This window comes from Juglans microcarpa x Juglans regia, chromosome 4S, assembly GCF_004785595.1.
Source record: "Juglans microcarpa x Juglans regia isolate MS1-56 chromosome 4S, Jm3101_v1.0, whole genome shotgun sequence".
Classification (NCBI taxonomy): Eukaryota; Viridiplantae; Streptophyta; class Magnoliopsida; order Fagales; family Juglandaceae; genus Juglans; species Juglans microcarpa x Juglans regia.
In genome coordinates this window covers 25,120,202-25,264,380 of record NC_054601.1, presented here as the reverse complement: position 1 = coordinate 25,264,380, position 144,179 = coordinate 25,120,202, and the positions used below count along the sequence as shown (strand labels likewise).

At 33.8% G+C, this 144,179-nt stretch overlaps 7 protein-coding genes and 1 pseudogene across 10 annotated transcripts; 3 read left to right on the top strand and 5 right to left on the bottom strand.

Annotated features, from left to right (window-relative positions):
- The first annotated feature begins 42,001 nt into the window (after positions 1 to 42,001).
- Positions 42,002 to 45,044, top strand: LOC121261952. Its single transcript, XM_041164395.1, has 3 exons — positions 42,002 to 42,142; positions 42,280 to 42,364; positions 44,090 to 45,044. The coding sequence occupies exons 2-3, from the start codon at positions 42,295 to 42,297 to the stop codon at positions 44,806 to 44,808; spliced, it is 789 nt and encodes a 262-aa protein (XP_041020329.1). The 5' UTR covers positions 42,002 to 42,142; positions 42,280 to 42,294; the 3' UTR covers positions 44,809 to 45,044.
- Positions 45,045 to 51,711: 6,667 nt separating this feature from the next.
- On the top strand, positions 51,712 to 52,938 carry LOC121261948 (nicotianamine synthase-like). The gene has a single exon (XM_041164384.1). The coding sequence runs from the start codon at positions 51,792 to 51,794 to the stop codon at positions 52,752 to 52,754; it is 963 nt and encodes a 320-aa protein (XP_041020318.1). The 5' UTR covers positions 51,712 to 51,791; the 3' UTR covers positions 52,755 to 52,938.
- Positions 52,939 to 54,264: 1,326 nt separating this feature from the next.
- LOC121261936 (protein SEMI-ROLLED LEAF 2-like) lies at positions 54,265 to 65,496 on the bottom strand. The gene is given in 21 exon segments (XM_041164359.1): positions 54,265 to 54,584; positions 55,265 to 55,471; positions 55,859 to 55,996; positions 56,319 to 56,459; positions 56,550 to 56,741; positions 56,865 to 56,989; positions 57,072 to 57,150; positions 57,337 to 57,486; positions 57,592 to 57,996; positions 59,550 to 59,696; positions 59,774 to 60,057; positions 60,337 to 60,533; positions 60,655 to 60,793; positions 60,796 to 60,856; positions 61,743 to 61,790; positions 61,985 to 62,113; positions 62,960 to 63,074; positions 63,465 to 63,580; positions 63,687 to 63,761; positions 64,526 to 64,720; positions 65,349 to 65,496. Coding segments are annotated over 20 exon segments (3,012 nt in total). The 5' UTR covers positions 64,661 to 64,720; positions 65,349 to 65,496; the 3' UTR covers positions 54,265 to 54,455.
- Positions 65,497 to 71,260: 5,764 nt separating this feature from the next.
- On the bottom strand, positions 71,261 to 77,832 carry LOC121261942 (RNA polymerase II-associated protein 3). 4 transcript variants are annotated; one of them, XM_041164375.1, is made up of 12 exons: positions 77,661 to 77,830; positions 77,237 to 77,335; positions 75,859 to 76,014; positions 75,634 to 75,758; positions 75,193 to 75,314; positions 74,998 to 75,080; positions 74,640 to 74,795; positions 73,304 to 73,450; positions 72,576 to 72,758; positions 72,093 to 72,187; positions 71,897 to 71,994; positions 71,261 to 71,526 (listed from the first exon to the last, which is right to left on the bottom strand). In XM_041164375.1, the coding sequence occupies exons 1-12, from the start codon at positions 77,700 to 77,702 to the stop codon at positions 71,423 to 71,425; spliced, it is 1,410 nt and encodes a 469-aa protein (XP_041020309.1). In that variant the 5' UTR covers positions 77,703 to 77,830; the 3' UTR covers positions 71,261 to 71,422. The 4 variants fall into 4 exon arrangements, 3 of the variants coding, with proteins under 3 accessions (XP_041020309.1, XP_041020310.1, XP_041020311.1); XM_041164376.1 differs by having other exon boundaries at positions 77,237 to 77,305; XM_041164377.1 differs by having other exon boundaries at positions 77,237 to 77,353; positions 77,661 to 77,805.
- Positions 77,833 to 83,325: 5,493 nt separating this feature from the next.
- Positions 83,326 to 86,761, bottom strand: LOC121261943 (polyubiquitin-like). The gene is made up of 2 exons (XM_041164378.1): positions 86,488 to 86,761; positions 83,326 to 84,878 (listed from the first exon to the last, which is right to left on the bottom strand). The coding sequence occupies exon 2, from the start codon at positions 84,876 to 84,878 to the stop codon at positions 83,502 to 83,504; it is 1,377 nt and encodes a 458-aa protein (XP_041020312.1). The 5' UTR covers positions 86,488 to 86,761; the 3' UTR covers positions 83,326 to 83,501.
- A 1,531-nt stretch (positions 86,762 to 88,292) lies between these two features.
- LOC121261934 lies at positions 88,293 to 95,841 on the bottom strand. The gene is given in 8 exon segments (XM_041164358.1): positions 88,293 to 88,498; positions 88,501 to 88,574; positions 89,034 to 89,161; positions 89,357 to 89,446; positions 89,549 to 89,649; positions 89,796 to 90,486; positions 94,134 to 94,765; positions 95,480 to 95,841. Coding segments are annotated over 7 exon segments (1,749 nt in total). The 5' UTR covers positions 94,731 to 94,765; positions 95,480 to 95,841; the 3' UTR covers positions 88,293 to 88,430.
- A 5,411-nt stretch (positions 95,842 to 101,252) lies between these two features.
- LOC121262205 lies at positions 101,253 to 105,298 on the bottom strand (annotated as a pseudogene).
- Positions 105,299 to 106,901: 1,603 nt separating this feature from the next.
- Positions 106,902 to 107,723, top strand: LOC121262204. Its single transcript, XM_041164604.1, has 2 exons — positions 106,902 to 107,151; positions 107,371 to 107,723. The coding sequence occupies exons 1-2, from the start codon at positions 106,902 to 106,904 to the stop codon at positions 107,721 to 107,723; spliced, it is 603 nt and encodes a 200-aa protein (XP_041020538.1).
- The last annotated feature ends 36,456 nt before the right edge of the window (positions 107,724 to 144,179 follow it).

The window sequence follows — 144,179 nt, the reverse complement described above, 5'->3', positions numbered from 1 at the left end:
AGAAATGATATTTATAGTTTTAGGATGTGTAAGTTCCATACACCCACTTTAAAAAAAGTGATTAAATATAAGATCCACATGATAAAATTATATTTTTTCTTTTTTGATAAGAAGAAACATAATATTAATGATAAACATTACAAACAACTATCAAGCCAAATTGCTTGAGAGATGAAGTTTGGAAAACCATCACACCACATCTCAATAGACTCAACAGGCCAAGCATGTCGAGCTAGACCAGAAGCAGCCTCATTGCCCAACCTACTCACATGTTGAATCTGATATTCCATAAAAATAGCCAATCACTTCTTTGCTTCTTGCAATAAAATCCCTTGTATTGAAGAAGACTATGTTGTATCTTTTTTTTTTTTTTTTAGACTATGTTGTATCTTGAATCTCTCTTACCATCAATAGACAATCACTCTCTATGATCTGCTTTTTAATACCCATAAGAGCACATAACTGCAAGTCTCGAAACACAGCAAGCAACTCTATATCCTCAGGAGCAGCAACCTCAACTTCAGCTTCTCTAGCAGCCATAACAGTTTTACCATTAGCATCTCTGAGTATAGCTCCAATCCCAATTTTGTGTTGATCTCTAAACATAGTCTCATCCACATTTAACTTCAAAAAACCAGCAGGAGGTGGTTTCCACCCACATAACTTCTTAATCTCTGTATTAGACTTCCGTCTTGCATCTGTGTACATCCCATGAAGAGAAAGAGCATGCTCCACAGCCTGTGTCGACTCAAGTGTCACTTGTTTATGCATCTTCTTGTTCCTCCTAGACCATAGCCCCTAAGCTATTAAGAAAAAACTAGTCAAAGCCTCTGTTTTACCGAGGGCTTTCACTTGCATAGCAATCTCAAAAAATGAGTTATTTTTTTCACATTTTGTAGAAAAATACCCAACTGATCTTTAAATTAATATAGTTTCATATGATACGTTATATCTACTTTATAATAAAAATAAATTTACAGTCTAACATATTACATCAAAATCTAACATATTACATCAAGTCACGTCAGTTCGTGAATTTCTCTTTGTAGCTAAAACATTTCTCTTTATTTTTTCATTAATACTAAAGTTGAATGAGAGTGCTATATGCTGCTTTTCTTCATAAGACATGACAAACTATAAAATTGATGGTTTCAAAATGTCATGACCATGTAATCAATTAATTAATGAGATTTGCAGTTTTTTTCTCTCTCTTTGTGCTTAATTGATGTATTGAGAAGGGACAAAATATTGAAAATGATGTTGGATGCAGCCGGGGTCAAGGCCTCAAGTATCTCCAAGAATCTGATTTTGGATATTTTGAAAAAAACCTATCTTTAAAGGTTCACAGGTCATCCATCTGGCCATCGTAATATATTCTTATGGAACAAATTAAAGGGAGTGATTGCTGATTGGTATACTGTCTTACACCTAATTTGCATCTAATAATTTTACCATTAATTTCTACTTTTGGATACAATCGACAAATGTTTTAGTCATAAAAAAAATTTATAAAAATAAATTCATAAACTAATGTGAGTTAATATAATATGTTAAGTTGTAAAGTTACTTTTATTATAAACTAAATCTAACATATCACATGAATCTACGTCAATTTTTAAATTTACTTTCGTAAAATCTCTTTATTCGATTCTCTTGCTCTAAACTACTAATTAGAGTGATTCTGATATGATAAAAATCCATTTTATAGTTTTGCAAGTCAGTTTTGTTAAGATAAGTCAAAACCAGAAACTCTTGTTCTTGTTCTACTGTTGACGGAAGGCACAGCAGAAAGATGGTAATATTTTCAAAGTTTTTTCATAGTTGGTATTCATAGTAAATTTATTTGCATTCTATAGATACTTTGGATTGGAAATCTAGCTTTAAATCTTCATTTTCTGATTGTTAATACTTAGACTAGATTGACAATTAAGTTATAGAGATAGACCTCTTAATCAGAGTTTGGAAAATGATGAAGCATTCTTGTAGCCCAAGTGTTTGACATTTGTGTCACTAGTTTTGATATTTCTGTGATCTCTGCATTTCCTGCACCCATTTTACTAATACTCATATTCCTCATTTCTTTTAAATTTGACAAGCAATCAGAAAATCAATTCCACTTCATTCTTAAACTTTGTTTCATAAAAAAAAATCATTTAATAAAAAGATCATAACCATCATTTCCTCAATACCCTCCACACCAATACATAATCATATATTCTTGTTTCTCTCCTTAGTGAAAATTTTACATAATCATAAATATCGAAATACGTGATTAATTGAAAATTTACGAGAATTACATGATTATTTTATAGGTGACGATTAATTATTGTTTGAAATTTTAAGGAAAATTCTAAAAAAGCTAAGAAGTCCAGGTAAACGGAGTTCCTATGCTAGACTTTGTATTAAAATAAAATGAGCTGAGGTTGACTTTTTGGAAAATATACATATTTGGTTATGAAAAGAAATTTGAACTACCTCAGTTATTTGTTCTGCATTACTCATGAGATTTTGTTTAAGAAGAAAGTATTTTCTGTCATGACTGGTGTAGACATGAGCTTATTTTTGACATTCTGTTTCTAACTGTGCAAAACAGAGCGAATAAGTAATTTTGTGCATAAATTATGTTTTTGAGATATGATTATGTTCTTTTCTGAAGATGTTTTACTCTGACGTTATATGATGTGATTTTTGAAAATCTCTGGCATAACATTCTATTTCTATTTCTGTTCCGTTCTGACCTTACCACGGGCGTAAAACTGTGGCCTCTGTTCAGGTTGGTACCAACTTTTCTGTTTCTGGTGCACCTATTTTGGAAACAAAGTAGTTTTCTGCGTGGTCTTTCCTATGTGCACACTCGGGGCTCCGAGAATGAATAAGAGAAAGATTCACATTCTGTTTCTGCTCGGTTAGCTACCGGGATTTGCACAATCCTACCACGGGGGTTAAACATGGTATTTGTTCTAATATGATAAGATGAGATGTGATATTTCAGTTTATGCTATGCCAAAGGGATTTTGATTATGAATATTTTCAAGTTTTCGCTCTGATATTTTTTATAACACGTTCTGATGCTACATTTTGAAAATATTATTCTGATTCTGCATTCTAAAAGAAAATATTTTTGTTCTGCATTCTGAACTCTGTAAATGCTCATGTTTATACACTGTAGATGGCATCTGTTTACTGAGTTGTTGATAACTCACCACTTATCTCCATATATTTTTTAAATAATTTTGATGGTTCAGCTGAAGAACAAGAGTAAGAAGTTTTAGCAAGGTGTTATGATCGTAGTGGAATAAGTGTCTGAGGGTACAAGTTCTTATTTGAGAGTCGTAGTTAGTAAACTTATTTATTTTTCGGGTATTTTGATTTGATGAGTTAAGGATATTTTCGAGTTTTTGGAGAATTTCTAATTTATGTTATTGAGAATTTCTTTGTTGTCCTATGGAAGAACTTAGATATTTGGATTGATTGAATAGATTAATATTTTATGGAGTTTTCTAAATTTTATAGTTGTGTTATTTAAGTTAATATTAGGTATTAAGAGCTAACTCTCCGAACCTCCGGAAATGAGGCGTTACAATATATGCTTTTATATTTACTTGCAACTTAGGTATTTTACAAAAAAATTTATCTCATAACTTTAATTAGATCATAGATGTAAATGTTAGTAATTAGTTAATGGTGAATTAGTGATATGTTAGTTAGTTGATATCATACATTAGTTAATTATAATTTACAATAATATTTGTAATTGCTTTATGTTTACTTACAACTTAGGTATTTTACAAAAAATTATCTAATAAATGTAATTAGATCATAGATGTAGATGTTAGTAATATGTTAATGGTTAGTGATAGGTTAATTGATAATATACATTAGTTAATTAATAGAATATTAATTTATAATTACATATTTAAAATTTTATATTGTTAATGGTGATAGGTTAGATGAAAACTACATAATTAATTATACAATTATCATATAAAATAATATATATAAAATATATTTAAAAATAAATAAAAAAATATATTTTCCTATTCAGTCGGTCTGGTCCCAGAAAACTCCACCCCGAGACTGGACCGAAAACTGAAAAAATGGAATTTCTTGAACAGAGATAGATTGGTCCCAACTTCAGGCCACCGACCGGCTTACAGCCCTATGTATGACATGGCGTTAATTTATCAAAAGTTAGATTTTGATTGGTGTAATTGTAAAAATTTTAAAATCTGAAAAGTTAATTACTAAGATTAAAAAATTCATAGAGCATTTTACAATCGCATGCCAACGGGTTAAGATAAACATTTGCTCTACAAAAAAAATAAAAATAAAAATCTTATAAAAATATACTTATTAATTAATGTGACTAGATGTGCAATGTTAAATTGTAAATCTCCTATTATTGTAAAATAGATTTAAAATTTCATATCAAATCAAATCAATTTGCAAATTTTTTTTCATATGATCATTTTGTATTTACAATACTCTTCATGGATCAATGAGTTAATCATAAAAGGAGTTGTGCCAATTCTTTCAACTGCAGAGTTCTTATATAGATGCATGCATGCATGTATAATACATGTACAATGAGTTAATCAGAATGGGATTATGTTCAAGTTACATATGGTATAACCTTTTTTTTTTTTTTTTTTTTTTTTTGCGTTTCTTCCCTCAAAATTAATTTCTTAATTTCTATATAAAATGATATATTTGTCGAACCCACCCTTAGATTGAGTATTAATTGCTAAAACAAAGTAAGGAAATACACACCAAGTGTTTGTGAAAAAGTTCTATAGAACTATATTTTTTATTGCAGTATATTTCCTTGCATAAAGTGCTCTGTACAGTGATGGCTATTTATAGAATATGTACATAACATAATTGAATTGAATAACCTCTAATATTGTGACACCTAGCTAGTCTATTTATTCTCTCTATTACAATGAGATTCGGCAGATGTATTCTCAAAGGCTTTAGAGGATTCTTGCTGATTTTCTGAAGGTAATGCATGTACCTTATTATCCGCCCGCGATTCAAGCGACACATGTGCAAGTGTAAGGCTTGATTGAAGAAGTGTGAAACGAGTTGTGGATAGCAGTTTGGTGAGAATATCAGCTATTTGGTCTTTGCTAGAAACAAATGCAACGTGAAGAGATTTGGCAGCAACGCTAGGGCTGTACAGAAAATTGTAAAACCGGCCGAGACCGACTCAGACCGACCGCCAGAGCTCGGAACCGGCCGAAACCGGTAGGGAACCGGTCGGCCGTCGGTGATAAATCATCAAAACCGGCGTCGGCCGGTTCGGTTGCGGTTTGAACCAACCAAAAACCGAAAAACCGGCCGACGCCGTACATATATATATTTTTAAATATATTAATTTATTAAACGACGCCATTTTACTTAAATAAGTGAAACGACGTCGTTTAATTCTTAAAGTTAGAAAAAAAAAATAACCGAAACGGCGCCGTTCAGCCCTAGGGCATATTTTGTCCCTTCGCGGCTTCGCCCCCAAGGCCCCAACCCCCAGTCCCAGACTCACTCTCACAGACTCACTCTCACTCTCTTTCCGCCTCCCTCTCTCTCTCTCTCTCTCTCTCTCTCTCTCTCTCTCTCTCTCTCAGCTAACGATTTCGCAACGACGCCGTTTCGGACCTTCGGTTTCAACGACGCCAGCCACTCACGGCGAGTTCGAGTTCGAGCCGTGACGCCGCATCGCCACGACGCCATCCACGACTCCAGCCACTCACGGCGAGACTTCCTCCGGCAAACCGACTCTCCATTGTTGTTTTAGCATTTTAGGTATGATTTTCATACTTATTTATTTATAAGTATTTTTTATTTTTTTATTTAGAATCCGAGGATCAATTTTTGGATTAGGGTTTTTGTTTTCTGATTTGGTATTTCAATCTAGGGTTAGGGATTGTGTTTGCTTTGTTTGAGATGATTGAAATAGTGAATATCATTTTGATGAAGAATTTTGATTGATTTTCGCAGTGTGCATTGCCATTCACGGATTGGAATTTGGATGTAATTTTGTTGAAAAAAAATAATTTGTGATGTTTATTGAAAGTAAAATTTATGAATGTTTATGTTATAAATAATTTGTGATGTTTATTGAAAGTAAAATTTATGAATTTTATGTTATAAATAATTTGTGATGTTTATTGAAAGTAAAATAATTTGTGAGATTTATGAGCGATCTAAAATGTAGATTAGAATCTTAGATTTGTGATGTTTGCCACGTTGCAAACTAGCTGCTGTGTAATTAACAATTGGGGTGATTTTTTGTTCTTTCTTGTTTTTACATGTTAGATGGATTCTTCGTCAAGTCCAATTGATCTTGATTCGAACTCCCAAATACAAAAAACTCTCGACTTCAAGTGCCCCTAATAGTAGTAATTGTCCACTTCCTAAGAAACGGAAGGGGAAGGATCCGTCAATTGTTTGGGATCATTTTACAAAAGTTGAGGGTTGTTCCGTAGATGATCCTAAGGCCAAGTGCAATTATTGTGGCAAGAGATACGCTTGCCACTCGAAGAGGAACGGAACTTCAACTATGCAAAACCATCTACCTTCATGTCTCAAAAATCCTCATAAGCGTGGGCCTTTAGATAAATACCAAACAACATTGGCAGGTGAGGTATCCTCGGAGGGGTTTGGAGAGAGTGATAATTCTTTAAGAAATCTTGTAACTCATAAATATAGTGAGGAGGCTGTGAGGATGGCGCTTGCGGAGATGGTAATTCTTGATGAATTACCATTTAGAATTGTTGAAGGGCAAGGATTTAAGAAGATGGTTTGGTTGCTTGAACCTAGATTTAAAGTGCCATGTCGAGTGACGGTTGCAAGAGATTGTATGAAACTATTTGCATCTGAAAAAGCCAAACTTAAAAAGTTATTCAAAGATGGGGGAATGAGGATTTCATTAACTACCGATACGTGGACATCGGTACAAAATCTTAATTATATGTGTTTAACTGCCCATTTCATTGATAGTGATTGGAAATTACAGAAGAAAATTATAAATTTTTGTTTAATCCCTAATCATCGAGGGGATACCATTGGAAAATATGTTGAATCGTGCCTCCTTCATTGGGGCATTGATAAGATATTTACTATTACTGTTGATAATGCTAGCTCAAATGATACTGCAATTGCATATTTGAGACATTTTTTGACGGAGAATATGTTGGAAGGGAAGTATATGCACATGAGATGTTGTGCTCTTATTCTAAATCTTGTCGTGAATGAGGGTCTTAAGGAGTGTGATGATGCCATTACAATGGTTAGAAATGCTGTTAGATATGTGCGCTCCTCCCCTGCAAGATTAGACAAGTTTAAGAGATGTGCAGAAAAGGAAAAAATTGATTGTAAAAAAATGTTGTGCCTTGATGTACAAACCCGATGGAATTCAACTTACATGATGTTGGAGGCTGCTGAGAAATTTGAAAAGGCTTTTAGGCGAATGGAGAGTGAGGACTACAATTTTCTTTCTTACTTTAAGGATGGAAACATTGGGCCTCCTAGAGCTGACGAGTGGGAGACAGTGCGGGTTTTTGTAAAATTTTTGAAAATGTTTTATGATGCCACTTGTCGATTTTCTGGTTCTTTACATGTCACGGCAAACACAAGTTTTTTGGAGATTTGTAGGCTCCAAAAAGAGTTGGTTAGACTGTGTGAGAGTCAGAATACTTGTTTGATGAGCATGGCCATAAGCATGAGAATGAAATTTGATAAGTATTGGGGTTCATTGGATAGACTGAATTTGTTGTTGTTGATTGCAGTTCTCCTTGATCCACGTAGTAAGTTGGGGCTTCTTACTTTTCACTTAAAAAAAATTTATGATCATAATTGGGCTGAAGATTTATTGTCGAGGGTGAGACAATTATTATCAGACATGTATGAGGAGTATAATGCTACGTTCGGTTCTTCCTCGAGTAGCAGAGAACATGTTTCCCCTCCGTCATCTGCACCTCCAGATGATGTTGAAGACAATCTTGAGTCACAACTTTTTTATGAGTGGTTGCAAGCATCGACTGCCTCTGGATCTACATCTACCAAAACAGAGATTGATCGGTATTTATCAAATGGTTGTGAGGCATTCAGTCAATCTTTTAATTTGTTGAATTGGTGGAAAGTGAATGAGCCTAACTATCCTATACTTGCGAGAATTGCACGAGACGTGTTAGCCATGCCTGTTTCCACGGTTGCATCAGAGTCCGCATTTAGTACGGGAGGTCGGGTACTTGATCCTTTTCGGAGTTCCTTGGCTCCAAGAACTGTTGAGGCACTTATTTGTACTCAGAATTGGTTGCGACATCCGTCAACGCCAATTGATATTCGAGACTCCATGGATAATGTTGAGAGCTTTGTAGTAGAATCTGGTAATGTGTTTTTAACTTTTTCTCATTCAATTCCATATTCATTTATTTTTATTATTTAATTTAATTTGTTTTCATTATCCTAATTTATTAATATTGATAATTTGATTATTTGGTGTTTTCTTATAGAGTTAGGAGCATCATACATCACAACTATTGATGATTGAAGAGTCGAAGACTGCAGACTGAAGAATGAAGATTTTTTGAGTTTTATTCAAAAACAATTGTTATTTGTTGCTTAAGACAATTTAATTTTGTTTGTAATGTGTATTAAACATCTAGTGGAGTTTTTTTTATTTATCTAGTAATTAATAATTTAGTATATAAGATAATAAGACTATAAAATATAAGTAGTATATATGTAGTAGTTACTAGTTAATAGTTATTAGTTACTAATAATATATGCATGGCATGATTAAAATTAAAAAGAAATTGATTTAATTAATTAATTTTAAAAATTTTGGAAAAAAAAAAATCTTTGTAGTAGATGATTTTGAATAACAAAATGAGCTGAAAAAGAGGTTGAATTGGGTCTTAAAATGGCCCAAACAGTGCCAAAACCGGCCCAAACACATTGGCCCAAACCGGCCCAAACCCGACAAACCGACCGTGAACCGGCCGGTAATCGAACCGGTCGGTTTTCACACCCTCATTCGGTCGGTTTCGACCGGTTTTGAGGCTCTAACAAACCGACCGGTCGGTCTCGGTTTGGGCCCAAAACCGAACCGACCGGTCGGTTTTTCAGCCCTAAGCAACGCTTTCATAGACAAAGTGATAATCCACATCAACATGCTTTGTCCTAGAATGCAGTACCGGGTTCACTGACAGATATGTGGCACCGATGTTTTCGCACCAAAGTGTGGAAGGTTCCGAGAGACCAACACCAAGTTCTTTTAAAAGAGACTACAACCAAAGAATCTCACAAACAGTATTAGCAACTAATTTGTACTCGGCTTCAGTAGAAGACCGAGCAATAATGGGTTGCTTTTTAGAACCCCATGAAATTAAATGATTTCCAAAATAAATACAGAAACCTCTCGTGGATCGTCTATCATCATGACACCCAGCCCAATCAGCATCATAAAAGGCAATTAATTTAGTAGAGGAGGAGGAAGAAAAGCATAAGCCAAGCTGATGTGTACTATTAAGATAACGAAGAATACGTTTAACAGCTGACCAATGTAGAATACTAGGATTATGCATAAATTGATAGACACGATTTACAGCAAAACAAATATCAGGACTAGTGAAGGCAAGGTATTGAAGACTCCCAACTACACTACGATACCATTGAGGATCCTCATATGTACAACTATCCAAAGCAATGAGCTTTTCCGAACAAGACATGGGCGTAGACACTGCCATAGAGTTGTGCATATTTGTTCTTTTGAGTAAATCAGTAATGCATTTGGTCTGAGACAAAAATTGACCCGAGGATGTCCTATGTACTTCAATACCTAGAAAATAACGTAATAAACTGAGATCTTTGACAAGAAAATATTTACTCAGGCTAGCAATAAATTGAGAAATCAGTAGAGGACTCGATCCAGTGACAACTATATCATCAACATATATCAAGAGATAAATGCAATCTGAGCCAGTGCGGAAAATAAATAAAGATAGGTCAGCACTAGAACACCGAAAACCAAGAGTAAGCAATCTACCACTAAGTTTAGCAAACCAGGCTCTAGGAGCCTATTTCAAACCATAGATAAACTTGTTTAACTTACAGACGTGAAGAGGAAAGTCTGGATTCACAAACCTAAGGGGCTATTTCACGTACATTGCTTCCCCAAGATCTCCATGCAAGAATGCATTTTGTATGTCTAGTTGGTGAAGAGCCCAGTGAGAGGAAACAACAATTGAGAGAAGGAGACGAATGGTAGTGGGTTTAACCACTGGACTGAACATCTTAGAGTAATCAATACCCTGTTGCTGATGAAACCCTTGAGCAACAAGCCTGGCTTTACGCCTCTCAATGATTCCATCAGCGTAACGTTTTGTTTTCAAAATCCATTTTGAGCCAAGCAGATTATAGGTGGTAGACGGAGGGACAAGGTTCCACGTTTGGTTTTGAAGCAAGGCATCTATTTCAATGGCCATGGCTGATCGCCACTCATGATGTTTAGAGGCTTCAATATATGACGTGGGTTCCTCTGGAACCGAAGGAAGAGATGAAGTCAAAGAGGGTGACTCAGTGAGAGAAACAGTCGGCTTGGTAGAGGCCACGGAATGTTGCCATCTGTGGGTCGACGAGGATGGAGAGAGTGGGTCTGAGTTCGGGTAACCATGGAGTGATTGAGAGATGGAGACGAAGACTCTGATTCTGGAATGTGAGAAGTGGTTGCGGCGGATTGAGTATTTGATGTAGAGGAGATGACTGAGGGAGATGTTGAAGCCCTAGGAGATGATCGAGAGGTCATTCGGTCAGAAATGTTGTTTGTGGAAGGTGTGTGGGAGGAGTAGTGTGTGGGCTCAGAGAATAGTTATGTGAAAGAGATGTGGATGAAATTGTTAGTGGGCCAAGAGAAATATTGGGTTGAGGTTCAGGAAAATGAGATGGAGAGAGGGACGCTGATGAAGGTTTCAGAGTAGCCATAGAGTCTGGGTTGGGCTTATGAGAGAAGGGAAAAATAGACTCATTAAAAGTGACATTTAAGGTGTGGCCCGAATCTATGTGGAGATAGAGATGGCCTTTGTGATCTGGGCTGTAGCCCATGAACACACATTCTTTAGACCTGTAGTCCATTTTATGGGTGTTAAAAGGCCAAAAATTGGGTCAACAAGTACATCCAAATACTTTTAAGAAAGTAATCTGGAACTTGACCCATTAAGATTTGAAAAGGAGATTGATTTTGAAGAAGTAGAGTAGGCATGCAGTTTATTAAGTAAGTAGCAGTGTGAAAAGCCTAGGCCCAATAAGTGTGAGGAACCGAGGCATGAGAGAGTAAGGCAAGGAATGTGACAATAACGACGTTCCACCCTCCCATTTTGTTGATAGGAGTATGGACATGTGATTCGATGAGAAATTCCAAAATTGCGAAAAATGGATTGAAGGGGGCGAAACTCACCCCCCATCTGTTTGGATCGAGATAATGTTGAAGGGAAATTGATTGCACACAAATTGAATAAAGGCAGTAACAAGAGTTGAGACATTTGATTTTAATTGCATTGGAAAATACAAATAAACTTTGAGTAATCATCTACGATAGATAGAAAATAACAAGATCCTTTTATGGACAAGGTAGATGCAGGACCCCATACATCAAAAAACAATAACTGAAAAGGATAGGTAGATCAGCTGGGTGAGGGATGGTGAGACACTGCATGTGCTTTGGCTGAGGTGCATGCATAGCAGTGTTGAATAGATGTTGAGGTGCTGAGAGGTGGACAATATTGACGAAGGATGAGAGATGTGGCGCGTGGACAGGGATGGCCCAAGCTAGAGTGCCAGAGTTGAGCTGTTGTACGAAGGCCAACATAAGCTTGAGGAGAAATGGAAGAAGAAGGTGGTGTAGGCTTTGCATCTGTCCGAAGCACATACAAACCGTTCTCAACATGTTTAGAAGCACTGCCTGGGTTCATGAATCCTCCACATTGAAAAAAGAAGAGTGAAATTCAAAATAGACATTATTATCTTGACAGAATTGACGAACTAAAAGAAAATTACGAGAAATTGAAGGAACATGTAAAAGATTATGTAAGAGAGATTTGCCAGTGTTTGAAGAAAATTGAGCCGAGCTTGTGTTGTGAATGGGAAGACTGGAACCATCACCGATGCTCACTGTTTCAGGACCTAATAAATAGACGAATCCAAGTTAAGGTTATGTAATTCGGATGTAAAATGATGGGATGCTGCCGAATCTAGAAACCATGTATTAGTGTGAGAGGGAGCTGGAGTAATGGCCTTGTAATTAGTAGTGACTGATTAAGGTGGAGGAGATTGATAACACTGATCAAACCGATAGTAACAGGTAAAAGCAGTATGACCCCCTTTTTGACAAACTTGACAGACTGATTTGTTGTAGGAATGGGAGAAGGGGGGTCGGGGTCTAGGCAGAATACCACGGCCATTATGGCGTCCACGACCACAACCATGAGAAAAGTTGTGACGGCCACGAGAGGAAGAGTAACCAGATAGTGGTGTTTTTACAGTGTTATTGGCTATTATGGAGGTGCGAGATAAGAGGGAGCTGGTTTGGTGAGAAAGTCGAGATTCATAGTTTAAGAGGAAGCTGTAGATTTGATTTGGAGTAAGACATCAGGGTGAGTTGTGAGCGAGGTAACTAAGGACTCATAGTCTCTGCCTAGACCAGTTAAGATAGTGATAGAAATTTTAGAATCGTCTAAGGGATGACCAGCATCATTCAAAGTAGCAGCAAGAGCTTTCACTTTGTTTATGGTAGCGATTTGAAAATTCGTATGAGTGAGGTGGGTTGACGATTTTGCTGCAAAAAGATCGGTGAGTGTTTCCAGACCTCAGAGGCAGTAGAGCAGTCAATAACCCGGACCAAGACCAAATCAGATAAAGAAGAATTAATGGCCGAAATGACCAACTGATCTTGATGAATCCATTGAGGATAGGCAGGATTAGGAAGATTATTAATGGTGGTAGGCGGCATTGGAAGAGAACCATCAACATGTTCGAAGACTTGATGCCCCTTCAAATACAGCATTATTTGCGCCTTCCAAAGAAGAAAATCTTCGATGGTAAGTTTAATATTACAAAGTGATTGGTAGAATTAAGAAGGGAGGGAGAGGTAGAAGAGTTGGTTGATTTTGATGAAGGAGCCATAAGTGTATATCAGTAAGGAAGAAGAGAGAGAAAAAAAAAATTGCATGAAGGACACGGGTCCGTTAAGCTCGTGATACCATGCTAAAACAGAGTAAGGAAATACACACCAAGTGTTTATGAAAAAGTTCTATAGAACTCTATTTTGTATTGCAGTATATTTCCTTGCATAAAGTGCCCTGTACAGTGATGGCTATTTATAGAATATGTACATAACATAATTGAATTGAATGACCACTAATATTGTGACACCTAGCTAGTCTATTTATTCTCTGTTACAATGAGATTCGGCATACGTATTCTCAAAGGCTCTAGAGGATTCTTGCTGATTTTCTAAAGGTAATGCATGTGCCTTATTATTAATTAATCCTCTTTAAGCTAATCAAGCACGCCAAATTTCAGAAAGATTTTGTTTACAACCATCCATTAATTAATTGACTAATTTTTTCCGTATATTTCAAGAGTTTGTTTTAAAAAATTTTAATTTTGATTTTTAAAATATAGTTTGAATTCAAAGTTTTAAATTTCGTATCGATACGATCGAAATATTTCATTTATGTAGCATAGTCGATACATAGAAGGATATAGATTCATACCGGTCAGAATTTCAACCCGTACTGGCCGTACTGATCTATATTTCAACCTGTACTGGTTGATATTTTGCTATTTACTTTTTTCTTTCTTTTTTCTCATTTCTTCAAACTGCAAGCTCATTTTTTAACCTCCATCATTTCAGATTAGACTATTTATAATTTATATATATTTATATATAATTTATTCATACATAGACTATTATTTTGGAATATAATTTTTATATATTTATATGTATAATTTATTCATGTATAAACTATTTCGAAACGGTATCCGAAACGGTACATGTATCAAAATATCTCGTTTCAATGCCTCGACTAAAATGGTCACTAATACGGTATTCAAAACATTGGACATTGAATATTTATAAATAATATAATTTGATGAAAACATGCACACGCAGAAGAGACAGAGATCGATGGCCAAAGTTTAATTGGAGGAATAGACTATCAAGGTGGTAGCCCAGTTGCTACGAGCTGGTATTTCATGGCTTTCAGGTCAGGAGTTCGAGTCAAGAAATAAGTTGCAATCACTTGTGTTAGTAAAACCTAACTTTTGGGCCATGGGATGGACTTTGAACTAGTTGAATATTTTGGGAGTGTTGTGGTGACGGGCTCGCTCTTGGAGGAATAACTATGTTTCAAACCGAGCGTCTCGCAGTGGAGAATGGCTCATATGGTCACATTTAGGGAGGATTGCTACGCTATTCGTCCTATCTCCCTTTAAAAAAATTTAAATAAATAAAAAAGTAGAGGAATAGGGAGGAATACACCGTACAAGCTAGCTAGCTATCACGGGTTCCATTAGAATCCCCAGCAGTCATCAGCAACTCATGAAAAATTGATATTTGTAAATAAATTGCAACTCAATCTAAATACAAAATGCGTCCCCAACAATCCATGCAAAGCATGCAATCCGATCGAAGCTATACATACTTAAGTTGAAGATGTAAAACCTGATCGATCATGCCAACACGACAGCCAAACCAAGATTGCTGGAAGACAATGTTGGGGATTAATGTCCTTCTGCAGCTTGTAGTGAGACTTCGGCGGCAGCTTGCATGCAGGCGGCCTTGTTGGGGATTAATGTTTCATGCATCCTTTCTCCAGAAAAAAGACTTCTCTACTATGTACCTGTTCTGATCATGATCATCATTGCATTGAAGAAGTTCGACGTCACTCGGATTCAGTTGGTTTAAAACTCCATTCAGATCGTATCTTTGAGATTCTGAACAAAACCTCCCCACTTGCTCAGCATAATTAGGAGCCGATCCACTGTAGTTTTGATTATAGTTTTGAAAAGGTATGGTTGCATTCATTTGGATTTCTAAAGGAATATTTCTGTACGGATCTTGAATGATCTGGTCTCTCAAATGATCATCTGATGATGTAGCTAACATTGAAAATGGTTCTTGAATCTGATCTCTTCCAATATTCTCATCTAAATGCGGAGGGAAATTCATAACCATCCCATCACAAAACATTTGTAAAAGAAAGTTAAAAGAGCAGTACTATTTTTGGTTGTCAAAACCTTGACATGCATAGTTCTGAAAAGGAAGAAAACTACTGCAATTCAATACCTGTTGGATCATTGATACTAAAGCATGGTTGGTAATTGGTTTGTTGATAAGCTTGAACATGTTGCATGTCAACCAGTAATGGAGTAGGGACAATATACGAGAAAGGCGACTGCAAATCTCTATTGAAATCCAAAGAAAATTCTCTTGTCGCATTGTAGAAATGATCTTGATCTGAGTGGAAGAAAGGAGAACTCAGACTTGGGAATGGTCTCATGCTCAACATTAACATCCGGCTGTCGCATTGAAGGAGCTTCTCAAAGTGTTTGTCAACTGCACCGGGAGGAAGTTCAAGATAGTGCCTCCTATATATATATATATATATATATATATATATATATATATATAGATAGATAGATAGATAGATAGCGTGTCAGTGAGAAATTAACATTCAATATAAGAGTTGGATGTAAATAACAAATGAATCAAGGAAATTATGTGTATATATAAGCATATTCTTTATTGAAAACGAATAAACCTGTGAATTAGAGCTTCACCATCAGTGAAATCTGAACTATTTTTCCAAAGAGTATGTTTCCTCGGCCTTGGATTAGCTTCTATATAGAATGCAGGTGGACTACTGAGCTGCAAAAAGTTACAACAGTACTATGAATTGAGACTTGAACAAGGAAAAAAAAAAAAACTATATCAATTTAAGGATATATATAAAGAGAATGACCTCAATTTCCAGAATTCCTGTCTGACCTTCCACCATTGAAGCTCTAATTGCTAGAACTTGAGACCACTGTATTTCAATCTTGCTCTTCAAACCATCCTTCAAAATTTCCCACACCATTTTTTTCTTTGCATAGTAACACTTTGCCACCAAAGCACCTTCACGTTTAGCAACAACCTGCTCATTTTTCAGTCAGATATTCTTATTTTTTATTTTATTTTATTGTGTCTTTAAGTCTTTGATTATTTATTAATTACAGATTTCAAGCTCCGGGTATCACCTTCCACGAGCCGATTCTAATAAATGATGCGAGGAAGTTTGAAGCCTTCAACTTGATCTTATTATCAGTACAGGCCTTTTCTTGAACCCCAGAATGGCCTGAGCTATGACTACTTCTCCCAGCAACAGCATCAGTACATTTAGTAGTGTTCTCTGCATTGGAAACGCCCAGTTCATCCAAGCCCAAGAAAGGGGCCATGTTCGAGAGTGTCAAACCAATAGGATGCAAGCACAGAAGAGCTTCAATCAACTTAGCCTACAAATAATGTTTAAAGTGGCAACAAAAAACAAAAAACAAAAAAACAGAAGAAGTTTAGAACTTAAGCGTGTAATTCATGAATGATTTCAGAACAACAGAAACCAACCTTATTAATTTATATCAATGCATGCGCAAAGAACAGAAATCTACATTGCTCACTTCCAAAAATGGCGAAATGAATAAAAAGATCAGATCTTTTGAACAGAAACCAAACTTGAGAGGGATAGAGTTTAATATAATATATATAAATATCCATATATACGTACACTATATATAAGCCCCAGCAATGAGTAGTATAGATGCTGCATGCAGATACCAAAACTCTCCATGCAGCTACACAAAACCTTTCCAAAACCTCAAACCAGAAACAACACCCCTGAGGAAACCACAGACATGACTGTTTGAACCCCATGCATAAACCGGCGGATAAACAGCTAGCCATAAACTCATCAAGAAAAATATCAAGGATACCAGAGTCAATTAAAAAAAAAAAAATGAATCTTGGTCGACATACAATGGGAGAAAGAAAAGAGTGCTTTAAGACACCTTTTCCTCGGTGTCTGCTGGTGTTTGCATCAGCCTCTGATTTGCTGCTTCTTGGATTTGAAGCGCACAAGCAGAGCTTCTATTGTTATTGCTAGACTCAAACGGCGGGTTCTTTGACTGTTCATGAGACTCAAAGAACTCACAATGCTTCTGATTCAACGAGAGAAACTTCCCACCAAGAACCATGTCTTCGCTTTTACTCTTCTTCTAAGCAAACTATTTGAGATCAGAATAACCCACACCCACTTTCAAATGAATTCAGAAAGAAATCCTTCAGTTGGAGTCTAGCAACTACATATATCTATATATGTAGAGAGAGAGAGAGAGATGGCGCCAATAAGAACAGATGGCGCGCGTAATTAGGGAGAAATCAAAGAAACAGGGGAAAGCAGAGTGTTAATGATGAGTTGGATGGGAAAGAAATTTTGTGATATGTGAAAATAAAACTGATTTTTTAGTTTAGAACAGAAAACGGATAATTCATAGACTCTGGTCATCAAAATTTAAAATATAAAAAAATTCGCTCCAAAGATATTTCTTGGAATTTTTGCCATTTGGATTCGTTGTGTGTGTGTGTGTATATATATTTAAAATTTATAAAACGAAAATCAAGAAATTAATATGACTTAATATGATGATTTTTATTATTAATAAACGTTATTAAATAGTACACCATTGGCTGAATGTGATAGTTATTTTACGGTAATTTTATTTGTAATATTTTCTTATAAAAATATTTTCTAATTTATTTTTATGTCATTTGGATGGTCATAGAATGTCTATTTACAAAGCTAACAATGTACATGTCCCTCTGCAATTGGAAGCAGACTTCTCCTGTGTATTATATAACAACTAAAAGGATTCCACTCATCAAATTCATCCCAAATTCTCTTTAAAAAGAGGAAAATAGAGAGAGAGGGGGAGGGAGAATACATCTTATAACTTTAACTATTAATTAAGAGTTCTATATTTTTATTTTTAGTTTAAAAATATTAATATACTTTTTCTTTTCTTTTTGTCCAAAAGGAGGACGGCACCTCCGGTACTTTATTAAAGAAAATTCACTTATGGCAGAAGGAAACCGTAGTTACAATAACAACCAACTTATGAAAAATTACAATACAATAAAACCATCACAAACTCAAAACAACACCTAAACATAGACCAAACTATTTATATCAAAAATATTAATATACCTAATCATACTTAAATTATCAAAAAAATATTTTGCACTCTTCATTTTGATAAGATTGTCAAAATTATTTATTATTATTTTTTATCTGTCTTAATAGTTGAAATTAAAAGTATAAAATTATGATGGTGTACAGAGTCCAAAGTATAATTTTTTTTAACCAATCCTTCACATTCGTGACTTCTTTTTTATACGTATAATACTCTTTTAGTCTAACTGTTAGAATTAAGAGAAATGATATTTACGGTTTTAAGGCATGTAAGTTCCGTACACTCACTTTGAAAAAAGTGATTAAATATGGGGCCCACATGACAAAATTACTTTTTTTCTTTTTTGATAAGAAGAAACATAATATTAATGATAAACATTACAGATAACTATCAAGTCAAATTGCTTGAGAAATGAAGTCTGGAAAACCATCACACCACATCTTAATAGACTCAACAGACCAAACATGTCGAGCTAAACCAGAAGTAGCCTCATTTCCCAACCTACTCACATGTTGAATCTGATATTCTCCAAAAATAGCCAATCACTTTTTTGTTTCTTGTAATAAAATCTCCAGTATTGAAGAAGACTATGTTGTAGCTTGAATCTCTCTTACTATCGATAGACAATCACTCTCTATGATCTGCTTTTTAATACCCATAAGAGCACATAATTGCAAGCCTCGAAACACAGCAAGCAACTCTATATCCTCAAGAGCAGCAACCTCAACTTCAGCTTTACCAACTTCAGAAAATCAGCAGGAGGTGGTTTCCACCCATATAACTTCTTAATCTCTGTATTAGACTTCTGTCTTGCATCTGTGTACATCCTGTGAAGAGAAAAAACATGCTCCACAACCTGTCTCGGTTCAAGTGTCACTTGTTCATGCATCTTCTTGTTCCTCCTATATCATAGCCCCCAAGCTATTGAGAAAAAACTAGTCAAAGCCTACATTTTACCGAGAGCTTTCACTTGCATATATAGCAATCTCCAAAAATTGAGTTTTTTTTTTCACATTTTGCAGAAAAATATCCAACTGATCTTTAAACTGACATGGTTTTATATGATACGTTATATCTATTTTATAATAAAAATAATTTTACAATCTGACGTATCACATCAAGTCTCGTCAGTTCATAGATTTCTCTTTGTAGCTAAAATATTTCTCTTTATTTTTTCATTAATACTAAAGTTGAATGAGAGTGATATATGCTACTTTTCTTCATAAGACATGACAAACTATAAAATTGATGGTTTCAAAATGTCATGACCATGTAATCAATTAATTAATGAGATTTGCATTTTTTGTTTCTCTCTCTCTCTCTTTGTGCTTGTAGATATTGAGATTTGTACAAATATTGAAGATGATGTTGGATGCAGTCAGGGTCAAGGCCTCAAGTATCTCCAAGAATCTGATTTTGGATATTTTGAAAACAATGTATCTTCAAAGGTTGGCCGCCACAAGTCATCCATCCATCATAATATATTATTATGGAACAAATTAAAGGAAGTGATTGCCGATGGGTATACTGTCTTACGCCTAATTTGCATCTAATAATTTCACCATTAATTTTTACTTTTGGATACCATAAATGTTTGTGATAAAAAAAAAATCATAAAAAAATTATAAATTGATGTGAGTTGATATGATATGTCAAGTTGTAAAGTTACTTTTGTTATAAACTAAATCTAACATATCACATGAATCTACGTTAATTTGTAAATTTATTTTTGTAAAATCTCTTTATTATAGCACTTGTGTTTGGATATATATATATATATATATATATATATATATATATATATATAGCAGTTTATCTATTTGCCCATGATCCAATGATCCAAATTATTAGCATAATGCAATAATATCTTAATAATACATAGGAAATGGTGAATTTGTGTATGGGTATTTTTTTCATTTAATGGTAATAAAATGTTTGTGATTATATTAATTGTTAGAAATGCCCACTTGGTTAATTTAAAAATAACAAAATCATGATAAGATTGGCTTAATGCTCCAATACACTTAATTAGCACTAATTAATATTAGACTATTAATTAGTTGGTGATAAGCATGGAGTTGGGACTGTTATTATAAGCTAGGGAAGTTCATGGGGATCCTTTTAATTCATGTTTGTTTGCTTCTTATATTATGTTAGTGTTGTTTGATAAAAATATATAGCAGTTTTGTTTAATAAAGTTGTGAAATAAAGAGAAATGGTTGAGAAATTGTGAGCTCTAATTCCCCTCTTTTATATATATATATATATATATATATATATATATATATATTCTGGAGGCCAGGGTGAAGATTGGGAAATTTAGATATCATTATAATAAGTACTTATTTTATGATATCATGACACTGATCAACTTGAGTGATCTTTTAGGTCATAATCAAAGTTTTTTCCTCATTATTTAATGCTTTTAAGACATGAGAATAAAATGGAAACATTTGGAGGCTACTAGCTAGCTAGCTTTTAACTCTTGCCTTTACATGATGGGCAACATAAATAATTAAAAAATGACTATTATAATATAATTATTTTATAATCTATTTTACATCCACGAATGCGATATATATCAATTCATTAAAAATATGATTGTAGCTCTATGAAAATAATGACATATCTTCACCTAAGCCTCCATTCCTACAAGCGTGTTTAGTCAAATTTTCCATCCTTCAAGGATATAGCCCTCACACTCTATATATAAAGAACCAAACTATATATAAAAGAACAGAAATGCTAAAGGTCTCGAAGGTGTGTCTCGAAACTTTTTTTTTTCACTTAGTGATTAAAGAAGTATTTTTTAATGATATTGTGAATTTTTTATTTTTTTATAAATGTTTATGATGATTAAAAAAATACATGAAAAAAAAAAGAAAAATAAAAAGATGAAATGTAGAGTTCGGGACACCAATTCGGGACAAATCATCGATAGGTGTAGTATTACTCATAAAAGAATGAGATTGAAGAGAAGGAAGACATCATTTACTTGTATATAATATATAGACTCAATTAGGGATTGAAGTTAGTATAAAAAGATTCTAACTTTTTTAAAAAAAATTTATTGTGATTTGGAGATAAATCCGTCAAATGTCCCACGTGAGATTTGAGAATGCATGTGTGTTGGCTGCAAAAAGCTGTTGAAGTGGATAATGGACGTAGTTAGGCGCCTACTATTTCAGAAAGCTATGCATAGTGCTATTCTAAATTCAACCACACTTTCCGTTCATCTAATAGGAGGGAAAATAAATTTAAAAAATAAAATAAAATTATCCAACTTTTGATTATATATTAATTTTCACGTCATAGAAGATGATCATCCTCCTTTTAGAGGAGCAATCACTAGCTTTCAAAGTGATGGTTTCAACTATGTAAAATGGCCTGAGAATCCATGGCCTGCAAGAACAAACAATCTCTCTCAATTTCTTGGTGGAAGTATGACCCAACATCATTACCTCCAATCTCTCTCTCTCTCTCTCTCTCTCTCTCTCAATCTTGAAGGTTCATGCATGAGATCTTTGAGGGTCCATTATAATTGGTTCTTTCTAATACACCATAAAGTCTTTGAAGATCTTATTAATTAGTACCAAGGCTTTCCTTTCCTAACCAGTTTAGGAGCTATTTGGATAGTAAGATGAGATGAGATGATTTTAGATGAAAGTTGAAAATTAAATAAAATATTGTTAGAATATTATTTTTTAATATTATCATTGTTTTGAGATTTGAAAAAATTGAATTGTTTATTATATTTTATATGAAAATTTAAAAAAATTATAATGATAAGATAAGATAGATTGAGAGTGTTTCTCAATCCAAACGACTCATTCATGGTAGGGGTATACAAAAAGACACTCCAAAGATATTAACTTCATTTATACTTGTCATAGTCTTGACTAATTAGTGACAATGCATGATTCCATAATAATGAGTCTTATCTATTAATCATGCTTCTTTCCGTCTAATCGATCTTGCCGCGTGACACAAAAACATGTAAATAATCTCATAATTAGAAGGTAAAAATTCTTACTAATTGTTGCAAGATCTTATAGAGGTGCATTTTCACAAAGAAAGATATCAAAGAGAAACGTGATTCTAGTGTATATCAGTTCAGATACAACCAAATATTTGTGAGACCAATTTTCTTACTTTCCCACCCTAAAACTCCAATCAATTTTGAAAAATTAAAGAGAAAAGAGAGACTATAATCATAAGTGAAGTGCATGCTTTGAAGTGAGATTTGAGGGCATTTGATTTGTGTGGGTCCAGATCCTCTTAGGTCTAGTCTCAATCAGTGGGACACACATGATGATCCAACCGCCCACAAAGATTTTCTTTCCACAAGAGTCAAACACTCTGAAAAAGAAAAGAAAGTGACCAACCCACTCTCATGTGAAGCACCCAGCCAGGAATAGAATGATCAGTGACATTAAGATCTGCAAGTGGCAGCGTGGGTTCAATGCTGAGTAAGCTACTTTCTTCTACTGTCTACTACCATATTTCTAGAGCAAATATACTTCTGACCTTTAAATCGATTTGTCTTGTTGTATTAGGCTGTTGGAATTAAGATATTGCACTCCATCTATCACTCTTCTTCAATAGCACTACTCTTTGTCAAATTTTAATGATCAAGACGTGTGACAGTTTTAAATGCTAGCTATTAACATCTAGCTAGGTCTTTTCTGTCCGATATTTACAGGATACAGTGTTACTACGGTCATATTCAAGTAGAAAAATCACCTTTAGGCTTTGTTTGGACAGAGAGATACTTTTTTTTTTATATAATTGTGAGTGTCTAGGCCAGTTTGTGCGCATTTCAACTAATTTCATGGGGCCTTGAAGTTAACGATCAGGTAAATCTCCAGTGGCCATAAGGGATTCGAACTGGTAACCATTGGCGAACAAACCCAGTTGAGCTACCCCTCAGGGTGTTGGACAAAGAGATGCTTCTATCTTATTTCATCTCATTTCAATATCCAAATATAGCATAACTCATAAGTCATTTATTCTTGTTTTTCCAAAAAAAAGGGTCACATCAACCCGGCCAATGAGAAAAAAGCTGGAATAAAAACATAGTACATAGCATAACTCCAACCAAAGTCATGACATTCCTCACCTTAAACAATAACACCTTCATCGCATTTGCCACATTAATTAATTATAGATCATGTCAGACTGCATAATTGCATAATTCAAGAGGGAATTACAGGGAATATGATGGTCTTTACTTTGCTACTCCTTGCTGCTATAGTTTTTTCCTTAACCTGATTTTGACCACAAGAATGAAAGTTCTGTGACCTCAGATGAACCAAGATCTTTGCAAACAGGAAAATGATTTATACAAGTCTAGGATGTACAAATTTCGTGTAGGCCCTTTAAAAAAAGTCGGACACATATGAAAATAAAGAATTATGTTCTATTATTGATCCGCAGAAATATTAAATTCTAAATAAATTACCTTCTAACATTAAAATTACGTTAAAATTACATGATGAGAATCATCAGCTCATGAAAATATGCTGTAGTATAAATGGGCCATTTGCCTGTGTTTATACATTGGGTGTATCCAAGTCCTAATTAGTGCTTTATGGCTTTGATAGTCGAGTAAGCAATTCGTTGCTCCAAAAGCTTTGGGAAGGGGGGCCCTTGCCCCCACTCCCAATTTTCTTCATGGGCAATGGCCCCCGCTCTTCACAGATTTGAGAGCAATGAATTTGGTTACTAACTTATCCAAAAATGAAAATGAGATAACAATCATTGATGCTCGGGCAATATGTAAAAGATAGACGCATAGAGAACTTAAATTTATTACACAATCATAAATGAGAATTGTGCCAACCTTGTGAGGTCCCTCTGAGTTTTCCAACATCTACGAATTCCAAAATCCTTTCCTTTCCATCGGCTAATTCACAATGATCTTCATCAAGAATTTTATTGTGAAATCACCACTTGTTCGTCCTCCTCACGTGTAGATCAAACTCTCTTTCAATGAGTGAGCCCATTACGTAGAATATTTAATCAAATGGGATAGAGTGTAAAATCAAGTTTCAAAGTCTGGACTTCTGCTTTAATACCATGTGAAATCATCATTTATCTCAAAAGTTTAAATTGATGGAAAGAGATAGATTTTATTATTTATTTTCTATCTTAACAATGTGCCCAAAGAACATCAAAGTTCTCATCACTGCATTTGGCAATGGCAATATAAAATGCTATTTCAATAATCTGCATAATTCAAAAGTTCAGGATAAAAAACAATATTTCAATGTGGTAAGCAGTTTGTACACAGTTATCCATTCCATAACACAATCGAAATTAAATCAAAGCAAGGTACTGAATTTTTCACATCAGCATTGGCAGATATAGGAGCATGAAAACTTTGGCATCTGAAAAACATTTTATTCACTTAATTATAACTTTTGTTGCAGGAGTAAACAAACCTATAATTTCCCCAAGGAAGAGCAGTCAACCAATCCAGATAGTTTCACTTGAACTGGCTTCTAAGAGCTGCAGCTTTGTAAGCTCTTCTTCTATAACTTGCAAAACATGAGGTGGGCATTTCTTCTATGAGCTTTCATCATGAACTTAGTGAACGTAGGGATGAGCTACATCTTGCTGTAGATGCCCTTGATCCATATTACATTATACCACCACACAATTCATTCATTGGTCATTACAGGTCTTTTTTTTTTTTTTTTTTTTTTTTGTACATTTGGGGAGAGGGGTTTCGAACCCAAGACCTCCATTTTTTAGGTTGAGGGTTTATGTCAATCAGGCCACAAGCCTTTGGCCATTAATCATTTATAGTTAGAATCATCCAATTAGGTCAAAAAGTATATATGTCTTCAATTCTCTACAAATTTTTGCTTGGAAACCAGCCATGCTAAACCTTGATAATACATATTTCAGATACAAATGGACCTTCTGCCCATATTATTTAGTGTACCTTTTCGACAGGGAAGCAACTTAATAATACTTGAGAGCAGAGAGAAGAAAAGAACTAACCAGAAAGTGTGGTTTTTTCATGATCTATCTCCAATCCCAATTCCTGTATCAAAACAATTACAAGATGGACCAAGGTTTAAAAAATAGCACTCTATAAAGATGGTGGAATGACAAATCGGATTCATACATATGTGCTTGTGTGTGTCACGTGTGTACATAAATGGCAATCGAGCTAAATACCTTCTGTATGTCCTTAAGCTGTTCATTCAACAAGCTAGTCACGTCGCTGCTCACCGCTTATCTTTTCTTCAATGGCTTTGGCAATTGATTCAAAAGCAGCTTGGACGTATCAATCTGAAGTATAAATGCGCATGTTTTAGACATTAGATAGCAGAATATTTTGAAGGTTCACATCTCTTGCGATATAAAAATGCTTTTGTGAGCATTTCTAAATATATTCCACATAAAGACCAAGCTCTTGAAGAACAACCATGAAACTAAAACATGTCAATTGTTACATACATGATCTAACTCTTCAAGCGCGCACTTGCTAGCACTGCAATTTGTTTGCACCAGATATTGCAGCTCCAAAATCTGCTAGCCTCGGAAAACTGAAATCACCTATATGCTAAAGATTTCAAGAGAAAAAGGGAAAAGTTAATACAAAGAAATTACAAAGTGTAGACATAAAAGTTTGGCTAGGACTAGGTGACTAAGTCGATAAGTTTGGATAGGATTAGGTGATTAAAATGATAGAGTTTATCCTATCATTAAGTTGATAATTTTGGATGAATGTAAATTATTTATTGACTTTATCTGTAACAATATTTATGTAAATGTAAAAGTGGTTGGCTAAGATTAGATGACTAGGATGATAGAGATTTATTTAAGTTGGGAGATTGTTGAGATTGGATGAATGTAAATATTTTATCTTTATCTAAGAGCATTTAATTTGAATTAAACGGTTATTAGATAATATCTTAGATAAGTCATGAGAGTGTGTATCCAAAATTCAAGGAGTATGAAATTATCCTGTTGAATGAAATCTATATCTGATAAGAAGACTCAGTGCCAAGTGTCAGCAGAATTGTTTCCCAGCAGAGTTCTCTTGTCAACAGATTCCTACTACACCTAAAAGTCTTAACAGACTGAGCCCGTCAGCAGAATCCTACTACAGATCAAACTCCTATCAGATTTGTTCCATCAGCAGAATCCTACTGTAATTGGAATTAATTTTCAGATTGTTTATTTAATAGATCCTATTAGTTAGGATCAGTAGAGATTTAGATCTGTATATTTTCTAAAGTATTTTCCAATGCATATTTTGGTGACAAAATTCTTTAGAGAATTTTCATTATGTTTCTCTCAGAGAGTTGTACTTGAGTGTGAGAAAATTCTCAAGAGTGTTTTATCTCTCTTTTTTAGTGCGTGCATACTCCGTGTCAAAGTTGAGGTGATCGATTTTAGCTAGTGGAGTTCCAGGAGGGAAGTCAATAGTTTGAAAATCACCAGAGGTTCTAGCTGCTACTGCGGTAGAAGACAAACAAGTCGTTTGTCTGGTCAAGTAAGAGAGTCAAGTTATAAAGGTTTTGTAATTGTGATTTACTTGTAATTGATTTTCAAATAATAAAATTGTCTTTTCTGGGTTTGGCTACCCCATAGGATTTTACCTTAAAAGAGTTCTTTAAAGGGTTTCTCTTCAATATCAATCTTGGTGTTACACACTTCGTTTATTTTATGTACTTGATTGTTTATCAAATTAATTGCATGCTTGACGACTAACCAATTTGTTGAGTGAATTGATAGATATTTCTGCTACATTACTGGGGTATTTGGGTAATTTTAATTGGCATCAGAGAGTGGTTCACTCATTCGAGTGTAACCCGTTCCCCTGTTCACCATGTCGTTATATGTCTCGCTACACTTTGATGAGAAAAACTATGCATATTGAAAAGCTTGCATGAGGGCTTTCCTCAAGTCTTTGGATGAACGAATGTGGTGTACAGTTGAGCGAAGGTAAACTAAATCCTAGATAACTATTGATGCTTGGACGAGAGATGAGATCACCAACTCTAATTGGAATAGCAAAAGACTTAATGCTATCTTCATGGCTGTATCTCCCTATGAATTTAAAAGAATCTCAATGTGTGAGATTGCTAAAGAAGCATGGAATATTTTGGAGGTTACACATGAAAGCACAAGAATTGTAAAAAATACAAAATTACAGTTGCTAACCTCTAAATTTGAGGAGATTAAAATGCTAGAAGATGATAGCTTTAATGATTTTTATGCTAGACTTAATGATATTGTTAATTCTAGGTTTAATCTTGGCAAGAAGATGGAGGATTCAAGGGTCGTGAAAAAGATTTTAAGGTCCTTGCCTAAAAAGTTTCGCCAAAACATTACAGCCATAAAAGAAAGCAAGGATTTGGATACAATCAAGGTTGAAGAACTAGTAGGTTCTCTATAAACCTATGAATCTTCTCTTTCTCAAACAAGAAAATGTAATACCATTATTTTAAAAACTATGGAAGAAGATCGTGATGATTTTTCTGATAAAGAAAACCTGAACGATGAGGATATAGATCTCATTGCAAGAAAATTTAGAAAATTCTGGTTTAACAAGAGAACAAATGGAAAGAAAAAGATAGTAAGAAATTTCCTGCTAAAAATAGTGATTCTGAAAAATGGAACAAAAATAAATCTAAGCAAAAAGATAAAATTAAGTGCTATGAATGCTCAAGTTATTGGCATATAAGAATAGAGTGTCCAAACTTTAAAAGAAACAAAGGAAAAGCTCTTAATGTCACACTTAGTGACTGTTCTGATTCTGAAAATTTAAGTTCATCGTCTAAGAAAAAAACTTCATTTATAGCTTTTTCTGTTGTTGTTAATGAATTATCTGATGTTGATCTAATCAAATCTGAAAGTGACAATGATGATAGTGATCTGGAGGTTGCTTTAGTTGTGGTTAATCATGAACTAAGTTTACAAGAAGCCTACAATGATCTATGTGAAGAGGTGGTGAATTTGAAAAAAATTAAACAAGAAGCTGTATAACAAGCTCACAGCCGTGGAGATTGAAAAAAATAATATATCTGAGGCATTAAAAATTTCTAAAGTTGAATTATCAAGATTGAACACTAAAAAATGAGTACTTGAGAAGGAATTGGAAAAAGTTCAAGAATACAAGAAAAAAACTGCAACTCAGAAATTAGATGAGATGTGGAGCGCTTAAAAATCCAGTTGTAATCGCACGGGTCTGGGGTGCATGACTTCCCAAAGCTAAGAACTCCAAGCCTCATCATCCGCTGCCACTTCATCAAAATGTATTATCTTTGTTAAAGAAAGTCAAGATGAAGAAGCTCCAAAACAGGTCATGCCTAAAACTCATATTCCAAGAACCTCACACGATAGATCAATGACAAAGAAACTCAACCAAGGTAAGTCCAAAGGTAAGTTTACTCATACTTGTCATTTTTGTGGTATGCTTGGTCATATAAGCCCATACTGTTTTAATTTAAGAAAAGTGCAAGAAAAAGAAGGAAAAGGAAAAATTACAAGGAAGGAAAAGAATTTAGAAAATAAGGTTGAAGAGTTGAGTAGTCAAATAACCTCTATAAGCCTTAACCTAACCTTGGTAAACTAGCATAATTTTGTCTTCTCAATAAAGGAAAAAGTGTGCAAAGTGATATGGATAAGTCAAAAATTAAAACAAAATGGGTAGTCAAAGAAGATAGTGAGTGGACATTGCCAAGAAAGAAAGCCATAGGTGTGTGTGATATCAAGTGAGAGGAACTTTATATTGTTGCATCAGTCTAGGACATGCATTTTTGTTTTATTTTGTTTTATGTTTCTGTTTCTCAGTTTAAAATACATTAATTTTTTCTGGTTTGCTTTTTAGTCTATTTTTTGAAGGAAAGTACATACTTAGTGTGACAAGGTTTGAGCACTTGAGCTCTCACATAGTAAATTCTTGAACTTATGCATCTCTCTATTTTGTACAGTCAACTTTAAGCTTACTAACCCAACGGGTCATCTTGACAAAATTCATTTTCAAGCATTGTGAGGAACTTATAATTATGCTTATTATAATCATGCTTATTATAATCATGTTCCCTTTTTATTATTGAGATGCTCACTATAGAGGGAATCCATACCTTAAATTGACTAATACTAGTTGAACCTAGTACTAAAAGTAAGAGATATTCCCTTGCCGAACATAAATGGGTGATCCATATAGAAAAAGTCGATGTTTAATCATTATGGAAAAAGACAAACACCTTACACGAATTTGTCCCTTAAGTTCTTATAGAAAAGATCATTACTCTAATCATTGCTCTTATCAAAGGGTTGTGCAAATTTGTGTTTAGAGGAGATACTCTTTCAAGTATCTAGGCCCTAGCATAAAGTTTGACTTTTAAGATGAGAGACAATCTCTTGAGTCAAAAAAAAAGAGAGATGGAAAAAAAAAAAAAAATATATATATATATATATATATATAGATGATTCCTTGAAATAAGTATTCTCACTCACACACTCACATGAACTTTGATATTGATGATCTTATGAGGTGTGAACAACCATTGTAATTGTTACAAATATGAGAGTATATTTTATTTTTCTGCGTGAGTGGCAATATGCTTGAACTGATATGCATTTAAGTATGTTCATTGCCTATTTAAAAAATAAGGTAAAATATAAAATATATTGTATAATCTTTTTATGGTTTTATTTTTTGGTCTTACTCAGTTTTGAGTAGCTTAATGTCTGTGCATAAGTCTGGAACTGATGGTTGTTCATTTGGGAGTGAGTGTCTGTTTTAATGGCTTAAAATGGAGGGTCTCGTGAGTAGCACATTCCATGTCTTAAGTAAATTAAGTCACTCACCCAAGCCGATAAGTCCAAATTCCTTCACTCCCGATATCCAATCTCCACGCCTTTCTCAATTTCTTTCGTGCCATATCCCATTCGAAAGGTCCACCAATTGAGTACAAAATCAAAGAGGACTCTTAATCTGCACTACTCCTATTTGAGGTACGTGTCCCATATGACTCTCCATTGTTTTTCCAGTTTTAGGGCATGGGATTCCCTGTTGAGAATGTACTTTGTGAAATGGTTTGCTGGGTGTTTGTGACATTGATTTAAAAAAAATGGGGCATGAATCACTGGTTTATCTGATTTGGGATTGTGTTTTATTTGTATTCAGGAAGGATTTTGTGTGGGTTACAACATTGTTGATCTCGGTTTTCAAATATTGCCTCTAAGATATTAAAATACGGAAAGATATTATAACTGGAAAAGTACGTTTTGGCAGGATACCAAAACATTGTTATATTGAATTGTATATATAGTAGTTTACAAGTCAGGCCACATCAATAGCAGTAGCCTAGAGTTTACGAAACTATTCAAAATACTAACAAACATGCTATCCTCTAGATTTACATAATAGATTACAATCAATATTCTACAACAGACTAGGATCAGATTCTTGTAGATTAGGATGATCTTCTGCAATTATAAAGGGATTTTCGGCAATATCCTTAACACCCTCCCCCAAATTGGAGGGTAGGGAACATACCAACAATTTGCCACGTAAATAACAGAATCAATCGGTTGTGTGTCCTTTAGTGAAGATGTCGGCAATTTGATTGCTAGTATTGACGTAACGAACAATGACATCCTTGTTGACTACCTTTTCTCGAACAAAATGGTAATCAATCTCAATGTGTTTTATTTTATCATGAAAAATAGGATTAGATGCTAGCAACATAGCACTAAGATTATCACACCACACTGCCACACTGTAGGAGAAGAGGGTAAAAATATGCGCAATTCACGAAGAAGCATTCAAATCCAATACATTTTTGCAGTTGTTAAAGCCAACGTCCTATATTCCGCTTCAATGTTAGATCGAGAAACCACAGGCTGCTTCTTGGAAGACTAGGAAATTAAGCATTTCCCAAGAAAAATCCCATAGCCACTAGAGGACCTCCGATCATCCGGATTACCGGCCCAGTAAGTATCACAGAAAGCATGTAGAGCAATAATATTTGGCTGATAATATAGACCAAAGTCAACAGTGAGATTCAAATAACGAGAACTCTCTTGGCGGACATCCAATGTGTACTGGTTGGAGCCTGCATATGTTGACACAATTGATTTACAGTATAGGTAATATCAGGTCATGTAATAGTAACATACTGTAATGCAGCGACTATAAGCCGATATTCAGAGGGGTCATCCAACAAGTCACTATCAAACTTGGACATTTTGCTACCAAAAACGCAAGAAGCCTTGTAAGGTCGAGCACCAACCATATTGGCACGATCAAGTAAATCAGCAATATATTTAAATTGACACAAATTCAAGCCAGTAGCATCACGTGTAGCCTTTATCCCTAAAACATAGCTCAAGTCACCTAAATCCTTCATCACAAACTCAGTCTTCAATTGTGAAATAATAGAGAAAATTGTAGAATCATCATTGCCAGTGACAATGATATCATCAACATAAATTAGAATAAAAATATACAATTTATCTCTATGAATGGTGAAAAGAGAGTAATCAACAGGCGAACTAGAAAAACAAAGATCAAAAAGTGCCTGTGAGAGATGAGGGAACCAAACTCGTGGTGCTTGCTTAAGACCATAAAGAGAGTGATGTAATTGATAGACAAAGTCAAGATGCTCAACACTTATAAATCTTTTCGATTGCTCCATATAAACTTCTTCATCAAGGTACCCTTGAAGAAAAGCATTGGAGACATCTAGATGTCGTGTAGTCCAACGAAACTGTACAGCCAAAGCAAGAATAATGCGAACAGTTGCCGGTTTAACAACCGGGCTAAAAGTCTCAAAATAGTCAATACCAGGCCTTTAATCAACCCTTTGGCAATCAATCTCGCCTTGTAACGATCAACAGAACCATCAGGTTTCTGTTTGATCTTGTAAACCAATTTGTTGCGGACAATGTGATGAGCAAATGGCCGTGGACAGAGTGACCAAGTGCTGTTATCCAATAATGCTTTAAACTCAGATTCCATTGATGCACGCCACTCAGGTTTAGAGACTGTCTGTGTGAATGTTTTAGGCTTAGGAGGAATGACATTAGACTGAAACAATTTAAAAGGATGTTGAGATGAATAATGAGTGACATAGTCAGAAAATTGTTGAAGGTGTGAGTGACTAGTTTGTGATCATGTAATAATATGAGAGGTAGATGTGGTAATAGGAGTTGTGACAGGTAAGAAATCAAGGATATTTGAATTCAAATTCAAATTATTTGAATTCAAATTCAAATTATTTGAATTCAAATCCGAATTTGAATTCGAATCCGAATTTAATTCTAATCTGAATTTGAATTGGAATCCGAATTTGAATTTCAATTTGAATTTGAATTTGAATCCGAATTTGAATTTGAATTCAAATTCGAATTCAAGTTTGGATTTGAAATGGAATTTGAAGTGAGTTAGAAGACTTACCAACAGGAGACACGACACCAACAGGAGAGTGAATCGGAACTTCAATCTTGGCTGGAAATAACGTCTCATCAAACACAACATTACGAGAGATGTAAACATGCTCACTTATGGGATCAAAGCACCTATAGCCCTTTTGACTTGAGTAGTAACCAATAAAAATGCATGGGACACTTCGGTAAGACAATTTATTAGTTGCATATAGAGGTAACAAAGGATAGGCCCGACAACTAAAACTACGAAGAAATGAGTAATCTGGAATTGTGTTGTATAGTTTTGTAAATGGTGTATCATTATTCAAAACTGGTGTTGGTAATCGATTTATTAAATACACAGCAGTGAGAAATGATTCGACCCAAAATTTCTTAGCAAGACCAGATTGAGCAAGTAACATTAAGCCCATTTCAACTATGTGGTGATGTTTTCGTTCGGCTGTCCCATTTTGTTTAGATGTATGTGGACAAGTGCGCCTATGAAAAATACCATTGTCACTAAGATATTTAGTAAAGTTTGAAAAAATGTATTCACCGCCATTATCAGTTTGTAACTATTTAATGGAGTATGAAAATTGTTTTTCTACAAGAAGGCGAAATTGAATGAAAGAACTAAAGACATCAGATTTATTTGCAATTGGATACAACCATGTATAAGGATTGAAATCGTCTATAAATGTAACATAAAATTTAAAACCAGAATTGGAAGAAAGAGGTGCAACTCAAACATCAAAGTGTACTAACTCTAAAAGACTCAATGTCTCACAATGGGAAAAAGAAAAGGGTAATTGTTTTGATTTGCCAAGTTGGCAAGATTCACAGACAACACCCTTCCTCATCGAACCATCAAGAGGTAAATCATAATTTCTCAAAACATGACCTAGGACAGACTCAGACGGATTACCTAAATGACTATGACAAAGAGTGCTAGATGCCTTGATTCCCATGAAAGCAGTTAACCCTCTGCGCTTATTATGCGATAAGTTGGTCAGATTGATAGGATAAAGTCCATTTTCACTCAAGCCCTGAAGGAGCATGATTCCCGTCTAATTGTCCCGAACAAAATAAGCATTATGAGTTAGGTGAAAAGTAACATTATTATTGAGACAAAATTTGTTGATAAAGAGTAAGCTGGTGGCTGCTTGAGGACTGTGAATAATATGATCAACAAGAAATTGATTGTTATTGGAATGAACAATAAATGAACCAGTATGTTTGATGGACAAACTTGCACCATTACCTACACCAACAGTCTCATTACCATCAAACTTGCGCTTAGAATCAATGTTTTCAGCATTATTTGTCACGTGCGCATTGGCACCACTATCTGCAAGCCACTGGTTGTTAAGAAATTCAGAGTTTATATCAGCCACCATTGCAGCAAGGTTGGCAAGGGGATGGCGTCCTTGAAAGGAGAAATCCATACATTGAAAACAATCCAATGCCTGATGATTAATCCCCTTGCAAATCTGACACAAAGAACGTGTATTAAAAGTTGATGAACCAGCCTTCGAAGACATAGGAGTTACAGGCTTTAAGGGTTGGTTTGGTCGAGTAGAACCAGCAGAACTTGTAGTGGAATATGTTGTGAAGGGTAACTTGCGCTTCGTAGACTAAAACTTCCAATTGGTGTAGAGGGCAAATGAGGAAGTCTCTGAATCAGCATTTACTTGAGTGTGTCGATTCAACATAATCTCATGATTCAGCAACCCTGACCTAAAATCAAAGAAAGACATAAAGGCCTCTCTAGTGTGAAAAGAGTAGGAAGTTATAAATTGAGTGTAGCTAGGATTAAGTCCACCTATGATGAATGAAATGAGGTCATCATCATCCACAGGTTTTCCAGCAGTAGATAGTTGATCAGCCAAAAATTTGGCTTTAGATAAATATAAGGTACACGTCATAGAGCCTTGTTGAAGGTTTTGTAGTTAATGTTTTGGGTGGGAGATCCTAGACTTTGATTGAGAGGCATAGCGAGCGGTAAGAGACTGCCAGGCTAAAAAAGACGTGTCCAGCCCATATAGAGATGCAACTAGAGAAGGAGAAATAGAAGATATAATCCAACTAAGGAGAAGTTGGTCACGGTTCTACCAACGAAAATAGGCTGGATTAATATTCCTATTTTCCTTAACGGTGTCATCAAGAAATATAGGAGGACAAACGGAGGAGCCATCAATAAAACCAAGGAGATAGTGGCTTTTGAGAATAGGTTTGAATTGTGCAATCCACGCTAGGTAGTTTGTCTCATCAAGTTTGATGGAGACAAGTTGCATGGGGTTGGAAAGAACAAAATTGGATGGGGAGGAGGAACCAAACTCAGCCATGATGAGTAATGCGGAAGCAAGATCTGAAAAAAAATAGCGTAAGTTGTTGGCTCACAATACCATGTAAGATATTAAAATATGGAAAGATATTATAATTGGAAAAGAATGTTTTAGCATGATACCAAAACAGTGTTATATTGAATTGTATATATAGTAGTTTACAAGTCAAGCCACATCAGTAGCAGTAGCCTAGAGTTTAGGAAACTATTCAAAATACTAACAAGCATGCTATCCTCTAGATTTACATAACAGATTACAATCAATATTTTACAACAGACTAGGATCAAATTCTAGTAGATTAGGATGATCTTCTGCAGTTATAGAAGGATTTTCAGCAATATCCTTAACAGTGCCTACCAAGTGTTTGGTTTTATGTATCAACCAGGTTACCTCCATTATTTGCTCACTATTTGACATCCATTCACATTCATACATTAGGTTTATCAAAACGTATGGTTGAGTTGATCAGAGAGAGTTTTAGCAGTGTCAAATCAAGATTGTTCTTAGTGTTCTCATCTCGGCACACATATGCATAATTTTGATTCTGATTAGGATGAGTTTTAAGTCTTGACAGATTTGTGACAAAAAGGGGAAGAGTGTGTTGTTGAGGGGGAGTTAGGAGATTTAAGTGTGTTGTTGAGTGAGTTAAATTGTTGAGGGGGAAGTTAAAAAGTCTTTGAGTTAAAAAGCTTTTTACGGTAATTTTATTTGTGATATTTTCTTATAAAAATATTTTCTAATTTATTTTGATGTCCTTTGGATAGTCATAGAAAGTCTGTTTCCAAAGCTCACAATCTACGTGTCTCCTCCAATTGGAAGCAGACTTCTAACAACTAAAGTATCCTAAGGCGCCACCACAGCATCATGCACGCTTATGGGTCCGGGTATAATCTCTCACTTCAGTTCTGATATGGATTCCACTTAAAAAGGAGGGAGAGAGAGAGAGAGAGAGAGAGGGAGAATACATCTTATAACTTTAACTATTAATTAAGATTTTTATATTTTTATTTTTAGTTTATAAATATTAATATACCTAATTATACTTAAATTATCAAAAAAATATTTCGCACTCTTCGTTAAGATATGATTGTCAAAATTATTTATATTTTATTTATATGTCTTAAAAGTTGCAATTAAAAGTATAAAATTATGATGGTATAAAAAGTGCAAAGTATAATCTTTTAACCAATCTTTCACATAACTGTAAGCCTCAAAACACAGCAAGCAACTCTATATTCTCAGGAGCAGCAACCTCAACTTCAGCTTTGCTAGCAGCCATAACAATTTTACCATTAGCATCTCTGAGTATTGCTCCAATCGCAGCTTTGTGTTGATCTCTAAACATAGCCTTATCTACATTTAACTTCAGAAAACCAGCAGAAGGTGGTTTCCACCCACATAACTTCTCAATCTCTATATTAGACTTCTGTCTTGCATCTGTGTACATCCTGTGAAGAGAAAGAGCATGCTCCACAACCTGCCTCGGCTCAAGTGTCACTTGTTCATGCATCTTCTTGTTCCTCCTATACCATAGCCCCTAAGCTATTAAGAAAAAACTAATCAAAGCCTCTGTTCTACTGAAGGCTTTCACTTGCATAGCAATCTCCAAAAAAGAGTTATTTTTTCACATTTTGCAGAAAAATACCCCACTAATCTTTAAACTGACATTGAATGAGAGTGCTATATGCTGCTTTTCTTCATAAGACATGACAAACTATAAAATTGATGGTTTCAAAATGTCATGACCATGTAATCAATTATTTAATGAGATTTGCAGTTTTTTTTTTCTCTCTTTGTGCTTAATTGATATACTGAGAAGGGACAAATATTGAAGATGATGGTGGATGCAGCCGGGGTCAAGGCTCCAAGTATCTCCAAGAATCTGATTTTGGATATTTTGAAAACAACGTATCTTCAAAGGTTGGCCGCCACAGGTCATCCATCTGGCCAACGTAATATATTATTATGGAACAAATTAAAGGGAGTGATTGCTAATTGGTACATTGTCTTACGCCTAATTTGCATCTAATAATTTCACCATTAATTTCTACTTTTGGATACAATAAAGTTTTAGTCATAAAAAAAAATTTATAAAAGTAAATTCATAAACTGATGTGAGTTGATATGATATGTCAAGTTGTAAAGTTACTTTTATTATAAACTAAATTTAACATATCATATGAACAAATGGAAAGAAAAATTCGGTGTTTAATCATTATGGAAAAAGACAAACACCCTACACGGATCTGTCCCTTAAGTTCTTATAGAAAAAATTATTGCTTTAATCATTGTGGAAAACGATGAGCAATAAAAATGGACATATCAAAAGGTTGTGCAAATTTGTGTTTAGAGGAGATACTTTTTCAAGTATCTAGGCCTTAGCATAGAATTTGACTTTTAAAGTGAGAGACAATCTCTTGGAAATATCTATAGAAATAAAGAAATTAATTAATTAATTAAAAAAAGAGATGGAAAATATATATATAGATGATTCCTTGAAATAAGTATTCTCACTCACACACTTACATGAACTTTCTTATGAGGTGTGAACAACCATTGTGATTGTTACAAATATGAAATATATTTTAATTTCTGTATGAGTGGCACTATGCTTGAACTGATATGCATTTAAATATGTTCATTACCTATTTAAAAAATAAGGAAAATATAAAATATATTTTATAGTCTTTTTATGGTATTATTTTTTTTGTCTTACTCAAGTTTGAGTAGCTTAGTGTCTGTGCATAAGTCTGAAACTGATGGTTGTTCATTTGGGAGTGGGTGTCTATTTTAATGACTTAAAGTCCCAGTAAAGACTTTGCTCCAAAAAGGAGGGTCTCATGAGTAGCACATTTCATGTCTTAAGTGACTTAAGTCACTCACCCAGGCGGATAAGCCCAAATTCCTTCATTCCCAATATCCACTCTCCACGCCTCTCTCAGTTTCTTTCATGCCATATCCCATTCTGAGTGTGCATTTATCCACGAGTGAGTACAAAATCAAAGAGGACCTACTCCTATTCGAGGTATGTGTCCCATACGACTCTCTACTGTTTATCCAATTTTAGGGCACGGGATTCCCGGTTGAGAATGTACTTCATGAATTGGTTTTTTGGGTGTTTGTGACGTTGATTTATAAAAATTATTAAAAAAAAAAAGGCATGAATCATTGGTTTATCTGAGTTGGGATTGTGTTTTATTTGTATTGAGGAAGGATTTTGTGTGTGTTACGACATTGTTGATCTGGGTTTTCAAGTAGTGCCCACCAAGTATTTGGTTTTATGTCTCAACTAGGTTACCTCCATTATTTGCTCACTATTTGACATGCATTCACATTCATACATTAGGTTTATCAAAATGCATGGTTGTGTTAAGATCAGAGAGAATTTTAGCAGTATCAAATCAAAATTGCTCTTAATGTTCTCATCTCGGCACACATATGTGTGATATGTATTCTTTTGATTCTGATGAGAATGAGCTTTAAGTCTTGACAAATTTGTGACAAAAATGGGGAAAGTGTGTTGTTGAGGAGGAGTTAAATTGTTGAGGGGGGGGGGGGGGGGAGATAAAAAAAAGTCTTTGAGTTAAAAAGTCTTTTGTGAAAGGGGAGTAAAAAGTGAGGGGGAGTAGCAGTAGAAGACTGAGGGGGGGGGGGGGGGGAGATAAAAAAAAGTCTTTGAGTTAAAAAGTCTTTTGTGAAAGGGGAGTAAAAAGTGAGGGGGAGTAGCAGTAGAAGACTGAGGGGGAGCAGTAACAGTAAAGCAATGCAATTGAAATTCTTTTGTTGCTAATGATTAATTTTCATATTTTGTGAAATGTGGTTTAATTCAATTCCGAGTCTAATTTCATTGTTTACAAGTGAATGGTTAATGATGCTTCACGAGATCTTGGTCTATTGATTGTTTTTGTTTCAAGTACACCTCATAAGATCAATTATTTTAGGGTTCCAGATCAATTATTTTAGGGTTTTGGATTGGAACCCTAAATTAATTTAGGGTTCTAATCCGAATTAATTAGCCACAAATCAACTCATCAATTATCAAAATTCACACACATTACATAATACAAAAAAAAAAATCAAAAACACATGGACAGATTTACATACAGTCACACATCATTCATCAATCATCAACGATTCAAACCACATGCACAATCAAGTCTCCACAGTACACAGATCACAAAATCCCATCATCCATCTCCGATTAAACCTCATCCTTCCTCTAGTCTCCATTCTATAAAATATAAATCACAAAAAATAAAACCTTAATTTAGAGTTTCTTACCTTCGGCGACGAAGTCATAGAAGGCTACGATGACGGTGACGGCGATGCAGATTGCAGAGAGGGAGCGACCGAGCGAGACTCAGAGAGAGAGAGAGAGAGCGATTCAACTTGGTAGGGTACTGAGCTCGTGGAGGGGATCTAAACAAATAACGAAACGACGCTATTTTTCCATTGACAAAACAGCGTCATTTTGTTATTTGTTATTAAGTTAAAAAAACCCAGGCATGGGTTATTTTATATATATATATATATAATTATGCGGGGCGGGGTGGGGGTCACCCCTATCCCGCCCCCGCCTTGGGTGCCAGATGCTGGTGGGGCCACCCACCCAGCATCTGGAGGACGGGGTAATCCGCCCCTTCACACTAGGGCGGGTTGGAAGCGGGGTGGGGCAGCTGGGGCAGGGCCTCACTGCCCACCCCTAGATCTCAAAGAGAATCGAACCTGTGATATGGGGCTCATGCGCACAAGTTCGCCCTTACCACTTGGGCTACCCATGGGTGGGTTTTTTTTTCTTTTTTGATAAGAAAGAATAAAGTTTTATTGTACACATAACCCAAGTACACAAGAAGTATACACGAATTGCATCTAGCATTAACTAGGAACTAGAAAAAGACACAAGCAGATTGTGAAAACTATCCCCATTACCAACATATGTAAATTATTACTCATAAAAGTCATCTTAAATGAATTTGATAGGTGATATGTCCCAAATAATCTTTTTACATCCTTAACCGAAGGAGGAAAAGAAACATTTTGACCAAGCATTTGTCATGTTAAGTCAGCCTATGGATCCAAGTGAGAACTTAAATTAGCAGGTCTTAGGGGATATTCGAATGTAAGAGATTTCCCATGAGAAAACATTTAAAGACGGGTTTTATGGGGTTTTGTGAGAAGTAGTGGGACCGATTAAAGATGTTTGGATTAAGATCGAGTCAGAAAATCTCGGAAAACTCAATTGTTACCAGCCATCGACTAATGAGGGGAGAAATTCAGGGAAGTGATTACATGAACAAAGATAACTAGAACTGCAATCAGTTAATGTATTCATATTAAAGTTGGTTTCAAACCAGTAACTTTTTGGATTGACAATGAATAAACAGGCTTTTTAATGATGGAGACATGCTTCTTTGGTTTGTGTTATCAGCAAAATCTTTACGCAGGCTAAACAAAGTAGAAAATTTCTGTGCCTTTCAAGATTACTGCATTTGGGGGAGAGAGAGAGAGAGCATGATCCATAACAGAGCAAGTTAGAAGACAGTTGAAAAACTTTAAAAGCACATTCTCTAGATGATAGGACAGCAACTTTTGAAATAGCTTCAGCATTGAAAATAAAAACATTTGCAATCATACATTTAATTTATCAAAAAGAGATGATTTTGACCGTTTTAATAAAACCCATGACCGCTGAACGTAGGAACATTTGCATGGAAAAGATGAGAAGATGTAAACCTAGTAAATGTAAAAATGCTACTATAAAGGCTCCAACACAACTGTATGGAACTATTATAACCAGCAAAAACTAAAAATGGTACAATTAACCTCTCCTAGTTTAATTTTGTTTGAACATATAAGACAACTAAAACATGGACTGCAATTGCCTTAAGATGGTCAATGTTAGAGAACACGGCAAAATACCTTAAACACAGCTTATTGAATTGCTCTACAAGTTTATCCAACCTGAACAAATAACCCAATAAACCTTAAGCGTCTCTTTTTGGTGGTGAAGTATACTACGTAAAATAAACTAGAGTAATACTCAACAAATCTACAACCTAGATACTTTCACAAGAGAGAATAAAAAAAGAGATTCTATACTTTTTGAAATTATTTGAGAACCATTTGAAGGGACTATATATAGCCCTCCCTGTAAATCTCATGCAGTTCATGGCCTTAAAAGCCATACATTAATAAAGTGGCAAATTCTTAAGCCAATCAAACAACCCTTTTCATGAAGACGATCAAACAGCCTGGGCAAGTGTACCAATTTCATGAAGACGATCAAACAACTCTTTTCCCTTTAAACCATACACGAACGTCTTTCGCTGGTTCATACAGGCATATCCACTAGGCATTCGAAAACGACAATGCAAGTGAATTGGAAAGGGATGACAACCTCTGAATACTTTTAACAGTGAGGAACGATATTCCTTCCTTCTAAGGAACACGAATGATGTGTACTTGGTCTTGAACTGCAACGATCTAAACATGGGAGATCCAGTTAGACTTGTGTAACTTGTGAAATGAAAGCAGCCACACTTAACAACAACATTGATTAAAACAAACGTCACAAACATGAGTACTACTACAGTCACAAATATTATATAAAATTAATCTCACAAATTGACATGACTTCATATAATTCATTAAATCTATTTTACAATAAAAATAATTTTATAATTTGACGAATCACATCATACCACATCAGTTCGTTAGATTACTTTTGTGGTTAGAGTATTTCTCTACAAACATATTATTTATTAAAAAATAGTAACATCATGCATGTTCTTTACTTCTTTACGATACAAAATTTTGCACGTTTAGTTTTTATTGAGTTTTGTAATTTTTATACATTTTTAGACTTAATATATTTATTTGAGACGTAGAAAAATATTAAGTTTATAAAGAGAATTGCTTAAAAGAAATTACAAATTCATGTGATTTGAGCAACGGTATCAATGCACAATTTTCTGTGTCGTTTTGTTTTTAGCTTCACGTATCAAAACGACAATGTTCATGAAGGCCAATCTCAATACGCAGCGTTTAACGTGGTCCCGCAAGCCGCGAGCATTCATTTCACGCGGCTTGAAAATTAAGATTCTCTTCGTCAAAGGTAATAGTAGCTGATTAACACCTCTGATCTCTCAATCTCTCTGAGATCTCAAAAATTAAAATGCTTATATATGTCTGTATCTGTACTATTCATGTATGTGTAGAGAAAATTAGATTTTGAATTCGTGTTAGGGTTTTTTTTTTTTTGGAGTGCATGGATTTTCAGAAGAAGCGGATTCAGCTTCTGCTCTTAATCGCCGGTATCATCGCTCTCAGCATCGCAGGTACTCAAATTTAATATAATGGTGGAATTCGAATTGATTTTATGGTATCTGGCTGTCGTGTGATCATATGGTGTTTGCTTCTTTGTTTTATTGAAGTCTCGAGTTATGCATTGTTCGGTTGCTGAAAAAATGCAGGAAATGAAAGAAAATAATTGTCATATTGAATTTTCAAGGAAATTGGAATCTAGTGTTACATAAATATTTTACAAAAATTTTGAGATCACAAGTATTATTAATTAATTTAAGTTCTAAGATTTAACATCATAAGCTATTCCGGGTTATAACTTCAAGATTTTCCCAAGATTCACAATTATAAGTTGTTTTCGTTCATAGTTTTTTTTTTTTTTTTTTATCTGAAGCTTTTTCCCCACCAAAGCTTCAGCTATTAATGTTGCTTATGATCCATTGTCGTAAGTTGTGGCAAATGGAGTAAAAGGTTTGGTTTTGAGTGAAGGACGTTAAGCTCAATAATGTTGGCCGTTTTGTATAATATACAATACCAGAAAGAAATGGTCAAACTTCAAAGGTTGATTACAGAGTATGCTGATAATTCAAGCTTTGCTCAATGATTATGACCTAATCAAAATTGTAAAGTAATATTTTTTCTGTTGGTAAGTATGGGAGAGGTGACATACGGCCATATAGGTCAATGAAGATACGTGAAAGGAAGTTAAAAAAGGTTTGTATCTTGATTTTTTATGTTAGTTTGGTTCTGGCCTCTATTGCTGTGCATTGACTGGATATGCTTGGAATGGTTTTATGTTCATGAATATGGAACAGTTGTAGGGAGCTAAGTTTTTGAGACAGGAATTACAATTTGCCCGTAAGGTCTTAAACATTACCTGTATCTGATATCTTTGCAGCATTTTATCAATCATTCATCCTCATAACTGCACACTGGATTTTCTCATTTCATCACTCTTCTGATGCTTTCCCAACATTTCTGCATAAAATGGATATGTTGTGGCACTATACATTAAACTAATATATGTTTTTATGCTTTATTTGTTGGAACGATCTGGTGTGTAGTTATATTGATTGTCCTATCATCTACTTTGTTGCTTCTGTTCCATACCTTCTCATCTTCCTTCCTACTATAACTTTTCTGAACTTGAATTTTGATTAGCTATTTCAATTTTATCAACTTTTGGGTCTGATTAGTTTCGGTTTGCATTTGTTTCTGAATTAAGTAGCACATTTCTTGCCAAAATCAGATACATTTTATTTATTCTGCTCATACCATCAACCCATTAGAAAGAATTAGTGATAATAATGTTTAGTTTCTAGACAGAGAGAGATGAAATTTTAAAATAATCTCTTACATTTTGTTTTTGGTGACACTTTTGAGAAAGATTTGAAGTTTTTGATTTTTTTCTTGAAAAGAGAGCTGAGCTTTCAACCCTAGGGTGTTTAAACAATATTTACGAATACCCAAATATAGAAATGTATGCTTCCTTCTTTCCTAGTAGGCTGTAATTATGTATATCTCTCTTGTACACTACCTGTGTACTTGAGTCTTGCCTAATTATGAGGATCAATAAAATTTTCTTACTTATCAAAATATATATATATATATATATATAGAAATGGTGTTTGATTTTAATTTTAAATTGCTTCTGTAATTTTTAATTGTGTATGTTTACATATCTTCACTTAGTTGTCCTGTTCTATGCATCTTGTTCCAATAGAGGTATAGAAAGTTTACCTTGCTTTTACTTTTTATAGCTGAAAAATGTCGGCAGCTGGTTGGGGAAGAAGCGTCATCTCAGAGTGGAAAGTTTACATTCTTGAACTGTTTTGACATGGGCTCTGGATCTGTAGCTTGCGCTGTGAAGGAGGGTGTGAAGCTGTACTTCTACAACATCAGAGCTGCTCATGTTGAAAAGGCGAGGCATTCTGCAATTGAGGCTGCTTTAGTTGATGCATTGTCACAGGGAATGTCTGCTAAAGATGCTGCCAAACAAGCACAGAAAGAAGGTGCAAAGGCGGCAAAGTTGGTGACCCGGCAATCCAAACGCATAATAGGCCCCATTATCTCTTCTGGATGGGACTTTTTTGAAGCAATATATTATGGTGGTACCTTGACAGAAGGGTTCCTCAGAGGCACTGGAACATTGTTTGGCACCTATGCCGGTGGTTTCCTAGGAGAGCAAAGACTGGGGAAGGTTGGCTATCTTGTGGGAAGTGAATTGGGCAGTTGGGTTGGAGGTAGGATAGGAATTATGGTATATGATGTGGTTAATGGAGTGCATTACTTGCTTCAATTTGTTCAAACTGAAGAAAATGTAGATCGTGAAATGCCAGCTTACGAAAATTCTGAAGCTGTTGAAACTCCTGCTTATGAGGCTCCATCGTACATGAGTACTGAAGAGTCTGAAAATTCCAATGCTTATGAAACTCCTGCTTATGAGAGCTCTGAAGCATATGAAGATTCGGAACTGTAGGATCATTTACCATTCTTTTCTTCAAAGTCTATTGCCTATAGTTTCATTATAATCTGTACTTTTTGTGACTTGTTTAAAATCTGTGCATAAACCCCATGTGTAGTCTTGCCCTACAACTGTCCTGTAATTCTACGGGAAGTCATTTCGTTGAACATGCTTAGTTTGCATCTTGTAATTAACACTTGGGAGTTGTCTGTCCAAAAGATGTTTGTTTATGCACTAAGCCTCTTGAAAAATTGATGGTGCTTTGGTATATTGTCACTTTTTATATAGTGAAATGCGGATTCATTGATCCTTTATGATGTTGTGCTGGTTTTAGGAAGGGTGTCTTCCCTCCCATATCTCTCCCCTATTTTTTGGGTCGAATTGAAGGAAGGGGAGAAGTAACATTGATTTACCGTTTGAATACAGAAACAGTGTGATCTCATTTCATCTCATCTCATTATTACAATTTTTTTCAATTTTTACACAAAATATAATAAACAATTCAACTTTTACAAATTACAAAACAGTAATGATATTAAAAAATAATATTTTATTTAACTTTTAACTTTTATGTAAAATCATCATCGTATCTCACTATCCAAATAGACTTTAGTTACATGGATTGATGGTGCAGGAGAGAGTGCAGAATGTAGGTGATGAGTGAAGCTTCACAGCCAAGAATCGGGGCATGATTTGAAACTTTGAGTAGTGATTACCCAATTTTAGGCCATTCTACATTATTTTTGTTGGTTAGAAGAGATAAGAGGAGGAGGATCATCTTGGATCAAACTAATCAGATGTATGCCGAATCCACTCACTTTTGGGTAGCCAATGGTTCAGTTTTATGATGTTCCAGTCACTCGCGCAGGCCCAATGAGTTTTGATCAAGACGGCATAACAAGGACCATTGACACTGGGCCTAGTTGTTTTAACAACCGGGCATAGAAGTCCAATTTCTTGAGTTATAGGGCGGAATAATTTTATTTGAAAGATTTTACACTACATATCATCTACGTGATAATTTAATTTAAAAGATAAATTTTAAAATTTAAACTTACAATCAAATTATGCAACAGTGTGGTGTAAAAGCTTTTAAATAGTACCATTCGTTGGGTTGAATGGTTGTGTTAAAGTGTGCATAATCATCTCCTCCTCCTTAGTATTTAGATTTCATTTAGATACAGAAACACTCTTAATCCATCTCATCTCATCTTATCATTACAATTTTTTTAAATTTTCATACAAAATATAATAAACAATTCAACTTTTTTAAATCTCAAAATAATAATAATATTTTAACAATATTTTATTCAACTCATTTCATCTCATCTCACTATCCAAATGAACCCTAGATTCTCATTAGGAAAAAGATCTTCCAAAGTATGAAAGATAGACATTAAGTGAATTATTATCCTTGTATATTCAGTTACATCATCTATGATCTATCTATCTCTTTTTATTTCAAATTTTAAATTTAGACAAGAACGCAAAAGAATCTTAAACGTTCACATTGTGTGTGTGATTTCTTTGGAGATTATAAAACCATAAGAAAGAGAAAATAATAGTAAGAAAGAGAAAATAATAGTAAGGTCCTTATCCCACAAAAAGAGAAGATAAAAGGGGAAGATTCGGGCCCCAAGGTAGAAGATGAATGGTGGCGTGGTAGACTAGTGTACAGCGAAAGATGGCCCCATCACTTTCGGTGGCAGGTGTGAGGCGCATGGTGTCGTGTGGTTGCCACACTTCCCATTTTCAAAATGGCTACTGTTAATTTGACTTTATATCATAGCCAACAATTGTGCCATACTTCTATGGTCCCACCACTGGGTTTTATTAGGATGCCCCTACTAAGTACAAACCCCTGTCTATTTGTCCTTTTCATTTTTCTTTTCTTAAATTAGAAGAATTTAGAACTACACAAAGATTAAAAAAAAAAAAAAAAAAAAAACAATAAAGCCTTTTATTCTTTTAAGAGAAATACTTTAGTTATAAATAAATTATATAAAAGTATATTTATAAATTTATGTGATTTGATACAATACATCAAATTATAAAATTACGTTTATTATAAAGTAGATTTAATGAATTACATAAACTCACATTAATTTATAAATTCATTTCTATATATTCTCTTTATATATGTAATGCTTCTCTTCTTTTAATACCATCATTGGTGCCATTCATGTTGAACATGATAGGGAATTGGCCAATTGAAAAAGGAAAAATGAACCGTTCTTTATTGTTGGCATTATATTTTTTTTAAGATAGGGACTTGTATGTGCTAATCTTATATCCAACATTACTTTTATTTAATAGGAGAAATGATATTTGGAGTCTAAAAGTATACAAGTCTCACACATTTTCTTTTAAAAAAAAGTAAATAAATATAAAAAAATTATTTTTTCAATGATGGGATCCACTTTTTTAAAAAAATAGTACGTAGAAATTACATACTCTAAAAGTGTATCTAGCATTACCCTTTTAATAAACATTCTTATTAAGGTACGTACGTAACATACCGCTTATATGGAAATCTTCAACATCAACTAATATAAAATATGTAATGAAATTATAAGAAAACTATTTATTATGTTTTATTTATTTATCAGTCTTTTAATTTTATATCAAAAGATGATAAAAAAAAAATAATGATTAAAATGAGCTTATAATTCTTATTTTTCTTCCTAAATAGATCATTTCGACAAGAAAAGAATCAAGGGTTGCCTTCCAAATGACAATGCCCAAATAAATTTTTTGCTATCCATATAAAATACTTACATAAAACTCACTTTGAAATCATGTGAACCAAAATGATTCATTTTCCTCCATTTCACATCATGTCATTTTCCTTTATATATAGCCCCACCTCTTGAATCTTGACAATGCATGGATCGAAGATAACCCAACTTCAATGTCGAGTTGTCGCGTTAGTCTTCTTGTTGGCAGTGGGAGTTGGCCAAATTTGCCAAAAAGTTGTAATATATATTAATTATCATATTATAGATCATGTATCATCCCTTTTTTCCGACCACAAGAGAGATGGAACGAAAATATATAATATGATGACCTAATAAAATGTATTGTAATGTGATTAATGTCAACATCTATCTATCATGTTTATATCCCTCAGTGGGTGTTATTTGAAAAAGAGAAAATCTATACATCAGTCACTATTCACTCTCACACCTCACATCTAACAAATTTTTATTTTTTTTCTTTTTCTTTTTATAGTGTGAGATGTGGGGGTGAATAAAGGTTGATGCATAGATTTTCTTTTTAAAAAAACAATATTCATATGCTATTATGGAATCTTGGAAAAGCATCAATATATCTAATATAACTTGTATTTGACATTTAAAAAATGTTATTCATCATCATTTTAATCATTATTTTAAAGATAATATGTGTTAAATGATCAAAAGATAAATGAAACGAAAGAGTTTTAAAATGAAAAATAAAAAATAGTTTTAAAATCATATGATATAATATTAATAGATATAACATTTTGGAGTCCTAGCTCTTGAAAAGAAAATAGAACAATTTGAACCCTAGTCTACCCCCTCAATTCCCAAATCAATGGTTCCATTTAGAGCATTGATATTGGTTTCATCAAAAGCCTAACCAAATATAAAATATGATAAATTTCATCAAAATAGAGCTACATTAGATTAGCCAAAAAAATAAGTGTGAAGCTTTGAGCTATAGTAAATGGATGGATTTCTTTAAATTTAAAGGGATACTATTTACTCATCAAATTCTATTTTTTATTCACTTTTAATTTTCAAATATCTTTTTTATTCACGTTTAATCTCCAACCGTCTTGTAATAATAATGTAAGAATCAAATTAAATTATTAATTAACATATTATTAGTGTAATTGTAAAATATGAAAATATATATATTTTTATTAAAAAAATAATATTATATTATATTATTATTTTGATGAATTCAATGACTATCAATGTGGGGTTATGGGTAGGAAGGTTTTGGATTTATAGAAATCATGTATTTTTTATCCAATTTTAGAAATAATTTTTATGAAACTATTGTCAATACTCTAAAACTTGCATGCAGGAACTTTTGTTACAGAGCAAAAATCTCCGAAGATAGCATAGATTACTTCATTACTATTTACAAACAGTTTACTATTATTTATTAATTTTTTATTATTATTCACTAATCATCTAGAATCATTTCAACATCTAAAAATAATCTAAAAGTATCCAATTGTAATTCGCACTATCCACTGGGAATTATGTATTTCAGTTATACTGTTGAAGTTAAGGGAAAAGTCTCAAAAAAATAAATAAAAAGAAATAAAACCATAATTGCACTATCAAATTAAAGGGTATACCGTCCAGATCACTTATCTTGAGTTCAGAAAAATGAAAATAAAAAGTTTCAAGACGTGCAAGTGTCAACATTATGGAGGCCATCGACCTTTTAGCTTTTGAAAAGTGTCCTCCCTCTATGATTCAAAGAAGCCCTAAAAAATAAAATTAAAAAAAAAAAAAAACAAAAAAACAAAAAGATGGTATACATATAATGTTTGCATTCTATCACGCCGCACTTGTTTAGGGTTTTTATTTAGATATAGATTAGGATCCTTAAAGTTTTTGTCCTAAGTTTTATAACCTCGATTATGAGAAAAATGGATACATGCATGAAATTTATCATATAATTAATATTTATTGTCATTTACGTGGATTTTACAAATCATAATATTAAATGTTGTAAGATTAATTTACGTGTTTCGGTAGAAAACTCTCAATGTCTTCTTTCTTATTTTTAAAAATATTAAGAATGTAGGCGTTGAGAATTTAGTTACTCTAAGAGCATTGGTATTGGACTAGTCAAATGCCAGTCAAGTCTAGATTTTGACTATATTTTTTCAAAATTAGCTGCATTGGACTAGCCTAATTACTTCAAGTCAAGTTATGAGCTATAGTAAATGAATTAGTGAGTTACTGTTTACCAACTTAAAAAATATTTTATTAAAAAGTATTCCTAATTTTCTCACTGACTCCACATCTCCTCTCTCCCGTCCTTCCCTTTCTCTTCCTTTCTTCTTACTTTTTTTTTTTTTTTTCATTTCTTCTTATGTTAAATAATTTGTTTGGATAGTAAAAATTAAATTATTAATTAATATATAGAGTGTATTTATAAATTATTAAAAAAATAAAAAAAAAATATTAAAATATATAATATTATATTATTATTTTAACTTTAAAATGACTAGTCTAATATAAGTTAACCTCAAAAATTTAGCCAAAATCTTAAATTTTAATCAAAATTTAAACTTGACAATGGCGATTGCCATGCTCTAAACACTACTAAACCAATTAGATAATGTATATATAAACAAAGTGAAAGGGTAATATGAAAGGAATCGAGAGATGTGACTTGTGAGCCAATGACGGCCAAATAGAGTGTACGTAAACTACATAAATTTATTTATTAAGTTTGAACAAGTTTTCATGACGATCATTGGCTAAATTACATGGACCTGCGTGGGGGTACTCTTGGTATTAATTAAATTGGCTATTGGCCACCTAGTGTGAACGGAGTGATGCTGATAATTATGAACGATATTCTTTCAAATTTTTATTTAAAATTAAGGATCTCAGGTGAAAAAAATATGACTTATTTTATTCTTAAGTTTACGTGGAGAACATATCGTCCAAATCATTTAAATAGTAAGATTTAAATTTTAAAATTTATTTTACAAATCAAATTATGCCATGTAATCACTTTAGTAGATGTGTTCTATACATTAGTAATTTTTTTTTTCATAAGGTGTACGGTGTGAAGTAACGAATAGTAATTGATGAGAAGAATTTTTGTTAAAAAAAATATAGACATAAAGTTGGTCTTACAATATTTATTGTTACCCTATGAAATTTTTTAATAACATTAACAAAAAAGTATATTTAGCAAGAATATTTTCATCTTGTTTCTTATTTTTGTGTGCTTAAAGCAAACATGTTCTAAATATTATAGTGATTATGCCCCTTATAACTAAACTAAAAGCATGTGTGAGATGTGAAGGGAACAGACAGGAACAGTTGCCTATGTAGTTGTAATCGCAGAGCTTGAAGATGGGGCATTGTAATGAAGGATGGACAAGAAAAAATGTTGCTTAGAAGGGTTGAAGTTGTATCCTTATTCAAAATTTATATTTACAGTCATTTTTGCGTATTCTTCATCAATAGAATGCACAAAAAATACGTAAAAATAACTGTGTATAATAGAACTTAAGAGCAAAACGAGAATGTAGTATCTAACATAATTATAGTAAACGTTATCGCATTAGAAATGTATATAACAAGGCCACCAGACTTTTAAATTCCACCAATCCAGTGTTCAAGGAGGCCATGGCTGCCAAGCTAGCCATAGAGGAGGCTCTTCATAGAAGATTCCATAATATAGTAACAGAATGAGATTGCCAAGTGGTAGCCGAAGCTCTCAACAACCCCTCATCTTCCCCTAAATGGTTCATCTTCAACATAATTTCAGATTGCTCATCCCTTCTAAAGGCTTTTCAGAAATGGACATCACAAAAAATTTATCGACATCAAAATCGATGAGCGCATAATTTAGCGCAATAGGCTACATCAAACAATGTGTTTGGTAGCATATCCCTTATTAAATTACCTCTTTGTCTTCTGGATTTTCACAGTAGAAAAGATCCACCTTGGATCTGATCTGCTTAGTGTAATTAGTGTAGTTTGCTGGTTTTGTATGCTCATAACTATACTCTTGTGTAATATGGTTTTCTTGATGATCAAGCTTGCTTAGAACAGAAAAACGAAACAAAAAAACAAAAAAAAACAAAAAAAAAATAGGGCAACCCTCTGTGCCATGTGGGCCCAACCACCGCCCATAAATAATGACTCCATCAGAGGACAGGACGTTGTAACTTGCTCTCAAGTTTTTATCATAACTCGATTATCCTTTTCCTTGGATTGGAGCCTCTCCTATTACCTCATAGTGTCGACATGGGTTGCCAGGAAGAGCCTTTGGTTCAACAAGTCTGCAATTTGTTTGAGCAAATCTCAAACCTCGACAGTCTCAAACCCTCCAAAGATGTCAACATGCTCTTCACCCAACTTGTGTTCACATGCATGCCACCAACTCCAATTGATGTAACCAAGCTGTGCAAAAGGGTGCAAGAAATCAGGTCAAAGCTGATTAGGCTTTGTGGGGAGGCTGAGGGACTTTTGGAGAGCCATTACTCTACCATTTTGGGCTCATATCAGAAACCACTTGACCATCTTGATATCTTTCCTTACTATTCTAATTACCTCAAGCTTAGCCTCCTTGAGTTCAACATCCTTTCCCAACACTGCACCCAAAATGGCCCTAGCAAAATTGCCTTTGTGGGCTCTGGTCCCCTTCCCCTTACATCTATTGTCTTGGCATCTAATCACCTCAACTCCTCGACCTTTCACAATTATGATATTGACCCCTTAGCCAATTCAAAGGCTGTTAGTTTAGTTTCATCTGATCCTGACTTGTCAAAAAGAATGTTCTTCCATACCACTGATATAATGAATGTAACAACTGCTTTGAAAGATTTTGAAGTTGTTTTCTTGGCAGCTCTAGTGGGCATGGACAAGGACGACAAGGTCCGAGTCATAGATCATATCGCCAAGTACATGGCGCCAGGAGCTCTTTTGATGCTAAGGAGTGCACATGGAGCTAGGGCTTTTCTCTATCCGGTGGTTGATCCGTCCGATCTTGTTGGATTCGAGGTTCTTTCAGTGTTTCATCCAACTGATGATGTTATTAATTCGGTTGTGATTGCACGTAAATATCCCATGACTACACACTCACTTGAGCAGCAGCAGGGTCTTGGCCCCATGGTACTGCCTAGCAAGTGTTCTGAAATCCAAGCATTCAATCCTTTCAACCATGGGAACATGATTGAGGATCTAGCTCTTGAGGAGCAACTTTCCTAGACCAGTTATCTTTCTTTATCCAAGATGTCTGTCTACAATACCCTCCATCTATATACATGAGTATTGAGTCATGTAATGGCTTTTCTCACATGTTTTCGTGCATGTCTAACAAGTTTAGCCTCTTGAAGCATGCTTTTATTTCGTGTTGTTGCATCTTCAAATTAAGAAAAAAATAAGTTCCATATGTGTTTCTGAATTTTCCTCCAATGAACTAGAAAAGGTTCACATGCCATGGAGGCTAGCAATATATATATACATATATATATGCAAGAACTAGTGTTCTTAAATTCTTTTATCTTCTTGCTTAGTTAAGTTTTACATTTTCATAGTTCCTTGACCTAAAGGAAAGGCTTCTGTGACAGCTTTGAACAGGTTCACAGAGGCCTGACGACAAAATTGGCAAATACTTAGGAGTGCCGCCCTTGCACGCTACTTATTTTGACTTTTAACTCTTTAACTCAAATCGGTTCAATAAGAAATGGTCTGCAATCTATATCTGCTGAAAATTGGCCATAAAGATTTCATTTAGCTGATGATATCCTTCCTTTAATCTTCATCTTCACCCAAAAAAAAAAAAAAAAACTTTGAAATAGAATTTCACTCTTGAATAAAATCCGGCCGGAAACGGGTCAGTTTCGGGTCGGGTCTGATGCCTTGAATTTGGGCCGGGTAAACAGTACTACTCGAAAAGGGGCCAATCTGTCCAAGTGTTGCTCAAACAAAATTTACATTTATTTGGATTTCAAATATGACCGTTACCATTGCCTCCACCGCTATCATAGTTTGGGCTTAAAATATAGCCCTATATTATATGGTTCTCCAGTTGTATCACCCAATGTATGCAAAGTCGAGCAAAAAAGCCTAGGCTATCAATTGCTGCTTGCCCCCACCAAGATGTTGGTATTAGTAATTTAGTATACAAAAATTCTACCTTTCATTCCTACACCACACGTCACACATGAAACGACGCACAATTATGGAAAGAGATGCCTCGAGATCTCCTATAATTTTACACTTTCTACAATTCACAGAGATAGACAATATGTAAACTCTCCTATATTAAATGTTGGAGAGACAGTGCTAGTGTGTCGCCCAACTTTAACCACTAGACGTGCCCACTAGTGCAAATTTCTCCTCTTTTTTTTTTTTCTTCTTTTTTTCTTTACATTTTTATATATTTAAATATTTTTTTAAAATAAAAAATATATACCAATAAACTAATAGTCACTCCCTTAATCAGTAACTAAAACAAAAAATTAAATATGGTCAAAATGAAAAAACAAAATGAGACGACATAGTAGCATTATTCATGTTGGAGTCCACATTGCTGACGTTTAATACAGTAATCCACTTGCTATGTCTCCCTCTCTCCAAGTTTTTAAGGTGTTTGGATCAGAAAATTGTAGGAGAACTCAATCCAATAAGAAACTAAATACCACAACCTATGCTCTGCGCAAACAAAACAAGTCCAAGGAGAAATGACAGGTACAAGGATTAATAAACTGACATGGAAGCTCACAAGCTATGCTGCACCAACACATTTTAAGAACAAAGAGTACATTGTGCATACAAGAATTAATGAACTGACATGGAAGCCCACAAATGATCTGAGTTTAAATCAAAGGTTAAGCTACTAATCCTAATTGCTGCCTAAGACTTTTACAAGATAACTAGCACCAGAAAGAATGTGTGGCTTCTCTTCTAACACCTAGCTGATCCAGCAGCCTTGAGGAAGTTGTCAAACGGGCTGGCAGGAGGCAGCCTCATCGCCAACCATGGGTCCTGTGGCAACACATTTCCCTGAGCAGGGGGGCCAACGCTACTTGTTACCTACATGATAAAATTGATTAAGAATGGTATCGACAGAAAATAACTGATAAAACATAGAAACTGTTGTCACAAAGTTCAAATGATTAATACCAAGTTATTTGCAACTATTTTTTAATATGTGTCAAGCAAGTTATTTGCAACTATTTAACCTTCCAAATTACTAAATTCAAGATTCTCGTAACCCTGTCTTCATCAAGCATTCTGTCAACTATATCGACTAAAAATAAAAAATGAAAGAGTAAGGAAAGAAAGCATTAATGAGTAGAACTTGAAATATATAAGAAACCACTAAGGTGTGAAAGTAGTAAAACCAAAATATAAAAAAATAAAAATAAAAAGGGTGAGCCAATAGGTATTTTTCGAGTCTTAACTTGTAAAAAATAACAAAGTTAAAAAGAAAGGGAAAAAAAAAAAAAGAAAAAAAAACACCACGAACCTGTGAAATTTGGTAAAACCAAAAGATTAAAAATAAAAAAATGTAAGAAAATTAACAAAAGAAAAGTTTAAGAAAAAACTGATCATAAATTGAGTCTGGAGAGCATCAAGTGAAAACATGGGCCTTAATATCAAATTGAAGATAAAAACAAGATGTTTCTATATGAATTTCCCTTTATAATAATACATTCTGGGATTTATGTGGAAAGTCCAAAGGGAGTTAACATGTTGTGTCGAAGGCTAACCTTTTTGAGTGCCAAGTGTCCATCTGCAAGAAATGCAGGAAACGATTTGTCAACCACTCTACTTTGGTGATTTTCATGGGCCAACCAATTGGAGAGTTTCTTCCTTGTGCCTGTGCCAAGGGCTTCACACTGGCTAGCCATGGTGTTGTACGAGAGGGGCGATGTAGTCACAGATGTTCCTGCCACTTGCCCAGCCACTTCGAGTGCCTGAAAGTACCATAATTTAGTAGGCGAATAACTTTCATGGACAGATCTAGGCGTCTTGCACATCGATTAGTAAAATGAAGATACACTATTTCTAACCAACAAAAAAAATTACTCCAACTCCCTTACACATAGGATGATGATATATAGGAATCATCACACAAATTGCCTAATAAAGAAACGCATATTGAACAATTTGCAATACATAGTATTTTAGCAGATAGGGCAGTCAGTCTTGATATTTTCAATATTTTTTATTAGATAGATCCTTTTTCAGACTAGTCTTTCCATAAATAATATTACGGAAATTCAGGAAGTGAATACAACCTTGTTTTAACATCTTCTTGCATATACGCTTTTCACAGACACAAAAAGAGAAGGGGAGGTTACCGATTCCAGAAGCTGTCCAATGCTGATGACATGGGACATAGACGGTGAAGATGGCATTTTGGGTATGAACCGAGATAGGTCAGCAACGGATGCTTCACTTCTTGCATCATCCTCAACTAATGAATTTGTTGGAAAATCCTACACCATAAGCAAACAAAGACTATAGATAGTGACTACAGTGATTTCTTGGAATTGGAAACCATTTGACTGCGATGAGCAGTGGATGGTAGGGTTGGTGTACTGACTTTGTTTACTCCTCTCCAAGGATGAGCTAATTTCTGAATATAACTTCATCACTTCCACATATTTACATAGCATCTAAACAATACCACACACCCTCACCTATCATTCTTTTTCTTTTCTTTTTTTCCAACTAAAGCTGAGGAGAGTTGTCAGAAAGCAATGAGCTCCTTGCAAGGTCATGCTTAAAATAGCATTAAAATGATCATAAAGAGCTTACCCCATCAAACGACAACGATTTCTTGGAATGGGGAACCATTTGATTGTGGTCAAATTCAAGTAATGATTGTGGGCCAAACATGAATGCATCATCAGGTGTGAATAATTCTGACAGTTGCTCAGTCAGGGCATCTGCCTCCAGCTTTACAAGCAGAAACAAACAGATCAGAGAGAGAGAGGGAGAGAGAGAGAGAGAGAGAAAGGGGAGGGGGTTCTGGATAAAATGTCATACCTCAGTAATGCTAGACAGACTCTGAACTAAAATGTCCATTATGACATTGTCAGATTTGTATACCTTGCTCCGTAATTCAGAGAGCAATGATGCAGCAAGTTGATTATCAGCAACAGATCCATACTCTCTGATATCTGCCTGAGGCTTTACATATACTTGCAGGTCATCGTTAATACCCAGATAAGGATCAACCTGAACTTGTCGAAGACAAACTTTTTATTAGTAACAAACAATATCAGCAGTTTTAAGCACAGAGACCACCCCAAGCCCTATCGCAGCCACCCACCCAGAAAGCATGCCGCAAACATAACTCACATCATATGGAACTGATGACTTGAGGAAATCATTCAGATCGGGAATGTGATATATTTTAGCTGCAAACATCAACATGCCTGTCGATAATACAAAGATAGATCTTTGGCATGCTGGAGACAACATACCTACCAAAACAGAAACATATATCAATAAATCATTTTAATATACCAAAATGAAAAGCCTACTCGTGAAACTCTACTGTCATACCATTGTTAGGATCCATGGATGTATTCCTGAGAGACAGGGGAAGCTGAAAGAATCGGACCACAAGGTTGTCATATGAGTTCTGCACATCATTTATTTAAGATATAGTCACTAAACTAAATTATCCAGGCTATGCCCTCATTCAATTAACAATTAGCATGGTCTCTCTAACAAGCCAGAAGTGAATGGGAAAATAAGAAGCAAGAGATATGTTAGGAGAAAAGAATTGATGAAAAAATACCCAAGTGTATTTAAGTATGAACTTCACCTTTAAGCCTGAAGAAATAAGTGTTAATACGAAAGAATGAGCAATAGCTTCAATATTTGAAGGTAAATTATCCGGAAGACTGGCCTGCATCCAGAAGGCAGACAGCAATTGCACTATTTGCTCCTCACTAAACTTCATAATATGCGGTTCCTGCGCCAATCATACACCAAATTTGTTAAGAATCTTGTATAAATGGAAAAGATCTATAATGCCACCCAAAAACAACCCATTTATGGAAGTGAAAATTATGCTTACAGCATCCGACAAGCTGGTTGACCCAGCAGTTCTGTCAATAATACAGCTAATTTTGTAAACATTGGGGGAATTCTTGTGGACGCGCCCCTGTTTCCAGTCATCTTCAACAATGTCCCTTTCTTTAAGATCATCATGAAAATTACTTCCAATTTTTTCCACTTTGATGCCATCTTTTTCTCTCCGTAGCTTTTCAAGTAAAGCTTTAATCGATGCAGATGCAGGATTTGAGTGCCATCTCCTCGGTTGGTGTAGAAAACCACTTGTAAGAGAAGCAACTTCATGTCGTTGATGGTTAGAGATTGGAATTAAAAGAGCAGAAAATATCTGGTGCGCTCCAACTCGTGCCTCTATGTCTGGGTGTAGCATCACCTTCAACAGTTGAACAAGAAGGCCTTCTGGAAAAACCTACATGAAAAAATTAAATAATTTAATAGGGTGAGCCCCAAAGAAAAAAGAAAAATTGTACCTCAATACGTATAACAGTCAACCTCACAACCCCTGGATAATATAGCTTTCTAACACCTCAGACCATATAACATTCCACTTCAGAATCTTCAGACAAGTTTTTTTTTTATAAGTAAACGATTGTATTAATGAGAATAGGCATAGCCCAAGTACACGGGGTATAAAAGAGGTAACACCTAGTTAGGAGGAAGAAATAGAAACAATAAAGTCATGAAAGTCTAGGCCATTGAAATCTACAACTTTAGCCCTAGGAATAAAGTTTTAACAGAGTACTCTAATCTCCTCCAATGAGTGTTCCTTGTCTTCAAAAGTCTGATCATTCCGTTCCTTCCATAGGCACCATAGAATACAAATAGGAACCATCTTCCACACAACTGTGATTTGTGGAAAACCGCCCAGGTTCGTCCAACTAGCCAGAAGCTCGACCACAATAGCAGGCATAACCCAAGCTAGCTCTAACCTTCTAAAGACATCATCCCATAACGCTTTGCAACCTCACGATGCAATAAAAGATGATCTACAGTCTCACAACTTTTTCTGCACATACAGCACCAGTCCACTATAACCACCCTGCGTTTCCGTAAATTATCCATCGTCAAAATCTTACCCAAAGAAGCTATCCAAACAAAAAATACCACCTTGGGAGGCACCTTATTTCACCAAATCCTTCTCTATGGAAAGCGATTGTTCTGCGGATGTGTGAGGGACCTATAGAAGGAACAAACGGAAAATGCACCTTTTCTAGTGGGTACCCACCACAAACTATCAGTCCCTTGAGCACTCGATCTCATGGAGTACAGGAGTTTGAAAAAATCCGAAAAGCTGCCAACTTCCCAATCACAGGCCGCCCTAATAAAGCTCACATTCCATTGGACTAAGCCACCAAACATCCCCATGAGGTTAGCCACTGATGCTTCTTTTTCATGTGCAATCCTGAAAACTGTAAGGAATGTGTCCTTAAAGGCTCTATCTCACCAAAAGTCATACCAGAATTTTATTCTAGATCCATCTCCCGTTACAATTCTAGTGTGTCGTGCAAAAACCCCCCAACCTTGTCTTATATGCTTCAAGACTCCCACTCCATAAACCCCTTGTACCTCCCTAGTTCTCCACCCCCCCTCCCCCTCCCGCTCCCCTCCCCCCAACAAAACTCCATACTTGAAGTCAATCACCAACTTTCATAAAGCTTCCCTTTCCATATTATACCGCCACAACTATTTCCCAAGAAGAGCCCGATTGAAACAATAACAGAACATAATTTATTCATAAGTAACCATAACAAAATTTAGTACATGCAAGTTACATCCAATCACTATCCCTCCCTCCATCAGTTTTTTTTTTTTTTTTTTTTGGTAAGTACTATCCCCTCCATCAGTTTTTCTACCTTAAGTATGAAGTATGATAGTCAAAATATGTAATCAGAGGTCATTAAATTGAACATCAGCAAATAGAAAACCTCTGGAGAGGATATTAAATGATTTCCCTCCTCTCACCTGTTGAGAACGTGAAGCGGCCGATGCTACTGAGATGACATGAGCAAGAATCATCAATGATCCAATGGTTGCTCTGGAACCAACTCCAGATGGCAACTTCTCCAGCGTTATTGCCATCAGATCAAATAGTGGTCGTGCATCACCAATCTGCGAAACACAACAACACATTTTGTTAAACTGGAAGCACAAAGCAGCAACTATATACAGCAAAGTATCAAACTTACCCCTTTAGCAATTTCGAGTAAACAGTCTTCAATGGAATTCTGCAGTAAGATATTTTTGTTGGACTCTTGCTCACCAACTGATTCAACTGTGGCTTGAAGACTTTTCCTTGAATGCCTGCACAGGTCACAGACAAATCCAATTTCTGCCAGTGAAGTTCCTGATCTAATTTGCCTAGCTAAAGCAGTAGCGACTTGAATGACATAAGATTTGAGTTGGGGGTCATGTGCAACATTTTTGTGATCCAGATGACGTATCAAAGAAGCTAAAATCAGCTGCTGGTTCCCTGAAATAAAAAGAAACATTAGCAATATACTCGCACAATAGACGGATAAAACTAAATGCCTATATCTATATATATATATATATATATATATATATATATTCCACCAATAAACATTTTTGCAGCCTACTCTTTTGAAGAGAGGGGAAGAGAGAGGGAAAAAAAAAGAAATCCACAAAATGTTAAGATAGTTTGAATTTCAAACCTAAATACAATACATAAAAGACTAATATAATATAAATAACACGTATTGAGTAAGAAGCCAAAGGAGTATCAAGATACCTGAACTCTCCATGAAGTACGACATGTCAGACAAAACCATCACAGCCAACCCTTGCCGAGGCACCCAGTGCTGTCCAGAATCAAAATAAATAAATATTGGATCCAGTACCCTGCGCATTGTTGTGCTCTCCTTGGCTAATTCAACCATTCTTTGGATACAAATTTGTGCCCATACTTTTGGGGTCTCAATCTCTTCTCTATAATAAAGGCAAGATATTGGTCAAAGTGAAATAAATGAAAAAAAAAATCAAAGTTAGACTAATTGAAGAGCAAATTCCCATAAATGGTTAAAATCACAGGCTCTCAGATATTTACTACCTTGTCAAAAGAGAAGGATCCTTTTTTTCTGGTCGTGGCCTCATGATCAGCCAGCTAGGGCTAGTATCACAGCTTGCAACAGCACCGCCTCTGCCCTCACATCTAATTACTTCATCCACCCAATTATGACGTGCCTCCCTCTCTCAACATCACCTTCTGTATGAGTATCAGGCTCATAGTTATCCAAAGTGCCATATACAATCTGCAGCATGGATATATCAAGAAATTAAAATTCAACAACAGAACTACAACAAACTGGAACAATTAAGTGAAACACAAAAGCAAGGAATGAGCAAAAAAAAGACTGCAGAATTTAGTACGGCAAAACAAGTGAAACACAAAAAGAAGCATATGCAGCACTAAAGATTGCAGAATGCAGTGCTAGGCAAAACTTATAATGATGTACAGTATACACTTCAATACAATAACTAGAAGAGTGCTACAACTGTCAAAACGACAAGAAAGTTTCCTCTCACAAGGCATCACATCATCTTGATCCAAATAATAACCGTGGAGAATGTTGGAAAAAAATGTGAAGTACCAACTGAGCTCATCACTGTCTCAGATTATTATCAATCGACCAATTGGCCTTTAGTCTAAGTAGGTGAGAATTGACATCAAAACCAGCCTCTAAAATTAACTGAAAATTCAAATGAAAGGAAAGAATAATGAGAAAGCAATCTCTCTTTCTCCACTACTTTGAAAAATTCAGTGCAATTTAAGTGGACTTAATTCAAAGGCATCTGGATAACCAGTTGAATGTTCATCATCTCATAAGAAAGTTAAAATTCTAGGATTTTAAATGCCACCTGTGTCCATTTTGAGTAATACTTGTTTGAAATATAACGATATAAATGAAATATAACTATATGAATGAAACATAATGATATGAATTTCAGTATAAAATCAAACTACGATTTTTATTTGGTCATCATGTTGCAATCCTTGAGTTTAGACAACATTTGGAAAAATATTGCAATACTTCAATGTTAATAAAACCCCTCAATTCTGCAAGAGTTTGTTGAATCTAACAAAAATCTAATAGAATCATTAAATAGCTTTGAAAAAACTAACTCAAAAGAACTAACCTCATCAAAATCAACAAACATGTGCGAGAACTGTGCCATAAACCACACCTGCCAAGGGAGAAAATTATCAAACAACCAATCTTCCAGCTCCAAAACAACTGGCGATTAATGGCTCATATATTTTAAAGCTATTAAACAAGTCATGATGGGAAATAGATACCAAAAATTAATTTTATAGAAAACTGTCTTCCTGATCCTGGTAATAAGAAACATCGAAGGAGAAAATCAAACTATAAAACTACCATGGCCGAGAGGCATTGCAAGCTTGATGCCCTTAAGCAGAGCCTTTGATGTTCGTCCCCTTTCTCACGAGCCAGTGCACATACTTTACCAACCAAATTTTCAATGTTATGTGTGTAGGTTCCATCTGCCTGTTCAGACATTAGGTCAACAGCCAAAACTACGTATTGAGTGATAAAAATACTGCTAATTAATATTTGAGGATGACAGGAAAGAAAGTATCTGATATACGCACAAACCTTAAATACTGCTAACTATTTTCTTCGTTTAGTTTTTATTGGTTGCATGGGCCATTGATCTACAACCTAAAGAGAGCTCTGGAGGTAGGACCAACAGCCTTCAAATAGTTATGTGAATGCCATATAAAATCCACTCTGCTAACATCCACAATAGGCATTTCTACCTTCTTGACATGATCTTCTAGAACACGAGCACGAGCTTGTTGTATGCTCTCACCCATCTTTAAATTTTTAATCTATTCATCAAATTAATGGAGCATAACCTATATGTACATCTTTTTTATAAGTAATAGAAGATTTTATTAATAGCATAACCTACGCTTATCTTATGGAATGGAACTTTTACCATACCATGGTAAGAAACTTTTTCTAGCTTAAGGAGTTTTGTTCTTTTCTAATTTTTGCCCTTGGTCATAGTTTACGTAATGTTGAAATGTCCCAGGAAGCCAGAAGAATCCATTTTCCTTTTTTTTATAAGTATGGGAACCAAAGCCAAAAGAATCAATTTTTCTCACATTCAATCGTAATTGAATACGTTCTTTTTTTTATCAGTAGTTGAATATGTTTCTTCCCTTCTGAAGAGAAGAAAATTAAAAAAAAAGAAAAAAGAACTTAATCTCCCAAGATACATAAAAAAGTTATATCGAAGTACATAATTATAATTAAGGAGTTCTTCATCCTCTTTGGCATATTTTGATAGCAGTTACAAAAGAAATATAAAGCAAGGTCTGAACTTACCTGACCGTAGATGAACCTTGTTAAGGTTTGGCATCCAATTATCTTCATGGCATCTTGCTTAGAGTTGTCCAAAAGTCCAGTAACCACATTCAGCAGACTAACAGCAAAACATGCCCTGTACAGTGAAATTTACAAAACTACATCACATACACTGACAAAAAATAAACCCATCTGAAACAAATTTCTCAACTTCTCTGTTTAAAAATACAAATGAAAGACCATATACAAAAACTTGAAGGACTACAAGAAAAAACTACCTTTCAGTAAAATATCATGTATTCAATAGCTACTAGAAGCATTAAGTGATGGGCCTTAGAGACTTCTTAGAAAACAATTCCTGGGGAACACAATACCTAACGAGTTTTCTTGCTAAACATACAAACATTGGCCAGAAATGAGTTGTTCATTTAGAATTCATTGTAGAACCAACTTAGAAGCTGACAAATCTACACACACTTCAGCAATAATACAAGTAAGAAAAGGAAAAGGAAAAACTTGCACTTACATCTGCTCCTTACATATGCCAAGCAGCTTATTGTACGTCTCTACAACAATATTGATGAACTTGATGTGCTCATATTTCAGTTCTTTATAGAACCTTTCTTCAAGATACTTTGCTATCTGATAAATAGAAAGTACCATTGATATTCAACATCAGGGTCTCTCATTTCAATACTATATTACACTTTTACCAGCAGATACGTAAGTAGCATGTCAGAGTCAATACCTTTGGAATCCGGAAAGGGTTTTTTGCAGCATATTCACATAACTTAGCTATTTTTCTTTCACTTGGATGGCCATCCTGAAATATATTTCAAGACTTTGAGCATCATATTTAGTTATTTATTGATAGGAATTGTAAACTACAAAATGATCTTCCATGTTCAAGCAAATGACTTATTAAGAAATACTTCTAGTAAAATGCTTATAACCAAAACTCATAATCCATGCTAGATTTGGCTGATTGGGTTTTTGGGTTTAAAACCCATTTCATCCCTATTTAGGTGATACAGAGTGGGGCTCCACTCTCAAGTTTTCTTCAATCAAGTACAGAGGAAATCTAGTGAAAGGATAATGTAGGATAACACTTAAGCCCCATCTATAGGCCCAGAGAGGACGGGGCAAAGCACAAAATGTATTCAAAGATAATCTTCATCTGGCAAGCATATTAGCACGTTTCAGATCCTCTTCCATGATCCAATTGGAGGGCCAGCATTCCAAAATAAGCAAACAGTAGCAAGGGCACGTCCAGTTGTTAAAAGCAGCCATACCAGAAAAGTGATAAAGACATTTATATTCTTTGCTTCAAAGGAGGGTGCGTTTTTTCTCTTAGTCATGGGAAACATAATGGCAAAGTACATTATTTGGCAGTGATCACCACATTACATAATCAAATGGTCAAATTGCTAAATGCTAACCACTTTTAACATTTAAACTAGTTATGGTTGCTAGCTAGGGCACCTCTAAACTCAAAGAGGACATAAACATGGCATCTTATATTACACTATCAGATACTAAACGTTCAAAATTACTGAAAACGTAATATCAAAGGAGTAAGATGCTAACAGGGGATTTAGGAAATATCTCTGCCAGCAGTTTTTTGTAACGCTTAACGGGTTGTCGAGAACTTGACCGCAAAGCAGGACAGCAGACGCACATGCTCCCACACACTGGGAAAATCTTTCTGGAGATGACACCCATTTCCTTCAAGTTTTTAGATAATAGAACAAAGTAATGAAAACCACGACCAAACAGGTGAACCTGTACCCAAAAACAAAGAAACCAAAACAAAGCGCAGCAAAGATTAATCCACCAGTCCAGCAGAAGAGTTTAGTAGAACACAAAATAAAGACAAACAGCACGTTCCGGGGGGAAATGTTGGGATACAGGATAAAAGGAAACTCCCAGAAGGAGAGCAAAAGAAAACAGAAGGTTGGCCCCCATTGAAGGCTGCGAAGAACAAACACGAGTTACGACTCCCCCCCCCCCCCCCCAACAGCCCAAAAACAACAAACGGAAAAAATAAAAGAAATGAAAGAGGAATGAACTAGAGGGAGGGAAAATGGCCAACCCAAAAGAAAAGGCCAACAAAACATTTGAAGCTACATAAGAAATAGACATGAGAAATGCAAATCAGACACAAGCATACAGAATATTTTCAAATGTACCTAGAGCCAAGTGCAAAGCAAAAAGAATTATAAAACCAGCCAACATTAGAAACCCAACTATATAGGCCTCAAAAGCGAGAAAAAAATTAAAGAAAGAAAAAGCTCGATGGAACAAAACCAAAATACCCATAAGAAGAAAAAAAAAAAAAAACAGAGAGAAAGCAAAGAACTACTCCTATTTCGTTTCCCGGAAGTGCAGATCAAGAGGGCGAAGCTCACACCTCGTGCAGGGTTTTCAGAACAGAAAGAGCGAAACAAAGACCGAGAATGAGAGCATAGAGAAGAAGAAGATACAGGAACAGCAAAGAGACTCCGAGAAAGAGAGAGAAAGGGCGCGTGGAATGACACAAATTAAAGGAAGACGGGGAGAGAAGTGAGAACATATGGTAGATCACGTGATGAGTGTCAGTTTCACATTTTTATATAAAATAAAATAAATCAAATTTTAAAATATCATATAAAAAAATTTAAAATATTATTTTTTAATATTATTATTATTTTAAAATTTAAATTATTTATTATATAAAAATATTATAATAATAAAATTAAATAAACATTTTCACTGTCCAACGAACGATGGATTGCTGGATTAATGGGTTTGTGTCAGAACTCAGAACTTTTGGAAGACCAGACTCTGTGTTTAAACTTTATTTACGTTGAAAAAAGGCAGACATGGTTTTTGAAGTTCCAAATTTGAACTCTTTTGAAATACCTTTCTTCCTCCAAAAATCGTTTGCAATAAATTCCCCCCCAGCATTCTTCCACATGCCTTCTTAACTCAAAAAAAACATTGGATTTTCTAAGTTTCGTTAATAACATTTAGCAAAAATTTAATTGAAAGTGATTTTACATATTAATATATGTATTTATTTAATATAATTAATCAAAAAGTAAATTTTATTAAAAACAGTATTAATTTAAATTTAAAATATAAAGGTAACAATATTAATACGCAGATTGGTACGTAAACTTGTTTGTACAGAATAAAACTCATATATTTATGAGTTAAGCGAAACTGCAGAAGATTATCCTAATCAATTCATCTCATCTCATTTCAAATCAATGAAATTTAATTTTTTTTTTTTTTTTACATCATGTTAAAAAAAATTAAATTTATTTCAATATACTTCATATATTTTAATTTAAAAAATTAAATTTATCTCAATCTAAAAAAATTAAAATCATCACAATATGACATATAAAATACTTTATAACTCGACTCATCTGATCTCAACATTCAAACGCAATCTAAAAATAAATCCAAAGTCCTTGACGCATCCCAAACAGAGGAATACGAGGCAGGTGGCGTAATTTCTAATTTTAACAGAGATTTTATGCTTTGCTCGGTGTCAAAGAATAAACAATTGAGCTATGCTCCCCTCCTTATAAACTGATATTAAATTTTAGGAAATATTCTACAAATATTTGAAAAGTATTGAAAATATTTATGAATAATAGTAAAAAAGTAATAATAAAATAATAAATAGTAGATAAAAAGTAATAAATAATAAAAAGTAGATAAAAAATAATAATAAAATAAAAAATAGTAGCGAGAGTATTTTAAATATTCTTGGTACCCAAACGTAGCCTTAATCTGGTATTATAATTCCTATCTTACAATGATGAAACGGCATAACCAATCAACCTTTTGGATTTAAAAAAAAAAAATCATGAAAATAAACGTGTCATATTTTACATAGATGGATAAAGGATGGATATGAGTATAATTTATAGCATTACTCCCTGTTTATCGACAGCCAAAATTGATTGCTTGGTTTATTCTCTATTTTTTATGGATTAGGCTTCGTTTGAATAGTAAAAATATTTTATCTTATTTTATTATTATAATTTTTATAAAATTTTCACACAAAATATAATAAATAATTTAATTTTTTTAATTTTATTTAACTTTTAACTTTTAACTTTTATTCCAACTCATTATCCAAACGGCACCTAAATGCATCCTCAATAATGTTGTAAAGTATAATTTTCTCTAAAATATAAACGAAATTGCTCAAAAGTTGCTTCCAATAGATGTTGTTTATGATTTTTATCTGACAAGTTGCTACAGTGATCCGGTTAGATGTAGAGTCTACTGTTTACAACTCCAAAAAAATTTTTTAATTCATATCTCTCTCTCTCCTCATGTGTACTTTTCCCCACTGCCGGCCTTTTCCCATATTTCATTTCCATCGCATTTCAGCTCCTCTCCCACATCGCATTGTTTTCTTCTGTGTTTGGTATCTTTGCACATTCTTCCAATTAATTTTATTACTTTTCAAGGAAAAGAAAAGCAATTTGTTCCAAACTCAATAAGGATTTCAAGCATTGAAGTCAGATTTTTTCTCTTATAATGTGAACCAGAGAAATATTTTATTATATCTTGCTTTTCTTGACACTGTCAAAGATTGTTTTTTAATCCCAGCATCGACTTAATTCTCGACATGTAAAACAAACATTAAAGTTGAACTTTAGAACGGGATCGTATATGGGATGTTAACGTCGTGTTTTGCATATTTTTTGACCAAATTTTGACAACTTAAGTCTTCGAAAACGGACCATGTACAAGGTAAAAAAGATTACAGCTTTGAGATGGCGGCCAAGTAACCTCCGATACTAAATTTAGTAAATATATTTAGAGGATAGTGAATAAGAAAAAGAGTCTAGAGATCAGAGAGACATTCTCATACTTAAAATCTGATATTTATACTACAAGCTTGAGGAGTAGATAATGCCTACGAACTTTAACTCCCATGAAGTTCGTATCCCCCGTACTATTCCTCGTGTCATAATCTTTAAATGTGGTGTAGCTCTGCGACGGCATCATTAATGTGGTATGTTGTCCGGGAGATAGAGCTATTAATGTGGCATGGTAATTCGACTTCCTTCTCTCAGTATGTCACCCCCTCTAGTCCGTTCATGCCTTCTCTATCAATAGATCAAAGGCTCCCTGTATATTATGTATGTTGTGCGGATGGACATTTGAGGACTAGACACTATTCGAGGGGGTCTCCGATTGACAAATCTCATCCCTTGCAGCACCATCCCTCCTGCAGGTTGTATACAGAGGATCTTTCTTGTGAGCTGGATTAGGGGCTCGTTACTCCGAGCCGGACTTTTGATCTTGCTTCCTTTCATTTACGGGGGTCTCTTGGGCTTAGTAAGGAAAAATACCCTTACATAGGAGATATTACAAATATTAAAATATGAGAATATCATTAGTAATTAGAGAAAATATTTGAAATAAACAAAAGTATTAAAAAATATAATATTTAAACAATATAGAGAAAAAATAGATATATAGACTAATGTATAGTATATTGTAAAAATCTGTATGTAAAATAAAAAATTATATTTTAATGATGTATTTTAAAAGATATGATAAAGAAGCCATTGAGACTTGAGAGTGCTAAGCTTTCAATGCAATGGTTTTCCATCCTGATCAAGTTGTAATATTCTATGAATTTGCCACTCATTGTATTTTTGATTCCCACAAAGCATAGAGTTCATCTTATTTTTGTTCCAACTCCTGGTCATGAAATGCCCTATAAAGTGAAGATTGATCTCATCATAAATACTTCTTCTACAAGCTTATCAACACAAGTGCAACCTTCCATCTCACACACACATCACATGATTATCGTATCATGTCGAATATTATAGTTAATAATAAGAATTATTGCATATCCTATGGAATATTATGTAATGATACACATACAATTTTTTTATAATATTTTATATAATAACAATTTAAATTTATTTAGATAAAATGATGTTATCTTTACGTTATTTTATAAAAATATCCTTCATTTAAATTAAGATTGTGTAAAGGAGATTAGTTGTATGCGAAATATTTTCTAGAGATTATTGGTAAGATGATAAGGATATATAGTATATTATATTTTCATGGTCTTGACATTTATATTATTCCCGTGTGAAAGATATGACCGAGTCTCTTGGTTTGTTTTCAAAATTAAAATTTAAAATTTTGAAAACCTCTTATCTCATCATTATAATTTTTTTAAATTTTTATACAAAATAAAATAAATAATTCAATTTTCTTAAATCCCAAAATAAAAATAATATTAAAAAATATATTCTAACAATTTTTTAATTTTAATATCAATTCATCTCATCTTTAAAAATAAACGAAGCGGTACTCAAACTCCTTTATTCAGTGTTGTTGAATAATGCAAGGACTAGGACCACCTTAATGGGGAAACTACGCAACAATAACGAACGCCATCATTATTCATTAGTAGGGCACTTGACCGTGCAGCACATGACAATTTATGTTACCAATCAACAATATTCACAATTCTCATCATCATTATTATATTTGGTAAGCTTAGGTGGATTGCAATGGCAGTATCATGATTGATCTCTTCCTAATAAAGGTCATATATCCATCTTATACTTATCTTTGTAAAAACAGCTCTTAAGGTCATGTTTGAATATAAAAACAGTTTCAACTTTTATCTTTTATTTAAAATTATCTCATTTCATCTGACTATCTAAACATGCCTTAAATCTTGTCGTAAATTCCTTGTCCTACTAACCTCAACTTGGTCTTTGTATGTTAAGGAAGTCATATGCAACTCTATATTTAATTTATTTTCTTTTGTTTTGTATAGAATTTGTTGGCCAATTAAAAGTTTGTAAACAGCTATGGCTCAAGGAATTCTGAGTTGTTGGAAAGCAACATGCCTAAAGAAATGTGAGCCATGATGCAGTAAGCTTCTCTGATGTTGACCTGATGACAACTAAAAAGGTTTACAATACATTAAAAAAAAATAGAGTAAACGTTTAGTAGAGTAGAGGACACCAGCTGCCAAACATTACTCTCGACAATTTTGGTGGTGGTGGTGATGTTTAAAATCTCTTGGATAACCCCCAGCCTCTTGTGGCATGATTGGACGATATAAATAAAGAATTTTATTATATACAAATAAGTTTGCATACTAATTTACGTATTAATATTGTTAATTTTATATTCTAAATTTAAATTAATATTACTTTTAATAAAATTTACATTCTGATCAATCATATTAAATAAGTGCGCATATTAATGTGTAAAATTACTTACAATTAAATTTTTTCATAAATAAATAGAAGAAAAGTATCGCAAAATGATGCATAATTAGTTAAACGAAATGATAGTTATTGTTTTAGAGCAAATCTCGTACGCTTGCTTTGAAAAAAGTGGATAAATATAGAATCTATATTTTAATAGTGAACTTCACTCTTTTTCAAAGAGAATAAAAAGTGTGTGAATTTTACATACTCTAAAATTATATCTAACATTATACATTCAAATAACTCCAGTTATTGTGTAGTCTATAATGTTCATTAAAATGGTTAAAATATCAATATATATATATAAATATATATATTATGTAAATTGATGTAGAGAACTTTTACGACAAGAGTATGTTTAGCTGTCACTTAACTAGCATGTTCCCAAAATAAGCCTAATTGGACCTGTCGATGGGGGCATGCCAGAATATACTGTTACTGAAAATGGGTACCTCTCCCACTGTCTGAATTTGTCCACCTGTAATCCAACTGAACTGAGATTGGACAATAAGTTCCACACCGACCACAAGAAGCAATTTAAGTTCTACGCCCTTCAAGAACCTTCAAATTATAATCAATTGATTCATTGAATGTGTCAAAGATCACAATAGTCAGCAAACTTTGGATCCCACTACACGTTTCCTGGGATAATGATTGTATCACTCCATAACATATGATTGTATTACTCCATAACATAATGGAGGTTGATCAGGCATTGGGAAGACAGGGAATCTAGGGGTTGGGGGTTGAGTATTCGGATAGAGTTTTAGTTCTATGGAAAAATAAAGGTTGGGGTCGGGTTCTGATTTTTTCACGAGCTTTTTGGGTTATTAGGGATTTTTTGAGTCATTTTGGTCAATGTATTTTCTTATATACATTCAGTGTACTTGATTTCTCTTTTTGATATATATAATTTTTTACTTAAAAAAAAAAACATAATGGAGGCTGAAGGAAAGAAAATGTCAAAATTTATCTAGGCTTGATACACACACACATACACAAACTCATAAACCTGGATCATAGATTTGACCTGAAGGGATACTATAGAAGAACAAGATGCCAAAGAACATATTTAACTCATTAGTAGGTTGTTTTTATACAGGTCTAGCCAGTAGATTAAGACCAGAAAGTCGTGTGCAATGATTGCTTAGGATTAAAAAAAAAAAAATACTCAGATAGCTCGAACACCATCTCTAAGAACCCTTTCGGGACATGTCTGTCACCGCTTAAGGTGGTATTTTGAACGAAGGTTGTCAAGCATCTCTGCATACTCAATTGGTGTTGCCTTGCTACAAAATACTTCATCCCAAATCTTATGGAGATCTGTTCACCAGATGATCATGGCATTAGAAGCATAATGTACTTAATCCGATTAGCTTTATAAAATGGTTTAAATACTGAAATGTAAAAATATTTAAACTTTCTTTCCTCCTTTTGTAACTTCTAAGAGACCTTCGTTGGAAACAACCAACATCAATAGGTATCACGCTAATTTAAGGCTGTGCATGAAGCTTGTGGAATGCTAGGTAGAAAGACTAATTTACATGGATGTAGCAATATTGTGGATCAACGAAATGAGAAGCCAAATATCCACAAGCCACCGGAAGTTCTTATCACCGAAAGCTAGGTAAGCATTGTGTAAATGATGGGCACATGTTAGTAAAAACTGAAGCAATTTAGTCAGTGTACTTACCATCCCTGTCTGAAGATGAAAGGCACATGACGAGCAAGTTAAATCTTGAAACTTTGGTTAAATTTTCGACATATTTGACAGCCAGATCCATTTCTTCACTGCCAAGAGTATCAAGTGCAAGGGAATTAAGCACCATGTGGAGCACTGGCAGAAAATTATATGCACTCGAGAAAGACAACCAGAGATATGTACATACGTGAAAAAGGTGGCAACACACTTAATAATGTCCATTAGTAGGTAAGCTGACAATGCATTTTTGAATATCTGAGGTAATGTAGTTGGCGATACAGCCTAATACAAAAAAGAGGAACAATGATTAGTGGCAACATCATTGAATCAACTGAAAATAACGCAGTAGCATTAAAGAACATTAGCATGAGTACTATGACTCAAATTAAACAGGCACAGTGAATTGGCTGATCAATTAAGACTACATATGAATAAAAAATTCATGGAACAGCCCTAGCATGAAAAGATCAGGCCAGCAGAGCCTAGCAATCCATCAACTGGTTTCCTTTTGGGGACTCAAAAAGAAAGCCACTATAAAGTTTAGGTACTTTCCATAAGGAGGGGCGGTGCAGCCAGATGAACATGAATTTTCATATAGACAGGCATATTAAATGGGGTATCAAAAACATAAATCTCTCTAATATTAAATCTCAAAAATAATATCACTCACCTTTAACAAACGGGCCTGTAATGCACGGTCACCAGAGAGTCCCCGCCAAGAAACCTCGAATTGATAAGCTGAATTTGGTGTTGTGATATTTTTAGCAGCTTCAGCCATAGCTCGAGAAGCAGCTTGAGAAGCCAGCTCTTGCACTGACGTCTTAAGCTCTTGGGTTCCAGTTCGTTGATTTTTCTGAGAAAATGATAAAGCGAGCCGTGTCAAACCTAAAGAGAAGAAAGGAAGAGAACAGCAATCACTGATAACACCGAAAAGAACTTCCAAAATAGAGCATGAATAAAGGAGCTCGTGTCTGTTCAGAAGAAAATGGGACTTGGGCTGAGAAGCAAATAGAGAAGAAAGAATCAAACCAGCCATGAAATCCTAGTCAAAGAATCATTTCTTTTTCTCATATACGAGTGACTCTTTGACTAGAAATTTCCAAAGGGTTTCTGAAATTAAGAGTCGGTACATCATCCAATAATGGAAAGACAGTGGACCTATGAAGCAAATTAGTAGGGAACAACAAGCTCAAGACGTATCTCCTTTTCACGCCCTTAGCCCTTTGCTACCTAACAAAGACTACCTTAACACCTTAACAAGAAAATTGTCTAACTATTCTATGGAACACTTACACAGGGGTGCCAACAATAAGCAGAACTGATACACATGATTGAGCACCTAAATTAAAAGTAAGCATATAAAGAAGCATTCAGTTGAGCAAGGATTTCATCATAAACCTTAACACTGTCCACTCTAGAACTCTGAATAGCATCTACCCGAGAACCATCAACTTCTTGTTGTCCTACTCTACTTCCGGCTTTCACATTGCTTTCTATTTCCTCCACAGCTGCAGATGCCCTCGCAGGGACTAGTCCATCATTTTCCTGTTAACAGAGGTCAAAAGCACGAGGAAATAAGACTATGCTACCAATATCACAGTTTGATAATAATGTCACATGTTCTTTATGTGCTTCGTGTCGAATTCATTTGAAAAACAAAGCAGAATTACGAATCAAATTTAAGGGAGAAAAGACAACAGGTAAGTTAAACATGTATCATGAGGGAGGGGGGATTCTAGAATCATCAACCTATTACTTGGCGGCGTATAAAGTATTTTATCAATAAAATAAACATAATATTAGCCAGATTGAAAATCGCCAATTGATGGATAGATGACTAGATTGAATTATTGGCTAATAAGTCAACTCTTCATCTCTTTTTCTTACGATAATTCACCTCTATTCATCTATTTTTCTTACATCTATCGCCCTGTGTGGAACCGATCTGTAAAATGGTGTGGCAAGAAGAAGAGATTAATCCATTAAATGTGTTATGTTTCTTTTATAAACTAGCAACAACAACAACAACCCTTCTGTTTGTTTGTTTTTTTTTTTAGTGGGGCAGGGACAACAACACGGCAAGAAAAACCAGAACAGAAATTCGTTTGACAAAAAGCTATATGACTAGGTCAAATATATTGCAACAAAACCTGATAAACACCATGCAATACTTTCTTCATGTAATCAATGCTGTTGCTCAGAAACAAAAACATGCTATAAGACAGGAGAATCGAAAAGGCTGAGCTGGTGGTGTTTGGCCTTACCAAATAGGCACTTTTATTCACATGCCATGGGAAAAGGAAATTAAGGCCCCGTTTGGATTCACAGTTGATCTCAACTCATCTCATCTAATCATTACAACTTTTCCAAATTCACACACAAAATATAATAAACAATTCAACATTTTCAAATCTTAAAACAATAATAATATTAAAAAATAATATTCTAACAATATTTTATTCAACTTTCATCCCATTTCAACTCACTATCCAAACCTAACCTAAGGCCTCGTTTGTTTTCGCAACCATTCTAATCTCATCTCATCTAATTATTAAAACTTTTTCAAATTTCCACTCAAAATAAAATAAATAATTCAACTTTTTCAAATCCCAAAACAAAATAATATTAAAAAAATATATTTTAACAATATTTTATTCAATTTTCAACTTTCATCTCAACTCATTTCATCTCATTTGCGAAAAAAACCGAGGCCTAAATCTCTAATTGCCAATACCTTGGCATGATCTTGAACAGTAGCCACTTCTGACCCTTGAATATTATTTAAGACAGGATGAATGCTGTGGCCATTAACCTTGCTCTCTGAGCTTCCTACTTTCTGCATTCCTTGCACGGAGCCTCTCAATGGTCCAGATACCTTCTGAAGAATTGCCTGGAATAAATGAAATACATAAAAGTTACAAAGATTATGGCCTTTACAGGTATACCAAATTTTTTGTAGCATATAATTTATGTCAATAGACAACAATAGAAAAAAGAGTTTCGTGACAAGAACTAGGAAAAAATTTCTTTTTGGGAAAAGGGGGGTCAGGTTTAAATGCACTAGAAAGAACTCGATAGGATGAAATGCTTACTTTGTCATACAAAGACCTGGCCTCAGTATATTGTTTCTTAACTTCTTGGTTCTGAGGCTCCAACCTCAGGGCAAACTCAGCATCTGCAAGTAGCTATGTTCACTATATCAGACAGATCACATACCCAAAAAATCAGAACAAAAAATATATTTAATAATCTCAATGAATCAAGATATAGTTTTGGATATAGCGTACCCTCGAAGCATTCTTTATATTTCCCAAGTTCCTTTCTAGCTGTTGCACGACGTGAGTATGCTTTTATATATCGATCATCTAAGTTCAAGGCCTCCGTGCAGTCATTTTCAGCCTCTTGGAATCTAATGAATAAGAAAATGAAAATAAAAAAATGGAAACAAGGTTGTAGTATTCGTGACTTACGACCACTACAAAGGCAGTTAAACATAAATAAAAGTGCAAGTTAATAGATATGCGGAAACTTTCTGGTACTCAAAAGTGTATATAATATAAGCACAAGCCAAAAAAAGGGACTGTTTTCTGCATCTCTAAAACATGTTTACCTGATGTACTTTTTGATAAGTAAAGCAAGTTTTTAAGATTACCTGGTGTACTTAAAAAAATAACACGTTTACCTGATGTCTAAATGGAAAAAAATAGAGTGTTCTGTACAAAACTTGCCTTCTGATTTTGAGATAGGCCATTGCTCGATTTGCATAAGCCACTGCTGTTGGTGAAAAGGCAATGCTTCTTGAATAACATTCAATTGCTTCCTTAAATTTCTTCTGCTTAAAATGCTCATTACCCTTGAAAGTGCAACAGATTTCATGATTAGCGCCATTGGCAATTGCGTAGTCGCACAAACAGCCTGAATCATCAAAACCTACTGAAGAGAGCATCTCCTACCAGTTCTTTCTCTGAAGTAGTATCAGGAAAACTCTCTTCAGTTATGAGACCGCTTGATATTTTATTTACTCCATAATTCTTGTAATCAAATTCTCCTGCATTACTCCTTGAATAATCAAATTTGGGAATTTTTCCAGTACTCCGAGATGAAGAAACCTATGAAAATGACCAAGAATATCATGCATCATATATTTGTTATAAAATAAACACATGTTGATCCACAAGCATGATGTCATTATATCATCGGAGAATTAGGCCTCATTTGGATAGTGAGATGAGATGAGATGAGATGGTCTGTGAATAGTAGTGAAATGGTTTGTGAATAGTAGTTAAATTGTTTGAGTTGAGATGTTTTATGGGATTTTGGAAAAGGGGAGAGAAAAAGTTGAATAAAAATATTATAAAGTTAAAATATTATTTTTGTTTTGAGATTTGGAAAAGTTGAATTATTTTTTGTGTTTTGTTTGGAAGTACGGGAACGTTGTAATGATTAGATGAAAATTTTTAAAATTTGAAATTAAAAAGTGTTTATGTTTGTGGTGTTTGGATATTGAGATAAGATGGAATGAGATGAGATGAGATGAGATTGGAGGCTCTTGCTATCCAAACCAGGCCTTAAAGTCCAAACAAGACATCTCAACTACACTTTGCCTTATTCTTCAAACTCAACACATCCACCACAGAATCTAGAAGCACCAGAGAGTTGTTGGAAATCGCCGGTTGGATTGGCCCAACCAATTTCAGTCTCCACATTTCTTCTTCATACAGGAAAATTCATGATAAAAAACTACCATTCTACTCCAAAGTTTTCATTTATGATAACATACTATCATTTTTTTGAAGATACAGAGGACATGATGTTTAAGCAAATAAATTGTTTCTCACCAAATACGAATAACTTTTCCAAGTGCATGATGCTAGTAAAAATGAAAGCATAACAATTATTCAGCTACTTAAGACATCATGATCACAATAACATTTCTCTGTACGCAAATTTTTATAATAATTGCCCTATTTTCTTATAAATTTTGGCAAAGTGTATGCATCAGAGAATTCAGAACGTGCACATATGGTTCCTAAGGATGCAATTTTATCCTAATCAAATGAATTTATCAAGAAAGATAGCAATTTTTAGGATGAGTTTGATGGCAAGTTCTCAAATCAACTTACTGGTCTTATGGTAGATCTTACTATAGAGGATAATAACAAAAATATGTATGTACTCTTTGGGAAATGAAACATTGTATGTCGACTCATATCCATTAATTGGTACTCTTTTTTTTTTTATAAGTAAATATCGATTAATTGGTACTCATACAAACTTTATTGTAATGTCAAGGAAACATTCTAAATTTTCACGGATTAGTAAAATCCTTACCGATTTATCCTTTTGAGGAGCTTGAGGTTTCATTTTCTTGTCTTTATCCTTGAAAGAAAGCTCCCAATCCTGCAAGTCATTCAAAAATCCCTGGAAATCCTATATACAACCATCACTCTATAAGAACACACATTAGAAATAACCATTCAAAACCCATATACATAAAACATATAATTAAAAAGAAAAAAAAAATTAGCATGCAATATTTTAAGCACAAATTAGATTGTTCCAGTGTCTAAAAAAAAAAAAAAAAAAAACCATCTTCATAACCTAAAGCATTCAAATTAGTTTACATAAACCGAACAAACATTTTCACAAATGGGAAATTAGAAACAGAAAATAGACCAACGTCATCCCTTCGAAAAGGAGGGAAAAGCAAGAATTGGAAAGTTATTGCCTGAAATTTGTATAGGTATGAGCGTACCAGAGCTTCATCGCGACCGTGCTTGCTGGGAACCCTAGCCATGGGGAGTCTAGACGAAGCAGCTGTGTTGGTTAACAATACTCCTAGTGAGCGCGTGGGTTTTCTTTCTGAAAATTCTGGAAGAGGAGGGAGTTTGCATTCGTTCCGTGGGGGGCCTTTTGGGAATGGGAATACTATAAACGGAGGAGAGCCTTTTGGAAATTTGGGTCTAAATTTTCTGGTCTCCAATGCGCTCTTTCAGTGGGCCAAGCCCAAATCACCGCTGCACACTTTTTCAAATTCACCCATACAGTACGGAATATGAGAGAGAGAAGGCTGCATTAGGGCACTGCTAGAGCACCGATATTTGCCCCGATACTGCCCACTAGTGACTACGTTTGGATAGTCAACGTACCTCAATATTTTTTAAATATTTTCGTATTATTAAAAATACTTCACATATCAAATGCAATGAATCATCTTTATACTAAAATCTTTTTAAAAATCACTATAATATATAAATTAAAATTAAAATCTATAATATTTATCACTATTAAATATAAATAAAAAATAAAATTACTATAATATTTATCACTATTGTATATAAATAAAAAATAAAATCACTATAATATTTATCACTATTATATATAAATAAAATCATCATTAAAAAAAAATCAATCATTAATGGGACCCACACCTTTTTGAATTATTTATTCAAAACTCAAAAACTCAACATACTTCATACATCCAAACAACTCAAAATACTCTCAATGAGACCCACAAACCCACTTCAATCTCTACTCATAACTATTCACAAACATTTTCAACACTTCTCAAGTATTCTTACTATTGACTTAATCAAATGTCAGTCAGTAAAATTTAAAAAAATATAGATAAAATGATCTATATTAGAATAGTCAAATTATGAGAACTCCGTTTAGTTTTTAAATTCATTTCAACTTATCATTATAATTTTTTTAAATTTCAATACAAAATATAATAAATAATTCAACTTTTTCAAATCTTAAAATAATAATAATATTAAAAAATAATATTCTAACAATATTTTATTATCTCAATTCAACTCAATTCAATATCTAAACATAACCTAAATTTGAGCTGCAATATTTCTAAATCTATCTTCATATTTAGAGATGACTATTCATCTTCAAAAGTGATATTTTAGAATAAAATATCAGATCAATTGCAGTGATATATTTTTTTCCAGAAATGATATTAATATATTCTTCTTCCTTTTTTTTTCTTCTTCTGATCCTGCCCACATGAATTCAAAGGCTGCAAATGATTTTGGCCTCCTCTTGATTTTGGCCACATGAGTTACAAATTGTAATTAGGTCGAAGAAAAAAATTAGTTGAGAAATAATAATTTAAGTAAAAATTAAATGATTAATTAACATATAGTTAGTATAATTGTAAAATATATAAAAAAATTATTATTATTTAAAAAATAAAATTTATTATTATTTTGACTAATTCAATATAGAGTTATGGCTTGAATGATTTTGGTTTATGTAAAATATGTACTTTTAACTAAATTTTGGAAATGGTTTTGATGAAACTAATATCAGTGCTCTGAGAAGACTAAATGTCTCCATTTTTTTTTCTCTTTTCTTCATGCATTTTTTTATATCTTCAAACATTTAAAAAAAATATTCACAAAATTATTAAAAAAATACTTACTTGTGCCATGAGAAGGCTAAATATCTCCTTTTTTTTCTCTCTGTTCTTCATGCAATTTTTTTTAATATCTTTAAACATTTAAAAAAAATTCATAAAATTATTAAAAAAAAAATACTTACTTAATCATTAAATAAATAAAAAAAATCTATCGAGACCCATTGTCGGTAGAGATCCTCACGATACAAAACATTTCCCTTTTATTTTTTACGAGTGTACCATTATCGGCATGAGATATCTTTTCTGATCAAGATGTCTCATGGTCGAGATGCCCAAATGAAGAGCTATTACTTTTTAAACACTCACATTTCAGGCTTGATGGTCATTTTCTTTCTCGTTTTTGGTTTTGAGTAATGTTATATAACATACTTTCATTTTACTTTTATCCTATTATATAAGATGTGACACATTTATTACCATTATATGATAAAAAATCACCAAATAAAGAATCACCAAATAAAGGATCATTCAATGGCGATAAATGTGTCACATCTTAATAGTAGAATGAAAATGAAATAGTAGTACAATGTATAAAATTTTCTTTTAGTTTTATAAAATGTGGCTCTAGATTATAGGCTGTAATTAAGTTTTGGATGACAGAGTGAAAACAACAATTGTTGTACTACAAGTTTAAAGTGTTCACTAATTTAGGTAACATTCGGATAGTGAGTTGAGACGAGATGAGTTGAGATGAAAATTGAATAAAATATTATTAGAATATTATTTTTTAATATTATTATTGTCTTAAGATTTAAAAAAATTGAATTGATTATTATATTTTATATAAAAATTTGAGAAAATTATAATAATAAAATAATATGAGATAAAATATTTTTACTGTTCAAACAAAGCCTTGGAGTTAAGGCACATTGTGAACAATCTTATTTTAAATTAAAACTACTACGTTAATTTTATGGGTCTTACTACTCGGCTGCCTATGATGTACCGCTCCATTTTTCTGCTTGATGGCCATGCCACGTGGCTAATTTAAAAAGAATGAAACGAAGCCATGCGGTCCTTCAAATCCCCTGTTTGCTTCCTCAAAAAATTGAAAGGAAAAGTAAAAACCCTCGCACCTTAAAAAAACAACTACCTCCGTTAGAACCAAAGTCACATCAATCTCATTTAAGCAATTATCCGCCAAAAAAGAATCCAATAAATTACAACTCGAAATGGTTATCTTCTTTCATTCTCCTTCTGCATTATGTAAGCAACCAAACACAACGCTTGTTATGGGTGTAAAAAAAAATTGGTGAACTAATAAACTAGATCGGATCCGACCGAATCGGTGGGTTGGGTCCGGTATAGAGATTGGTTCGATCCGATATCAATTTTATTTTTTTTTAAAACTAGTCAAAATCAGTCCATTCTCATTTCTTTAAAAAAAGAACAAAAGAAAAAAAAAAAAGAGATCGGACCGAACCGAACCGGTTCATATATATTATAATTTTTTATATTGTATATAATTTTTATATATAATATATAATTATATATAAAATAGTTTTGTATTATATGATAAATTACTAATTAATATAATTTTAAAATTTAAAATCTTATATCACTATAGTCTATTGTATTAAATCATATCATTATTGTCAATCCATTTGAAGTACTTACAGTATGATAATCCTTTTTAATATTACACATAAACCAGATCTTGTCAGATGTTCATTTCAACATGTACATGTGATTATGTCACAAAGTCAATTAACCTCTGTATTGTATTTTGGGCACCTAAAGAAGTATCGTCCAGGATTTTTTAGTATACTGAATTTCAGATTCATGGAATGCTAAACTTAGTGAGTTGGGGTATTTTGATGCCTATTGGTAATATAATAGCAAGGTACATGAGGGTATTCAAATCTGCAGACCCAGCATGATTTTACCTACATGTCACTTGCCAAACTTCAGCTTATATTATTGGAGTTTCTGGGTGGGCAACTGATCTAAAGCCTCTCAAACCCCATGCCTTAAGACCCACACTTTTGACTACAAATTGTCTTAGAACAAGCTATCCTTTGTGATGGATGTTGATCTTTTATTTTTATGTTGCAATTACTTAGAATTTATAATTCCTTTTTTCTCAGCTATTTATAAATTATAATCTAGAAGTGTTTGGTGGTTGATAAGAGTCATAACACTTCGGTGGGGGTAAACTTGATTGAAACCTAATGGTGTTGGAGCCTTGGGATCAGAAATAGGCGATTGACGCAAAAGGAAGAATTTTGGATGCAACTGCTGTAACACAACAATAGCTGTAAACTAGTGATTGAAAGCTAATGGTGTTGGAGCCTTGGGATCAGAAATGCTATTCCATGGAATCTGTAATAACTAGTTTTTCATTTGAAAGAAGGATTCACATAGTTTTTCAAGTTCACTTGAAACAAAACCAAACAAAACAAAACAATACACAAAATGCAGAAAGAAGGATTCACATAAATTTTCATTTGAAACCATTCATATGTCTGTGTCTACATGGATGCATATAGCACTTTCACAATCACAGACCACCTCAACCAAATAAAACTTGGGAAGTTTGTCCATCAAAGATCATATCAGCTAAATAAAAATTGTCTAAAAACTAATCAATACTTCCAGTTCCAACAAATTAGGAATTCCAAGAAGCTAATCACAATAGCAAATTGTCATCATTAGTCTACAAAGATATAAAAGATTCTTGGGACTTTAGAATCTCAAACTATAAATTGATGTATTTCACTTTATTGCATTAGAAAGACACAGATGGAACAGCCTCAACTCCCAGCCAATAGAGCCACCAGGGGAACCTAACCACCACTCTCCATGTATTCAAAATATTCAATAAGAGGTCCATTCGACAACACCCTTTTCAAAGGAAAAAAAATAATTTCAACAACAGCTTTATACATTTCCTAGGCAAATCCACAATAGAACCCAATCCATCTTACACTACTTTTCCCTCCCCAAAAACCAGGAAAATGAAATAGAACAAATAAATAGGTAGTCTGTATATCAAATAGCAAGTGGGACATTCTTGAAAAATAAAATTGGAACGGGTATACAAGTAATGAAATTGGGAGTTACCTCAGTGTTTCTGTCATCAAGACTCGATGTCTCAATGTGTCTTAGACTAGGAAATCGAAATCGAAGACGATAATGAGTAATTGAAATGGAAATGGAAATCAAAATCGAAACTAAGGTTTTGTTTTGGTGTGTGAAATTAAGATGGGTCTTAGGGTTAGCATTAACAAAGGTTGCTGGGTTAGGGAAGGAGGGACGTCGATGGTTATGGTTAGGGACAAGGGGAAGCACGACATAAAATTTTTCGGGAAGGAAAAAGCTGAAGGAGAAGGGAGAAGGAGAAGAGTTAAAACAATGTGTTTTGAATTTAAATGAATCGGTGTGATTTTCATCTCGCAGCCGGCTGAAAACGTTAAATGAAACGTGTTTGATGTTGCGTCTACCTAGAGGTTGCACGGGCCAGTTGTATAAAGAGTTTTTTGTTTTTTACTACACTTACGGCAAACCAAACATCCGCTTAGGCAAAGTCTTGTCCACGTGAGATACACAGAGATCGACCAATGGCATGCATCGAATAAAAAATTTTAACGGATAGATCAATTTCATTATTTTTTTACTATCAACAAAAACAAAATAAAAAGTTCCATCTCCTCCCGCTGTCATCAAGTTTTTCAAATCTTAAAAAATAATATTAAAAAAATATATATTTTAATTTCAATGGTCTTATCTATTTTGTTTGGTTCATAGTTCCAATAATCCTACAAGATGAATCAACTTACTGATTTTATTGCACAGAAACAGAGAAGCGAACCTAAAGCAAAAAGAAAAGAGAATGATAGGGAGTCAGGGACACCGTAATCCCTAACATTGATGAAGCAAAAATGAAGAGAAAAGAAGTCAGATTCAAGTTTATCCTTAGTAGTGCTTGCCGCGACTAGCACGATTGCCACACGTTCAAAAATAATCATGAAGAAACAACCAACAGTCAAAGCGAAAATGTTCCATAGTATAAAATGCGACAAACATAACCATATCAAACATATTACTACACACCATACTTCGAGTACCATCATAACAAAACCAAAGATACTTATAGTACTGTTCAACAAACCTTAACATAAACGATAAAAGACCCAACTTGAACCTACCATTACCAATGAAGCACTAAACACGACCACCACGAAGGCGAAGAACAAGATGCAGGGTGCTTTCCTTCTGTATATTGTAATCTGCCAGTGTGCGACCATCCTCAAGCTGCTTTCCTGCAAAGATGAGCCTCTGCTGATCAGGTGGGATCCCCTCCTTGTCTTGAATCTTAGCTTTCACATTGTCAATGGTATCAGAACTTTCCACCTCAAGTGTGATTGTCTTGCCCGTCAGTGTCTTCACAAATATTTGCATACCACCTCGTAGGCGAAGGACAAGATGTAGAGTGCTCTCTTTCTGAATGTTGTAATCCGCCAGGGTGCGGCCGTCTTCAAGCTGCTTCCCAGCAAAAATAAGCCTCTGCTGGTCTGGTGGGATCCCCTCCTTATCCTGTATTTTGGCTTTGACATTATCAATCGTATCAGAGCTCTCCACCTCAAGGGTTATGGTCTTTCCAGTGAGGGTCTTTACAAAAATCTGCATCCCACCGCGAAGCCTGAGAACCAAATGAAGAGTAGACTCTTTCTGGATGTTGTAATCTGCCAATGTCCTGCCATCCTCAAGTTGCTTTCCAGCAAATATCAACCTCTGCTGGTCAGGAGGAATACCTTCCTTATCCTGAATTTTCGCCTTCACATTGTCAATCGTATCAGAGCTCTCAACCTCCAGAGTAATAGTCTTTCCAGTAAGGGTCTTGACAAAGATTTGCATTCCACCACGGAGGCGGAGGACCAAGTGCAAAGTGGATTCTTTCTGGATATTGTAGTCAGCCAATGTTCGTCCATCCTCAAGCTGCTTTCCTGCAAATATCAATCTCTGCTGATCTGGAGGAATACCTTCCTTGTCTTGTATCTTTGCTTTCACATTATCGATTGTGTCTGAACTTTCAACTTCCAAGGTGATTGTCTTTCCTGTAAGAGTTTTAACAAAGATCTGCATACCACCCCTGAGGCGGAGAACCAGGTGGAGTGTAGATTCCTTCTGAATATTGTAATCAGCCAAAGTTCGGCCATCCTCGAGCTGCTTTCCAGCAAAAATCAGCCTCTGCTGATCTGGGGGAATTCCTTCTTTGTCCTGAATTTTTGCCTTCACATTATCAATGGTGTCCGAACTCTCAACTTCAAGGGTAATAGTCTTTCCGGTGAGCGTTTTGACAAAAATCTGCATCCCACCTCTCAAACGAAGAACCAAGTGGAGGGTGGATTCTTTCTGGATGTTATAATCAGCCAAAGTTCGGCCATCCTCAAGTTGCTTTCCAGCAAAGATAAGCCTCTGCTGGTCTGGGGGAATTCCCTCCTTGTCCTGTATTTTTGCTTTGACGTTATCAATAGTATCAGAGCTCTCCACCTCGAGAGTTATGGTCTTTCCAGTAAGAGTCTTGACAAAGATCTGCATCTGTAGACAGATAAATATGCAAACATAATCAGAATCAGCAAGCAAAAAGAAAACATAACCTAAAGAAAACAAAAATGATAGAAATATAGAGGAAATGCACAAAAATAAAGGCAAAAAATTGCCATTCGTGAAACTTTCGTAGACTTGCATCCGTAACTGTAGCATGACTCAAAAGAATATAATGCCAGGTACCCGTAAAATTCTTAACACAAGATACTGACACATCCTAAAGCTAATGCCAAACTTAATATTATTGAAAGGAATAACGAATTTAACATAATCCAATCAATCAAGAGTTTGTTGTATGCTGATTGTGGGTTCAGCATCCAAAGCGCTCCTCTATTTCTTTCGATTTCAATGTCTAAGAAGAGAGGCTTCCCAGAAGTTTTTGTTGGAAAGCCGCCCTCTCTCACAATCACACCCCCTAGCTTCCCTTCTAAACAAAATTCTGAAAGAATTTATGCCCACTAGCAATTGGTTATAGACAAGATCAATCGAAACAAAATGATCCATCAATTCACAAACTGTATGAATAACATAAAAAACTAAACTATACAAAATCAACTAATTTTTTTATATAGGTTAAACAAAATCAACTAAAATATACCCACAAAACCAAGGAATCCACTTATCAAAAAAAAAAAAAAAAAAAAACCAAGAAATCCACATTTCTCCAAAAAAATTTTTATAATTAAAACTTGGCCCAAAACCAAGAAGTCCATAATTAACAGTGACATATTAAACAAAAGCTAATTACTTGCGTTGTTTAATCAAAACTTGGCCCTTACTTGGGCATAAGAAATTTATTTAACCAATGCTAAAAGCATCATCGGCAGAGGAAAAAACCCATTTTCCTTGCAAGTTTACTTTTCTTGGTTTAATTGTTCTTTATGGGAAAAAACTTTCTTTGGTTAGCTTGTCGGACCATATTGGAATTATGACAAAAAGAGACAAACTTGCACAAGATCTAGATTCAGCAAAATGAGCAGATGCACACATACAAAAAACCTAACAACATTTACAAGAAAAATTAAAAGCCACAACAATTTGAAAGAATAAGTATATTCCCAAAAATACAAATTATATAATCCCAAAACTAAATCAGTGCGATGAAAAATCCATGATAATCACATAAAGTTACACAAATCCTGTTTCGAAAAGAAAATCAGACAATCAAAACAGATACCGAATTCCAGAAAGCAAAAGATTATTATTCTTTTGATAGGTAAAAGATAAAACCAAAATGAAAGATTCTCCAACCCTAAAAGTGTGATCCACACCTTCAAACAAAACGTTATTTCGAACTCCGATGAAAATGAGAGAAATTAAACGGAAAAAACATGAAATCCATATGTATGACACAGATACAAACAAAAAGATGATCGAAACGTAAAAGCGTTAGATCTAAATCCGGAAAGCGATTCCAAATCGAAAATCAGATCAATCAATCAAGCAGTAGATGAGCAAATTCGTACAAAATAAACCATACAAACCAAACGAAAACATCATCGACCCGTAAAAGGGTAAAAGTAAACCCTAACAACTCCAATCGATAATCAGATCAATCAAACGTTAGATTAGTAAAAATATCTGTGGAAGAAAGGCTTACCCTGAAGATCCGAAAACAACGAGACACCGAGAAGTCTGAAAACAAAAGAGGAGAACCTAGAAGAAGTTTCGAGAAGAAAGGAAGGTCAGGGTGAGCTTTGGGGAAAATGCGAATGAGGAAAGCGAGTGTCTGTGGGTGGTATTTATAGGTGAGATAAATTTGAAGGAATAATAGAGAGCCCAACTTGGCGTGCACGCTGAATTCTGACTTGATCAAAAGGGCAAGAAATGTGTGGAATTTGGGAATTTGCCCCGAAAACGGGAAATCCTTGCAGGAGGCAAAGAATGTTTCCTATTTGGGAAATGATTTATAAAAAGATAAAAAAATAAGGACATATTTGATACAAAAATCATTTCATCTCATTATTATAAATTTATCAAAATTTTAAATAAAATATAATAAATAATTTAACTTTTTTAAAATTTAAAATAATAAATAATATTCTAATAATATTTTAAAAGTGAATGTATAGTATAAGAATGATGAGTAAATTTTCTTTTTTTTTTTTATATAATTTTGGTGAGAAAATGATAGGGAGACCGACAATGGTGCTCTCATTTTGATTGATACTGTCTTTTTTTTTAATGATTTTTTTTTATTTTTAAAAATATTTAAAAAATATATAAAATATATTTGAAAAAAAAAACAAAATAAAAAAGTACATTTTCACTATCGGAGTCCGGATTATTTGCGGACGTTTATTGTCAATTTTAGAGTGCATAAATCTTATATATTCTTGTTAAAAATAGTAAAAGAATATTAAAATTCATATAAAAAAATTCATTTTTATTATAATAAATTATACTATTTTTTTAAACGAAGTGTACAAAAATTTTATACTCTAAAACTGTATCCGACATTACTTTTTATATTTTTATTATTCGTTTAATCTAAGAGATCGCTCACCAACCCTTCAAAAGCGACCAAGAAAGAATCTTTCAAATAAATAAATATCAAATACACTTCCCATCCTTTAGAACATGAAAAAAGCTACATTTTCCCCACTCAACTTGCCTCTTTTTTTTGACACTTTATATATTTTTTTTTTATTTTTTTATTTTTTTTTTTACTTAATAGTTAAGAAAGTCACTATTAGTGTATTGATATATATTTTTATATTTTTTAAAAATGTTTTAAAATGATAAAAAAGATATATAAATAAAAAAATTAAACAAAAATGAAAATACCGACTTGACCTAGCGGTCAATTGGAGCGGTGCTACTCGGAGGAAACTTTCTTTAATTGGAGTGGTGCTACTTAGCACATTATAAATATACAAAATATTATATATTGTTCAATCGAAAATAGAATAGCATAAATACATAAATATTTGCTACGCTAAATCGAAAATAGAATAGCATAAATACATAAATATACAAAATATTATATATTGTTCAATATTACAGGAAAGAAATTTGTGAAAACGAAATTGATCACTCACAGAATGCTTAAAAAGGAAATCAACTCACCACACTTGGGACATGTTTATGCCAAGTAAACAAAGTTTCCCCTTCAAGTTAAAGCTCCTGTTGGCTGTTGCATTCCACATCATATAAAGAAAACAATAGAAAGTAAGAAAGAAACTTAAATGTTATTGCTACTCAACTTTCTGTCCAAATATTTCACCATTAGTTTTTGGGAATTCACACAAATCAATGATTCTTCAAAGCACTGCTCTTTTCACCACCCAACATAATCCTCTTGATTATCAAGAATGGCAGAATTTCCATCAAGAACAAAGGCCAATATCTAAAGTCCTATAGCAAAAAAAGGAAGAAGAAGAGGGAAGATAATTTCTTTCATAAACAGAAATTTGATCTGCTATTAGGGAAATCACAAACAACTAGCGGTGACAGGATTGAATCTAATTGCAAAATACAGACAGCAGTGCAAGAATACCCCCACACTGATACACATTAGGCCATATGGCCAAATCCGCCTGATTAGCAGGCTGTTAAAGGCTGCATCTTTTCATTTATTGCCTTGTAGCACTGGAGACTGCACAAGGGAGCTTCGACTTGGAATCCCGGTACTTGTATGGGTTTGTGCAAGATGGCCTGGCACATTTCTCACGGGGAGGGGGATAACTAACATCCACACAAAAAAACAGTTTAAAAAATACACCAAATCATCAGATGTCATAGAGGTAAGAGCAAAGACTAACAAAGCATGGTACTAAGACCTGTATAACCTATAGGACCATCAGAGTAACAATGTGCAAGAAAACAACTAGAAGGAAATCTAATTTCCAGCAATCCATAATGATCCATCTAATATACAAGTCTTTAGAGAAGAAACCTTTTACTTATTAATAGATTAAGGATGAAAGACATTTTTGAAGGGATCTTCTGATGGCAGGTATGCAACTTCAACAAATAACCTGCTCCTACTAAACAATCACTCAAGAAGACAACCTACTTATTGAGAATTGATACAAGAATTCTAATACAGATCGTGATGACCAAATATAAAAGAAGTCTAATAGATTAAGGTTGCAAGACATTATTGAGAATTGATACAAGAATTCTTAAAAATTCTCTGTTTACCTGCAAGGCTTGGAATCAAATATAGTTGGCAAGCCCATTTCATCAGGAAATGTAACAACAGTTCCTGAGGGACCCATCACCCATCTAACAGAGTCTGATGCAAGTACCATAGAATTTGCAGCCTTCTCCTGCATTAGATTGCAGAAGTATGAAGATTGAGAATAATGCTTCATCACATGATCTTTTAATTTTTTTTGGCCCATAAATAATTTCTTTAATGAAAAACAGATGAAGACAGCCCAAATATACGAGTAGCATATAAAAGAAAAGAACAAATCAACGACCAGGAATAAGAGCAAGAGTACTAATGCATGACTAGCTACCTGTGCCAATTCTTCCTGCCTTTTCTTTGCCTTATCTTCCCTCTTCTTCCTACTTGAATCTTGGCCCAAGATTTTTCTAATCGCCTCAGCCTAAAATTCCAGTCAAAAGGAAAGGAAAACACATGAATTACACCCATTATTTGTGCAATTCAAAATGCAAAAGTAAAAAAAAAATCAGAAAAGGGGCTAAACCTCAGATTCCCTAGCTGCCTTCTCCACTTGCATCCTACGTCTCTGAAGGGCCTCGGCTCTCTTCAACTGCTGCTCCACTTCAGAAAGTTTCTCTTTTTGCTCTGTCAACAAAACAAACAAAAAGAAAGAAAGCGAAAAATAAAAAAAGGCACAGTTAAGATGTAAAGAAATTTCAACAATAAGCAGCAGAAGGTATAATAGCTATAACAATAACAATGACAGGAGCATAATAGTGGAAATTACGCACTCCTAGGTGGAGCAGGTGGCAAGCCATTTGGGAACTCAATTAGACTTGCACCAAAGCTGGAAGAGACATCTTTGCCAGTTTGAAGGGCCCGTTGACGCGTAGTGACTGTCATTTCCTTCTTATTATCACCCAATAAATCAACAAACTCCATTTTTGTTTTCTTTTTATTAGAGTTGGCCTCACCATCTGAGATTGGATCTTCCTCTTCTACATAATCAGTATCTTCAAATATCCTCCGAAACCGAGTTTTCTTACCCTCCTTGCCTGATCTCGATGGATGATGACCATCCACATCAACATCCAATTCTCCATCAACGTTACTTTTCACTGCCCTTGATATCTTCCGTTGCTTCCCATTCCCTCCTTCCTTGTAATCTTCATACTCCACACTGTAATCCATGGTAGCCTTGGATGTTTTGAGTTTTTCAAGGTATCTAATTTCATCATCATCATCATCTCCATCACCAAGTGCTTCATCCACCACGAGTCTCTTAGAGATCCGTTTGCTCTTGCGAATAGGCTCATATTTATCATCTTGGTTTGTGGATATATTTCCTTCAGGTATCCTATTCCTTGAAGAATCACCTTCTCCAACATTGAAAACATACCTGGGGAAATCCTTCCTTGGAACCCCTCGTAAGTGATTCCTCTTATCTGGAGTAAAAGATTGATTGTCATCATCTGAATTGTCCTGCGATCATATACACATGAGATAGACAGCCCCACTTAAATGCCTACCCAATCTCATAATTGGACTATTAACAGTGTTGCACAAATAGGACGCAGCAAGATGAAAGCAAGTTGTCAGAGAATATTGACTTCTCGGCTAACGGAAGGGATCAAGAAAAAATGCAGTGGAACCAAGGGCGAAGCAGAACCCCCCCCCCCAAAAAAAAAAAAAAGGTAAAAAGCTATATGAACCGTGTATAACAGAGGCTGATGTAACAATAGGTTGATATAACAGATTAAGAGGAAAAACAAAAACTTAAGGAAAATATGAAAAACAATAGGATGAATAAAATCTTGTATGCATATGAAAATCGTCTATATATACAATCTCCCATTAGTAAATAGGCCTTTTTTTTTTTTGCCACTAAATTGATTTTAGTTGTCTCATTTACCAATTTTGTCCAGTACCTCTCTTATTCTCTAAACTCTTTTATTTTATTTTACTTTTTATAAATTTTTAAATACAATTTTTTATGTTAAAACATATCTAACTTTTTGACAAATAAAACTTTTAATTTTGTCCTTAGTGAAAGATAACGTGTTCATTTGCTGAACTGTCACCAATTTTCAACACATTTAAAGCATGTAACAGATGTAATGAATCTTTTCTCTTCTTAACATCATTCAATTAATGTGTACTTTTTTTTCGATCGGTAAAAAAATTTTTATTGATGAAAAGAGTAGACAAGAGCCCAAGTATACGGGACATATACAAGAGCAACACATATGCGTACCAGTTTAGTGATACACGGAATTCATGAAAGGTCATGCCATGAAAATCAATTACAATTGACTGATGGAGTAAAGTATTGAAAAATAAGTTTCTAAGCTCATCCATCGACCGCTCTTGATCTTCCAAACCGCTCCTCCAAATGCACCACTATGGGCATATTGGGATCATCTTCCATATTGATGCAATTTGAGAGTTGCCCCGAATGCCTCTCCAAGAAGCGAGGAGGTCGCTTACCTCGGCATCACCCAAGCTAGTCCCAACCAAGCAAAGACTTCATTCCACAAATTCATGGCAATCTCACAATGAATCAGTAGATGGTTAGCAGACTCTCCACTCTTCTTGCAAATACAGCACCAATCCATGACAATGATTCGATGTTTCCTCAAGTTGTCTAGAGTCAGGATCTTCCCCAAAGAAGTTGTCCATACAAAAACTACTGCCCTTAGAGGTGCCTTTGTCTTCAAAATGTTCTTCCATGGAAATGGGTTTGTGTTGTGCGTGGTCATGGCTTGGTAGAAAGAGCGGACTACGAATTTCATCTCCATTTTTTCTAGAACATCATCCCAAATAGATTTCAACTTTAACGTAGCACCCAACTGGAGGCCAAGATATTTCATAGGCAGCTTATCTTATATCCCAAAATGGAAGCCATACTCTTCACATTAGGAACATTCCCCACTGACACTACACCAAGTTCACCTTCGACCCTAATACAACTTCAACCCTGATATAACTTCAAAGCATAATAGGAGAGCCCTCAAAGCTTGAATTTGATCGTAGCTGGCTCCACAAAAGATTAAGGTATCATCAGCAAATAATAGATGAGCTATGTAAAGCAAGGCAGTTGCCTCCCCCACTGAGAATCCAGATATGAGCCCACCCTCCACGACACCTAAAATCATCTTACTAAAAGCTTCCATCACAAAAACAAAAGTAGGGAAGATAGAGGATCATCTTGTCTCAATCCTCGTGAGCTTTTAAATAAGCCTTTTGGTGAGCCATTAAAAATTATAGAGAAACAAGCCGTAGACATACAGTGATGGATCCAAGTACACCATTTCATACCAAAGCCACATCTCTCGAGCATGTATAGTAAGAATCTCCAGTTAACATGATCATAGGTTTTTTCCATATCCAGCTTGCAAAAAAGCCCCAGCCCTCCCAACTTGAGTCTACTATCCAAACTTTCGTTGGCAATAAGCACCGAGTCAAGGATTTGCCTACCTTTGACAAAGGCATTTTGAGGCTTCGATATGAACTTCTCCAACACCTTGCTCAATCTATTTACCAATACTTTGGAGAGAATTTTGTACAACCTGCTCACCAAGCTAATGGCACGATAATCATTTACCTCTACAATGCTAGGCTTTTTTGGTATGAGTGCTATAAAAGTTGCATTTACGCTTTTTTCAAACCTACCATTTTCATGAAATTCATTGAAGACCCCCATGATGTCTTCTTTAAGCACTTCCCAACATGTTTGAAAAACAATCATAGAGAAGCCATATGGGCCTGGAGCTTTGTCACCAGCCTTGCATTTTAATACTTGTCTAACCTCTAACTCGTCAAACGACCTTTCGAGCTGTTCCAAGAACGTCAAAAGCAAGCCCATCTAATCTCAATCTCCAAATTCTCATAGTGATTGACAATGTGATATGTGACCTCAGTTTGGTTGGAGGAAGCCACCCCATCAATTACCAATATCTCTATAGCATTGTTTCTCCTATGAAAGTTAGCTGCTTGGTGGAAGAACTTGGTGCATCTATACCTTCCTTCAACCATAATGCTCGCGACTTTTGTCTCCAAGATATTTCTTCCAATAAAGAAACCCTTTCAATATGCCCAGTCACTTGGGTTTTTTTTATAGGTCATAGCAGATTTCATTTCGTATGACCCCGCTCTTTGCTTCGCAGTCACTTGGGTTTTACGAGCCCTCTCTGCTTCCGATAGTTCCCCCTCCCTCTTCCAATCCCTTGAGTTCCTCCAAGAGAGTATTTTTTTGGCCTTCCACATCACCAAACACTTGCTCATTCCACACCTTCAAATCTTTCTTCAGAGACTTCAATTTGCAAGCGAGCGCTTGGGTTTCCATGAAATTGGTAAGAAAACCACCATTGTTGGCAATAAATCCTTTTGAATTCAACCACATATTCTCAAACTTAAAGTACCTTGGGACTCCTAAAGACCTCCACAATCAAGGAGGATAGGAAGGTGATCAGAACACAACCTACGGAATCTCTTTAGATTAAGGCCTGGATAGTGTGTTTCCCATTCTTAATGTGTGTACTTAAATCATGTAGGCTTGTTAATTAAAAAGTTATATGAATTCTTAGTTCCCATAATGTTCTTGTATCCATTTCTAGATCCTAACTAGTAACTAGATGTTCTCCATTTATACTTCCTGCGTACTTGGGCTTTGCCTTGATGAAATAAATCTTATTTTACTTATAAAAAAAACGTACATAAATTATATGCTTATTTTATTATCATCAGCTTTCCTTTGTTTTTTTTTTTTCTCACACATTGTTAAAGGTAACCCTCAAATAATTACAATCTAATGGCCTATTCCAACTCCTAGAAATTCAGCCCCACAAGATTACAATCCTGGTTTCTTCCTTGAGCGTGAGATATTTATGTTCTGCATGCATTTACATCTAGAAAAGGTTAACATGAAATTTAGGTTTCAATTTTTTGCATGCATTCTGATTCCTTATGTAGAAGTAAAGAAAATGCAATTGACATGTACCTACCCCGATCATTTTATAAGCCAACTAATATCCATAATTTTGCAATACGATGAGTACGAATCAACCATGCTGCATACAACAATGCAGATTTTATTTTTTTTTGAAAAATAGGTTAATTCTCCTTGATACCTGAGTAATCAGCTTCTGCTTTGGCCGTGGGGCACCTGAAACACGAGAAGCTTTCGTAGAAAGAAAGCCAACACCAGATGCACCATCTGTTACTGACTTTGCATGAATTGTACGTATGACACCTCCAACTTTAAGCTTAACCTTTTTCACTTTGTTATCATTTTCTAAGCCAGCTGAAACAACTCCAAAATGCACCACCTTGCTCGTACCTTTCCAATCGGCTGGTGCAAGAACACCTTCACTGTGTCTTTTGGAATCAACTGCACTATGTTTTTGTTTATTACTTCCTCGGAAAGAACCATTCATGGAAGCTTCATCAGATTCTCCGAATCCTCCTCCATTTTCATTATTGATCAGACTTGAGCTGCATAGGTTCAAATTGACATCTTTCGTATGAGGAACCGAACCATAATCATTATTCTCATCGCTTGATACTTTGCTCGCATTATCTGAAGGTGGTGTGGATGATAAGGAAGAAATATCACGGTAATCTGGAGGTAGCTGTGATTCATTTCGAGGACGACGGAACGTATTACTCCTCTTCTTCCTCACGGTGCTGTTTTTATCACTGAGCCCAAAACTTCCAAAAGCTTCCATGACGGTAAAAAAGGCAACCACAGCCAAATGCTGCTGTAATTTCTCAAATAGAGGAATGCATGGATAAGTCAAAAAGGATACACAAATGGTAAGAAGCAATACACCAAGAGAGGGAAGAAAATTCAATTAAGCTTGTCAATATTTGCGAAACAGAATGTTTCTTCTAGTTCACATTGGATGGATTATGCAATTACGTGAAACAAAGAAAATAATTCTAGACCTTCTGTGAGCTTCGATTTTCCAAAAGCAGAAAAACCCACCTCAACAAAGCCAATAAACTGATTAGATTTTTTTTTTTTGCTATTTACTTCAACGAATTAAGACAACTAAAACAAATATGTGTATAATAATAATAATAATAAAGATCCCATACGCATAAATAATAATAAAAAAATTAAATGAATCATGTAAAAAAAGGAAATCACAAACGCCCAAATGATCCATCAAGTAAAAATATCTATTAATCATAAAAAAAAGTCATATTTTGAAGGACACTCATTTACAAACACCCATAAACAACTCCAAGTCAAAATCTGCATAGCTATCCATATAAGAAAACATCACAGATTCGACATATAAATGGCGCAGAAAGAGAATCCATCCATAAAAAACACAAAATGACCATAAAAACTAACTTCAAGGCAAACCCACATGCCGAAACCTTACAAATAACCCAAAATCAATACCCACATGTGCAAACCTCACAAATTCACCAAAAAACCATCAAATAGATCACAAAGAAGCTTACCTTTGCGGGTCACAACAAAATCGTCAAAACCCTAGATCACCATCCAGGATAATAGCTGAACCTGATAGGCTAGGGAGAGGGACAAAAGGGGAATAAAATTGCACATTGAAACCAAAGGCTAGAAATTTTAGCCAGGTAGTGGGGTGTGATTGGAAATATAGACGTGGGTTCCCAGGTTAGAGGTAGGGAGAGGAACCGGAGGACTAATAATCTTCACCATTGTTCCAAAATCAATGGTCCTGTGCATTTGTTGGGTCACCACCTTGTAGCCTATCTTACTGTTGTCTTTGTTGTTGTTTTCAGGGTCCCCCATCTCTCTCTCTCTCTCTCTCTCTCTCTCTAACCTTCAATAATTCATAGATCCAGACCCTTGGTGATGCGCCTTAGGGCGATGCAGGTGAGTGCGTAGGCTAGTTGATATACGCACCCCCAGTGCATCTTAGCTTTTGCTGTTTGGCATATGTCGGTGCTAACTAAAATTTCGCTAAGTACATAATAATCTAAAGAGAAATGATCCTTATAATTGTAAGCCCCGCTCAATATTTTTTAAAAGATAAATAAATATAAGATTAATAAGATAAAAAATTAATTTTTTATTAATAAATCTCATTTTTTTAAATAATTATACGATCTTTATGCATTCCACGTCTATATTTAGTATTTATTTTATTCATTTTTACATTACTTTCTTTGTATAATTTGAGGAGGATGTTAATTTTATTTATCTTTATGTATTTTGATGCTTTTATATTTTGCAGATGTATTTTAATATAGAGGTTATTGTTTTTTAAATGAAAATGAAACTAATTTGATGGATATAATATATACATTAAAAAATTAGATTAATAAATAAATAATAAATTATTATTATTAATATGTAGAGAATGATGATTAATCCAGTAACTTAGAGCATTAGTAGTAGTTTATGCATCTTCATATACAAAATCACATCTTTTGAAAATTGATTTTGCATATAAAGAAAAATCTCACATTAGATTATGCATTTTTGAACCGAATAATAATAAAATATTTATTATTTTATAATTTTTTTTCCTATAAATCAATATGGTCTATTTTATGCATCTAGTTGGTCTATTGTTAATCTAGATGGTCTAATAAATTCAAGTCAAATTCCACTACCAAGTCCAATAAATTAAATAGACCATCCAACTCAAATAAATTCAACTCTAAGTCCAATAAACTTCTTACAAATTCACAACTTAATACAATGTAATTCTATACAAATTCAACTGCCCCGAAATAAATTCCATTAAGATTTAAATAAATATTATGTATCAAAATCAACTTAATATAGAATCCACAAAGTTGATTTTAATACAACTTGAGTTACATAAAGTTGGACTTGATAGCTCCACAACAGCAACCACCAGCTCCACAGCAGCTCCCAACAGTTTCCATATCAGTGATAGCAATCAGCAGTACAAAAAAATGATGGAATTTGGTGCAACTAGCAGTACAAAAATTATCCAAAATATGTCACCACAGTCAAAACAATTACAAAATCACCATCGTACAAACATACAACTATGTATAAGATATGACCTTATTCCTTTGTTCCTCAATGATTTCCATTTGAAGATTATGAAAATATTCTTGTTGCAAACCATTCATGAAATCAATATCTAAGTTCGTAATTTTCATATTAGTTTTTCTCTTTTTAAGAGCTACCAAGTCAGATCTCTCTCTTTCAGCCTTAATTTTCAACTTAAGTTTGCTCTTCTTAAGAAGTAGTAACTCAGATCTTTCATTCTCATACTTCAATTGTGATTTTCTTCTCTCCATCATACAAGTCCTCATATCATCTTTCATTTGGTTTAGGGCCTCATTAATTACTATATTTTGTCTTTTGTTATATTTTCTTTCTCTCTCTTGCTTTTTAAAGTATGTATGCAGTGCACATGAGAAAAACATAAATATGCCTTCCTTTTATTTGTGTGAATCTGTCTAAAGGCATACATAAACATGTTGTGCATCTAGTCTAAAGGCATACAAAAACATGGTTGCATACCTGTTGACTTAAAAGTGACACTAGCGTAACAACCAGGAAAAATAAAAGGGCACATGATAGACACATTATAAGAACATGCAACCAAGCATTTTTCAAAACATATTGCTCAGTTAAATATAGAGTAGATTTCTTTATTTTGACAATAAAAGGACAGAGAATATAAGCAAATCATACCAATCAGTGTAGGTAATTAGTATAGATTCTCATTTGCAAACCACAGGACGCAAATCCCAAATTTTTAGAGACAACATATATAGCCCATGAGTTTTTTTTACAAGAAATAAGATAATTAGATAATTACAAAGGCCATTGAAAATCAAAATTGAGAAAAAAGAAACAAAAGAAATATATGATGAATCTTCAAGAAGAAGATGCCAGAAATTTATGTGTATCCTTTCTTTTTAAAGTCTTTTATCCTTATCTTTTACTTTCCAAAATCAAAAAGTACAGATACATGTACAAGATCAAGAAGAAAATTAACAATCGAAAAAACCTAAGAATCAAACTCCATTGCTCTATGTATCCCTATTCTAGGTTCAATATAAGGAGAAATCATACAAAAAATCCTAAAAAAATCATAATTAGGGGAAATCACACATTCTATATGAGGGAAAATCACACAAAACAATTTGTGAAATCAAAACAAGTGGCTTGCACTAAATCACCTTCTCTAGGGTTTCCAAACAACCATACGAAATTAAGTGCTGGGCGAGAGAAAAGGCCATCGTTGATGAAGGAACAACTAAGTTGTGCAGTTGAGCTTTGCTTTGGGCAATGGTGTAGCATAGCAGAGAGAATGCTAATATTTTTTAGGGAAATGTTGGTGTAGAAGAGAGCAGAGAGAGCAAGAAAGAGGAAGGAGGAAAACTTTCGAGGAAATACGCGCGAGAGAGAGGAGAGTCGTTCGGATAGAGAGAAAAAACAGTAAAATAATGTTTGAAGAGTAAAATGTGCTTCTTCAAAATTTAAAGAAGCACTGTTTGTAGCTATGTAAAAAGATGAAGATACATAAGCCAATGTGGATGAATTTAAAGACGTATTCTTCAAATTTAAAGATGAAGAAGAAGATAGAGAAGCCACTACTAATGCTCTAGATTATTTTGAATACATTAGTTAACATGCAAAAAGTTGTATTTTTAGTTCTGTTTATATAGCGAAAATGTTTCATCTCATCTCATTTAATCATTACAGTTTTTTAAATTTTCACATAAAATATAAGAAACAATTCAACTTTTTCAAATCTCAAAACAATAATAATATTAAAAAATAAAGGTGAGGTTTGGATAGTGAATTGAGATGAGATAAGTTGAGATGAAAGTTACAAATTGAATAAAATATTGTTAGAATATTATTTTTTAATATTATTATTGTTTTGAAATTTTTAAAAGTTGAATTGTATATTATATTTTGTGTGAAAATTTGAGAAAATTGTAATGATTAGATGAGATAAGTTCAAATGAGTTGAAAAAAAATCTTTGTATCTAACCCCAGCTATTCAACTATTAACTTTTATTTAAAATCATCTCATCTTCTCTCACTATACAAATTGCACCTTAGTAAAAAATTACCTAAATTAATGCCTAACCCAATATTAATGATCTCACTTACCTTCCTGTTTTCAACTTTTTGATACACTTTGATACAATTTAAAGACTTGTTTAGATAGAGAAATGATTCATCTCATCTCATCATATCATTATAATTTTTTTAAATTTTCACACAAAATATAATAAATAATTAAACTTTTTCAAATCTCAAAGTAATAATAATATTAAAAATAATATTTTATTCAATTCATCTAAAATCATCTCATCTCATCTCACTATCCAAACGAGGCCTAAAACTTACATGTCATTCAACTGAGGACACATATCTGACGCAGTTTATGCAATTACAACAAATTACCAAAAAATAATGAGTAAAATATTGTGAACTTTACTTTATTCTTAAATTTTTAAAATTGATACTTCATATCATTTAATTACAAAAAAAAAAAGAGAGGAAAATGATAAATAAAAATAATAATGTGGTGCAATTTTAAAAATTTGACCTTTATAGAATGTATAAAGTTTTGGATTTTGATAACTTGAGAGTAAAATGTATTAATTTTAGTACTTTAGAGTGAAAAATATTTTGTCCCTATATTTACATCTTAAGTGAAAACTTTATTAAAGGAAGAAAATATAATTTCCTAAAAATAAAGTCTACTATTATTGTTTGTCCATTAGTAGCCACAACAATATAACTTAACTCATGACCTTAAGGGTGAACTAAGAAAAGTTTGACAAAGTTTTTAACAAAAAATAAAAAATAAAAAATTGTATGATAATTTGGGCATTGATCGAAAAGCATTTATAGGTAATTAACCAAATAATAGAATGTCTTTATATATTGTTATTTACTATATTTGTCCCTCAAAATGCCATTAGTGTATTTTTATTTTTTTAAATGTTTAAAAAAAGTTATCACTATTGAATAAATGTATTTTTTTAACATTTAAAAATATAACTAAAATACACTAAAAGACAATTTGAAAGCACTTCGGGGATAAGTTAGCATCACCCGATGAATAAATCGACAACTCACAAATGTTGCTTAAGAGTATGTTTGGATGTTGAGGGGATCAACTAACTTACCTAACTCCGAAAACCAGAAAGTAAAACCAATAATAACTAATCAAACCAAAAAATAAAAAAAATAAAATAAAAAACAGAAAGAGAACATGCGAGTTACAAATTCTATTCAATTACAAGGATCAAATATCCATCCTAATGCGGAATTCATGTGTGTTTATGATCTGCCATGGCCACTTCCAGGCCCTCCAAGTGTCAGAACCACACCTTGGAGATCACTTCTTAGCTTCGGCTCTTTGGTTGAAGACGGAGCAGCTCTAATGTGGATTAGGGCTATAAATGAATCAGTTTGTTCGATAGTCTGCTCAGTTAAATTCGAATCAAACTCGACTCGTGAAAAAAAAAGCTCGTTCGTGAAAGCAGATACCCGCTCAAATTGTAAATGACATATATCCGACAAAACTCGACTCGGCTCGGCTAAGGCTCGTTAAGACTCGCTCGTTTATGCTCGAGTCGACTCGATTAAAACTCAGTCATATATTGATAAATATATACATACACCTCTATATATACACACATATATATATGTAGTAACTAATAATATACGCATACCACTTTTATAATTAAATATATAATATGTAATTTAATTACTTATGTCTATATAGTGAATATACTTCATAAGTATATTTTATAATTTGTATAATAATTAGTCGATAAAATTTAATAATTTAATATACTAGTATGTGGAAACCATATATGTAGATATATGCTATCATATTAAGTGTATGTATTAATAATATATGTAGGCATATAATATATTGTTATTTTGGATAAATATCAACTAGTTAGATATTAATTATTTATAAATTTTATAAAATTTTATAATTCAATAGAAGTTCTACTTGTTAGTTGTATAAATTCAAAATTACATTTTTTATTTTATTTATTTATTAATTATTAAATCTTATTCAAAAAATAAAAAAATCCAAAATTTGAGCTCGGCTCGACTCGAACTTGTTTGTGGGACAAGCTTGAGCTCGAGTTAAGTGTTTAGTTTATCGAGTTGAGCTCGAACAAAGAATAAAAAAAAATTTCGAGCTTGAGCTCGAGTATTTTGAATCGAGCCGAACTCGGCAAGCCAAAAACCGGCTTGGCTCAGTTAGATTACAGCCCTAGACTGGATATTGTCGAACCACTTCAGCTTGCTTGAAACTGCGACCGAAATCTGGGGTGGAATGTTTCATTGCCTGCTGCAACGACTTGAAGGATCCTGAATGATTCAAGTTTTGCAGGTAGGGTTGATCAACTGCAATCTGGCTTGACATAGGTGAAGGATCTTGTGCAAGAATTGTCCCTCTTGAGACAGCTATAGGTGCCTGGTTAATGAGTTCAGTTGCATAAAGGGCTCAGATACTCTCCATAAGATTACCATTTGGAACTTGAAGTTGAAGTTTTCGACACTTACCGGTGCAAACAATACCCATCTAAAAATTTTCCCACCAATAGTTGCCGTCATCAGGAGACCAGAATTGAAGGCTCCATCAACTTTACCTCGGACCTCAGCAACAATCTAAGGCGTAAAAAGCAAAATTCAATGGCATGATCAAACGGAAATGGTAGAAGCATAAAACAAGTCGGTGAAAATTGACAATGCGTTAAAAGAGATCATGGTAAAACCATTTCTTATCAGGGTTTGAGCAGGCCTTCGTCCCAATGATTTCTGCTCTACTTCTGAATATTGGTCTCCTTGTCTGTCTGTAGGAACAACATGAAGACATTGTTCCAATTTTAGCTGGTTTTGATGTTCTCCTAGAAATTGAATATCATGCTGAGTTCTTTGGGCTATGTTTCTAGCTTAGATTGATAATTGGTTGGAATTTGCTTAAACAAATGAAATCCTTGAGAGATTGAGATGGAATCATTCAATTTCTTAAGTGAGGCCTGTTCTTGATCAGATTGCGAGGAAGACGAATGCTGAGAAAGTGAAAGAGAATGCTTTTCTTGTTCCAATTCAGCCTCCGACGACTTTGACGTGGCAGTTCTTCTTCTCTTTGGATGCAACATACCTAAATGATAATGAAGAAACTCTATCATCAATCTCCACGCCTACCTGAGGCAAAGATATATTGATTTTCAAAACCAACCTGAACTAAAGCCAAAACATTCTTTTGTCTCTGATTCTGATTCAAGAGCTTTCTTTATTAATGTTTTATTGTTCCTGATGAGCGCATTTTTCTGCTCCAAAGTATAATTTTCCATTTTAATAAAAGTATTATAGAGAAGATATAAAATCTTGAAAATCCATGGAAAGTTTTGTACCTGATTATTTTCTGCTTCTCTTCGGAAATTTCTCCTCTTGATTCCAATGGTTTCCAAAAATGTTGCACATCGAAATGTTGTATCAGCCATTGGGGTGCTCTGCCCCAAGTTGCAAGACTAAAAACTCGTTGAGAGGACGCTCATCCTGCCCACACCTGCAAATGAGACTCTGGACTTTGAGGATACTATGCATAAACAATAAGCTAAAAAGTATGATGTGAGAACTTACCCTCCATATATGGCAATGTCTGAGTCTGTAAGAATAGCTGCATGAGAAAAGCGTCCTTGTGGTTGCTGGCCACATATGTCAAGCTGAGTCCATGAACAAGTACTCACATCTAGGACCCAAACATCATTGCAAGAATGTTTGCCTCCCACCCCTCCAACGACATAGACCTGCAAATCATGAAGAGCACATGGACTTCTGTCTTTTTAGAAACTGACGAGGTTTCAAATCTCTCTGTTAATGCTGCCAATCTATCCAATACAATGCAAAATCAAAAACCATCCTCCAACAAAATAGGTGAGTAATCATCATCCATAAATGAAAATCTTGGAATTAACTGCAGATAATGTAGAGCCCCACTTCCATAACAATGTGAAAATAGATGGAAAGAACTCAAGACTTTGCAGGGTCTATATGCTCCTTACTCTTATGCTGTAATGTGTTAGTATTTAGTAACATGACTTACCTTTGTCCCAACATTCACCGCAGCATGACCTGCTCTAACACCAGGTGAGGACCCTTAAATTGCCAATTGGTGGGGGAAAAAAAAAGAAGAAGAAGCGATCATGAGAATTCTTGCATGTATTTCAACCAATATATATTTCCATCAGTGCAGTGCTGAAAATATGGGGCAAATAGTGAGCAGATGCCTATACCCTTAACCAAGTCAGCGTCTCCATATCAAGAATATCTACATCACCATGATAACAATCACCACGGTCTCCACCATAAACAAAAAACTTGTTACCAAATGAAACCGCATTGTGACTATCCCTAGGAACAGGTACATCACCCTTCACCTCAGGACAAGTCCATTTCATAGTCTAGAGGTCTAGAACATGTAAATCATTCAAGTAGTTTGCTTCTCCTTCTCCACTACCCCCAAATATAACCACCTTATCATCTCCAATAAGCGTGTCGGGGGGATGGTGGAGTCCTTCTCCATTCAGGTCATATCCACTCGTAGGATTTAAGATCTAACACATGAAGATCATTCACCTTCTTAGAAGCATTTGTACCACCAAACACTATCATCTTGTGCCCCACAAGAATAGCACTGTGGCTGTCTCTTGGGCAGGTCCTTGACCTGTGGTTACAAGAGTGTTCCAAACCATTGAATCCAGATGCAGCTTAAGGACGTCACTGAAATGCAAGCCCCCACAACATCCCTGAAACGGTCAGTCAAAGAGAAGAGATCAATTTTGAGATACCAATGGGAACGAATATTGCATTACAGTAAAATGTAGTTCTAAAGGATCTAACTATATTAGTTAGTTAATATAGCCGAATAACATCAATTTCAGTAAATTATATCTTGCAGACAGAAACATAAAATTTTGATTTCTGCTTTGTCAAACATAAAGGTGTTTAAGCTCGTAGAGGCCAAGTAAACCATGGATTTTCTATTTTTTAAATGATCCAGAGAGTATAGCTGAATGTAGAGGACATGTTTCTCCCTCAGAAGGCGCATCAAATTGAACATCAGAGAAAAAGCAACACAGAGACATTCTTCAAGACAAAAGTCTAAAGGCTGAAACCTGAAGTGCTTCATCCATATCTTCCCTTCCACCTCTCACCACCCCTGCCTTTTTCAGAAAGAGAAATTATCATACCTCATTAGAGTGGAAGAAGCTTGAACCACACAATCCTTTTGACAGGTACCCCTAACCATTTTTGTTTGGTGCTAAACACAGACACCACCAGAGGAACTCTTTGGGAAAGATTGATCAACTCAAAAGAAAAATTATAGTAGTGTATTTAAGGCAATCATGTAATTCAGCGAGTAAAACCTCTCTTGTAATCTAAACATCTTTTTAAAAGCATTCATTCTCTAGAAAAAATTGGAAGAAAGAAGGAAAAGTTAGAAAGAAATTGAAGTATTTGAGTATCATCAGTAGGAAAAGTGTAAGAGCGGTATTCAACATCTGAATAAATTTTTCAAACCAGAACATCAAACTTTTGTTATGCACTACTTATTATCTCAAAACCAGAAAAATTGTCAGAAACGCAACTTATCTCATTTTATGTGCAAGCACTACAAAATTTTCAGGAAAAGATACTAAAGAAGGGGGAAACAATTAGATGAAAGGAAATGGAAGGCTAAAAGAAAAGCAAATGGAAAAAAATATTCCCTATTTCAAGAAACCCATCCTACCACTTAACTATCCTACTAATTAGAGAAACAAAAATCCAGGAGAATTCAGTTAATTCTCTCCAACAAGACAAAAAGAAGATAAATTTAGGAAGAAGCAGTCTCCAATGAAGAAAGTGTGTGTCTCCTTAAGTCAATGATAACTTTGTTGCAAAACTAAAGAAGAGGGTACAAGCAAGCATCCAAATGAAAATAACATCAAATAAACATAATAATAAAAAAATGCTACTGGTTATAACGGAACAACTGCCTAAAGGAAACGATTTCTGCATTTTAAGGCAGCATTTTTCAAAAAAGTGAAACCATGAGAAGCCTCAAAAACCACAATAAGAGAAGAAAAAAGTTATCCTTGGAGCATTAAAGTACTTCATAAAGTAAATTATACAAACCCCAAACACGTAAACAACCCCACGAGAACAGCAAGCAGAATGCCCCCATCTCTCGGAAGGATTGAATCCCAAAACCTTTGGATAGAGCCACATTGCCTTCTTTTTCGCAATTTCATCCCCCAAAGACCCCATTATTAAACACACGCTCCTTCTCTGACCACAAGTCTAGTATTTCTTCAACACAGTGCTTGAGAAAAGTTGAAATAGAAGACAAGAGAATGGAAATAACGCTCAAAAAGAGGACATGAACAAGCCCAATGATGTATCAACAATCACTGTCAATGGACATGAAAAGATGGCGCTTTCAAGTCCCAAATCAATGTCAACCAACAACAACAGAGGGTCGCGGTGAAAAGAACGTTTTTCTCTGTATTAAAATCTTATATACTAGAAACATAGACTACGTGGTTGGATAAGCTCGAAGAACATTGACCAGTGATGTAAAATCATGAGTATGAAGTAGGAGATAGACATACTATATTTCTTTCTTTTCCTTTATTTTTTGTTGTAAGTTATTTATCAGTAGTTTCTTTACTTTTTTTTCATGCTTCTCTTGCTGAAAATGATGGGAGTGTGGGGACATTTGGTTGTGGAAAAATGATGAAGAAGGACCAAGGTGCATGGGGGTTTTGAGGTTTTTGACAATACAAGTTAGAGAGTGACGTTGCGCTTCTTGTTTTTATAAATCTTTTTAATTTATCTCATTTTATTTATCATTAATTTTATCAAATTCTTACATAAAATAAAATAAATAATTCAATATTTTTAAATCTTAAAATAAAAATAATATTAAAAATATATTTTATAATAATATTTTATTTAACTTTAAATTTTAATCTTAATTTATTTTATTAATAAAATTTTTCATTTTTTTTCTTTGTTAACGTGACATTGGGATTGATGGACTTGCCAAGATGCCCTCAATCTCTCTTTCACGCCCCAATTTTCAAGGTGGGTTATTGATGGCGATCTAGAAATGTCACTTTCCTGAAGGGGTCTTTGGGAAGTGGGGAGTTTTGTGTTGTGAGAAAAAAATTTGAGTAATGATATACATATGGCTCATTACATAATATATTATATTAGAGTATTAATAATGGACTCAATAAATTTTAACTAAAATTTGATTAAGAAATTTATTTTTACAAATTTAACTAGCCACTTTTCAGCAATGTCAAATAATAGGCTCAATAAATCTTTCACTATTCTATTAAAATATTAATTTTGAACTTTTTATTTAATTTAATTCTAATTGTAATTTGAATTTCTTTAACGGCTATATTTTTTAACGGCTATATTTCTCCAACGGCTATATTTTCTAACAGATATAATTTTCCAACGGCTATATTCTTCCACTATAAAACATAACATTTCATCAACAATTTCATTCACTTCAACTCAAGTGTCCCTGTGAAACCTTTTCTTTTCACTTCCTCTCAATGGATCGTTCACTTTTTCACAAAATGACACTTATCGATTCAGATTCTGACGAAAAATTTGAGATAGCGAGACAACTTGTGGAAAAAGAAGGATCAAGCTCACGTGGTTCTTCTAAAAAATCACGTAAATTCATAAGGCGCGATTGATTGCAAGCCCACCAAAATTTTTTTCGTGACTATTTTGCTGATCCTCCAATCTATCCTCACAAATATTTTCAAAGGAGGTTTCGAATGAGTCGTTCTCTATTTCTTCGTATCCAAGCTGCGGTAGAAGCCCATGAACCTTATTTTGTCCAAAGATGAGTAATTCTGGAAGCCTTGGTTTTTCTTCCCTTCAAAAAATAACAGCTGCTTTGAGGATGTTTGCATATGGTGTCACGGCTGATTTTATGGATGGATATTTGAATATTGGAGAGACTACGGCATTAAGAAGCCTAAAAATGTTTGTTAAAGCAGTTGTTTCAATTTTTTCTGAAGAGTACTTAAGGAAACCCAACAATGATGACATTGCTAGACTGCTCGCAGTTGGTGAAAAACGTGGATTTTCAGGTATGTTAAGGAGCATCAATTGTATGCACTGGAAGTGGAAGAATTGCCCAACTGCCTGGCATGGTATGTACTCTAGTCATATCCACAAACCAAGAATTATTTTAGAAGCAGTGGCTTCTTACGATCTATGGATTTGGCATGCTTTTTTTGGATTACCGGGATCTCATAATGATATAAATGTGCTTGATCGATCATTTATATTTTCTAACCTTGCTCAAGGGCTTACTCCGACTGTTAATTACACTATTAATTGTCATAACTATGCAATGAGATACTATCTTGCTGATGAAATTTATCCACAATGGACAATATTTGTTAAGACCATCTCAGCTCCCCAAGGAAACAAGAAAAAATACTTTGCTGCAGCTCAAGAGTCTGCAAGGAAGGATGTGGAGCTTGCTTTTGGTGTGCTTCAAGCACGATTTGCTATAATTCGTGGACCTGCAAGGTTTTTTCACATTGAAACGCTCAATGATATTATGATTGCATACGTAATTTTACATAATATAATCATTAAAGATGAACATGCTGACAACGAAGAAGAAGAGTTTGAATATGAACAGTTGGCATAAAGCTTACATGATTTAGTGTCAACTGGCCCTACACTTAAATTTAGCGAGTTCATTCAACGCCATCATGCGCTTAGGGATAGGAAAATCCATTGTCAACTTCAAGCAGATCTCGTCGAGCACTTATGGCAACAATATAGTGCCTCATAATGAGTTCAAGTCTATGGTTGTATGTCTATGGTTGTATTAGAGTCTATGGTTGTATTAGAGTTTATGATTCTTATTCTATAGTTGTATTAGAGTTTATGGTTCTTATGGTTGTATGAGAGTATATGGTTCTTGTTCTATGGTTGTATCAAGTAGCACCTTCCTCCATAAAACATAACCAACAAGTCAAAAATAAAACATTACTCCATAAAATACATAACCAACATTAGAGTAAAAAAATGCAACAAACATAAAACACTCATAAGTTCAAATCATAAATAAAATATTACTCTATAAAATACATAATAGTTAGTTTTTCCTAGTACGACTTGCAAGTATTTCCATTTGTCGTTGAAGATAGTATTGTTGTAGCATTGGAGGCATGGTACTTGTATTTAATGCTATAATTCTTTCATCTTCTTTCTTTTCTTCATTCCGTAATTTCTCCTGCTCAAGTAGCACCTTCTTTTTCTGAATACGCACTTCTTCTTCCCTAAGGCTCACTTCCGATTGTCTAAGACTCACTTCCGATTGTCTAAGACATAACATCTTATTGTCATGATCACGTGCTTTTTGCATAAGTACGATTTTACTCTTTCTAATTTCTTTCATCTCATTTAGTACCACGAGAGAATCGGACTCCGTCATTTCTTTTCTCTTTCGTTTCTCTTTTTCTGCTTTACGGCCAATTGGTTGATCCAAATTTGAAAATACTGCATGAAAATTCTCATCTTCGCCTAAATTTATTGAATTTGGTGTCGAACCATTCGAACTTGGTTTTTTCTTCGGCTTCACTATTTCCATAGTTTCACCCACTTTGGATGGAATCTCAACACCCGCCAACAATGATCAAAGTTAAAATTTTTCTTCTCTAACTCTAGGAACATGACCTTTGCCTTGCCAATCTACATACATAAAGCACCATGGTTACTTCATAAGATCAAGTATTTTAATAAATTACTAGCATGTTAAAAAGTTGAAATAAAAGGTGGAGAACATACCTTGTCTTGCTCGTTAAAACCACTTGGATGTATTCCCTCGACTTGTGCCAAGTAACTACAAAACTTATTTACCGCTTGTTGAATCATCAACCACCGATTCATTAAAGATGAATGGTTATGTAAAGAGTCAAATTTCTTGTTTTCCTCAAAATATTTATGAATTCTTTTCCATAGCATTGTATGCTTTTGATCTTTTCCTTGCACCGCATCTAATGAAATTTCAAGCCATCCCTCAACAAGCATCAAATCTTCCTCGTTAGTAAAATTATTACCTCGTTGTGATTTTCGTCCACTCGGTTCAACCTTAATAATTTCAACTCGGGGTGGAGAGAGTTGAGATCCATTAATCTCAGTTATGGCACTCATCAAAAAGTCATTGTTGTTTAAAAGATTTAAGAAGTAGGCATCATGGTGAGTGGATGGATCCATTCCTAACAAGAGATGTGAGAATTGATAAAATTTACAACTTAAGTAAATGTAATACTACTTATCTAAGTCATTTAATCAATCTCACAAATCTTTTACATCTCTTTTAGAACAAACTACTTGAAGACGTGTGCTATGTGTATGAATTATTAAAGGCACGTGTTGTAAACCAAAACACTAGTAATTTGAAATGAAAATTACCAACTTAATTTGGGTATAATGTTTTTCATTTAATAATTTGAAGTTTTCTTCTTTTAAAATCATATCTAAGGAAAGAGTGAATAATAATGTGGCTAAACAGGATCAAAACTTTTGTGCTTCGAGAATCATATGTTGTGATCGAGAAAGCAAGTTGTGATATTTAGCCTTGGCTCATGCTTGATATGTTAACTTGAAGGAGGTTTTAAGAGGTAGACAAGAGGAGAAAGATCTGATTTCACCAACATTCCTCTGGAATGTTTACCAAAAAACCCAACATGCTTGCAGATTTCGCAACAAACAGACTTCAAGATATAATAACATCTCAACTTAGATGATCAAGGAATTGATGAAAGTTGTAAATATACATTGGACCTTTGTGATGCTTCACTTCAGCGCAGGTCAGGTATAAATATATACTAAGGATGTACAAAATTATGTTCATGGGGAGGCCAATAAATCCCTTCCCTTGTGCAGGGGAGAGGAGTAGGTGAAGTGAAGCATCACAAAGGTCTACTCTAGAAGAAGTTTCCCACATATTTAAAACTATGGAGCATTTTCACAAACACATAGAAGGCACATGCAAAAGAATTGAAATAAAAAAATTCTTGGGTGAGTAAAAAATGCAGTATTGCATCTTGGCTATGGAAAAAAAAATCTTCGGTGAATACTGAAATAAAAAAACTGAAATAAAGTTTAGCTGGGTTGAAGATTATCACAACAGCACCGAAAATGACTTTTTCCTTCCTTACCTGGGTTGAAGATTGGGTTGGCTTTTCAACAAATTGAAGACGTCTTGTTGCTGCGCAAGCCTTTCTTTTCTTTCTCAAGTGTCCCTGGGTTTTCTTCAAGCTACATTTTTGGAAGAGTTGTCCAAAATTCGTTTCTCTTTTTCTTCTACTGCGCGGGAGAGATAAGCAGCGGGAATGAATATTTTAGTCAAAAGTAATATTTGACTAGCCTCATTTGGCTCAATAAATTTAGCCAGCCAATTCATCTAAAGCTAAAATTACTGTACATTTAGCTAGTCCATTACTATACTTTATTTTACACTTTAGTTATTCTTTGGCTAAAATTTGATTTTAGCTAGCCCACTACTAGTGCTCTTACATAATCTCTTTATATATATAAAGTGTCTATCAGACGGAAATTCTTATTTTAACGTTTTTTTTTCGCTTGTTAAAGTTAACGGCAAGCATTTAAGTCTTGTTTTTCCCGTTAAGTAGAATCGCCCTCGCCTGATCGCAGAGCATCTTCACCTCTGCCTCCAGCAATGGCTTGCACTCCATCATATGCTTGATCTGACGGCCCAAATCCTCATTTGAGGGCATCGTTTAAGCCTCTCTCTACCTGTTCCCTTTCAGATCCACACCGCCAATATTGCTGATTTCAAGGATCGAAAGTCGCAAAGAGAAAATGACCAAATTTATCTCCGAGTTTTCTTAATTCAGTATAAATTTATCCTCTAGAATTAGTACTGTTGAAGGAAGGAAGAAAGGAAGGAAGCAAAAGAGTCAAGAAAATAATAATAAAAGAAAAACGCTTCGAAACGAAGTAGAAATATACCTCTCTTGCTCCAACTCTCTGGGCTCATCATGGGCAGCCTGCATGTGTAGTTGGACGATGGAAGAGAGGACATGTGAAAGTTTTCTTCCTCTCGGTTTGCTCGAGGCTGGTGGCCAGTGGTGATGTGCAGGAGGTGGCGCTGCTGTTGCACGGTGGATGTTCAGAGGGCTGCATCGTAGTGGCTGGGCAGTGGCTCGGAGTATGGAAAAACTTTCGATGCTCTGTTTTGTAATAGCAAAATAGAGGAAGAGTTGGTCGTGGTGGTGCAGGTTGCGTACATTATTTACGGCAATGCAGCTGTGTGTGGATGGTGGTGCATGCATGGAGTGGTGGTGCTGCGTATGGCTGAGCTTTTACGGGCAGATGCACAGTTGCCTGCAATGGTGGGCTGAAGTAAGGTTAAAACTGGGACATGAGAGATATTGGGAGTGCCATAGCTATAACATAACTGAGGAGAATCCCTCCTATGATGATTCGGATGAGATGTCTGAAGAATGAATTAGGTATGCACCACTTCCACAGGGTGCTCTTCTCACTCTTCTGTAAATGCATATTAAGCTACAAGTCGAATTAAACTAAAGCTGCCAACTACTACTTCATCTTCTGTAAAAAGAATTCTTAGTTTCTGTAAATTTTGTTCTTTAGAAAGTGGTTGTGTACATAAGTTGTTTTTGTTATAAAAATCCATTGGATATAAAAATCTAGTAGGAACTGGTTTGACAAACAGAAGGTACAGAAATTGCAGACTGGACACTGATATTTTTGGATCAAGATGTTGGATGCTGCTTAGATCTTTGGTTTTTCCAGTTGTTGTATTTTAGACTTCAGGCTTCGAAAGCGAAAGATGCATTTGAAAATATAAAATTAGACACTTGAGGACTGGCCAGTTTGGATCTAAACTCATCTCAATTTATTTTATTTAATTATTATAATTTTCTTAAATTTCAACACAAAATATAATAAATAATTCAATTTTTTCAAATTCTAAAATAATAATAATATTAAAAAATAATATTTTATTCAAATTTTAACTTTCATCTCAACTCAATTCCAGTCAGGTCAACATTGAAACGCAACCTAAGGGTAGGTTAGACATTTCAGGTTTCCACTTTCCGTTTGCTATATCAAGTGAGGGGTTTAAGGGTAAGTTTTCTGTATGTTTTCTTTAAGTAAAGAAAGCATTTCTCAACTCAAAATACAAATTAAAATGTCATGTTTCTCGGCTACCTAGCACCATTTCATTGGATTAATAATGAATCATTTTTATCAGTGATGGTATAGGAAGAATTTGTTAGTAAGAATTCTGATGTCGTTGAGTTGATAAAAAGTTTGTAATTAATGGAAGTAAAATCTTATTGTTACTAACAAATTAAAATATTTATACAATCACTTCATCTAAAAATGTGTTTTTAATATAATGTGGAAAATGAAATTTTGGATAAAGCCAAAGATAATGGTGGTTGACTTGCGCCAGTTATATTTTTACATGTCATGTATTGACTGTAAAAAAAGAACTACTCATGATTACAATGATAGCTTCCTTTGTTATTATTGCAAAAACCAAAGCATTTCCCAACCACAGTATATATCTTTGACACAAAATGATGAATCATGGTACAAACATCAAATGACACATATTTTGAACTACTGTTTTTGTTAGACTTTTATTAAATTTATCGCAGGAAGTTTTGCTAAAATTATGGATGTTATAAACATGTATTGGATTGTATGATATTTTGAACTAATGTTTTTATTTTCTCTACTATGCCTTAAATTATTAAGTGAAATCAATCATTTTTATAAAATATATATTATTTTTTACAAATAACAATTTCATAAAACTAGGCAAACGTGCTTTGCATGTTACTCCTGCCTAGTAATATTATAAAATGAGAGTATTTTTATAAAATAATATTATTTTTATAAGATATTTTACAAAAATACCTTTTATTTAAAATATAGTTGAATAAAGTATTGTAAAAAATATTATGTGTAAATTATTTTCCAAATTCTTTAGTTTTTGAGAAAAAGGGTTGGCATTGTTTAGCTCAAAAGGCTTTTTATGTGTCCTCACCTAATCCATAAGCGTAATATTATATAGTTTTAGGAAGAATAAATATCCAAGATTTGTTCTTTTAATGGAATTATTCTCTTTTAAAATTCAAGATTTGTTCACTTTTTTTCAATCTAAATCTAAAAAATAATGGCATTTTCTTTAGAAAAATAATGGAATTATTCTCTTTTAAAATTCAAGATTTGTTCACTTTTTTTCAATCTAAATCTAAAAAAATCCAAATCCTAGATCATGGATTGAAAAAAAACTCTAGATTTTGCAGTGTCCATAATTGTGGACTGTATTGGTTGAACTAGAATAATACAACATTTAAACATGATTAACAGTAGTAGTATTATTTGGATTAGTAATCTGTTCCCTAATATGAATGAAGTAATATTATATATAGAAAATTGTTATAGTCACAAAGAAATTACACAAAAGTAAACTCATAAATTGACATGACTTCATGAGATTCATTAGATCTACTTTATGATAAAAATAATTTTACAATCTAACGTATAACATCAAATCATATCAATTTATATATTTATTTTTATGTAATTTTTTAGATTGGGAAATTAGATTGGGAAAACGCTGAAAGAAATGTTTATTTGTTTGGAACTTGGGAATGGAATTAATGGATAATTGGATAGAAAAATATAATTGTAAGCGATTATGCGCACTAATACGTGCACCCATTCAGTATGATTGGTCAGAAAGTAGATTTTATTGAAAACAATGCTAATCTGAATTTAGAATATGAAGGCAATAATATTAGTATGCAGATTAGTACGCAATCTTACTTGTACATAGCAAAACTCTGATTGGATATGGTAAAGAGAGACAGAGGGGTAGAGTACACGTGAGAAACACGACAGAGTTTTTAGGTTCATGGTACCATATCTGTCTGCCTACCTCCCTGCCGTGATTTTAGTGTGTGTTTTTTTTTAATTATTATTATTATTATTATTATTAACTTAAATTCTCTCTCTTATTATTACTATTATTGTAATTATTAATTGAGTAATTAATTATTATGATTTCAGAAAAAATTAGAAAAAAAATTATTTTTTAAAAATAATTTTATTTATTAATATTTTCTAAACAATTCCTTATCCATGTGTTTTCGCTGTGGCAAAGGGTTATCAATGTTGTATGTATGGATAATTCAAGTTATACAAATAATACCTTTTAAGGAAAATTACACTTCACACTCTGATGACTTTGTTGGAGTTGAATGGGCGATCTACCATATAGATTGTTACCCACCATCTTTTTTACGATTTTCATTCTTCTATCATCTCATATGAGATATGGTATTTAATAATTAAAAATTATTTATTATGTTCTACTTATAGGTCAATGATTCAATATCATATTAAAAAATGTTGGGAAGATGTTAAATAAATTCTCTCATTTTTATTAAGAACAAATCTTTCAATTTGTTTTGTTCAGGTTATGAATATGGCTCTTGATTATAGCTGTAAATGAACCAGTCTATTCGATAGCTCGTTCAATATTCATCCGGTTAAACTCAAATCGAACTCGACTCGTAAAAAAAGAAACTTGCCTATGAAAGCAGATACCCGCTCGGTTAGTAAATGACACATATCTAACTAAACTCGACTTGACTCGACTCAACTAAGACCTGCTTGTTTATACCCGAGTCGACTTGTTAGCTTGACTCGATTAAAACTCATTCATATATTGATAATTATATACATAGACCTATGTAAATAGGCAGATATATATGTATTAGCTAATAATATAAGCACAACACTTTTATAATTAAATATATAATATGTAACTTAATTACTTATGCTGATATATTGAATATGTTTCATAGCTATATTTTATAATTTGTACAATAATTAGTCGATAAGATTTAATAATTTCATATACTAATATGTGAGAACCATATATGAAATAGATATATGCTATCATATTATGTATATGCATTAATAATTTATGTAGACATATAATATATTATTATTATGGATAAATATCAACTAGTTACATATTAATTATTTATAAATTTTTAAAATCTTATAATTCAACAAAGGTTCTACTTGTTAGTTGTACAAATTTAACATTATATTTTTTTTATTTATCTAATTTACTAATTATTAAATCTTATTCAAAAATAAATAATAAAAAAATCTAGCCGAGCTCGAGCTAGGCTCGACTCAAGCTTGAACAAAGATTAAATAAAAATCTCGAGCTCAAGCTCGGCTCAGCTCGATTATAACCTTACTCTTGAAAAAAATATCCCAAGTTTTGTTCGGCATTGGAGAATAGGAGAAGGAAATGCATTTTAACCAAGGGAAAATGTTAAATGTACTTAAGAAAAATTTATAAAAAAGAAAACTTACTTCTCTACGTAGCCAGCCTTCTTCCTCTTTCTTAGAAGTCAATTATATTAGTTATTGATATGCTGAAAATCACGAAATTTGAAATTCAAAATTTAAATTTAAAAAAAAAAACTAACAAAGTGATTTTTAAAAGTAAAAGTGTAGGTAAAAGTACTTTAAATACATGTAGCGATACTCTTAACCAAGACTTAATAACTCAAAAAATTCATCAGTAGAAAAAAATTGAATTTTACATAATTCTTTTTCTTTCTTCTTTTATTGTGAAGAGGAAGGAAAAGGAAGGGGGAGGGATAGAGAAAACAGCTTTACCACAGGCAACTGACCCACAAAACCGTGGGGGAATCGGCATGCCACGTTAGCCCATAAAAATAAAAATAGAAAACAAAGGAAAAAGAAGAAAACATAGATGGGAGTTCAGAAGCCAAAAGAAAATCAAAAGATTTGGGACTGGAAGAAGAGATCGTGTACACTCATCTCTTTCCCTTAAGATAGGAAAGACAAAAACCGAGATCTAAAGGTTGGTAAAGAAGAAATAACAGTTGTGGTGTTGCCAACACATTTCATTGCAAGCCGATTCTGTGAAACTTCGAGATCTTGGTATGAAGGAGTAAACGAAAAGAGTTTTCTTTGTCTTGAAACTGAAGGAGCAGACAAAAAGAGGGCAAATGCATGAACAATTTCTAAACTTTAATTTGGTCACGTGGGATGCAGTGCCCCTGCGGTTTCTCTGGCCGGTTACAAATAGACTTTTTTTAGAAAAAATATATAGATGCCAAATGAAAAAGAGAGAAAACCTATTTCATCCCAATCACTTTAAATTATGTATGGAACTGGATGTTACTCAATCAGATAATAAAGATAGATAAATACATACATACATACATATAATCTTAAATTTCCTATAGCCATAATCATTCATGGATGGTATAATAAAATATCAAACCACACATGCACTGGCATGAGTACATGACAATATGACACACTGGTCACATTAATTACACACCATTAAAAAGCTTTACTTTTTTGCTAAACAGTACTGTGGAAGGACTATTGTCCACACTCTTTATTTTCATTACTGCAGTTTACATACGAATTAGTACTTCGACACCTTCTTCCTCACAGAAAGAAAGTTCACGAGTTCTTTTTAGGCGGACGCTTAGTCACATAAATATGGTGACTCTCAGTTGATGATGATCCCGAAGCATTATTACGATAACTTTCGTTCTTCTCATCCTTGCTGTTGCTATTATCTTGCTTGGAATCGTTGATACTCTTGTTATCATTTGAATTGGCCTCAACAACAGTTGGTGGTTCTGAACCTGTTGCTGAATTAATGCTGCCATTGTTGACTGCTCCTCCAGCTTCTTCTCCTCTGGTCACATCCTCCAAGATAAACCTTTTGGCATCACCTTGGAGTGCACATAGGAGCAGAAAACCAGTGGCAATTAGAACTACAGGCATTGTCTTCATGATGATTAACCTGCACTAAAAACCAATACTCGAATATTAACTTATAACAATATATATATATATATATATATTGTTATAAGTTAATATTCGAGTATTAACAAGGGTGAGCATATTGGAATACCTTTGTATTCTTTATTCTCTAGTAGCTGCTGTTTGATGGAAGATAATTTATAGAAGAAATGTGTTTGATTCATGGATATTAAGCATGATGAGTGCTTATACGGTAAGACTCTGAATGTAGGGACTAATGGTAGAAGAGTTTTAGTGGGATGACTGGTGTGCTTGTACTACTCGATAGTGGTCCTAAAGTAGTAAACATGCAACAGTAAATATGACAATGAAACTACCTGAGAAATGGTATGATGTGAAGTTTAGATGGTGTTATTAATATACTATAGTTTGATTATATTGCCATTATAGGGTTTAGATAGCAGGCAAGTGGTTGTAATTCATGTTGGATACTGTAGTTTTCCACATATGGATAATGCTAGAGCCACTGTTGGAGCTCCCGCTAGGCTCTAGCATGTGTTTTTCTTAGTTTTTTTTTATATAGATTTTTTTAACATTTTTAAATATTTAAAAAAAAATTACAACATCATTAAAAAATACTTCCTTAATCACGAAGTAAAATAAAAAATAAAAAAATCCTAGCGAGAGATCCCAACAGGAAGACTAATATTTTTTTTTAATTTTTATTTTTACTTTGTGATTAATTAAGTATTTTTTAATGATGTTCTAAATTTATTTTATTTTTTAAAATTATTTCAAAGTGTTAAAAAAATCTATATAAAAAATAACTTAAAAAAAATACATAAAAAAACACATGTTAGAGCCTAACGAAAACTCTCAACAGAAACCAGCGGTGGCTCTAACGTTATCCAAATTATAATGTCATTAAGATTTGGGATGTTTGGGCCTTTTGGTCTCTATTTTAAACTTCAATCTTGAAAGGACCCAGCCCATGTGATCTCCACCATTGGAAAAAGAAATACTAATTTCATTCAATAACCACTCACAGACAGAACCAGTTAGTTCAGGTTTATCACCCAACATGCCTTGCTACAGAGTATCAGAGCAAATATCTTGAGTTTGAACTCTGACTCTACACTCTATCACATTTAAGTAAATAATATTAATCCACGTGTTGGGTCACCCATTGAGGGAGAGTCTAGCCCAGACGTGAAGGAGAGTGTTAAGATATAAAATAAATAATAAAATTTATTTCTTTTTACTGACTTAAACTTTTAGGATAAGTGATGATTTAGCGTGTAAAATATGTACTTTCACTCTATATGTAAAGGAAATTGAGGAAAATGGAGTTTTAGAATGATACGTTCAATGGATAACATCTAAAACGGTACAACATAATGGATTTCTAAAACCAAAAGAAAGATAAATTATTAATGCAGGTTTCATTACTTAGTCCTCTTTGTTACAATAGAATTTGAATAAAATTTTCAAAAGGATGCTTGGACGTAAGATTTTGTTGAAAGTTTTAAAAACTTATTCCTCTACAACGTTTGGGTGGTCTTAGACCTCTTTAGCCTTAAAAGTTAGTTCAAGAGGTGGGATTTTCTTTCACACTTATAAACTGACCACTAGCCCCTTCCACAATCAATGTGGGACAACTCCAATAATCTCTCCCTCACACATTGGGCCTTGGGTCGGAACAACGACAATCCGTTTCTCCTGCGGAATACTGTTGGGCCAGAGATTGTTAGCAAGCCTGGGCTCTGATACCAGTGTTGGGTGGTCTTGGGACTCTCTCAACGTCTAAAGCTAGCTCAAGAGGTGGAGCTTTCCCTCACACTTATACATTGACCACCGGCTGTTTCCACAACCAATATAGGACATCCCAACAATATCCCCCTAACTTGGGCCCTAGATCAGAGTAGCAACAACCCGTTTCTCCAGTGGAGTACTATTGGTAAACATGTTTAATTTGGGTGGTCTTGGGCCTCTCTCAACCTCAAAAACTAGTTCAAGAGGTGAGACATTTCCTCATACTTATAAACTGACCACCAATTCATTCTACGACGAATATGGGACAACTCCAACCAAAGTTTTGAATACTATTTAGGTGGTTGTTTCGGTCAAGGCATTGAAACAAAATATTTCGGTACCAGTACTGTTTCGTGTACCGTTTCAGATAAATATTTCGGTATCGGTACCGTTTGAATACCAGTGTTGTTTTGTGTACCGTTTCGAAATAATATATACATGAATAAATTATATATATACACGCAAATTATATTCCAAAATAACAATAAAATAAGTCATAAAACAAGTAATACTTCTCAATACAAGTCTTAAATTTTAACAACCCACATACTTGTAAAATTAAATAAGTTCTCAATCCAACTATTAAAATAAAATCACTCATTTTCATAAAAAAGACAATAAGGATCAACATTCGAAATGTTATTCATAATATTTTCATCAACGTCACCATAATCATCGCCGTCTTCCAAATTTAGTGAGTTTAATGGCTCTTCAATACTTGCACAATCCAAGTCTTTTCCATCAATAAGCTCATAGTCTTTACCCACCAATTCTTCCATCAAGTCAATGTTTTCAAGGTTGATTGGATCCAAAGCATCTCTACATTTTTTTATGTTCCTATCAAAATAAATGTCAAATATAAGTGAAAATGTTACATATTTTTCAACAGTGAAAAACATTTGTATTGAAAAAATTTACCTCTCTCGCAGCTTCAAGTTATAACGAACAAATACTAAATTATTCAAATGTTTATGCTCTAATCTATTTCTCTTCTTCGAATGAATAAACTCAAATGTGCTCCAATTTCTTTTACATCCAATTGCAAGATAACATTGACTTAGTACTTGAGTTGCAAACTTTTGAAGCGTTGGAACCTCGTGACCAAAATTAGTCCACCATGCAACTGTAGCAATAGTGCAATTATAAATTATAAATTAAATGCAAATAAAAAAATAAAACAAAAATTAAAATATATATTCACACTATTTAAAAAATGATATTGATAAATAAAAATATCTGAATTACTTTTGTCACGTTGGCGGATTGCTAAAGAATGTCCAAAATCGCCTTCTGCATTCAATTCAAGTTCTTCAATTATCATGTCTTGATTATCGAGATCAAGTTTCATCCTCATAACACAAGCCATAAACCCTCTTGCAACATCATTTTTATTTTTAAAACAAGGGTTATAGTAAATTGTGGGGTTAAGAAAACAACCTGTCGCATGTAATGGACTGTGAAACTGCTTATCCCACTTAGTATCAATGATCCTGATGAATAGACTGAATACAGTAAATTTGTTATTGCATTTCGCTTTTATGTTCTCTTTGGCTTTTTCCATTGCATCATACAAGTATCCTATTGCAGGCTTCTCTTTCCCATCGGCAAGTCGTAGAACTCGAACCAAAGGCTCACGAATTTTCACAATAAATTGATATTGAGCCTAAAATTCTCTATCTTCTAGAACAATCTCACCTATCTCCTTCTCTACGTTACTTTTAGAATAACTTGATGCAATCCATTTATCATAAGTAAACATTTGTTTAAGCTCTTTCTTAAACAAAAGTAAGCATTGGATACTTAAAAAAATTTGTATAAAAAAGAAGTCTCGAACGTGAAAGATTGGTTAAAAATAATTATCATTTGCACTTTGTATACCATCATAATTTTATACTTTTAATTTCAACTATTAAGGTAGATAAATAAAATAATAAATAATTTTGACAATCATATCTTAACGAAGAGCGCGAAATATGTTTTTGATAATTTAAGTATAATTAGGTATATTAATATTTATAAACTAAAAATAAAAATATAGAAATCTTAATTAATAGTTAAATTTATAAGATGTATTCTCCTCCTCTCTCTCTCCCTCCTTTCAAAGAGAATTTGGGATGAATTTGATAAGTAGAATCCATAGCAGGACTGACGTGAGAAGTTATACCGCACCCATAAGCATGCATGACGTTGTGGTGGCGCCTTAGGACACTTTAGTTGTTAGAAGTTTGCTTCCAATTGGAGAGAGACACGTAGATTGTGAACTTTGAAAACAGACTTTCTATGACTATCTAAAGGACATAAAAATAAATTAAAAAATATTTTTATAAGAAAATATCACAAATAAAATTACCGTAAAATAACTATCACATTCAGCCAATGTTGTTCTATTTAATAACCTTTACTAATAATAAAAATCATCATATTAAATCATATTAATTTCTTGATTTTCGTTTTATATAACGAATCCAAACAAAAACGAATCATATTAAATCACATATAACGAATCCAAATGGCAAAAATTTCAAGAAATATTTTTGGAGCCAATTTTTTTATATTTTAAATTTTGATGACCTGAGTCTCATTGTCTGTTCTAAACAAAAAAATCCGTTTGAAAATCAAATATCACAAAGACTTCTTTCCCATACTCTACTTTCCCCTTTTGTACGATTCCTACCAAACTACGCAGGCCATCTGTTCTTATTGGCGCCCTCTCTCTCTCTTTGTCTCTCTCTCTCTACATATACAGATATATATTATATCGCCCAACTGAAGGATTTCCGGATTCATTTGAAAGTGTGTGTGGGTTATATATTCTGATCTCAAATAGTTTGCTTAAAAGAAGAGTAAAAGCGAAGACATGGTTCATAGTGGGAAGTTTCTCCCGTTGAATCAGATCCAAGAAGCAGCAAATCAGAGGCTGATGCAAACACCAGCAGACACTGTGGAAAGGTGTCTTGAAGCACTCTTTTCTTTCTCCCTTTCTTTCTACCATTGTATGTCGACCAAGATTCATTGTTTCTTAACTAACGTCTGGTTTTCTTGATCTTTTTCTTGATGAGTTTATGGCTGTTTACCCGCGGGTTTATGCATGGGGTTCAAACAGTACGTCATATCTGTGGTTGCCTCAGGGGTGTTGTTTCTGGTTTGAGGTTTTGGAAAGGTTTTGTGTATCTGCATGAGGGGTTTTGGCATCTGCATGCAGCATCTGTACTACTCATTGCTGGGGCTTATATATAGTGTATGTATATATAAATATATATATATATTTATATATTTATATTAAACTCTATCCCTCTCAAGTTTGGTTTCTGTTCAAAAGATTTGATCTTTTTATTCTTTTCGCCATTTTTGGAAGTGAACAATGTAGATTTCTGTTCTTTGCGCATGCATTGATATAAATTAATAAGGTTGGTTTATGTTGTTCTGATATCATTCATGAATTACATGCTTAAGTTCTAAACTTCTTCTGTTTTTTTTTTCCTTGCCACTTCAAACATAATTTGTAGGCTACGTTGATTGAAGCTCTTCTGTGCTTGCGTCCTATTGGTTTGACACTCTCGAACATGGCCCCTTTCTTGGGCTTGGATGAACTGGGCGTTTCCCATGCAGAAAACACTACTAAATGTACTGATGCTGTTGCTGGGACTAGTAGTCATTGCTCAGGCCATTCTGGGGTTCAAGAAAAGGCCTGTACTGATAATAAGAAGATGAAGGCTTCAAACTTCTACGCAACATTTATTAGAATCGGCTCGTGGAAGGTGATACCCGGAATTTTAAATCTGTAATTAATAAAATAAAATAAATAAGAATATCTGGTTGAAAAATGAGCAGGTTGTTGCTAAACGTGAAGATACTTTGGTGGCAAAGTGTTACTATGCAAAGAAAAAGATGATGTGGGAAATTTTGAAGGATAGTTTGAAGAGCAAGATTGAAATACAGTGGTCTCAAGTTCTAGCAATTAGAGCTTCGATGGTGGAAGGTCAGCCAGGAATTCTGGAAATTGAGGTCATTCTCTTTATTATATATCCTTAAATTGATATAGTTTTTTTTTTCCTTGTTCAAGTCTCAACTCATCATAGTGTTCTCACTTTTTTCAGCTCAGTAGTCCACCTGCATTCTATAAAGAAGTTAATCCGAGGCCAAGGAAACATACTCTTTGGAAAAATAGTTCAGATTTCACTGAGGGTGAAGCTCTAATTCACAGGTTTATTCGTTTTCAATAAACAATATGCTTATATATATATATATATATATATATACATAATTTCCTTGATTCAATACACATATGCTTATTGAGAAATACTTTAGCCACAAAGAGATTACATAAAAGTAAATTCACAAACTGACGTAGCTTAATGCAGTACGTCAGATTGTAAACTTATTTTTATTGTAAAGTAGATTTAACAGATGACGTAAACCCACGTCAGTTTGTAAGTTTACTTTTGTATAATCTTTTTATATCTGCAACAGTTCTTTTGTTATTTACATGCAACTCTATTGAATTTTAATTTCTCACTGACACGCTATCTATATATAGGAGGCACTATCTTGAATTTCGACCAGGTGCCCTTGACAAACACTATGAGAAGCTCCTTCAATGCGACAGCCGGATGTTAAAGTTGAGCATGAGACCATTCCCAAGTCTGAGTTCTCCTTTCTTCCACTCAGATCAAGATCATTTCTACAATGCCACAAGAGAATTTTCTTTAGATTTCAATAGAGATAGGCCAAACATGATCAGCTCCAGTAATTTGCAGTCGCCTTTCTCGAATATTGTCCCTACTCCATTAATGGTTGGCATGCAACAAGTTCAAGCTGATCAACAAACCAATTACCAACCATGCTTTAGTATCAATGATCCAACAGGTATTGAATTGCAGTAATTTTCTTCCTTTTCAGAACTATGCATGTCAAGGTTTTGACACCCAAAAATAGTACTGCTTTTTAACTTTCTTTTACAAATGTTTTATGAAGGGATGGTTATGAATTTCCCTCCGCATTTAGATGAGAATATTAGAAACCAAGGAGCAGAAAATCCAATGATAGGAATGATCTGGGGTCAAGGAATGATCCATTCTGCAAATATCCTGGGAAGAGATCAGATTCAAGAACCATTTTCAATATTAGCTACATCATCAGATGATCTTTTGAGAGATCAGATCATTCAAGATCCGTACAGAAATATTCCTTTGGAAATCCAAATGAATCCAACCATACCTTTTCAAAACTATAATCAAAACTACAGTGGATGGCCTCCTAATTATGCTGAGCAAGTGGGGAGGCTTAGTTCAGAATCTCAAAGATACGATCTGAATGGAGTTTTAAACCAACTGAATCCGAGTGACGTCGAACTTCTTCAATGCAATGATGATCATGATCAGAACAGGTACATGGTAGAGAAGTCCTTTTTCTGGAAAAAGGATGCATGAAACTGACGATGATTTTGCAGATTTCATCATAATTAATAAAGAATAATATGAGAGATTGATACGTCAACAACATTAATCCCCAACAAGGCCGCATGCATGCAAGCTGCCTCCAAAGTCTCACTACAAGCTGCAGAAGGACATTAATCCCCAACATTCTCTTCCAGTAATCTTGGTTTGGCTGTCGTGTTGGCATGATTGATCAGGTTTTACATCTTCAACATAAGTATGTATAGCTTCGATCGGATTGCATGCTTTGCATGGATTGTTGGGCATACTTTGTATTTTAGATTGAGTTGCAATTTATTTAGAAATATCAATTTTTTATGAGTTGCTGATGACCGATGGGGATTCTAATGGAACCCGTGACAGCGAGCTAGCTTGTACGGTGTTCCGTACCTCTCATGATCCTATTCCCCCAATTTTATTTTTTACTTTTTTAAAAGGGGAGGCAGGGAGTTAGCGTAACAATTCCCTTGAACGTGACCATATGAGTCATTCTGTGCTGCAGGACGTTCGGTTTGAACCATAACTATTGCTATAAGGGCAAGTTTGTCACCACAGCACTCCCAAAATATCCAACTAGTCCAAAGCCCATCTCATGACCCAAAGGCCAGGCTTTACTACCACAAGTGATTTCAACTTATGTTTTAACTCGAACTTCTGACCTCAAAGCCATGAAATACCAGCTCGTTCCAACTGGACTACCACCTTAATTGTAACGCCTCGTTCCCGAAAATCTGGGGAGTTAGCTCTTATTACTCAAGAACATTTTCAATAATCAATAATAAATAAACAAAAACTCCACAAAATACTTAATTTGTTTGTTCGATCCAAAAATCCGTGTCCCTCCACAGAAATACCAAACAAAAACCTCAATAAAATAAATAACATATCCACAAAGACTCAAATTATTCATAACTTGACGTACCAGAATAACCGCTAGAGATAAAACTGCTAAATATGATGCTCCAAAATACTTATATCCTTAGCACTCATTCATCTATGATCATCAAACTATTCCAATACTTTCTACTCTTGTTCTCCAGCTGAATCATAAAAATATCTGAAAAATATCATGGAGATAAGTGGTGAGTTATCAACAACTCAATAAGCAGAAAACATATGCTAATATGTAAATATGAGCATTTTCGCAGAGTTCAGAATGCAGAAACAAAACATTTCAGTTTCAATATGCAAATCTCAAAAATACATATTATCAGAAAATCAGAACGATATTTCAAACGTTTCATATTCAGAAACCAACTTTTCATATTCAAAGACTCATTTGGCACAATATGACTGAACATTTTCATCTTATCATATCATATCAGAGCATTATATCATAACAGAGACCACGTTTAACCCCGTGGTAGGGTTGTGCATTCTGCGGAAAGTCAAGCAGAACATAAATCATCATGTTATCAAGCGATTACACTCAGAACAGAGACAAATATTATATCCCGTGACAGGGCCACATATCAGAGCAAAACAGAATTAGAATCACATATCAGAATCAGAGTCAGAATATAATCAGAACGTCGTGCCAAAGGTTTTTCAGATGCCAAATCATTCCAAGACATAGTACTGAACAAATTTAGATCATTTCACATTTTTCAAAAATAGATTCAGAATATCTTCACGTCACATGCAAAAATTATCAATTTTAATATTTTCTCATATTTTTCTGAGTTCAATAACAAAATGTAAAAAATAAGCTCATGTCTATACCGGTCATGCCAGAAAATATTTTATTTTTATACAGAATCTCATGAGCAATGCAAAACCAATAACTGAGATTGTTTAACATTTCTTTTCATAACACAACATGCACATTTTTTAAAATTGATCTTAGTCTATTTTATTTTTATACAAAGTCTAGCATAGGAACCCCGCTTATTTGGATCTCTTAGCTTATTCAAAAATTCTCCACAATAGTACTGAACAATTGTCACTCGTCACCTATAAAAATTCATGTAACTTAAATAAATCTCTAGTGAACAAATAAATCTCATATTACACCTGAAGTACCTATTTTAATTCCTCAATACTTAAAATTCTCTTAACTCTAAATATCATCGCTTTCTAAATTCATCAATATCCATTTAAACGAATCCATACCGAAGAGAGTAATCGAATAAATATTATGATAAATGAATACCGGTGTTTGTAAAATACTAAAGTACCCACAACGTATTATAGATTAATAGAATACTATGGCTACTTAAAATCCCATAAAATAAGGCCAACTTAAAAACGAGTTCAATTGAAAACTAAATAGTTCAAATTAACAATATAATCATTTTTTATGTATAATAAAAACCAAGCTCAATCATTAAAACACAACCAATTAAACCAAGCCCATTAAAACATAAACCCATTAAACTAAATCCACGTAACAACATATCAAAAAACATCATACTAAGGGGCAAAACTATAATATAATCTTAAAATTTATTCATCTTTCTACGTAAGGGCTCTACGGAATATCATGACCAAAGGCTTGATGGCATTTCGTAAATACTAGGGATAACAGGACTAAAGCTAGCTAAAGGTTATTTTTCAAGGAGTCTCGTTGTTTCTGCCTTCTGGAGGAACAAGAAAACAAAACAATTATTTCTAGTGAAAGAAGAAACTAGAGGAAAGCTTGACATTGGGAGGGAAAAAATATATATTTTACCGAGAGAGAGCGCAAGGCTGCGAGCGGCAAAGTGGTGGCTGAACCGACGGCGGTGTACAGAAATAGAGAGAGAGTGTGATGAGAGGGAGAAAGCACGGAGAGTGAGAGATGGAGAGAAGAGAAAACATGGTGAGAAAGAGGGACTTATGTACGGTGGATGCAGGAGTAGCATGACCAAGCTACGGCCGTGTCTTATGGTCGTTTCCAGTGAGAAACAGTGGCTGTCAATGGAGGGACATGGGATCTTGCTTCCTTTGGTAGTGCTCTGTTTTTTAGAAGTAAAAATAGAGGTGCATATGAAGGCCAAGCAGACAGTTTTGGTTGTCAACGGAGGTGCATGGAGTTGGGCAGTGGGCAGGCGATGGTCGCCAGACATGGTGCAATGGTTGCCCGCGGTTGCTGAACTTCACGTATAAGTGGGACATTCTCAAGGTAATGGTCTGTTGCTGCGGCTGAGGCCGTGAAGGAGGTGGTGGCGCACGATGAGGCTTTGGGCCTTGGGTGATGGTCGTTTACGGTGGAGGGATGGACATCGGTTTTACGTGGAGATGGAGGTTGGCGTCGAACTAGAAGAGGCTGGGTGATGCTTGTGGCTAGTTGCAGCGACGGTACATAGGCAGTTTCCAAATGTATAAGATAAAACTGTATATTTATATGGGTGATATGAAAACCCTAGAGAATGAAAAAAGGTAGACGTGCATGGGTAGTGTCGTGTGTGGGGGAAGTTGGAGAAAAAAAAATAATTAAAGTCCAACAATAAAATTATTCATTAAAGCAAAGAGCAATTTAAATGCAAACACTAATTAATATCAAGAAAACACATCAACGTAAATTTCATAACTTAAGAATTATAAAATAAATTCAACGAGAAATCCGATAAATTTAAAACAAGAAAAATAATATTTAAATTAATTAAAATAATCATTCACTAAAAAAAATATACTCAAATATGGAGTATCACATTAGTAATCTATTCCTCCGATTAAACTTTGGCCATCAGTCTGTCTCTTTTGCGTGTGCATTTTTTCATCAAATTATATTATTTATAAAGTATTCAAAGAGTCTCCAACACAACCAAGTAGTGTGAATTCGGACACGAGCATGAATCTGTAAGGACTGACGAATAGAAGAAGATTAATGAATCTTTAATACCTGAAAACTAGCACCAGCATATTACAGTGGCACGACTGACCTGTTTGCATCATTCTTGGAAAACACCACTGCATGATGAGTGAGTCAACAACAACTACAACTTATATTATGCAAAGTGCTACTCCCATAGTTGGAAGCTCCGTTAATTGTTCTCTAGTTTTTTTATTTTTGGTTTTTTTTATATGTATTTTTTAACATTTTTAAATATTTTTAAAAAAATAAAAAAATCATAATATTATTAAAAAATACATACATAATCATGAAGTAAATAATAAAAATAATAAAATAAAAAAGTCCAAGTGATAACTTCCAGCAGAAAGAACCAATAGGAAGAGTAGCATTTTCTATTATGTAAATGAGTAATGTTATACACTATATTTCCATCCTATTTTGATCTACTAAGCAATATGTGACATATTCGTCATCATTAGATGATAAAAAAACATGTAATAAATAATTATTTAATGGTGATAAATGTGTTACTTCTTACTTAGTGGGATGATAATATGGTGTATAGAATTTTATTATGCAAATTAGACAGTCTGTATGTCAAATTCAAGCATTCATAAGTTATTTGTTAGTGGAAGGAGAGAAAGTGGCAAACCATAATATAATATGTTGTTAAAATATTAATTTTTAATATTATTGTTGTTTTGAGATTTAAAAAAATTAAATTATTTATTATATTTTATGTAAAAATTTTAAAAAATTATAATAATGAGATGAGATAAAATACTTTTACTATTCAAATGAGTCCTTAATTTACTTTAGAATGATCAATATCACCCATGGCCAACTTCAAAAAAGAAAATATCACCCCAGGGCCTTTCCTTCACACAAACGGGGAGCATACGCTGCATACCCTTGTGATCCCTATTCCTCCATGTCCAGCTACAGGCCAATCTACAGTAAAAAGGCCAGAGGACTTACGGGTCGTTAGACAGAATTTTTTGAATAAAATATTCATTTAGCTAATCAAATACATGTATTTTTTTAAAAATAAAAATTCTACTCGTCGGTCACTATTCACCATTTCATACTCCACATTCTATAAAAAATACTCATACATCTTATAAAAAATACTCCCACAGGCGAGTCATATCATATGAAAAAGTTATAGGTGTGAGGTGTGTGATGTGAATAGTGTTAGACTAAAAACAATTCTAGAATGCGGAATAACACTTTAGAAACAAGAATTGATAGGTTTTAATGCCAAGAAAAATACCTCCAGCCATTGATGTTATTCACTATTTTTGCTACGTTTCTCTCTGTATTTGGCACTTCCAAACTCTTCTCCACTCTATTTAGATGGTGTAATATTGAAGGGAATTGAGTGAGTGAGTCTGGGGATCAAATACTGTATTTATAACCGAAGCCTCCATCAAACTTTGGTGTTTATGTGTCTCACGTGATCCTATTTTTATGGGATCAGTTATGAACGTGATGGAAGAGTAATGGACCACTTCAAGAACTCTTAAGTGATAGACTCGTTCTCACGAACGTCTCCGTGAGAAACGGTTAACAAATAGTTGTAGATTTGTAATAAAATTCTAGTAATATTTAATAATTCAAAGGCAAAAGAAAGCTACAAGGAATGCAGTACAAGGAATGCATTCAGCAGTACAAGAAAAAATTTGGAGGAGCCATAAGAAAGAAAAGAAAATGAAGGGAAGGAAAATTGCAGGGAGGGAAGGCAATGTGGATCAAACCTGGCCACATCTATAAAGTGGGGTTGAGTCGAAAGCCTCCAATGCAAAAAACAAGCATAGTAAAGGCCCAGATGGTAGAAAGTGGCATGAAAATATCCACATGCTTTTCCTTTTCTATTTATTCGGTGCATCACCTACTAATCATTGCTATGCAAAAAGACATATTATTCCATTGGCCTAAAGCCAACACATACATTATTATCCAATAACCTATTTCCACATCATCAACCAGCTCAAATTAAGAGCCCCCAACTTTTATTTCTTTTTATTCAATAATATGCAAAATAATTAATTCATTATAATAGAAATGCTCATTTTTTTGTGTCTATATTTTTTATTGCATGGCCTTACAAGTATCAAATGGGGCATACCATACCTAAAATAATGTTATTGACTGTTATTTTCCAAATTGTACTACTCGATCTCGACCGATCCAATGAGAATGACACTCTTTGATTGGTCATTTTCAACTTGGTTGCTTGGCGAAAAGTTAAACGCTATGTTTGGATAGTGAAATAATCACAGATAATTGTAAATAGTAATAAAAAAAGTTATGAAAATGTAATAATAAAATATTAAATAGTAGAAATCACTTCACTACCCAAACACAACCTTATACCTCTCGAGAGGCAAAAATCTAAGATTTTCAATTCATCCAATTGGCAACTCCCTGCAATGTATTCTTCATGCAACCCTGGGCCTAATGTAACAGATTTTCTCCCATCACACTACCATATAGATTGTTACCCACCATTGTTTTTACGATTTTCATTCTTCTATCATCTCATATGAGATATGGTATTTAATAATTGAAAATTATTTATTATGTTCTACTTGTAGGTCAATGATTTAATATCATATTAAAAAATGTTGGGAAGATGTTAAATAAACTCTCTCATTTTTATTAAGAACAAATGTTTCAATTTGTTTTGTTCAGGTTATGAATATGGCTCTTGATTATGGCTGTAAATGAACCAGTCTATTCGATAACTCGTTCAGTACTCATCCGATTAAACTCGAATCGAACTCGACTCGTAAAAAAAGAAACTCGCCTGTGAAAGCAGATATCCGCTCGGTTAGTAAATGATACATACCTAACTAAACTCCACTCGACTCGACTCAGCTAAGGCCTGCTCGTTTATGCCCGAGTCGACTCTTTAGCTTGACTTGATTAAAACTCATTCATATATTGATAATTATATACATACACCTATGTAAATAGACAGATATATATGTATTAGCTAATAATATAAGCACAACACTTTTATAATTAAATATATAATATGTAACTTAATTATTTATGCTGATACGTTGAATATGTTTCATAGCTATATTTTATAATTTGTACAATAATTAGTCGATAAAATTTAATAATTTCATATACTAATATGTGAGAACCATATATGAAATAGAGATATGTTATCATATTATGTATATGTATTAATAATTTATGTAGACATATAATATATTATTATTATTATGGATAAATGTCAACTAGTTACATATTAATTATTTATAAATTTTTAAAATCTTATAATCTAACAGAGGTTCTGCTTGTTGGTTTACAAATTTAACATTATATTTTTTCTTTATCTAATTTACTAATTATTAAATCTTATTAAAAAATAAATAAATAAACAACTCTAGTCGAGCTCGAGTCAGACTCGACTCAAGCTCGAACAAAGATTAAATGAAAATCTCGAGCTCGCTAGGCTCGGCTCGATTACTACCCTACTCTTGAAAAAAAAATCCCAAGTTTTGTTTGGCATTGGAGAATAGGAAAAGGAAATGCATTTTAACCAAGGGAAAATGTTAAATGTACTTAAGAAAAACTTATAAAAAAGAAAACTTACTTCTCTACGTGTTAGTTATTGATATGCTCAAAATCACGAAATTTGAAATTCAAAATTTAAATTTAAAAAAAAAACTAACAAAGTGATTTTTAAAAGTAAAAATGTAGGTAAAAGTACTCTAAATACATGTAGCGGTACTCTTAACCAAGACTTAATAACTCAAAAAATTCATCAATAGAAAAAAATTGAAACTTACATAATTCTTTTTCTTTCTTCTTTTATTGTGAAGAGGAAGTAAGAGGAAGGGGGAGGGATAGAGAAAACAACTAAACCACAGGCAACCAACCCACAAAACCGTGGGGGAATCGGCATGCTACGTTAGCCCATAAAAATAAAAATAAAACAAAAGGAAAAAGAAGAAAACATAGACGGGAGTTCAGAAGCCAAAAGAAAATCAAAAGATTTGGGTCTGGAAGAAGAGATCGCGTACACTCATCTCTTTCCCTTCAGAATCTTTCTTCCATTTTCATGTCTGTCATAAACACAATAGAAGCATCCTCTCAATTTTATGGGTGAAAAATCCCGGCTAATATTTCTCCATTCTTCTTCTCTTGCTTGTATCCATTAATCATATAATCCCCCCTTCATTGCCAATCATTATTAACAATTGCAGAGTACTCATAACAAAAATTGCAGACCAATGATCCAGAGGTCGAGTCTGAAAATGGGTCCAGTGGGAGAAAAAGATTGGAAAGACAGAGACCAAGATCTAAAGGTTGGTAAAGAAGAAATAGCATTGTGGTGTTGCCAACACTTGTCATTTCAAGCCGATTCTGTGGAAATTTCAAGATCTTGGCATGAAGGAGCAGACGAAAAGAGTTTTTAATTCTTTGTCTTGAGACTGAAGGAGCATACGAAAAGAGGACAAATGCATGAACAATTTCTAAACTTTAATTTGGTCACGTGGGATGCGGTGCCCCTGCGGTTTCTCTGACCGGTTACAAATAAACTTTTTCTAGAAAAAATATATAGATGCCAAAGGAAAAAGAGAGAAAACCTATTTCATCCCAATCACTTTAAAGTATGTATGGAACTGGATGTTACTCAATCAGATAATAAAGATAGACAAATACATACATACACGATATAATCTTAAATTTCCTATAGCCATAATCATTCATGGATAGTATGATACAATATCAAATGCACTCGCCATGAGTACATAACAATATGACACACTGATCACATTAATTACACACGTCATAACAAGTTTTACTTTTTTGCTAAACAGTACTGTGGAAGGCCATTGTCCACAGAATCTTTATTTTTATTACTGTAGTTTACGTAGGAATTAGTAATTTGACACCTTCTTCCTCACAGAAAGAAAAGTTCACGAGTTCTTTTTAGGCTGACGCTCAGTTACATAAATATGGTGACTCTCAGTTGATGATGATCCCGAAGCATTATTACGATAACTCTCGTTCTTCTCATCCTTGCTGTTGCTGTTATCTTGCTTGGAATTGTTGATGCTCTTGTTATCATTTCAATTGGCCTCAACAGCAGTTGGTGGTTCTGGACCTGTTGCTGAATTAATGCTGCCATTGTTGACTACTCCTCCAGCTTCTTCTCCTCTGGTCACATCCTCTAAGATAAACCTTTTGGCATCACCTTGGAGTGCACATAGGAGCAGAAAACTAGAGGCAATTAGAACTACAGGCACTGTCTTCATGATGATTAACCTGCACTAAAAACCAATACTCAATATTAACTTATAATAATATATATATATATATATATCATCAAAGATATGAACCAAATTAACAAGGGTGAGCATATTGGAATACCTTTGTATTCTTTATTAATTCTCTGGTAGCTGCTGTTCGATGGAAGATAATTTATAGAAGAAATGTGTTTGATTCATTGATGTTAAGCATGATGAGTGCTTACACGGTAAGACTCTGAATGTAGGGACTAATGGTAGAAAAGTCTTAGTGGGATGATTGGTGTGCTTGTACTACTCGATAGTGGCCCTAAAGTAGTAAACATGCAACAGTAAACATGACAATGAAACTACCTGAGAAATGGTATAATGCGAGGTTTAGATGGTGTTATTAATATACTATAGTTTGATTATGTTGCCATTATAGGGTTCAGATAGCAGGCAAGTGGTTGTAATTCATGTTGGATACTGTAGTTTTCCACATATGGATAATGCTAAGGCCACCGATGGGGCTCCCGCTAGGCTCTAGCATGTGTTTTTCTTAGTTCTTTTTTTATATAGATTTTTTTAACACTTTTAAATATTTTAAAAAAATAAAAAAAATTTACAACATCATTAAAAAATACTTCTTTAATCACGATATAAAATAAAAACTAAAAAAAATCTCAGCGAGAGCTCCCAACAGGAAAACAAATATTTTTTTTTATTTTTTATTTTCACTTTGTGATTAAGGAAGTGTTTTTTTAATGATGTTCTAAATTTATTTTATTTTTTAAAAATATTTTAAGTGTTAAAAAAATCTATATAAGAAATAACTTAAAAAAACATATAAAAAAATACATATTAAAACCTAACAAAAACCAGAGGTGGCCTAACATTATCCAAATTATAATGTCATTAAGATTTGGGATGTTTGGGCCTTTTGGTCTCTATTTTAAACTTCAATCCTAAAAAGACCCAGCCCATGTGATCTCCACCATTGGAAAAAAAAAATACTAATTTCCTTCAATAACCACTCACAAACAGAATCAATTAGTTCAGTTTTATCACCCACCATGCCTTGCTATACGCCACAAGGTGCAATAATTATAATGTCAAGATATAAAATAAATAATAAAATTTACCTATTCTCATCGGCTTAAATTTTTAAGATTAGTCGTGATTTTACATAGTATCATAGCAGATGTCTTAAATTTGAACTCTGACTCTACACTCTATCACATTTAAGTAAATAATATTAATCTACGTGTTGAGTTACCCATTGGGGGAGAGTCTAGCCTAAACGTTAGGGAGAATGTTAAGATATAAAATAAATAATAAAATTTATTTCTTCTCACCGACTTAAACTTTTAGGATAGGTAATGATTTAACGTGTAAAATATGTACTTTCACTCTATGTGTAAATGAAATTGTGGAAAATGGAGTTTTAGAATGATGGGTTCAATGGATAACATCTAAAACGGTACAGTATAATGGATTTCTAAAACCAAAAGAAAGATAAATTATTAATGCAGGTTTCATTACTTAGTCGTCTTTGTTATAGTAGAATATGAATAAATTTTCCAAAAGGATGCCTGGACGAAAGATTTTGTTGAAAGTTTTTAAAACTTATTCCTCTACAACTTGTTGGGTGGTCTTGAACCTCTTTAACCTCAAAAGTTTGCTCAATAGGTGGGGTTTTCCTTCACACTTATAAACTGACCACTAGCCCCTTCCACAATCAATGTGGGACAATCCCAACAATCTCTCCCTTACACATTGGGTCCTAGGTCGGAACAACGACAACCCGTTTTTCCTGTGGAATATTGTTGGGCCAGAGATTGTTGGCAAGCCTGGGCCCTGATACCAATGTTGAGTGGTCTTGGGACTCTCTCAACCTCTAAAGCTAGCTCAAGAGATGGAGCTTTCCCTTACACTTATACACTGACCACCAGCCGCTTCCACAACCAATGTAGGACATCCCCAACAATCTCCCCCTCACTTGGGCCCTAGATCATAGTAGCAACAACTCTTTTCTCCTGCAGAGTACTATTGGTAAACATGGGTTTTGATTTGGGTGGTCTTGGGCCTCTCTCAACCTCAAACACCAGTTCATTCTGCAATGAATATAGGACAACTCCAACCAAAGTTTTGAATACCGTTTAGGTGGCTGTTTCGGTCAAGGTATTGGAACGAAATATTTCGATACCGGTGCCGTTTTATGGACCGTTTCGAAATAGTATATACATGGATAAATTATATATATATACACACACAAATTATATTCCAAAATAACAATAAAATAAGTCATAAAACAAGTAATACTTCTCAATACAAGTCTTAAATTTTAACAATACACATACTTGTAAAATTAAATAAGTTATCAATCCAACTATTAAAATAAAATCATTCATTTTCATAAAAAAGACAATAAGGATCAACATTCGAAATGTTATTCATAATATTTTCATCAACGTCACCATTACCATCAACGTCACCATCATCATCGACGTCTTCCAAATTTTGTGAGCATAATGGCTCCTCAATACTTGCCCAATCAAAGTCTTTTACATCAATAAGCTCATAGTCTTCACCTACCCATTCTTCCATCAAGTCAATATTTTCAAGGTTGATTGGATCCAAAGAATCTCTACATTTTTTTATGTTCCTGTCAAAATAAATGTCAAATATAAGTGAAAATGTTACATATTTTTCAACAGTGAAGAACATTTGTATTAAAAAAATTTACCTATCTCACAATTTCAAGTTATAATGAACAAATACTAAATCATTCAAATGTTTATGCTCTAATCTATTTCTTTTCTTCGAATGAATAAACTCAAATGTGCTCCAATTTCTTTTACATCCAATTGTACTATAACATTGACTTAGTACTCGAGTTGCAAACTTTTGAAGCGTTAGAACCTCGTGACCAAAATTAGTCCACCATGCAACTGTAGCAATAGTGCAATTATATATTATAAATTAAATGTAAATAAAAAAATAAAGCAAAAATTAAAGTATAAATTCACACTATTTAATAAATGATATTGATAAATGAAAATATCTGGATTAATTTTGTCACGTTGGCAGATTGCTAAAGAATGTCCAAAATTGCCTTCTGCATTCTTATACAATTCAAGTTCTTCAATGATCATGTCTTGATTATCGAGATCAAGTTTCATCCTCATAACACAAGCCATAAACCCTCTTGCAACATCATTTTTATTTTTAAAGCAAGGGTTATAGTAAATTGCGAGATTAAGAAAACAACCCGCCGCATGTAATGGACTGTGAAGCTGCTTATCCCACCTAGCATCAATAATCCTGATGAATGGACTGAATACAGTAACTTTGTTATTGCATCTCGCTTTTATGTTCTCTTTAGCTCTTTCCATTGCATCATATAAGTATCTCATTGCAAGCTTCTCTTCCCTATCGACAAGTCGTAGAACTCGAACCAAAGGCTCACTAATTTTTACAATAAATTGATATTGAGTCCAAAACTCTCTATCTTCTAGAACAATCTCGCCTATCTCATTCCCTACGTTACTTTTAGAATGACTTGATGCAATCTATTTATCATAAGTAAACATTTGTTTAAGCTCTTTCTTAAACAAAAGTAAGCGTTGGATGCTTAAGAAATTTGTATTAAAAAGAAGTCTCGAACGTGAAAGATTGGTTAAAAATAATTATACTTTGCACTTTGTATACCATCATAATTTTATACTTTTAATTTCAACTATTAAGACAGATAAACAAAATAATAAATAATTTTGACAATCATATCTTAACGAAGAGTGCGAAATATTTTTTTGATAATTTAAGTATAATTAGGTATATTAATATTTATAAACTAAAAATAAAAATATAGAAATCTTAATTAATAGTTAAAGTTATAAGATGTATTCTCTCTCTCTTCTTCATTTTAAAGAGAATTTGGGATGAATTTCATAAGTGGAATCCATATCAGAAATGAAGTGAGAGGTTATACCAGACCCATAAGCATGCATGACAGTGTGGTGGCGCCTTAGGACACTTTAGTTGTTAGAGGTTTGCTTCCGATTGGAGAGAGACACGTAGATTGTGAGGTTTGGAACGAGACTTTCTATGACTATCCAAAGGATATAAAAATAAATTAGAAAATATTTTTATAAGAAAATATCACAAATAAAATTACCGTAAAATAACTATCACATTTGGCCAATGTTGTACTATTTAATAACTTTTATTAATAATAAAAATCATCATATTAAGTCATATTAATTTTTTTATTTTCGTTTTATAATTTTTAAATATATATTTACATACACACATATAACGAATCCAAATGGCAAAAATTTCAAGAAATATTTTTGGAGCCAATTTTTTTATATTTTAAATTTTGATGACCAGAGTCTCATTGTCTGTTCTAAACTCCGTTTGAAAATCCGTTTGAAAATCAAATATCACAAAGACTTCTTCCCAAACTCTGCTTTCCCCTTTTCTACGATTCCTACCAAACTACGCAGGCCATCTGTTCTTATTGGCGCCCTCTCTCTCTCTTTCTCTCTCTCTCTCTACATATATAAATATATATTATATCGTCCAGCTGAAGGATTTCCAGATTCATTTGAAAGTGTGTGTGGGTTATTCTGATCTCAAATAGTTTGCTTAAAAGAAGAGTAAAAGCGAAGACATGATGATTCATGGCGGGAAGTTTCTCTCGTTGAATCAGAAGCATTGTGAGTTATTTGAGTCTCATGAACAGTTAAAGAACCCGCCGTTTGAGTCTAGCAATAGCAATAGAAGCTCTGCCTGTGCGCTTCAGATCCAAGAAGCAGCAAATCAGAGGCTGATGCAAACACCAGCAGACACTGAGGAAAAGGTGTCTTGAAGCACTCTTTTCTTTCTCCCTTTCTTTCTCCCATTGTATGTCGACCAAGATTCATTGTTTCTTAACTAATGTCTGGTTTTCTTGATCTTTTTCTTGATGAGTTTATGGCTGTTTATCCGCGGGTTTATGCATGGGGTTCAAACAGTACGTCATATCTGTGGTTGCCTCAGGGGTGTTGTTTCTGGTTTGAGGTTTTGGAAAGGTTTTGTGTATCTGCATGGGGGGTTTTGGTATCTGCATGCAGCATCTGTACTACTCATTGCTGGGGCTTATATATAGTGTATGTATATATGGATATATATATATATACATATATATTTATTTATTTATTTATATTAAACTCTATCCCTCTCAAGTTTGGTTTCTGTTCAAAAGATTTGATCTTTTTATTCTTTTCGCCATTTTTGGAAGTGAACAGTGTAGATTTCTGTTCTTTGCGCATGCATTGATATAAATTACTAAGGTTGGTTCTGTTGTTCTGATATCATTCTTGAATTACACGCTAAAGTTCTAAACTTCTTCTGTTTTTTTTTTTTTTTTGTTTGCCACTTTAAACATAATTTGTAGGCTAAGTTGACTGAAGCTCTTCTGTGCTTGCGTCCTATTGGTTTGACACTCTCGAACATGGCCCCTTTCTTGGGCTTGGATGAACTGGGCGTTTCCCATGCAGAAAACAATACTAAATGTACTGATGCTGTTGCTGGGACTAGTTGTCATAGCTCAGGCCGTTCTGGGGTTCAACAAAAGGCCTGTATTGATAATAAGAATATGAACGCTTCAAACTTCTGCGCATCATTGATTAGAATCGGCTCGTGGAAGGTGATACCCCGAATTTTAAATCTGTAATTAATAAAATTAAATAAAATAAATAAGAATATCTGGCTGAAAAATGAGCAGGTTGTTGCTAAACGTGAAGATACTTTGGTGGCAAAGTGTTACTATGCAAAGAAAAAGATGGTGTGGGAAATTTCGAAGGATAGTTTGAAGAGCAAGATTGAAATACAGTGGTCTCAAGTTCTAGCAATTAGAGCTTCAATGGTGGAAGGTCAGCCAGGAATTCTGGAAATTGAGGTCATTCTCTTTATTATATATCCTTAAATTGATATAGTTTTTTTTTCCTTGTTCAAGTCTCAATTCATCTTAGTGTTGTCACTTTTTTCAGCTCAGTAGTCCACCTGCATTCTATAAAGAAGCTAATCCGGGGCCAAGGAAACATACTCTTTGGAAAAATAGTTCAGATTTCACTGAGGGTGAAGCTCTAATTCACAGGTTTATCCGTTTTCAATAAACAATATGCTTATATATATATATATATACATAATTTGCTTGATTCATTTGTTATCGAGAAATACTTAAGCCACAAAGATATTTCACAAAAGTAAATCCACAAACTGACGCAGTTTGATGTAGTACGTTAGATTGTAAACTTACTTTTATTATAAAATAAATTTAATGGATCATGTAAACTCACGTCAGTTTGTGAGTTTACTTTTGTATAATCTTTTTGTATCTCCAACAGTTACTTTGTTATTTACATGCAACTCTATTGAATTTTAATTCTCACTGACACGCTATCTATATATAGGAGGCACTATCTTGAATTTCCACCAGGTGCCGTTGACAAACACTATGAGAAGCTCCTTCAATGCGACAGCCGGATGTTAATGTTGAGCATGAGACCATTCCCAAGTCTGAGTTCTCCTTTCTTCCACTCAGATCAAGATCATTTCTACAATGCCACAAGAGAATTTTCTTTAGATTTCAATAGAGATAGGCCAAACATGATCAGCTCCAGTAATTTGCAGTCGCCTTTCTCGAATATTGTCCCTACTCCATTAATGGTTGACATGCAACAAGTTCTAGCTGATCAACAAACCAATTACCAACCATGCTTTAGTATCAATGATCCAACAGGTATTGAATTGCAGTAATTTTCTTCCTTTTCAGAACTATGCATGTCAAGGTTTTGACACCCAAAAATAGTACTGCTTTTTAACTTTCTTTTACAAATGTTTTGTGAAGGGATGGTTATGAATTTCCCTCCGCATTTAGATGAGAATATTGGAAACCAAGGAGCAGAAAATCCAATGATGGGAATGATCGGGGGTCAAGGAATGATCCATTCTGCAAATATCCTGGAAAGAGATCAGATTCAAGAACCATTTTCAATATTAGCTACATCATCAGATGATCATTTGAGAGATCAGATCATTCAAGATCCGTACAGAAATATTCCTTTGGAAATCCAAATGAATCCAACCATACCTTTTCAAAACTATAATCAAAACTACAGTGGATGGGCTCCTAATTATGCTGAGCAGGTGTGGAGGTTTAGTTCAGAATCTCAAAGATACGATCTGAATGGAGTTTTAAACCAACTGAATCCGAGTGACGTCGAACTTCTTCAATGCAATGATGATCATGATCAGAACAGGTACATGGTAGAGAAGTCCTTTTTCTGGAAAAAGGATGCATGAAACTGACGATGATTTTGCAGATTTCAATGCAAAGGGTGGTGCGGAGCTCCCGTTAGTTGTTCTCTTGTTTTTTCTTTTCTTTTTTTGGTTTTTTTATACATGTATTTTTTAACATTTTTAAATATTTAAAAAAATAAAAAAAATTATAATATTATTAAAAAAATACTTACATAATCATTAAGTGAATAATAATAATAAAAAAATAGAAATAAAAAAGTCTCAATGGTAACTTCCAGCAGAAAGAACTAATAGAAAGAGTAGCATTTTTCATTATGCAAATGATCAGTAATGTTATACACTATATTTTTATCTAATTTTGATCATACTAAACAGTATGTGACACATTCATCATCTTTAGATAATAAAGAAGTTTGCAATAAATGATTATTTAATGGTGATAAATGTGTTGTTTCTTACTTAGTGGGATGATGATATGATGTATAGAATTTTCTTATGCAAATTAGATGGTTTGTATGTCAAATTCAAGCATTCATAAGTTATTTGTTAGCGGAATGAGAGAAAGTGGCAAACCATAATATAATATATTGTTAAAATATTATTTTTTAATATTATTATTATTTTGAGTTTTAAAAAATTGAATTATTTATTATATTTTGTGTAAAAATTTAAAAAAATTATAATAATAAAATGAGATAAAATACTTTTACTATTCAAACGAGTACTTAATTTATTTTAGAAATGATCAATATCACCCATGGCCAACTTCAAAAAAGAAAAAAAAGAAAATATCACCCCAGGGCCTTTCCTTCACACAAACGGGGAGCATACGCTGCATACCCTTGTGATCCTTATTCCTCCATGTCGAGCTACAGGCCTATCTACAGTAAAAAGGCCAGATGACTTACGGCTAGTTGGACAGAATTTTTTGAATAAAATATTCATTTGGCTAATACATGTATTTTTTAAAGAAAAAAAAATTCTTCTTATAAGTTACTATTTACCATTTTATACTTCACATTTTATAAAAAATACTCATATATCTTATGAAAAACACCCCCGCAAACTGGTCATATCATATGAAAAAATTATATGTATGAGTTATGTGATGTGAATAGTTACTGATTTGTAACAAAATTTTAGTAATATTTAGTAATTAAAAGGCAAAAGAAAGCGTACAAGAAATGTATTCAACAGTACAAAGGAAAAATTTGGAAGAGTCGTAAGAAAGAAAAAGAAAGAGTGGAGCTACTCTACCGCTCCACTCTTACGTCTGGACGGTTTTTTTTTATATATTTTTTTAATATATTTAAATATTTTTTAAAAATAAAAAAATATATATTATTATATTTAAAATTACTTTTTTTTTTATTCGATAAAAAAAAATATATATATCGAATGGTCAAACCGAACGGTACCTTTGGAAATGAAGGGAAGGAAAATTGCAGAGAGGGAAAGGCAACGCGGATCAAACCTGACCACATCTATAAAATGGGGTTGAGTCGAAAGCCTCCAATGCAAAAAACAAACAAGATAAAGGCCCAGATAATAGAAAGTGACATGAAAATATCCACATGCTTTTCCTTTTCTATTTATTCGGTGTATTACCCACTAATCATTGCTATGCAAAAAGACAAATTATTCCATTGGCCTAAAGCCAACACATACTTTATTATCCAATAACCTATTTCCACATCATCAACCAGCTCAAATTAAGAGCCCCCCAAACTTTTTTTTTTTAATCCAATAATATGCAAAATAAATTCATAATAATATAAATGCTCATTTTTTTTTTGTGTCTATACTTTTTATTGCATGACCTTACAAGTATCAAATGGGGCATATCATACCTAAAATAATGTACTATTGACTGTTATTTCCCAAATTGTACTACTCGATCTCGATCGATCCGATGAGAATGACACTCTTTGATTGGTCATTTTCAGCCTGTTTGATTGGTGAAAATCTAAAAGTTATGTTTGGATAATAAGATGATATTAGATAATTTATAAATAATAAAAAAAATTGTAAAAAAATAATGATAAAATATTAAATAATACAAATCACTTCACTATCTAAACGCAGTCTTATACCTCTCGAGGGGCAAAAATCTAAGATTTTCACTTCTTCCAAATCTCCAATTGGCAAGTACTTTGAAATGTTTTTTCTTTCTTTTAATGTTGTGTTGAGGTAAGATCACAACAACAAATGATTCACTTGGCGGGTGACGTACAACTTAGAACACTTACCATCGCCGAACACTTCACAAGTCCCTTCATAAATAATTATGTCTCATTTAAGCCCTTTTGGTTGATTTAATCAATCTTTATTATTGTCACAATTTTTTTATTTTTTGCTTAACTTTGTGTTCAAGGTGATATGATTGAATTAACATTTTGCCTACAATATCACATTCACTATAAGCAAACTCTTTGAATATTAGATGAGATGGTTTTAAACGAGTTGAATAAAATATTGTTAGAATTGTTAAAATATTATTTTTTAATATTATTATTATTTTGAGATTTGAAAAAGTTAAATTGTTTATTATATTTTATATGAGAATTTGAAAAAGTTATAATGATGAGATAAAATTAGGTGAGATGGTTTCTATATCCAAACGAGGCCACTTCAAGTGAGAAGCTTAAGCAGATCGCTACTTATCTTTTTGTGGATGACATATTCATTACGAAAAAAATTATATAAAAACTATGGAATAGTTATGTCAAAATCATATTTATTTCTAAATTATATCCTTGCATCTAGTCGCATGTAACATATTTGAGCCCATGGAAGCTCATTTATAAGGAATAAAATGCACTCTATGATTATAAAAATTCAAAAATAAAAATGAAAAGATTGAGCTTGCTCATGGGTAACGTAAGGCACTCTCAATCAATAACAATGTGAGGTGGTATCTTTTGATCTTTACTACCTAGCTAGTGTAATAGTCCATCACTATTAATTAATAAAACTTCCCTGTTAAGCTAATTAAGTCCAAGTTCATGATATACGCAACAACACTTTTTGCGATCATTTAAATTATATTGTAAAATAAAAGTATTTATATAAAGTTAAGTTACTTTTATAAATTATTTTTTTATTTAAAACACGTTTATATAAAGGTTTGTAGACAACATCGGATGCCTATCATTTTCCTTACCAAATATCTTAACTTGCTCTCATATAATTATAAAAAAATAATAGGGTTATTACTCTCTTATTACTAATTTATTATTCTTTTTATATTTATTTATTTTTTAATTTTTTAATTTTACTTAATGACTAAAGAAGTGACTATTAGTAAAATTATATATTTTTTTTATTTTTTCTTAATGATTAAAAATGTTAAAAAAATACTTAAAAATTATAAAAAAAAAAAAAAAATTTCAAATACATGTAAATAATAAATTAATAGTAATAAGATAGTAGCCTATCACAATCTATAATTTTATATATATATCTTTTGTTTTCTAACTACCAATAACTAGGATCGAAGTTCACATACCATTGGCTATACACGCACGTAGTAATAGGCTAATCAACTTAACCACCCGACAAAAGCAACCTCTCGAAGACTTAGGCTTCGTTTGGTTACTAAACATCTCTCAACTCATCTCAACTCATCATTACAATTTTTTCAAATCTCAACATAAAATATAATAAACAAT

Bases quoted from the DNA above. Each gene is read 5' to 3' on its own strand.
- LOC121261952 (XM_041164395.1), top strand. From the start codon at position 42,295: ATGGATTTTCAGAAGAAGCGGATTCAGCTTCTGCTCTTAATCGCCGGT. The intron at 42,365-44,089 runs GTACTCAAATTT...TACTTTTTATAG, and splicing joins CATCGCTCTCAGCATCGCAG to CTGAAAAATGTCGGCAGCTG.
- LOC121261943 (XM_041164378.1), bottom strand. From the start codon at position 84,878: ATGCAGATCTTTGTCAAGACTCTTACTGGAAAGACCATAACTCTCGAG.
- LOC121261948 (XM_041164384.1), top strand. From the start codon at position 51,792: ATGGGTTGCCAGGAAGAGCCTTTGGTTCAACAAGTCTGCAATTTGTTT.
- LOC121261942 (XM_041164375.1), bottom strand. From the start codon at position 77,702: ATGGCTAGGGTTCCCAGCAAGCACGGTCGCGATGAAGCTCTG. The intron at 77,336-77,660 runs GTACGCTCATAC...GGTTGTATATAG, and splicing joins ACGGTCGCGATGAAGCTCTG to GATTTCCAGGGATTTTTGAA. The intron at 75,081-75,192 runs GTACGCTATATC...AGCTACTTGCAG, and splicing joins ATATAAAGAATGCTTCGAGG to ATGCTGAGTTTGCCCTGAGG.
- LOC121262204 (XM_041164604.1), top strand. From the start codon at position 106,902: ATGAGTAATTCTGGAAGCCTTGGTTTTTCTTCCCTTCAAAAAATAACA. The intron at 107,152-107,370 runs GTATGTTAAGGA...ACCTTGCTCAAG, and splicing joins TGAAAAACGTGGATTTTCAG to GGCTTACTCCGACTGTTAAT.